The 144,179-nt window shown below is 40.9% G+C and overlaps 1 protein-coding gene, 1 long non-coding RNA gene and 1 other non-coding gene across 4 annotated transcripts; 1 reads left to right on the forward strand and 2 right to left on the reverse strand.

Annotated features, from left to right (window-relative positions):
• The first annotated feature begins 1,442 nt into the window (after positions 1–1,442).
• Positions 1,443–86,950, forward strand: LOC132649860 (uncharacterized). Of its 2 annotated transcripts, XR_009588369.1 has the most exons (5): positions 1,443–1,532; positions 6,202–6,318; positions 84,856–84,963; positions 85,544–85,670; positions 86,118–86,950. It is a non-coding gene; the product is annotated as an uncharacterized LOC132649860 (long non-coding RNA). The 2 variants fall into 2 exon arrangements; XR_009588368.1 differs by having other exon boundaries at positions 85,544–86,950.
• Tex13b (testis expressed 13B) lies at positions 29,040–31,874 on the reverse strand. The gene is made up of 2 exons (XM_021627804.2): positions 31,422–31,874; positions 29,040–29,156 (listed from the first exon to the last, which is right to left on the reverse strand). The coding sequence occupies exons 1-2, from the start codon at positions 31,872–31,874 to the stop codon at positions 29,040–29,042; spliced, it is 570 nt and encodes a 189-aa protein (XP_021483479.1).
• On the reverse strand, positions 72,063–72,169 carry LOC132650297 (U6 spliceosomal RNA). Its single transcript, XR_009588664.1, has one exon. It is a non-coding gene; the product is annotated as a U6 spliceosomal RNA (small nuclear RNA).
• Positions 86,951–144,179: the final 57,229 nt, after the last annotated feature.

Genomic DNA, 144,179 nt, shown 5'->3' on the forward strand with positions numbered 1-144,179 from the left:
CATGAGTCTCCTGACTTAGTCTCCCCAAGTGTTGATATTACAGGTGTGTGTCACCATGTCTGGCTTTATACAGGTTATTTCAAGGTCTCTTCTTGTGTTAACAGTATGGATTTACATGAATGAAAATTTAGTGATTATAATTATATAAGTGTAATTGGCATACCTACCACCAAGAGTGCTGGGATATGAGGATACAATCATCAAGAACACTTTATATTCAACATAGAGGTAGATAATGTTACTGTTACTTCATGAGCACCCTATTTTTTTTTAGGGAGTAATCCTTCACACATATTTTATTTCACTCAGAGCACTTCCTTCCTCAGCTGTTTGCACAGATTTTTTGGTTTTTTTGCTGTTTGTAGACAGTCTTGCTGAATAGCCCAGGGTGGTTTAGAATTCTCCAATTGCTTGCCTCAGTCTTTCAGAGTGATGGAATTACAGGGATGCATCCTCAAGCCTGGCTATTTGTGTCATTGTTTTTGAGATTTCCTGTTTGACCTCTTCTTCCATCCTTCTTTACTCACTAACTGTACAGGATACAAATACTGGCCTAGCATAACTGCGCTTTAAATTTCAGATCAACCGTTTGAAAGATTTCCAGATATCCATGTAAGAAATTGCCAAGCTGGGCCCAGTAGCACAGGCCTGTAATCCCAGCATTCAGGGAGGCAGAGGCAGGCAGATCTCTGTGAGTTTGAAGCCAGCCTGGTGTACAAAGGGAGTCCAGGAGAGCCAGGGCTACACAAAGAAACTTTTTCTTAAAAACAAAACAGAGCAAACAAATAAACAACAAAAAAGAAATTGCCAAAGGTATTCCAGGTCCTAAGGGCAGAGTAAGTCATTTGGTAGAACAACCTACCTGTCCTGTGTACTACCTCCCTCTTACGTTGACTTTTCTCTGATATCCTATAAGTATATTTCTGACATGGCAGAGGTGAGAGTCTTGGTCTAGCCATGAGTTTAAGTTATTGTTCACATCATCCATCCATCCATCCATCCATCCATTCATTCCTTCGTCTGTTCACCAAATCATGTGTGTCAGATACCATGCTAAGCACTTGAGATGTGGTAGCTCATTCAATCCATCCAGTAATCTTGTGACAAAAAGATCATTAAGGCTTCCCTAGAACAGGAAAGTCCTGGACCCAGGTCAGCAGATTCCTGCCTTATCAACTGCCTGCAAGGGTTTTAGCAGTACTACTCCTAATATGGGGTAATCAAGTTTAAAGCCCAACACTGAGAAAATGGTCTAGTCCATTTGCTTCTGGAATCCTGATAGCATAGAAGGATTTCCAGATAATCAAAAGACACTTTGGATCAAAACTGCCCTAGGCAGTTCCTACTCTCTGACTCCTCCCTTTCCTTCCCTCTAAGCAGTGCTTTCTCAAATTTCTATCCAGGCACCTCCCTCTGGACCGCCTCTTTTTCCAAGTCAATTTCCTTTTCCCCGCCTCCAAGACCGTGGCTCTCAGGAGGAGTCATCTAGCTGCTGCCAGGAAGTGAATGAGCAAATTGGCTTTGCAATTCTGGTGAGTGCTTTCTTGGGGAGGTTGAGGAATGAGATCCCACTCTTACCCCGACTCCCCGTTCCCTGCATTCAAACGGGCTGGAAGTAGAGTAAGAGATCACTGCTAGCGATTCCAAGTCGCAAGGGCCCTGGCTGCTGTGAGAGGTGACCACTCTCTAACCTTGGGACTCAAAAAAAAAAAAAAAAAAACCAACTCTCTAGGCCAGGAGTGGTGTGCGTGGGCAGGACCTCATGGTCTTTGAAGCAGGAGGACAGGTAGGTCAGCCTCAGAAGTTTGCTGTTGGTAGGGAGGAAAAAAATGGTTCTTAGGAGGTGTGTGTGTGGGGGTGGTGGTGGTGGTGGTGGTGGTGGTGGGAACACATGTGTGATGGGTGCAGATGAATGCATGTGGGGAGGCGCTGTTAGGTGGAGCCTACCAGAAGTGACTACTAAGACCCAGTTTATTGAAAGCTGGAACTACATACACCCAGGTATTCCATACTTTGTAGCCTCGAGCATTTAGAGCAGGGAGCTTCTAAGGGCAAAAACCATATCCTGGCATTGGCTGCAGAGTGAGGTCTGTACAAGTAAGCAGTTTAAGCGAAGCTAAGATATGTTTTAGGGTATCTGGGCCTTGGGTTCTGGAATAGATTTGGGTGATTTTCCATAGGATTCTCCATCAAGGAGATCAAAATACTGTTAAGCCTGAAATGGCCTCAGCAACAATACAAGATGGAGGGACCTCTGTACAGTCTTGCCCAGTCACAGAGCTTGTGTGTGTAAAGTGGTGCCTGGAGGAGATGCAGATGAATGTTTTACAGTTGCAGTGTTGGGACAGTGTGCTTGGTGACTTTGGTGCTTTCAACCTAAAAAGGGGTGTGCAGAGGGATGTGGAATTATAGTTCATGTGGGCGTGTCTGAGTAGTTTGTATTCATTTGCACGTTGAGTGTGCTTGTACGCCTGCTTATGTTTTAGCGTGCGTGCCTACATGCATGCTTGCGTGCTTGTGTGGATTCCACTGTGGTGTGGGGAGAGAACTCTCCTTGTCCGTGCCTTTGTGATTGGTAGGGAGGGGAAGACCACCAGAAAGACCAACCCAAAGCAAGAGTTGGGGAGTGAAACTGCACATGCCTCTGTAACTCATCTGAGTGACATTTGCTGACTGCTGGAAGTCGTGGTTCTTACTCACAGTTTTTTATTTGTTTTCTTTCTTCAGTTTTTGGGCAGAAGAGTGACATGAACCCATAGTAAATCTGAGGAAACTTTTTATTGTCCTCTTCAGTTGCATACGGTTTCCATATAACCTTAGAGTTTATATAGTGGCTATTCATAGTTCCCAAGTTGTGACTTAGAGAGGAGAGGGATAGACCTAACTAAGTTACTTTATTTGCTGTTGTAGTGTCTTTTGATTGTGTGAGAGAAGAAATGGAAGAGGTGACCCTCCTGTTATCTAGTCTTTGTTTTAGGCTGTCCTTAACTTGATATGGCTTTGAGGTTAGGTATGCTACTTCTGTGAGACAGGATGCCCTCAGAATGAGAGGATTGTGAAAAACAGTGACAACCACCCTCTAGCGTAACTTTACAGGAGAATTTCTCTGGACTTCAAGTACAGAATTACATTGTACAAGGCACCTGCATATACTCTCTTCTATTCTACCCTGGGATATCCTTAGTATTAGAGAGTATTGGTCAGCTGCTTGCCAAGTAAGGTTGTGATACTACACAATGTGTAGGTAGTATGAAGACTTTGAACACAAGGTTGAGACTTTATTAGATAAATGACTACTTGGAGACCAGCTGACTTCAGACCCCATCTTTACCACTGAACCTAAGCAGTATCTTTAATGTTCCTGTGCCTCATTTTTTACACTCACAAAATTAGAAGTGTAAATAAGATGATAATCATCTCCCTGCGCATGGGAAGCCTATAATAAATAGCACCACATCTAGGTATATGCATTCATGTCTAGAGTGATCCCTTTATATTCTAGTAGAACTGATTCCAGGATCTTCATTTATACAAAAGAACACAGAAATTCTTTAAACTCAAGTTCCTTATACTAGGTGTTTTAAGCTTTCCCTTGTAGAACTGGGGAGGTGACTCAGTGGTTAAGAGTACTTGTTGTAAGCAGGTGTTGAGACTTATGACCAACTGTTGGGCAGAGTGTGTGGAATCTTATGAAAGAAGTGGGAAATAGTAAGATCTGGAGAGGACAGGAACCCCACAAGGAGAGCAACAGAACCAGAAAATTTGAACACAGGGATCTTCCCAGAGACTCATACTCCAATCAAGGACTATTCATGGAGATAACCTAGAACCCCTGCACAGATGTAGCCCCATGGCAGTTTAGTGTCCAAGTGGGTTACATAGTAATGTGAAGAGGGACTGTCTCTGACATAATCTGATTGGCCTGCTCTTTGATCCCCTCCCCCTGAGGGGGAGCAGCCTTACCAGGCCACAGAAGATGACAATGCAGCCACTCCTGATGTGATCTAATAGACTAAGATCAGAAGGAAGGAGAGGAGGACCTCTCCTATCAGTGGACTTGGGGAGGAGCATGCATGAAGAAGGGGGAGGGAGGGTGGGATCGGCAGGGGAGGAGGGAGGGGCTTATGGGGGGATACAGAGTGAATAAAGTGTAATTAATAAAATTAAATTAAATTTAAAAAAAGACCCAACCTCCAAAATAAAAAGAGTAATTGTTGCTCTTGCAAAGGACCCAGGTTTGATTCCCAGGAGCACGTGGTGGTTCAAACTTTCTGTAAACTCCAGTTCAGGGGATTCCATATACTCTTCTGACCTCTGCAGACACTGAACATGTATGTGGTGTACAGCTATACATACAAGTAAAACATCCCTATACATAAACTAAATCTAAGTAAAGTAAATCTAAACAATAAAATTTAGAGCCCCAAATCATTTTCCCACTTTTGATTTTTTTTTTTTGCCCAAGGAACTTTGATGATACTCCAGGTACACCTATGTAGATAGGTGTACAATGCAAAAATGTAGATAATAATAAAGAAATTTATTCTGTGAGAATTTTTTGGTATACATATGACTTTCATTTATTAAAGACAAAAGCAAATCAGCATATTGGTTGGATGTGCTTTATTACATACAAAACTAAATATATTGGATGAAATAGAACATCTACAATTTTCAGAGGTGAACGATAACTTTATGATTGTCAGTGCTGAGAACCCTGCTTTGTATGAAAGTGGAGTACAAAACAGCACAAATATATTTAGTCATTTCCAAAAATTTCTTGGAAATTCTGCCCTAATCCTAAGCCAAAATTTACTTGATTTTTTTTTAAGTCAGCAACTCAAATAGCAATTTAAAAATGGAACATCCTAACACAATACAGAGTATTCAATACATGCTGCAGAATGACAGTAGGAGGATATTAAAAGCCTTTTTTCCTCTTAATTAAATCATTATGTCTCTAAAAAAGCAGAGAACTTTGTAAAGTAAAGCACTACAATTCCTAATATGTAGCAATCTGAGCTCGTGACAGCATGCCCAGTGTAAAGTGTACATATGTGTTCAGAGCCAAGGCTTCAGTGAAATTGGGTGGTGGAGAATATTGCCAGAAGCACCTTGGCTTTATTCAAAATTTATTTTTGGCTTGGTATGGTGACACACACCTGTAATCCTAGCACTCAAGGAGGCAAAGGAGGCAAATGTCTGAGAGTTCAAGGACAGCCTGGTCTACAAAGTGAGTCCAAAACAGCCAAGGCAACACAGAGAAACCTTGTCTTGAAAAACAAGAAAAAAACATTTAAATTTTGAGTTAAATTTTGGTTATTGTACATCTAGAAACCTTATATTTGTCACCAAATATTTTATGATCTCCACAATCAGGTGGCATTTCTTTCTTTTTTAATTAACTTGTTTACTTACTCACTTTACATCCCAATTGTAGCCCCTCCCTCCTCTACTCCCAGTCCTATCCTCCCTATCCCCCATCCCCTATTCCTCAGATAAGGGGAGCTCCCCACCCAGCTCATTAAGTCATATCAGGGCTGAGTATGTCTTCTTTACCTGTGGCCTTGTGAGGCAACCCCTCTGGGCCCTGGTTAGTTGGCTCTGGTGGTCCTTTTGTGGAGCTTCTGTCACCTCCAAGTCCTTCTATCCTTCCCCTACTTTTCCACAAGACCTCCTATGCTTTGCCCACTGTTTGGGTGAGTCTCAGCATCTGTTTCAATCTGCTGCTGGGGGGAGACTCTAAGTGTCAGGGGTTGGCTCTTTCCCATGGGGTGGGTCAACCTAGATGTCCCTCAAAGAATGGATAAAGAAACTGGTATATTTACACGGTGGAATCCTACTCAGCTATTAAAAACAATGAAATCATGGAATTTGCAGGCAAATATATAGAACTAGAAAGGATCATTTTGAGTGAGGTAACCCAGACCCAGAAAGACCACATATGTACTCAACTTATAAGTGGATTTTAACCGTATAGTACAAGATAGACATACTTCAATGCACAGATCCAAAGAAAAGAAACAAAGAGGACCCAGGAGGCAGTTTTTTTTAGCTTAAGATGTTGTGTTTTGAGGGAATTTTGTTCAGAAACACCCGTGGATATAAAACTCCTTGGATATTTGAGCCTCTTATCAAAGGTAACTTACAGTACAGACTATGCACATACTCACAAGATACTTCTTTGTTTGTTGAAACAAGGTCTTAACTATGTAGCCTTGGCTACCCTGGAGCTAACTATTTAGACAAGACTGGCTTTGAACTCAAAGATGTCTGCCCGTCTGCCCGCTTCTGCTTCCCAAGTGCTGAGATTTAAAGGTATGTGCCACCACACCTGGTATCAAAATATACTTAAATCATCTCTAGATTAATTTCATGTGATACTATATAAAGGCTGTATTACTAGCTGTTATACCACATTGTTCAGGTAATAATAGCAAGGAAAAAGTCTATACTTACTCAGTTCAAGTTTTTCTCAATTTTTGGTTCTCAAATGTACAGATGGGGAACCAACCATAAGGGCTATTCCATTTGTGTGTGTGTGTGTGTGTGTGTGTGTGTGTGTGTTGTAAGGGTATTAAACATTTTATTCTGGATAGAAGATATTAAAGTGATTTCCTTTTGGTTTACTTTTAGGAATCATGTGCTATTCTCATCCATCTTGTAAAGTCATATACTGGAAGTGAGTAGGTCTTCATTTTGAATTACAAAGTTCAGTTCCACCATCAATTCATCTGTTTTGCAAAGCTTCCAAGACTTTGCCTTCTTTCCTTTAATTTGTCCTTTGATAACACCCTGTTCCACCACTCTCTCACTTGTGTGATCTTGTACAGATTATTTCACAACCCTTTTCCCCGCCAGATGTGGTGATACATGCCTGTATTCCTAGCACTAAAGTGGCTGACATAGGCTGATGATTTTGAAGCCAGATTAGACTCTATACAGTGAGATCTACTTTCAAAATCATCACTTTCCTTATTTGATGAAGGGTTCAAGGGCAGTGAATATTTCATCTGGTTTTGTGAGGAGTAGCAGCAGTACATATAGGCAGAAAGACCTGGAGTAGCTATACCATAAGTTCTAGATTAACAAAGATAAATGTATAGCCAGGTATGATGAAGCACACCTTTAATACCAGCACTTGGGAGGCAGAGTAAGAAGAAACTCTGATTTCAAGACCAGCCAGTTCTACATGGTGAGTCCTAGGATAACCAGAGCTACACAAAGGGACCCTATCTCAGAAAAAGGCAAAGAAAAAAAAAAAAGGCATATATGACTGAGGATGTAGCTCAGTGGTAGAGCCCATGCTTAGCATTTGTGATGCTCAAGGTTCAACCCCCAGCATGAACATTCACAGAAAAGGAGCAAAGATAGTGCTATATCCTGGGGCACATGCCTGTAATTCCAGCACTGAGGAGGCTGAGGCAGTAGAATAAGCTCTTGGCTAGCCAAAACTATCCAGTAAAATTTTGCTTCATGAAAAACGCAACCATCTCCTTCCCCTTAAAGATGGTAAGGATAGTATATGAGTCAGGGTTCTTTAGAGGAACAGAACCAATGGAATGAATATGAATATATACATATTAATTTGTTACTTCAGCTTGTATTAAAATAGCAACAACAGCTGTATCACTCAAGAGGCTGAGAAGCTGGTAGTTGCTCTGTCCTTGATGGTGGTGTCTCAGAAGTTGGAGTTGCCCCCATAGTTGCTGTCTCTCATTGAGGGTGCTGACAGCCTCAGTCCTCTGTCTACCAGGCACCAAAAACCTGGAATGTTTCTGGAGAGCCACTGGTCCTTAGTCCACAAGAGAAGCCTGGAATCTTAGTAAGGATTACTAGTGCTATGATGAAACACTACTACCAAAAGCAACTTGGGGATGAAGGGACTTATTTGGCTTATACTTCCATATCAAAGGAAGTCAAGGCAGGAAATCAAACAGGAATCTGGAGGCAAGAACTGGTACAGAGGCCATGAAAGAATACTGCTGTCTTGCTCAGCTGCTTTCTTAATAGCATCCAGGGTCATTAGGTACGCAGTGGCACTGCCCACCATGAACTGAGCCCTCCCATATCAACTGTGAATCAGGAAAAATGTCCCCAAGTCCTGCCTACAGTGTCGTTCCGTATCTAGTGGTAGTCTGGGCTGTCCCAGGTATGGCTGTTAGGGATGTCTGTCCTACTCTCTCTCTCTGGCTCCCAGGATGCTGGGTGTGAAATGGAAGATGTGCTTATTTTTCCCCTCAGGCTGGTCCAGGTGCTGTTTGCTTCCAGAGAGGAACAGGGGAACCCCCAGGTTTTGTTTCTCTCGAGAACAATTAGAGCGATCAGGTAGAGCCCATGCACTAGGTAAGGCACCCATTTCACCGGAGGAGGTGGAAATGAGTTTTTCACTGGGTAAAACATTTAGCTCTTTTAAAAAGAGATTGCTGGTACCAGACGGCAGTGGAAACACGGGTGTTCCGAAAGCCTGTGATCATACCTCACACAGGCTTTTACAGTATTCCAGCCCTCCGGTTAAGCCACTGTATTATTGGCAAGGGTGTGGGTGAAAGCTTGAAACCAGCCAGAAGGCAGGCTGCTGAGGCAGTTCCAAATGCCTGTGAACAGCAAAGGCTCGAGGCAGCAAAAGCACTGTGGCTAACTGACCAGCAGTCAAGCCCTGGGCAGTCTAGAAGCTCATAGAAGCCAGGTGGGTGAGCTTGGGGCATTCAGTACCAATTTTTCAGGGAGCTCAGGGAGTTTCAGGTGGTTTTGGTGGAGGAGTGGAATGAGGTAGAGTGTAGTTTGTGAATCAGGAACTTATAACTTGGGAAGTGGGATGAGTTTTGTGGGTGAATGTGTTTGATTCAATGGTACTATGTGTGCCAGGGATACTTGATTTATACATAACATTAGAGGTGGAAAACAGTACTTAATTTTTCTATGGGTGGGAGATGAACTCCAGGTACAGTTATAGGTCATTGTTTGAAAGCCAAGACACCAAGACACTTCATAGGGTAAGTGTTTCCAGGATTCCCTGGGTACTTACTAAATGGGTTTCTTATCAGGAAAGGGTTGAGTTTATAATCTCCCTGAGGGCTATGTGACACTTAGAAGATCTGGGCTTCCCCAGATCAGACAGAGAGGGAACAGAACTGAGAAAAGGAATCTTTCATCTTGTACCTAGCTTAGGGGTTATCCAGAAATGCCAGACTTAAACCTGAATAGCCAGGTCCTACAAGCCTGATCTTTTTTTTATTATAATATTTTATTTTTATTAATTACAGTTTATTCCCTTTGTATCCCACCTGTAACTCCCTCCCTTTTCCCCTCCCAATCTCATCCTCCTTCCCTCTTCTCCATGCCCCTCCCATAGTCTACTGATAGGGGAGGTCCTCCTCCCCTTCCCTCTGATCCTAGTCTATCAGGTCTCATCAGGACTGGCTGCATTGTCTTCCTCTCTGGCCTGATAAGGCTGTATCTGATCTTATGAAGGCCTTTTCTTAGTTCAGGTTCCCTCCTTTCAGATAACTTTAGTTTGTGTCTAGTTGACATAAAACTAGCTGGGACACTTGGAAATTCTGGATCTATTAACAGGGAAGGAATCACCATCGGTAGCAATAGGGTAAATTAACTTGGTGGAGGAGAGATTATGAACAAATTACTTTGGCTTGATTTGTTTTTATTTTTTTAATTATTATATAAAACATGTTTCCTTATAGCATTTTATACATATGTAAGTTTTAATTGACCTCCCTGCTTCTATTTGTCTCCACTGTATTCATGTTAAAGCATTTTTAAATTTAAAATTTTTATTTTATGTGCATGAGTGTTTTGCCTGCATGTATGTCTCTGTACCATGTACCTGCTTGGTGCCCAAACAGACCAGAAGAGAGTGTTAGATGTCCTGGAACTGGACTTATGGATGCTTTTAAACCACCATGTGGGTGCTGGGAATCGAACCTCAATCCTCTGCAAGAGCAGCCAGTGTTCTTAACCACTCAGCTGTTTCTTTAACTCCTTCATTCATTTTAAAATCTTTTAAAACCTAAAAGTGATTCATCTTTTTTAATCCATTGCCATTGGCTTGTTGAAGAAGTCTGGAGTTTGATCTATAGGTTTATTATAGTACAAGAATTGCCACACAAACCACTCAGACTCTGGTCTCAGTTAGATATGGATTGTTTATTGGACGCCTCTTCCAAGCTGATTATAATCAGGACTACAGAAGGACTCAGGAGCCTGACTGTGACATCGACCCATTTTCCAGGGTCAGGTTATAAAGGCAAAAACCGCAGTTAGCTCTTACGGATGGTCGTAGAGGGTAGTCAGTTCTGACTCAAGTTATTTTTGCTAACTAGACAAGCAGTTCTAGCTGCACTTTAATTTGATTGGTCCCAAGTAAAGTTTATGGTTAGAATCAGCTGTGCTTATGGTTGAGGAATTTCTAGGAACAACAAGGCCACAAAGTATGTTAAACATAAACATAGTTTTTTGTCAGCCTGACCTTGTTCAGGGGATTTTTACATCAGCAACAAGTTGAGATGATGTGGCTGGTGGCCCTGAAACAAAAATGGCTATACTTATGCTAAAAGGCCCAGGTCTCAACAGGTTATCCTATGTTCTTGATTTGGCTGAGTGCTTCATCACATTATTTTACTTGTATTTCCATATAGTCTAGAAACAGTCTTGAGATTCAGGTTTTTTGTCATTATTTTATAGTTTATTATAGTTTTGGTTTCTTTAAAAACTGTTATGTTATGTAAATATGTTTTTGTTTTAATCCCAAGTGTGTTATTTTAGTTTGGACTTTTTGTCCACAGTTGATAATTGCCTTCTTGAGGGCATGGTCTTTGCCAGCTGGTAATGCCCTACCTCATGCAGCACAAAGAGGGATGTGGTCTAGGGCTCTGAGGATATAAATATGAAAGTTCACAAAAAGAGGTGTGGCAGTTTGGAGAGATCAAAGACAGATGATGTGGCCATTTGGAAAGACGGAGGAGAGATGCTTCATGGCAAAGTGGCATAGAGGAAATAGACTGAGGAGACTACTTGCTGTGTTTGCTGTTGACAGTGTTTGCTATAGCCCCCAAAAGAACTCATTGTCCCTAAACAGCTGGGAGAAGTAGAGGAGTCTGCATCCTCTCTCCCCGCTAACCTTCTCTCTCTTACCTACAGTTAAAAGGGTTGGAGGAAAGGAGGTAGAGACCTAAACACCCCAAGTAAAATAGAGTTTATAAATGAGCACAACAGTTTATAGTTGAAGCTCAAAACTTTTCTTTATATAATGTCTGCTTGTTTACTTTTAGTACAAACACAAGTGGATTGAGGCACTTGAGATATGGTTGCTTTGTTGTCATGTTTTCCATTATCTTTTTATGTAATAGCTTTGCTATTCATTTGGTGACTGTTCTTTAAATCACTTTATGAAGTGTTCATAAGTAATGATTTTCCAATTCTATAATTTTTGCAGCATTTGTAGGTTACAATAGCCTTGTAATATTTATCTGTCCCCTATTTGATAAGCCCAATACACTTCCTCTAGGAAAGAAGATATATGTTCAATTCTTTTTAGTTGCCAATTTTCCAGATAAGGAGTCAGTGTCTTACTCTACATTGACAGATCCTTAAATGTTAGGCCTTCCTTGCATTTCCTGGGTTAACTCTTTATAGACAGGAAGCATCCTTGTGATTTGATTGGCTATTAATTTATTCAGCATATTCTTTTTCTGTGTTTGTGTGATTTACTGATTCTTAATATGTGGAAAAGCTACCTCTCTGTGGGGAATTTTGGAGGTATCTGGAGGTGCTTTTCATTTTCACAGTTAATTGAATATGTACTGGAGAGGAATTTTAATCCAACAACAGAACTGTTCTGGCTGTAATACAGATCCATCCTTAGCACACATCTTTAATCCCTCGAACTGGAATACCCTTAGCACCACCTTTAATACCAAACAATGAAGGTTAAAATTAGTTTGTAGAAGGAAGCAGAGAGGTTGGACTTTGTTCATGTGTTCAGGGAATGTCATCAGAGGCAGCTGAAGCCAGAGAATGGGAAGGAAACAGAAAATTAGAAAAGATTGATAGAGTTAGTCTGATGCCAAGCAGAACAATTCAGTCAGAAGCTAACATAAGCCAGTTTGAACTAGTCACCTTAGAGAAGTTTGAGCTATAACAGCTGAGTTGAACTAGCCTGTCAGAATTCAGAAAGAACTAGAAACAGTGAGCTTACTTAGCATTAAGTCTCAAAGGCTGAAAATGTTCTAGGCCTAGGTTAGATTACATAGAGTCTAGAAGCTTCCAAGAGTAGGCCTAGGTTAACGGAGGCAGTAAACCTCTAAGACAACAATTACGTCAAGCGAATAAAAGATACTTTTAGTTGTATATATCTGTATGTACTATCTTATTAGTATTTAGTAGAAATTATCTAGAAATGCTAGATAAGAATTGATCTATTAAAATTGCCAGCTGTTGCCAGGTGTGGTGGCACATGCCTTTAATCATAGCACTCAGGTGACAGAGGCAGGTGGATTTCTGAGTTGGATGCTAGCCTTGTCTATATGGTGAGTTGCACAGCAGCCAAGGCTACACAATAAAGTCCTTTCTAAAGCATACACACACTAACACACACACACACACAGAGAGAGAGAGAGAGAGAGCTCCAAAATAGCAACAACAAAATCAAAACCCAAATTGTCAATTTTATTCCCAAATTTTAAGGTCCCCAAAGACCAACAGGAGCTGTACCACAAATGCAAGAGCAAAGAGCTTTATTCAGGCTTAAGCTTGGTCTCTCCACTCTCCCCAGTGCAGTGGATCACAGAGGAGAGTCCCGCACAGCTGCATGGTAGGGTTTTTACTGGTTTTTGAGGAAGGACTGGGAACTTCCTGTTTTAGAAGTTACACAACTGGGTGACCAAGGGCAAGCCTGTTACAAAGTGATTGGCTAACTAACATAACATTGAGCAATCTATAGACCTCAGGAATGTTAGGTATTTTCTGTGCCATAAAATGTTCTACTATAGGGTTGGTGGGCTGCTCAGCACAAATGACCCACCCTGAGATAAGATACCTTCCTATTCTTGTGGTTATTCTCAGGCTGTTCCTTGGGTAGGGAATCTTATGACCTTGTTTCTGGAATGGGTGACCTATGGCCTAGATCCTGGTGACCTTGGGGTGCTGTTGCTAGCTCTTGGTGACTTTTGCGTGACCTTGTTTAGGCCTAGTTCCTAGTGACCTTTGGGGTTGTCAGGTCTAGTTCTCTCACCAGCTGTTAAAAGTATTTCCTTGTACTTTTCTTGTGCTTATCCAATTTTGGAATCAATGTTTTACACTTTCATATCTAAGTTTATAAGAGAGGTGGGCCTGTAATGTCATCCATCTCCTTACACTTGTCAGTTTTGAACTGTGAACCAAAATAAACTCATCCTTTCTTAAGTTGCTTTAGTAAGATATTTCAGCAATGAGAAAAGTAACTGATATACCTACAAAGGCATTTTTAAAGCTAATGTCCAACATAAAGCAAATCTCCTTACATCTTCTGTCAGGTAAAAGTATTTTAATTTACATAAATTCATATCTTAAGCCAGACTTTTACTTATGCACCAAATAACTCAGAAAAAATAGTAAAAGGAAGGATTTATTTTGGCACAAGAGTTTCAGAGTTCATAGCTGGCTGGATTAATGGTTTATGGGTCTGTACGAAGGAAAAAGCATCGTGGTTAAAGAGCTTGGTGAAGCACAGTTGCTTAACTCATGGGAGCCAAGAAGAACAGAGAATTTGCCTGTGCTAGTGGGTTTCTTCCTTCTTCCCTTTCATTCTATACAGATACCCAGCCTACTGGATGGGTCTTTCTACACTGAGGTCAGGTCTTCCTCCTTAGGGAGTCTTCTGGAAATGTCCTCCTAGGCAAGCATAGAAGCATTCTTTACTAACATCCTAGGTATTGCTCAAGACTATTGAGTTGAAAAATCAAAATTAATTTACATTAAAATCAATATGGAAATTTTAGGCAAGAATGTAAAGAAATATACAATATATGAGGTAACCTGTTGCATTTTGCTTTTCATTGAGCATTAGATTACTACTTTTGTTGAAGTCCCTTCTGACCCTGCATTAATTGCTGTTCTTTTTGCTCTAATCAAATTCCTAACAAGATATCCCTTAAAGAAGAAAGTGCTTGGGTTTACAATTCAAGGAGATATGGCCCACCGTGGCTAGGAATAAATGCCAGCAGAAGGGTGAATTGGCAGTTCAAGTTGCTTCTGCAGCCAGGAAGCAGATGGTAGACAGGAAATGGGACCAGGCTACTGAACCACAAGGTTCATCCCCACTGAGCCACTTGTTTAATGCAGGCTCTGTGTCAGAAAGCTTTTACAAAGTTCCAAACTGCCACCACCAACTAGAGACCAAGTGTTTGAAACATATAAGCTTATAGAAGACATTTTATATTCCTACACAGAGCTTAATGTGGTAACTTATTGAAGAATAAGGTATTACTGACTGGGTATTTCAACCAATCTATTATGATACCCTACATTGAAACACATAAACACTCAATCTGAATACTTGTACATATAGGTAAATAAAAATTCACAAGAACATATATACCAACATCCTTGGATTTTTTCTTTTTTTAACTATTGTACATCTTTAAGAGCATGGCACATAAGCATGGACAAAATGAGGGATAAAGGTAGATAGAAGGAAGCCGGGTTTAGAAAGCCAGATACTAGACCATCACAGGCAAGTGAGTAGTCTCCTGAGGATAACTGGCCTCTGATCCCCATAAGAAGCAGCCATAAAAGAGAATAGAAAGGTTTCTTTTTACACGGTCTCTACTTACATCAGTTATTTACCTTTCTGTTAGGACAATAAACTCGTGGTATCAGCAGCTCCCATAACTTTTCTTGAGTATTCCTTCTGGAATATCAAGAGCAACACTGTAATCTGAAACAGAGATAATGACATAATGGCTCTCTACAACATATGTTTGGTGTCCCTGGTAAAAGGGAAATTCTAAGACTTTAGGTTCAAACACTGTATCCTAGACAGTTAAGAAACAAAGATGCAAAGCCTGGCATGGAGGTGCATGTCCTTAATCCCCGTGCTTAGGATGCAAATGAAGGCAGATTTCTGTGAGTTTGAGACCAGTCAGACCTACAAGGTGACACTGTATCCCAAGAAAGAAGGACAGAAGGGAGAAAGGGAAGGAGGGAGGATAAGTGGGTGGATGGGAGGGAGGCCTAAGACCCAGCTTCATTTCTAGCTAGATATACGATTCTTTACCTTTTATGGCCATATTCTTACTTTCAATATGGCTGAAGCAATGACAGACCAAGTTTCCTTCTTAACATTTTATGAACAATAGCTCAGTCTGTTTATTCATGGGTCTCTTAAGAAACAGAACAGATATAATTAATGTAGTGATATATTTCATAATATAATATACATATTAAAAGAGAATTTATTAGAGTGGCTTACATGCTGGGATCTGGCTAGTCTAACAATGACTGTCATCCCATGGAATGGCCAAGAATACAACAGTTGCTCAGTTCACAAGATTAGATGTCCCTGCAGTCCTAATCGGGTTTGGGAATCCCACAGAATTTCTAGATTGCAACTGGCCTTCTTCAGTCTACCTTGGAGCCCTGAAGAAGTAGGTTCTAACACAAGTGAAGGAATGCCTCAGCAACAGGACAGATGGAACTGTGCAGTGAGAGTGAGGGCAAGCAGGAAAAGAGCAAAAGTTTCCTTCTTCCCCGTCCTATTTTTGTGAGCTGCCACCAAACAACATGTCCAGATTTAGGGTGGGTTTTCTCGAATGAGCCAACCAAGAAAATCCTTCACAAGTGTGCCCAGCACGTGGCGTTTTAGTTGGCGTTTTAGTTGATTCCTGATAGAGTCAGGTTGACAAGCAAGATTAGCTATCACATAATCCTAACTGCACATTAGGGTTGCTTTCATGGTAGCTTCTAAAAACGTTAATTGTCTTTTCAGTACAACTTGGCTCCTTTTTGTTTTACTTGGTCATTTTCTTGCAAATTATACTCACATATGTTTAATATAACCTTTCCCAGCTAAATTGAGTTACCGGATCCAACTTCCAGTTTCTGCCATACACCTTCCAATTCTGCACACAACAAGGTTGATTTTTTTTTTTTTTAAGGCCAACAAGTTCACTGGTCCAAGGAAGATTAGAAGTATGTGAAGTGTAGCCACTGGAACTTAGTCACAGTACTGCAGCAAAAAAAAAAAAAAAAAAAAAAAAAACCCACAAAAAACAAAAAAACAAAAAACAAACAAAAGAACAAACAAACAAAAAAACAGCGCCACCACCTCAGTTTGAATCAGAGTTGCCCACCAAATGCTCCTCATCAGCTGAGCTTCAGCTGTCCTCCAAATCTGAGAGCTATAAGAAATGTTGTGGGCTTTGATAGATAGCATTGTGGCAAGAGCCAACCAATAGCTCCTGCTTGACTATAAATGCCTAGAGACTGTTTGGAACAGAACAGAAACTCTTTTAATATTTACTGACTAAATGGAACGACTATCTTTAAAATAGAATGCCATAACTGGCCCACAATCTTGAGAAGTCAAATCAGAATCTTTAATGAGGTTTATAATTGATTTTTTAAAAAAACTCCTTAGGTGAATCTAACACACTGTCAAGGAAGAGAACTGCTATTCCAGATTTTGTGGGGTTTGCTACAGGAGAGTGTATCAATAAAGCATATACATTTTAGAATCCAGAAGATATACTCAAGCCCAACTATTCCATTTATGAAAATGTATATGTGACAACAATGTCATGCATCGTAGCAGGAGCAGAAAGCAGTCACATGGCATCGTAGTCAGAAAGCAGGGAGAGACGAATGCAGTCGCTCAGCTCACTGTCTCTCTCTCTCTTTTTTTTTCAGTCCAGGACAGTAGTCCATAGAATAGTACCACCCACATTTAAGGTGGTCCTCTCTATCTCAATCATCTGAATGAGAAATTTATTTACAGACATGCTGAAAGGTGTGTGTCCTCAGTGACTCTAGATCCTGTCAATTTGGCAGTCGGCACTAACCATCACCAGACCCCTGTCAGCTAGACATACAAACGCTCACTGATGTGACTAGTATCCAGCTTGTTCTTGCAGTCCTCTGTCTTTGCCTTTCAAGTGCTACAATTATAGTCAAGCTGCCACACCCATCTGTCACTAACATGAGTTATGAGTGTCTGCAGTCCAGTCTTTAGGCTTGCATGGTAAGTACTGTAGCCACTAAGCCATCTCCTTAGCACCTGACTTTTAAACTGCAATGGTCTACTATTTGTTTCCATAGGCTCCGAATAGTCTCGTAATACCTCATGCATTTAGTTGCTTTCTACAAGCCCCCATAGGCTTTCAAGTTCTAACATTGTTCAGAAGTGTCATTGTAGAGCTTTCCCTTCGGAAACTTGAGGAGTCTTTTAACTCTGAGCCACTATAACAAAAACAAAACAAAACATGTGACATACTTCTAACATTTAACAGAACAGAGTAAACATTCCCATTCCAAAAGGGGCAAAGCAAGGAAAACATCAAATTTTGCAGTTCTAACTCAGGCTTATGGCGTTCATGATGGAATGAATCATCGGGCCTCCAAAGATCTTGGGTAGCCCAACCTTCCCAGCTCTGCCGCCTGAAGCCCATGGATCCTCACTCTCAAGCTGGCTCTACTACAACCTGTAGTTTTCCTTAATGAATGTCACAAGATCTTTGACATGTGCAACATCTGATGGTGTTTACTGCAGCTGAGGTTTCATCTTTACAGTTTCAAACAATGAGTTCATATAGCTTCCTCATGGGGAATCTTACCTTGCCTCACATTTCTTGGCCTTAAACAGACTTCTGAAAGCTTTGTATAAGCCTCTGTGAGTCCTAGCTCTTGTATCTATTTAGTCTATAAAATAAGCACAACATGGACAGTGCTGGCATGTTCTGTTGACAGATTGAGAGGTAGATTAGCCCTCCTGGACCACAGTTGTATTGGATTCAATGTACTTTTCAGGCTGATCCTGGGAAGACACTTTCCTACAGAAGTTCATCTTTGAATAGGGAATCCATTCAGTGGTGGTCTCAGTTGAGTTTCTTGCTTTTAAATGAATTTAACTCTTACAAGTTGGAAAACTAGATGGGTAGTGTTTTAGTCTCGGGTTACCTTTCCTATTTTCCCAATGCAGAGTAGAAGATTTATCAACAATGATGCCACTCTCTTTAACAATTAGAGTTGCTTTTCAGCACTTGGCTTTACTGAAATTTTAAACTGCTACATTAAAAACATTTTTTCATTTGTTTATGCTTATTTTCTTGCTCTCTCTCTGTGTCTGTCTCTGTCTCTCTCTTCCACTATAGACACACATATAAAAGCATTCAGCAGTAAATAGTGACATAGTTTTAATGCTGGCTTGTCTTTAGATTTCTGCTGATAAACAAGTTAGTCCACTACTTGGAATTCAGCCTTACTGAAGTTTTCAGGACATGGAACAAATGCAGCCATGTTCTTTGCCAGAAAACAATCTGAATAACTTCTAGTCCCACTTCCAATTGAGTATTTCCCTCTGAGACTTCATGAGCCTCTGTGTGTGCATTTCTCCTTGTCTTCTGATCCTGTAAGATTCCATCAGAATGGCCCATTAAACTCTGATCTATTACAGCTCTCTAACTAGAAGTTTGCCCAAAGTTGCAAACTCTTCCAGATTTCTCATATAAACCATTTCTAAAAGCCTGAGAAGGGCATGGCCAGGTTTCTCACAGCAAGGCTCTATTTCCTGGTATTAGTTTCTCTCTGTCTGCCTGCCTGCCTGTCCTTTTTTTTTTTTTTTTTTTCATGTGACAAAATATCTGATAAGAAGCAACCTGAGGAAGGAGAGTTTTATGTAGCTCATAGTTTGAGGGTGCAATCACTCATGGTGGGGGAGTCACAGCATCTGGAGAGGTGGGCAGCTAGTTACATTGCATCTGTGGTTAGGGAACAGGGAGAAATGTCTACAAATGGCTCAGCTGATTTTTTTCCTCTTTAGTCTGGGACCACAGCCCTTGGAATGGTACCATACACATTTACAGTGTGTCCTCCCATCCATACTCTAGAAAATCCCTCACAGATATGCCCAAAGGTTTGCCGTTTAGGTGATTCTTGGTCTGTGGACAATATTAACCATTACAGTGGTTTAGGAAATATGTGAGGTAACATAGCATTTATTTTGGTATTTCAATTTGAGTACTAGAATGAAGGGCTATAAAAATATGGCTCAATTTCTGCTTGTTTCATGTTTAGGTATAAAGTTGTATTTTTGCTAGTAACCACAACTGTTTTTCCTACAGCTGCTTCAAGTTCTCTGGTGAAGGAGCTTACAAGTAAATACTTTTTGATTGTACCCTTTTATTCTATTATGTGATCAGTATTTTCTGTGAGCCCACTGCCATCTCCTTCTTACACTTCTTCCATTTTATTTCATATTCACTAGGGTCTTTATGATAGTTGATTAGCAGTACTATCTGTGAAGCTAAAACTTTTAGCAAACAAAGTTTCTATATTATACAGAATATATTCTGCTAGATATTCAGATGTTGGAAGGATCACGCTGGTCATCAAGAGTCAGAAATAAAGGTTTTTTTTTGTGGTTAGAAAAAAAGCAGCTCTTTTAAAAAATTATCTGAATTGATGATGACCTACTGTAGCCAGTGGACCAAACAGATCCAGGCAGTTGACTGGTTTTGCAAATAAAAATGTTATTGGAAAAGAAATATTCATTTGTATACTGTCTGTGGCTGCTTTTATGCTAAAATGGCAAAGTTGAGTTACTGTAAAAGATTGGAAACTCCAAATTATTTATGAAGCCTTATCTACATTAGCCTTCCACAAATGGGATTTATATGGAATACTTGTTTCCCAATAGTTAACTGTGAGAAAACAAATGTTGTGTAGTCATTTAAGAGCAGAACATGTTGCTTTAAACAAAGTTAAAACAACTTTGTTTGTATTGTAAGAGTAAAGAAGCTTTTCCTATGTTAACAGGCATTGAGAAACTTTAAAGGATGGATGGTTTATACCTAACTGTTCTCAATGTATGAATTAAGACCTATCTCCCTTTGTTGTGGGGCCAAGGACCTTGAAACAGAGAGGAGAGTGAGAACATTCTGTGTGAGGTGTGTGTGTAAAACTGTCCTTGTCTTATAGATTCTCCATGGGCAATAGTATGGAGGTGGAAATGGAACATGGGATATACATGAGGAAAATGGGGAAGGGGAAGGAGGTACCATAAGAATTTTTGTTTGGAACTAGAGGGGAAAGCGACGGGTGAGTTGAAATGGATTCTGAGTTATGAAAGATCTTGGTTACAAGGTCACTATGAATTAATGACAGCTCTAATTGAGTTGCAGAGTGAAACCATGATCTAATGCATATGAGTGGTAAAAATATTGTTGAAAACAAAAGGAGTTTCCAGAAAGACAGCTTTTAGCTGGAGTATCTAATACATAGGAGTGATAAAAATACTGAGGAAAACAAAAGGAGTTTCTAGAAAGCCAGCTTTTAGCTGGAGTTACTGTCATATGACAATGTTCCTGGGGCGACATAAATATCTGTTCATCAAAGACAGACCAAAGTACGTATTCACTGAGTTCCAGCTTGGTTTTATTGGTGTTTCATAGAGGAACATGGGTGAGGGTTTTCCTTACAGGAATGGAAATAACCCAAAGACAGCTGTATCCCGAAAAGCCCACCCCAGCATAGGTGATGGCTCACAAACCTGGGAATCTGGAACTCACTGCATAACTTGCAGGCAGCTCAGTAGGTAAGAAGTGTCTTATCTGGGCTGCTCAATTCGTCTGAGCCTCTTCAGGGGTCTTGCTAGTCTGAGAGTTTCTCTTTGCAGCCCATTCTGCTTAAAGAAGCAAAGGGAAGGAAGGGGCCTAATTCATCTAGTTAATTTTAGGGACTTCCTGAAGCTTTTAAGTTGTTTAGTTTCTAAATCTTAATGAAGCTGTCTTTAGAATATTCCAAGCCTTAAGGAGCTTTGCAGGATGAAATGTTTTAATTCAGAGGAAATTGTTACACAACACCATTGCTCTTTCTCTGGCTCTTAAATTCATTTTGCCCCTCTTCTGCAATTGCTTCTGAGCCTTGGAGGTGGTGATATAGAACTTTGACCATCCACCTCTAATTTTAGTAGGACATTGAACCTGTGTGCTCTCTCATTTACCCCTCCATTTCCTGAGCTTTACTGGTGGTAGTCTCAGTGGGTTTTATTTTGTTTTGTTTTCTACCACAAAACACTAGGAGGAAAATAAGAAAATGAGAAACAGAGACTATTCCAAACAGACAATGACAGCAGAAATAACCTATGGTTATAAATGCAAAAGTTGGGAAGCACCTTAGCCATTACTATCATATCTATTTACCAAAGCAATAGCAATTGTTTTTCCACTGTGGGCTCTGAATTCCAGGAATCTAAATTTCTGTCATTAAGTTCCTGGTCCCAGAGGTGAATTTCCCTCTGCTCAGTGGGCATAAGTCCAAATAGAAAGCTAGTTCTCTCTATAACCACTTGTGTCACTATTGCAGTAGCTGACACATCTTGCCTGCCACTTCATCATGAAGCATGTATAATCCATATTTGAATAGAACTTTAGGCCATAATTCTCCCCAGCAACCATAGTAGCAGCTTCTGGCACTACAAGAGCGAGCCTGTGCGGAGGGAACACATCCAGTCCAGCTCTAGCTTTATTTTTCCAAGTCCTGCAACCAAACCATGTGCTATCATTAGCAATAGAATCTTACTATCTAGTTCTGGAATGGAGCCAAAAGCAGTAGCAATACCCTTTACTGTTTTGGGGCCTCTAGGATCTCTGTGGCCAACAACTCCTGGGGGGGTGACCCTACCTTAACCCCAAGAGTCTTAAAAATTTTGTGACTTTATGGCACATGTATTTCTACCCTCACAGGATTTCCTTGTTTGTAGCTGTTACAGGCTCAGGTGGTTGCAGAACAATTTCACTCAGTTTGTGGGTATCAGCTGTGCCTTACCATAACCCCCCCCCCCAATATTTTACAATTGTACCCTTGGTGAACTAAATGTCTATCTGTCCTCTTTTTGGTGCATTCTCATGTCTCTCAAACAGCTGTACAATTATGCAAAATATTAAAATATTCTATCATGTTATCTGATTTTTAACAAAACCCTTTTATAGAGGATGGGCAGGATAACAATGTAAAGCCTTCAACAAACATCACATAATAGATAGTGAGGTTACGGAGATAACCTTGGTGAAGCCCTCTGAAAGTCCATTGTGATCTGTTCCAAGCAAGTGTCAGTCAGGTGATTGCAGTTCACAACTGTCTTAGGGTTACTGTTACTATGAAGAAACTGAAAGCAATTTGGGGAGGAAATGGTTTATTTTACTAATATTTCCATAACACAGTTCATCATAGAACTCAAGACAAGAAGGACCTGGAGGCAAGAGCTGATGCAGAGGCCATGGAGGGGTGCTGCTTACTGGCTTGTTCCTCATGGCTTGCTTAGCCTGCTTTCTTGTAAAACCCAGGACCACCAGCCCAGGGGTGGCACCACTCACAATGGGTTGGGCCCTCCTTTATGAACTAATGAAGAAAATGTTGTACAGGCATTTCCTATAGCATGATCTTAAGGAGACATTTGCTCAATTGAGGTTTTCTCCTCTCAGATGACTTTAGCTTGTGTGAATTTGACATAAAATTTGCCATAACAACAACTGAGAAGACACTATAGTACCCAGTTTGCAAAGTCTAATACAACATGAAAATTTTTTATCGATTTTTGTCAGTTATGGCTGCCTCGACATGAGGCACTTCTCCTAAAGCCTCTTTCCTTACCTCTGATGAACCCGGTTGGTCTGGCTTTAGCTGCTCAGTCTGGAATAAAGCCAATGGGGTAAGAGTTACCCACCTCATTGGCTTTGCCTACACGTAATCCCTTGGTGAACAATTTCTGGTATCAAGAGAAAATTGTACATAGTTTCAGGGGAGGCAGCTGCCCATCCTTGATCAGATTTAATCCATTTAACATATATTGTGTTTGTGGTTTTGTGAGGGTGTTTGTGCTTCTCTACCAACTGATATTTATTGCCTCTGATACTCATTAGGGCTAATAGGACCGAGACATACTTGCTTTGAGCATCTACCCAAACCTAAATATTTTTAACATCGATGGAAGACCAGTAAATTCACATTTCAACCTGGGACCCTTTAGTGACCCTGAATGTTCCTCACCTGCGGGTGTTCCTAGACATTCCATTAAGGAATGGCTTGGGAAGTTCCTACCCCTGAAGACCTCCTTCCTCCATAGTGGAGGTGAAGTAGAGGCCACCGGTGCCTCTGCCTTTTATAATCACCTCTGTGAGGAAATGCTGGTCAGGCCATAAGGCCTTTCAAAAACTCACCAGCACTGAATTTTGTCTTTCCTCATTTTTTATTCTCTAGGGATGCCTGCTGGATGGAATCTATCCATATTTGCCTCCAATTGACTCAGAGAGACCCTTTTGTTGGATCCCCAACCCCAAATCTGTTTAAGTGGTTTAGCACCTTATAAATCCAATTCACAGGCTAGTCTAAATCATTAGGGTCTGTTGAAGTTTTTCTCCTACTTTACAGTGATCCTGCCCTACTATGAGACTCACCAAAGCCACTAAAGTACCATCTCAGTCTCAAGATCCCTTCTAAATCAATCCCTTTCTCAGTTTTTGAAAGGACAGTCTCATCAGTCACTGCTTCTCTTAATCTCTACCTTTTAAATTGTCACTTGTGTATCATTTTCCCCTTCTTTACTATCCAGTACTTTCTATGGGATCCACTTTTGGGGATTTAAGGAAGGACACTCAATCTAGTACACATATAACTTGGACTCTTCCTTGTATCCTGCCAACAGCAAGATAGCATGTCTACCTTATCCTCTATTACACAACAAATTTTCACTGAGTAGACATCTCAGATATATCTATATCTATATCTATATATATCTTATATAATTTACACATATATAAATTATACATGTATATATAACTTATATATATAAATTATACATGTATATATAACTTATATATATATAAATTATACATGGCATCAGCCACATAATCTCTGTAGTAGCCTGCTGAAACTCATTCCTTACATGTTACTCTCACAGACTACCAAATTTTCTCTAAATTTTTAGTGTCTTTATACTCTCTCTCTGTGGATTCCACTCATCAATCAAACACACATGTGATTCTTTTCTTTTTTCTTTTCTTTGCTTTTCTTGGCTTCTTGACACAGGGTTTCCCTTGACTCTCCTGGACACACTTTTGTAGACCAGACTGGCCTCAGAGTCTCAGAGATCCACCTCCCTCTGCCTCCCTGAGTGCTGGAATTACAGGAGTGTGCCACTACGCCTGGCTGTGATTTCTTATCACATAAAGGAAGACAACATTGGAATTTACCCAGCAGACTCCTCACCTAGAATTTCATTATGAGTAAAGGACTTGGCATTGGTTACATGTCTCAGAACGCATTGTAGCAGCTGTGTAACAACTGACATAGAATGAAGGCACACTATCCTAAACTACCTGGGGACAGGTAGCCATATAGGGATTTCTCCATCCTACTCTTTTCCCTCTATTTAGAGAAATCAGCCTTGTTTGAATGTCTCAGATGCCATTGGAAGATGTCCTTTTGATGTAAGGAACCATATATTCCCTTACAATATAAAGGTAAAGGCTGAGAGTACCTGCAGATAAAGAACATGAAAGTTGACTGAGACGTCCGTGTTCAGACTGTTCGTCCTCACTCGCATGCTTTGCTTCCTATAGCCAGGACCATGCAATTATTCATTCCAAAGTCATCTTTGCTTCTTCCCATCCCTGTTTGGGTGCCAATTATGTTGTGTGGCACTGCTCCTTAAGAATCATGAGGAAATGTCTAGGAACCAAAAACAGACCAAAGGAAGAATATGACTAAAGTCTAATTTGGTGTGCCACTGGATTTAACTGAGGTTACTTACAGGAGTATAGGTGAGTATAGATGAGAATAGGTGAATATAGGAATATAGTTACTTAGTCCTATATGAGTAAATAAGTAAAGATATCTGCATTGCCAAAATCCCACCCCACCATGGGTGATGGCTCACGAAGACTAGAACCAACTTACCGGCAACTCAATAGGCTGTAAAGTATCTTTCAGGTAGGTAAGCTAGCTTATGCTCTTTACAAACAGTTTAGCTGGTCTCTTCCTCCTCTAGGAAGCTGCTGCTCTCAAAGTTTCCTTTGAGTAGCCATAAGCTTGGGAAGGAAAGGATCCTAGTACATCTCATTTTAAGAACTTCCTGAAGCTTATGAGTTGTTTACTTCCTGAGTCTTTTTTGATGATGTTATTTCATGTACATTGGTATTTTGCTTGCATACATATATGTCTGTGTAATGGCATCAGATCTCCTGGAACTGGAGTTACAGTTGTGAGCTACCATGTGAGTGCTGGGAATTAAACCCCAATCCTCAGGAAGAGCAGTCGCTGCTCTTAACTGCTGAGCCATTTCTCCAGCTTGCTTCCTGAGTCTTAGTGAATCTTCTTTTAGAACATCTGAGTCTTAAGAGTTTTCATGTAGGATGTAATGTTTTTTTCTCAGAAGAAAGTACTACGTAAGTACTTAACTCTAACTCTTCTTGACTTTGTTAGAAAGTTTAAATGCTTGTCATAAATTACAACAAATATCTTTTCTCAAGCATGCTGGCTAAGTGACAGTATATTATTGAACTCTCCTGTTTTTAAGGCACTGTCGTTGACAGACTGCTAGTACTGTCACTCAAGAATATGTTAGATAACCAGGAGAGGTGGTACATGCTTTTAACTTAGTACTCAGAAGGTAGAGGAAGGTGGTGGTGTTTTTGTTTTTTTTTTTTTAACAAAATCTTATTTTATTTTATTTTATTTTTATTTTTATTTTATTGAGAAAACTCAATAAAAACTCAGGGGAAAGCCTCCTAGCTCAAAGAGGCAAAGCAAGCACCCAGGCTGACCTTCCTCCCAGAAAGAATCCCCCTTCCCATACCGCCTCTCTATGTTTTTTTCTTAATAACCCTATCTTCATTTTCTGTCAATTGGTTGCTTGCTCTGTCTCTTGACCTATGGTTGACTTTATTTAATCTTATTCACAATATCCAAGCAGAAAGCTCTTGGATTAAAGGTCTGGGGCTGAGATACACCACAGTAGAAACAGGTTTTTCCAGTAAATAACACAATCTCAGGGTTCACAGTGTGATCAGATATCCTGCAACAAAGTGGATCTCTGAGTTTTTGACCAAAGTGAGAATATGTTACAGGGTTGGGGACATGCACCAATCAATGAAGTGCATGTCACACAAACATGAGGACATGGTTTTAGATTCCTCAGCACTTATGTACAGGTGTAGATATGGTGGTACATGCTGTAATCCTAACACTAGGGAAACAGAAACAGGAGGATCCCTGGAGCTCTTTGGTTACATAGTCTTGAACTGGTGAGGTCCAGTGCAGTGAGTGAACCTGTTTTAAAAATAGGACACATGAGGCTGGAGAGATGGCTCATAGGTTAAGAACACTGCCTACTCTTCCTGAGAACCCAGATTCAATTCCTAGTACCTTTGTGGAGGCTTGTGACCCTGGAATACTACCCCTTTGCCACAGATAACAGTGTCTGTTGTCCTTTTCTCTTCCTATCCTTGAGGAAGAAACAGCCTTTCCAAGCTCAAGTGGGTAAATTAGTTTTCTTTATTTTTGTAAGCATCTTATTAAACACAGAGAGCATAAAAAAAGAAGAACCTTTTACTCAAACTGCTCTCTACTCTATTTTATACCTCATACCCTGCTGCCTTCTGTTCCCTGCCTGATACCTTGTTTGCCAAATGTCTTTTCCGTAACTTTTCCATTCTTATTGAAATATAAATTTTGTAGGTATAACTTTGTAACATACGTCTATATAGCATAGATATACATACTTAAGAACTTTAAATGTTTTAATTTACACAAAACAAAAATAATCTTCATAGTGTTTTTTTTTTAAGATTTATTTATTTTATTACGTATACAATGTACTGCCTGCATGTATGCCTGAACGCCAGAAGAGGGCACTAGATCTTATTACAGATGGTTGTGAGCTACCATGTGGTTTCTGGGAATTTAACTCAGGACCTCTGGAAGAGCAAGCAGTGCTCTTAACCTCTGAGCCATCTCTCCAGCCTGTATGTTTTAATACCATTGGCTATATCTCGCACACAGTACACAAGATAATTTTTTTTTCTATTTTTCTTACATTTAAAGCTTTCTCTGTTATTAATGTCTCAAGTTTCTACTAGTGAGTCTTCAGGAACTTTCCTGCAGGTTGGAATGCAGGAAATTAGAGGAAATTGCTATAAAAGTATCAATTCCAAACTCTTACTGCCTTCATCAGAGTTTAAATGCTTGTCAGAAATTTCACCAAATATATTTTTCCAAGCATGGTAGCTAAGTGACAAAATAGCTCTCTCTTAAACATGTATCTCACTTTACTCCTTTCCTTCATAGCCTAGAGTCCTTGTAGATCTCAACCTGTGGAGTGTGATCCCTTTGGACGTCAAACAACTGCTTCACAGGGGTCATTTAAGGCCATCAGAAACAAGCACTGTTTTTGACATGAACTCAATGGCTGACTCTTTGACCACTCCCCCCAACCTCCCAGGTAGGAGCAGCCTTGCTAGGCTACAGAGGAGGACACTGCAGCCAGTCCTGATGAGACCTGATAAGCTAGGGTCAGATGGAAGGGGAGGAGGACCTACCCCATCAGTGGACTGAGAGAGGGGCAGGGAAGAGGTGAGGGAGGGAAGGTGGGATTAGGAGGGAGCTACAGCTGGGATACAAAGTAAATAAACTGTAACTAATATAAAAAAATAAAAAATTAATTTAAAAAAGACCATAAGAAAACAGAGATATTTATATTACAATTCATAATAGTACCAAAATTTCAGTTATGAAGAAGCAGCAAAAGTGATTTTACGGTTGGGGGTCACCACATGAGGAACGCTAAAATCACAGCATTAGAAAGGTTGAAAACCACTGTTGTAGAGGTTCCTCCAGTCCTCAGTCCTGGCAGTTTGGTTTCTACTCTGCCATCACCCTGAGTTTTCTTGAAGATTCAAAGTAAACACCAGACCCCATGAACATTTTTTAAGCCAGCATCAGCCTCTGTGACCTTGTCTTTTGAGTCTTTCCCTGTTGTCACCGCTATGCACTTCAGTGCCTGACCTGTTCCCAACTCAGGCTGTTTGTTCCCTCTCTAGTGGACATACAGCACTCTGGAGCTGCAGTTTGGGTTGTCACACAAAGTTTAGGAATCTGCTGAACTCCCTACAATGTACAGGAACTCCTACCCCACAGCAAAGAACTGTCCAAATCCAGATGTCACGTGCAGTTAGGTTAGGACACCCTGCAGTCGACAGAGATCGACAAGCCCAAAGGATGTTCAAAAATTGTAGGCTGGGGATCTGGCCCCCAATCCTGATGGTCACTGTACCCTCACCAATGACAGACAACCTCAAGTCAAATTTCTGCTGCTAGAGGTGTCTCACAGGCCACAACAGCTTCTTATTCTCCAGGTTCAGTCTCTGAGAAATAGTCAGGGTTCTTCCAGTTGTGTCTCAGTCAGGTGCAGGTACAGTCCTCCTTCCTTCTACCCAAAGACTTACAACACATAGATAGCTCTTCTCAACACATTTTATAAGCATAGAGGAGGAGAAACAGACTCATCTCCTTCCTATACCTCACTCCCCCTCCCACAGGGTTAGGGTTCTGTTCCACTTTACATTTCTGAATACAATGAGAGCTTTGGAAATCCACATTCTCCTCCATTTGACGTGTCACTGGGTTTGAAGGGAGAATCCTGACAGATAGCACTATGCTTTGTCCAAGTAGACTGGCAAACCCTCTGTGCACTATCTGTTCTGACTCACCTTGGAGCAGTGGCCTGAGTTTCCTGTTCAGGCCTCTCCCCCCCCCCCCCCCCGCTCTGGTTCTGCTCACTGGGGACTAGGGAAACTTCTGTTATGACGCTGTACCATCACAGAAGTCCTTGCTTGCATCTGGTGCTGACAACCCCTGTAATCTTTCAGAATTCTCATAGCGGTGGCAAATCTCTGATGTGTTTATTTAAGTCAAGCATAAACCTGAGGCTAACACATCCCAGGTCTCATTTGATGATTTCATTTCTTGTGATATTTCTCTCTCAGAATGCAAACCTATTCAGTTCACTCCTGGGAAAAAAACACCCCAGGCTTGACCTGTGGTAACAGTTTTTCTACAGAATATAAGCATCCTATCTAGTTCATTTCTGGGGACTTGGAATAAAGGAGTCATCACTATTTGCTATCTGCTCCTTCAAGTCCCCTATCAATTAAGTTTTTTTTAATTAAATTTTTATTTTTTTATATTAGTTTGTTTACTTTGTATCCCAGCTGTAGCCCCCTCCCTCATTCACTCCTAATCCCACCCTCTCTCCCTCATCTCCTCCCTGCCCCTCTCTAAGTCCACTGATAGGGTAGGTCTTCCTCCCCTTCTATCAATTAAGTTTCTTTATTGGTACATTGTTTTGAAATTAATCTTCTGAGCCAGGCATGATAATGCACACCTATAATCTCAAAACGTAGGAAGTAGAGACAAGAAGAGCTGGACTCAACATCATCCTCAGTTACATACTGAGTTTGAGGCTAGTCTGGACGACAAGAGTCCATATTAAAAAAAAAGAGCGAGAAATAAAAGATATAAAGGAAAAATTACCTGATATAAGAATGGTCTAGCTTCTGAAAACAGGAATCTACTTGCTAACTTAAAGAGAAGTGATCTAGCCGGGTGTGGTGGTGCATGGCTGTAATACCACCACTTGGGGAGGCTGAGGCAGGTAGATCTCTGTGAGTTCTAGACCAGTTTGGTCTAAAAAGTGAGTTCCAGATAGCGAAGCCTACACAGAGAAACCTTATCTCAAAAAACAAAACAAAAACAAAAACCAGAGAGAGATTAGTAATCTAGGTAAAAGTGGAACTTTATTTATTTAACACAATTGCAAAGAAAGAAGAGGGGGCTGAGTTCTCTGGAGTCACCTGATCAGTTCCTCAGTGTCCCAACTTGTCAGCTCCCTGGAGTCATCTGCTAGTATCCCTCTAAAACTGGAAAGCAGCAGGGCCTGTTCCCTACCATAGCCAGGGCCGGTTCATGACCCTGGACCCTACTTCCAGTGATCCACTGACTCTTTTCCCCAATACTGTTCTGACAATTCTATCTATCTGTTTACATCTTCCAGCCTTAAGTGTTTTGGCTAACAATAGGTTGAATGGCCACTCTGGCTTTATCTTCTAAGGTTTAGGTCTGTAGAAAGGGTGGGGTTTTATATATTTACACTGAGGGGAACTGCACATAAGCAAGCATGCTCTAAGCAGTTCTATGGTGTTGAATTCAAATGATCTGGAATACAGAAGAAACCATCAAAACCTGTCCCTCCTCCCATTCCCGTGAACCCCCTCCCATTCTCCTCCACCCCCCACCCCCCAAAAAAAAACTGACTTCCTTTTGGGAAATTTCTGTTCTGTATCACATTTTTAAAAACTCAGCGAGGGGCTGGCAGGCAGCCTTGCCTTCCACAGCGGAAGCAAGTTTCCCTCTGTAAAAAATTCACTGATTTACACCAAGGGCAATCCCAATCCCCATCCCTGAGAAATGCTGTTATTCTCTGCTGCTGAGGTCTGCTATCACTGCTTTGTTTCGGGGGATCTTGGAAATATACTGTTGGGCCCGCAGTTTCAGACATATTCATATCAGTGGCCATGAAGTAGGGAGGCATCTGAGGTTCTGTGAATATGCTTGGTGGTGGGGATGGGGTGGGTGTGACTGGGAAGGGGCTTTCATACCTGTATGTAAATGAGTCAGGGAGTTCAACAGTAACTGTTTGTGGGAAGGATGTGGACCAGAGATTGGATGGCTGAGGGGCAAAGCATGTGGGTGTTGCCATAGATTTGCCTCCCCTTCCCCCCTGCTCCTCTAAGCGAAAGGGAGGAAGAACTCTAAGATGCCCCTGGGTGCTTCCTTCCTGCTTTACTGTGTGTGTTGGCTCCACTCTGGATGCTTTAGGGGCAGCCTTGGGTACAGCCCCATTCATCTCCCTCTTTGGTTCATACGCCGCTGTATCACGAGCTGTCGCCCCTTCTCTCTGTCTTGCATTCTGTATCTCCATCTCCGCCCCTCTGGCAGCAGCAGCAGCAGCAGCAGCGGCGGCGGCAGCAGCAGCAGCAGCAGCTGGGGCCCTCATCTCCTGGAGAGAAGTGAGCAGAGTTGAAACATGTTCCTGTAATAGAGTATGGACATAGAGGTGGAAAGGGTGGGGCCAAGACTGGGATAGGAGGTAGGCTTACCGCATACACTAGCTTCAGTCTCATCAGGTCCCGCTCTCTCTCCACCTCTGCTAGCTTGGTGTGGGCCAACTGAAGCTGGTAGGCTGCCTCCTTGCGTTCCAGTTCATGCTGGTATGAGAGCTTCTTCAATTCTGCTGCCAAGGCATGTGCCGCTGACCTGTGCAGGCTGGCGAAGTCATGCAGCCACTGCACTCTGCGCCCCTGCAAGTGGCCTTGCCTGCAAGCGAAGCGAACACCCAAGGCCAGGCTGCCCCAGGCACAGGCTTCCCGAGCTTCACTGGGCACCCTGGTATTCTCCAGGATGACGTTGAGCTTGTCTTCCACCTCCTCCCAGGACAAGGACAGGTTCTCAAGGTAGAACTCGGGGCCTTTTCTATGCTTGGCCATTTGCTCATTGATGAACATTAGCACCTTGCCATGTCGGAACCCACTAGTGGAATCCTCGGGATTCATGATGGCTAAGCGCCTTAGGGGTTTCGCCGGACCTATAAGTATTGAACAACTTGTGGGTCTTTGTTAGCACCTTCCCTCTCCCCTTCAGCCTCCCATCAATTCCTTAGCGCTCTCTTCCCCTGCAATGTGCCAGCCATTTTTCTCTAAATGAGACTCCTTAGAAGGCTTTCTATCTTCCTAGGACAACCCCCAACAGGCCTCACCTCTCCAACTAATGGCTAGAGAAAGTATAGACCGAACATACCTGCCAAAACTCCAGCCTGACAACCAGTCCTCGCTCTCAGGTAGACAGCGCCACTGAAAATGACTCTCGAGGCCAAGTCTCGCGGTTTTTGCTCTTGGACTGTTCCAACGTCTAGGATCGCAGGGGTGACGTTTTGTGGAATGGAGGGAGTTGTGCCTGCTTACAAGAAAAAAATGGGAACCAACTGTTGATATGATTAAAACCCACTGAAGATAGAAAGAAACAGGAATGAAACAAAAAAAAAATCTAAAAAAAACTTTAACAATCTAAGCAAGTTTCAAAGGTTGTACCCCCGAGCATAATAGTTTGTCCCATCCGTACAAGTCGGTTCATATGTATGGAATGTTCGAGAACTGGAAACATACCCTATACCAACCACACAGGGTTTTCCTGACACAACCTAAGGAAGAGGATGGAGTCCAGGGTAGGGTGGGGTGGGGGTGGTAGGGAGGGAGCATTGCTCCATCAGCCGTAGTCGACTATAACAATCTGTGGTCAATTCTTCATCCCAAATGAAGCACCTCTCACCTCCACCTGCATCCACTGTCAGTGCATCCTCAAGCACCTCCTCCATGTGGCAGTTTGTTTGTTTGTTTGTTTGTTTGTTTTTTAATCAGGTCCCTTTCGTTTTTCCCATTCACTATTAAAGCTCTCCAAAATTAGGCAGGTAGCCGTCCTATGCTGACATCAGAAGTACCTATAAGTCCCTTACAATGCTCAATGAGGAGGATGGAGAGATGACTCAGCCGTGAAGTGCAGTTGCTGTTTTTGCAGAGGTCTTGAGTTCAATTGCCAGTACCCACTTGTCGGTTCACAACTGTCTATATAGTCTTATGAGATTTGGTGTCCTCTTCTGGTGTGCAGACGTATATAGAGACAAAACACCCATAAATATAAATAAATAAATCTTGATGAGTAAAACAATGCCCAACGACTTTCTGAGGTCTCAAAAACCAGATCACAGGCTGAGACATGTTTCGACATTTATTTTATGGCCTTAACTGAGTTTTAGTTTCTCCCTGTGGATCTATGTTGAAGATCAAATGACAAAAGTGTGTGTACAATTGAAGGCATATTCCATGATTACATTTTTTTTTTCTTTGAGACATGGTTTTGCTATGTAGACCAGACTGTCCTCAAACTTACAGACGTATGTCTGTGTCTGACCCCCAAGAGCTGGGATTAGAGGTGTATGCCACCATTCCCCACTCTGATTCTGACTCTGTGAAATGTATAAGGTAAAGATACACATATAGGCCCTTTGAAGAAGTGGCTAGGGAAAAGTGACTTTTTAAACTTTTAACAGTTCTCTCTCTGGTTTAATTTGTTATAAAGAAAATAGGTATGCATATATTAAAAACCTCTAATATTATCCTGGCATAGTGGTGCACACCTTTAATCCCAGCACTTGGGAGGCAGAGGCAGGTAGATCTCTGATTTGGAGGCCAGCCTGGTCTACAGAGTGAGTTCCAGGACAGGTGGGTCTATGTAGAGGGACCCTGTTTTAGAAATTTTCTTTGAGCAATAGGAATATTGAGTTGTTTGTGAGGTTTTGGTTTGGTTTCTGTGACAAGGTCTTACTATGTAGTCCTGCCTGGCCTCAGATTCCCTATGTAGAACAGGCTGACCTCAAATTCACAGAGAGCAGCCTGCCTCTGCATCTGAATTGCACTATCAAGCCTGGGTAGAGTATTTTATAACAACAGTTTTGTGTTGTTATAAAAATGTTTAGAGGCTGGGGATGTGGGTCAGTGTGTAAGCACCATTTGCCACACACATTGAGGACCAGAATTTTGAATCCTCAGAACTTGCACAGAGCTAGATATGGCAGGTGGCATCTGTAATCACAGGGCTCCTGAGAGTGGAAGGAAGTCAGGAACAGGTGACCAAAAGCCAGCTCTTCTGATTTTATACAACAGCGAAAGAAGAGATGCTGTCTCAAGATGGATCTGAGGAGGAATATGAGTGGTTACACTTTAACCTTCAGACACACAGCATCCATGGCAAGCATATGTCCACAGTCACACATCCACATGAATTATTTTTTTTAATTTTTTATTTTACTTTTATTAATTGCAGTTTATTCACTTTGTATCCCAGCTGTAACCACCTCCCCCATTCCTTCCCAATCCTCTTCTCCTATGCCCCTCTTCCAGTCCAATGATAGGAGAGGTCCTCGTCCCCCTACTATCTGATCCTAGTCTATCAGGTCTCATCAGGACTGGCTTCTTTGTCTTCTTCTATGGACTAGTAAGGCTGCTCCCCCCTCAGGTGGAGGTGATCAAAGAGCTAGTCTATGAGTTCATGTCAGAGACAGTCCCTGTTCCTATTATTGGGGAACCCTCTTGGACACTGAGCTGCCATGGGCTACTTCTGTGCAGGGGTTCTAAGTTATCTCTATGCATGGTCCTTGTTTGGGGTATCAATCTCAGAAAAGACCCCTGTGCCCAGATTTTTTGGTTCTGTTGCTGTCCTTGCAGAGCATCTGTTCCCTCCAGGTCTTTCTATATCCCTTTTCTTTCATAAGATTCCCTGCGCTCTGCAAAAAGTTTGGTTATGAATCTCAGTGTATGTTTTGATACCTGCTGAGTAGTCTTTCAGAGGCCCTCTGTGATAGGCTCCTGTCCTGTTCCCTCTTTTGTCCCTCTTCTGATGTCCATCTCGTTTGCCTTTCTGAATGAAGATTGAACATCTTACCAAGGTCCTCCTTCTTGATTAGCTTCCTTAGCTGTACAGATTTTGGTATGATCATCCTGTATTATATGGGTAATATCCACTTATAAGTGAGCATATACCATGTGTGTCTTTCTGCTTCTGGGAAATGTCATTCAGGGTGATCATTTCTAGATCCCACCATTTGCCTGCAAATTTCATGATTTCTTTGTTTTTAATTGCTGAGTAGTATTCTACTATATAAATATATCACAATTTCTGTATCCATTCCTCAACTGAGGGACATCTGGGTTGTTTCCAGCTTTCGCTATTACAAATAACCTTGAACTCATTGACACAGGAGACAAACTTCCTGAACAGAACAACAGCAGCACAGACTCTAAGATCAACAATTAATAAATGGGACCTCATGAAACTGAAAAGCTTCTGTAAAGTAAAGGACACTGTCCAAAGAACAAAACAACAGCCTACAGACTAGGAAAGGATCTTCACCAACCCTATATCTGACAGAGTGCTGATATCCAGAATATATAAAGAATTAAGTTAAAAAGCAATAAATCAAGCAATCCAATTTAAAAATGGGATACGGATATAAACAGAATTCTCTGTAGAGGAATATAGAATGTCAGAGAAACAAAGAGATGCTCAATGTCCTTAGCCAAATATATCAGGGCACAGTGGTCTTTCATGAGACTGTTTCTCCAACCAAGGACCATGTATGGATATAACCTAGAACCCCTGATTGGATGTAGCCTGTGGTAGCTCAGTATCCAAGTGTGTTCCCTAGTAAGGGGAACAGGGACTATTTCTGACATGAACTCAATGGCTGGCTCTTTGACACCCCCCCACCAGGGAGGAGCAGCCTTTCTAGGCTAGGAGAACATTGCAGCCAGTCCTGAAGAGACCTGATAAGCAAGGGTCAGATAGAAGGGGAGGAGGACCTCCCCTATCAGTGGACTTGGAAAGGAGCAGGGAGGAGATAAGGGAGGGAGGGTAGGATTGGGAGGGAAAGAGGGAAGGGGCTCTGTCTGGGATACAAAATAAATAACCTGTGATTAATATAAAATATATATATATATAAAGAACTTCAGAAGTTAAACAGCAACAAATCAAGAAACCCAATTAAATGGGGTACAGAGCTAAACAGAGAATTCTCAATAGAGAAACACTGAATTTCAGAGAAACACTTAAAGAAATGCTCAACATCCTTAGTCATCAGGGAAATGCAAATCAAAACGACCCTGAGATTTCACCTTACACCCATGAGAATGGCCAAGATGAATAACTCAAGTGACAACACATGCTGGAGAGAATGTGGAGAAAGGGGAACCCTCCTCTATTGCTGGTGGGAATGTAAACTTGTACAACCACTTTGGAAATTAATCTGGTGCTTTCTCAGACAATTAGGAATAGTGCTTCCTCAAGATCCACCTATACCACTCCTAGACATATATCCAAAAGACGCTCAAGTGTATACAAGTTATTTTTTAAAGTTTATCATAAGATGTATTATATTTCCCAAAACAAAAGAAAAATGTTGCGAGCCGCGTGATCGTCTCGCCAGTAAGAACGCACACGGACAACAGGATCCTTCTGCAACAGGCTTTATTACAGTCAAGCGATGAAAGGAGGAGAGACCGAGCCCTGAAGTGGCGCTGTTTATATAAGCCCTGGTCGCACCTAAGTGACGTGTCATATCCTGATTGGCTGTTCACTCATCACCCCGACTGAAGGCCCGGGCTCGGGCAGTGGCTTGGCACGCTTTTTGCAACTCGCACATGCGCTCTAGAGGTTCTTTACAGTTCTGAGGGCGGATGTCAGCGCCACTAGATGGCGTCTGAGTCTCAGCTCTCCACATCTCCCCCTTTTTGTTTTAAATATAGCAAGTCCCCTTCCGCCGACGAGGTGCTGTGCCAATTTATTTGAGAGCATAACCAACGTCTGAGCCTGGTGGAAGGCAATGCTCAGCCCTTACCTGTCATTGGAGCAACCTCCTCACAGCAAGGCTGTCCTGTCTTAGGTGGGCGGAGACTTATTTGCACTCTTCCGTCACTGACTTTCCAGACCGTTTGATTTTTATACTCATAAGGAGACAACATGGAATCACACCCATCCCCGTGCAATGGGAACACGTCCCTGGGAGTGCAAGGGCTGCTAATCCAGTCTCATCCAATTTTTGGCACTACAACTACAAAGGCAGAGGTAACCTTGCTGTTTATCATTCTTTTAACATGGAAAGCCAAACCTCGGGAGACGAGCCTTGCTCTAGGGCTGCTAGTGCTTGTGCGATCACCACCTTGTCACGTTTTTGTTGGGTTTTCAGTTTGCAGAACAACCAGAGTAAAAACACTAAGCCACAACATAGTGCTGCACCAAACATTCCAACCCCCACCCATTCTTTAAAATAAGAAAAGGCGGAAGAGACCCAGGATAATAAGCCATTTGTGAGCGATAAATCCACTCGAGTAGAATTAGTGGTCATCACCGCCGCCCTTAGTTCTTCAAGCAGTTGCAGGTGTATTTGTTGAAAGATCATCTTCAGCTGCCACGAGCTTTCGCATGAGGTGCTCCAGTACCCAGAATGGATTGTTTTCTTCCTGTGGGAAAACACAGACAGCTCCCCTGGATCTTATTAAGATAGGATCCGGGCCTTTCCATTGACCAGTCAAGACATCCTTCCATTTAACCATTTCCTTAGGCCTATCAGGTTCTAAGCAGTGGCGATCAACCGCCGAGTGGCCCTGACTGTCCAAATTTAAAAAATTGAGAGTAAAGAGTGCCAAGGAAACAGTCACTCGTGGCACTGAGGACAGAGCCTCCTCAACTCCCCCTTTTTGTTTTATTAAGTAGGATTTTAGAGTGCGATGAGCACGTTTAATAATACCCTGTCCTTGAGGGTTATATGGGAGACCCGTTAGGTGGGTCACTCCCATTTGATGACAAAACTGTCCAAATTTTTGAGAAGTATAGGCTGGTCAGTTTTTAGAATTTTGGGCTTTCCCCAGGCACTCCATGCCTCTAGGCAATGTTGAATAACATGGGTTGCCTTTTCTCCAGTCAGGGGAGAAGCAAACATAACTCCAGAGCAAGTATCAATGGAAACATGCAAATATTGAAGTTTACCAAAAAATGAAATGTGGGTAACATCCATCTGCCACACTTGTAGTGGACGGATTCCTCTGGGATTAATCCCAACATGAGGCATAGGTAAGAACTGACAACAATTTTGACATTGGGTAACAATATCTCTAGCTTCTTTTTTAGTTATGTCAAATCGATGGCGCAATGTCTCAGCTGTAAAATGAAATTTTTTATGAAACTCCTTAGCCAATTTTAAATTTGAAAGGAGGGCAAATGCAATTATCTTTGTGGCTCGATCTGCCAGGTCATTTCCATGGGACATGGGCCCCGGTAGACCGGAATGAGCCCTAATATGTGTAATAAAAACAGGGGATCTTCTGGTAATTAAGGCAAACTGAATCCTTTGAAAAATTTTTGCAAGCTTGCTAGATGCTTTAATCGATCCAGCAGCCTCTAAGATTTTGGTTGCATTTACCACATAACTAGAATCAGAAACAATATTTAAAGGACCTGGAAATTTTTCCAAAACTTTTAGCACTACTAAACATTCCACAATTTGAGGCAAGGTCTCATGATATTGCTTAGAAACAACTTTATTATTAACCACATAAGCTCCTACTCCTGTTTTTGACCCATCTGTATAAACCACCAGTCCATCCCGAAGTGGTTCCTGGGACGTAACATGTGGGAAGACTACCTCTTGAGTTAAAGCAAATTGCAAAATAGGGTGTCGAGGGTAATGATTATCAATCAAACCACTAAAGGAGGTAACTAGCACTGCCCAAGTATCAGAGGTAGCAGTCAATACCTGAACTTGGTGAGCTGTATAAGGCACTATTAAGAACTTTGGCTCCTTCCCAAAGTATGTAATGGCTGCTTTTAACCCATAGAGTGCAAGTTGAGCAACTGCGTCTGGATACCATTCAATAATTTTTGCAGGAGAAGCATTGGGATGAACCCACAATAAGGGTCCATCTTGCCATAATACAGCAGTTGGTAAATGTTTAGTTTTAATGACACACAGGTCAAAGGTCTTAGTTTCATCTACATGTTTTAATTGGGCATCTTGTAAAGCGTTTTCTACCACTTGTTAAGGCTCTGGGTGAAGAAATATGAGCATCCCCTTCCAAAATATCAAATAGGGGTTTTTTATTTAGCAGAAGGAATCTTTAAAAATGGCCTAAGGCAATTTATATCACCTAATAATTTTTGAAAATCATTTAAGGTATGCAAATGATCCCTGTGAATTTTTATTTTTTGAGGAACTATTCGTTCCAGATAAATAACAGTCCCTAGAAAGGAACCTACTTCTGAAATTTGGACCTTTTTAGTGGCAATATGCAATCCCCATTGTTGCAGGGTTTTTGGCAACAAAGGATACGCATCTTGCAAGATGGCTAACTCCTCATGGCACAAGAGAATATCATCCATTTAATGAATCAGCAACAAGGAAGGAAATTGCTGTCTAACTGGTTTAAGAGCCATCTGCACATACAATTGACACATGGTGGGGCTATTAGCCATGCCTTGAGGTAAAACCATCCATTGATATCTTTTGTCTGGCTCATGATGATTAACAGCAGGTAGGGTAAAGGCAAATCTCTGTCTGTCTCGTGGGCACAATGGAATGGAGAAAAAACAATCCTTGATGTCTATTATTATAATTCTCCATTGCTTAGGCAGGGCTGAAAGCAGAGGCAAGCCTCGTTGCACTGTTCCAAACAATCGCATTTGTGCATTAATAGCCCTCAAATCATGGAGAAGCCTCCACTTTCCTGATTTCTTTTTTATAACAAAAATGGGTGTATTCCAGGGGGAAGTAGATGGTTCCAAATGACCAAGCTGTAGCTGTTCTTTAACCAGCCTTGTAGCGGCTTCCAGCTTTTCAGAGGAAAGGGGCCATTGAGGAACCCATACAGCTTCCTCTGTGAGTCAAGATATGGGCATGGAACCCTCAATGGCAGCTAATGAAAACCCAGGCCTTGTTTCCCTGTATTACTTTCCTGTGAAATCGGGTGTAATCTCCCTTGTTCCTGTTTACCAAGGCCTTTTCCTTCCTTATAACCCATCCTTTTCATTATATCAACCGCTTGTTGAGAGTACTCATTGGTCAATGCTAATCCTAAATCCTGCAAAATATCTCTTCCCAAGAGATTGACAGGGAGAGGAAGAACATATGGTATGAAACTTCCTGTTTGACCTTCCGGTGCTTGCCACCTCAAAGAACGTGAACTAACTGTAGGGCTGGCCTCATATCCCAACCCTTGTAAGGAGTGGGATGATTGTGTAACAGGCCACGCCTTAGGCCACCAGGTGGAAGAAATAATGCTTTTATCAGCCCCTGTGTCCAAAATACCAGTAAAACTTTTTCCTTCTATTTGTATTTGTAAGGTAGGTCTAGTCTTAAGATCAACTACCAAATGAGCAAAATCTGTTCCTGTGGAACCGAGTCCTTTTGTGCCCCTTGGTGTTCCGGTAGATGGAAAACAGTCATGAAGGCTTGGGAGGAGGACTAATTGAGCAATCCTATCTCCAGGAGAAATAGAAAATATGCCTTGGGGGCAGGAACAAAGCACCTGGAGCTGTCCTGTAAAATCCTGATCTAAAATTCCAGGATGGACCATAAGTCCTTTTAAAGTGAGAGAGGAGCGACCCAAAATAAGACTGACACTTCCTTCAGGCAGGGGGCCTTCAAACTCCACTGGGACAGGTCATACCCCCATGTGTGGCATTAATAAGAATTGGGAGGTGGAATCGAGGCCCAGCCCTGCTGATCCTCTTGTTGCTCTACAGCTGGATAAACCCTCCTGTTGTCTGCCTGTGTCCCATTTTTTTGGGGGCCCTGAGACTTGGGGCCCTGAGACCCGTTTTTTGGAATATTCTCATTCCTCTCATTAGGGTGGGGGGTTTATGCTGGATAAGTTTTTCCTGAATATCTCTAACTGAATGGCATTCATTAGCCCAGTGATTGCCTATTTTACACTTAGGGCAAAGTCCAGGAAATTTCTTTTGCACAGACACATGACAGTCTCTTTTTAAATGACCCATTTTGCCACAATTAAAACAAACTTTATTGTTTCCAGAACTTGGGCGGTTATTGCTCTGTAATATGGCTGCTGCCAGGCCGGCGTTGGTAAGTGGGCCTCCGAGTCCTCGGCAAACTTTTATCCAATCTGTCAGTCCTTTGCTCTTTCTGGGGGTAATGACTGCCTTGCATTCTGGTGAAGCATTCTCATACACCAGTTGCTCTATCATTGGTCGGACCCTTTCCGGGTCTCCAAATATTCTGCCTGCTGCGTCTGTCATTCTGGCCACAAATTTTGGGAATGACTCCTGAGGACCCTGGATAATTTTTGTTAAATGGCCCTCGGTCCCACCCTTCTTTGAAAGGGCCTTCCATGCTTTAATTGCAGCAGCAGATATTTGGCCGTACGCTCCCCAATCATAATCTGTCTGTTACTGAACATGTGGACCTTGTCCTGTTAGTAGCTCAAATGTCCAGCGTCATTGATTGTCTTCTGCATTGGCATTAGCCCTAGCTTGGGATTGACAGGCATCATGCCATAAGGCTTTCCATTCCAAATACACTCCCATATTAGGGAGGGCAGCTTTCACTACAGTCTGCCAATCATTTGGGGTCATTGCTGTAGAGCTTAGCCTCTCAAGCTGCATAATTGTGAAATTAGCATCCACCCCGTACTTATTAACTGACTCTGCCAGTTTCTTGACAAGAGGGTAATCTACAGGTACGTGGACACGGCCTCCCTCCACATCTTCAAATACTGGAAAAGTCTGAAAAATTTTGTGTCTATCTTTTGTTGAAAAGAAGGAATCAGGACAGTGCCTCCCGGTGTAGGGTGGAGGAGCACTAGAGACAATGGGAGCGGCCGACTGAGAAAGTGTGCCCTTCCTGTTCCTCATATTACTTTGCTTCTGATACAACAGTAATGGCCGCTCATCCGGATGGTATCGTTTTTCCTTATAGCAGGCTGCTTCCCCCTCCAAGTCCTCTTCCTCAGAGGGATTTAGCTGCTCAGATTTAGAGCTTTCAAGCCCCAAAGCCTCCAATTCTTTTACCGGATAAAGAGGCTTTTCTTTTGTGTTTTTCCTTCCCTTCTCACCTTTCTCCCCCAGGGCATCTTTTCCCTTACCTCTCGCTTTTGTGGCTTTAACATCCGCAGAAGGGCCTTTTTTCTTAGAGAGGTCTCTATTTCTATCCATTGGGGCCCCTAATCTTTTGTCACGTTCTGTTTCTGACATGCCGTCTTGTATCTCCTCTAACACTCCCTTAGTGCCTACTCTTAGCCTTTCGTTAATCTCTTCCCTTTTGAGGCCGCCCTCAAGCTTGTACGAAACCAAAAGAAAGAGGGCTAGGGCAACGATCACAACAGGGAAAGCAATAAGGGCTTCTGCTAGCTGAAATGAAAAATGAGATAAATCAAGACCAAACATGCCTCTCAGAACTAACCTCGATGCTGCAGTTTTGAATCCTCCCCGAAAACGGGGGTCTCCTCGATACCGACGATGGCAGGCTCCCTGTTTCCCGGGTGGTTCGATCCCGGGTTTCGGCATCAGATGTTGCGAGCCGCGTGATCGTCTCGCCAGCAAGAAAGCACACGGACAACAGGATCCTTCTGCAACAGGCTTTATTACAGTCAAGCGATGAAAGGAGGAGAGACCGAGCCCCGAAGTGGCGCTGTTTATATAAGCCCTGGTCGCACCTAAGTGACGTGTCATATCCTGAGTGGCTGATCACTCATCACCCCGACTGACGGCCCGGGCTCGGGCAGTGGCTTGGCACGCTTTTTGCAACTCACACATGCGCTCTAGAGGTTCTTTACAGTTCTGAGGGCGGATGTCAGCGCCATTAGATGGCGTCTGAGTCTCAGCTCTCCACAGAAAAATATTATCAGATAATAGTAAATATTCTTTTTAAAAATCATTATCAACATATATTCAGTATGTAAAACAATGTATTTTATTGTGACATATTTATGTGTATATGTTGTACATTGCTCATAGCCATGCCCCATTATCTTCTCTTGTACCTCTTACTGAACCCCATCTCCTCAGATAGTAGTACTCTTTCTACTTTATTATATCATATATACGATATATTGTATAACATAATATATATTTCACATAAGACAAAACTTTATCATTTGTCTTTCTGATTATGGTTCATTTCCTTAAAATCATGACCTCCAGTTTTATCCATTTTCTTACAAATGACAATATTTTTCTCAATTTAAATTTCTTTGTATATGGTATATTCTTGTGCATATATGCATGTGATTATGTTTGCCTGTGCAGTCATATTTGGAGGCCAGACATTGATACTGTGATACTTTTTGCAATCACTTCTCTGCCTTATTTTTATTATGTTTATTTATTTATCTATTCATTTATTTATACACTCTTGTTAACAATATATATGTGGAAGTCAGAAAACAACTGGCGAGAGTGGGTCTCTTCTACCAGGTGATTACTGGGTATCAAACTCAGGTCATGCTTGGCAGCAAATGCCATTATCCAAAGTTCTGTTTTCCCATCCCTACTTTTTGACATGGTCTCTTAGTGACATGGTCTCTTTTGTGTACATTTGGGGGCCAGTGAGCCCCTGGCTTTTACCTGTCTTGGACCTTCAACATTTCTCTGTCCATGCTCCTTTATCCAGGGCTATTGGAATGCTCTTTAGAAAGTCATTGCCAGTGCTTATAACTTAAAGTGTTTCTCCTGTTTTCTTTTAGGAGGTTTAAGGTTTCAAAGTCTTAAGTTAAGGTCTTGATCCAGTTTTGAATCCGTTTTCATGCAGGATAAGAGATAACTGATTTGTTTTCATTTTCCTCCATGTGGATATCCAGATTTCCCAGTACCATTTATTCAAGAGGCTGTATTTTATTCATTATAGGTTTTGGAGATATTTGAAAACCAGATGGCTTTGTGAATTTAAATTTTGTCTTATTTTTTATTCCATTGGTCTGCATGCCTGTTTTTGTGTTAGCAACATTCTGTTTTTGTTAGTATGGCTCTGCGGTATCATTTGAAATCTGGTAATATGATTTCTCTGACATTGCTCTTTCAGCTCAGAATTTGGAGTCTTTTGTGTTTCTATAATAAACCTTACTACTGTGCTTTTTGTTCTTGTAGAAAAGGTGATTGAAGTTTTAATGGGGTTTGCACTGACTGTAGATCACTTTTGGTAGTTAACCATTTTCATAGTATTAATTGTGCAAGTCAGTGTTCATTTCTTCCAGTATCTCTTTTAATTTCTTTAGTTTTTCTTTAACCTTAAAAAAAAAAAAAACTCCTTTGTTACCTTTGTTCCTAGATAGATACCATTCTCTCTTTTTGGATGTTGTGAATGGAATATTTTTCTTGATTTTTTTTTCCTCAGTATGTTCATTATTATTCAGAAACACATACAAAACACTAATTTTTGTATGTTGCTTTTTGTATCTTTTTATTTGACTGCAGTTGATTACCAGATCCAGTAATTTTTAACTTTTTATTGGTTCTTGGTGAATTTGATATCATGCACCCCAAACCCACTAATCACCCCTCCCTTTGTACCCACCTTCCATGCTTGCAACCTCCCCCATCCAACCAAGAAAAAAAAATCTTATTGTGGAAGCTGTAGTGTGTCCCACTGTATCCCACACTATGTCCTTTGGTCCACACATTTTTACCTGCAAATGTTAATTGCAGTGACTCATTGCTCTGATTTGAGGCCTCTGGCTTCTGCTATGCTATCAATACCAGAAACTCACGGGGACTTGTCTTGAATATCCTGTTGTTTTCCTGTGTCATGGAGAGCTTGTAGATTTTGGATCTGTAGGACCGGCCTCTTCATGCACTCCAGCAGTTTATTCATGGGATAGATGTTGAAATGGGCCAATTCAAAGCCCTGGATGGTCCTGAGAGGTATATGAGCTAGTTGGCCCACTGGCTCTCCCACTCTTATGCCCTTGAGGCTGGCTCACCTCCATCCCCCACAGCCAGGGCCAGCTCTGCTGTGCTGTCCAGGCAAAGTGCATGGCCCACTGCTGCAACTGGTGAAGTGCAGAGCCAGTTTTCCTGTTCTCATGACCCCAGGGCCAGGTCTCCTGCCTGCTGCAGTTGGTGAAGGTTGAGGGGAGAGGAAGAGGGGAGAGCAGGAGGGGAAAGGAGGGTATCACTCCCTTGTCCACATCACCACATTGAGAAGTGGTAGAGCCATCTCTTCCATGTGTGTATCCTCGGAGCCAACTCACCTGCAACACCTATTATCTAGCTCACCCCTAACTCCTGCAATGTGCAGAGCCCACTCTCCCAAGTACTGTAGCTGACTAAGGTGTGGTCAATTCTCCTGCTCTCATGTCCCTCAGAACAACATCTCCAACACTGCCTAGGTGAAGGGTTGGGCTAGTTTTGATAGCTCTTAGACATCAGCATGTACCTAGGCAGCAACTCAGACCAGGGACATCTGTCTGGCCTTTTGTGGTATCAGATCCATTAGTGTGCCCCAGTGGAAGTACAGGTCAGGACCTCACCATGGTCCCAGGTGGTATCACATCAGGTTGTCCCTCACTACTCTTGAGTCCCCAGTTTACCTTTCTTCTTTGTACCCACATTTTTGTTTATCTTTCTCTTCCATTTTTCTACTTAGTAGTATCCAGGGTCTCTGAGTGTCTGGGATCATCTCAAGAGTGCTCTCAGGAGTATGTGCCCTGTTTGTGTATTATGACATTGGGCAGAGATTATCTCAGTCATGGCCTGCCCCCACCCCAGGCCTGCACTGGCTGGTGTTCATCTCAGGCTAGCTCCCTGTCCAGGGTCCATGGCACTGGTCTGATGTTAGTCATGTGCTCATTTTTTGACCTTCTCAGGTTCTCTCCTCACCTGGGCTCAACCATGTGGCTCTGTATGAGTGTTGTCTGTCTCATGCTCATTCCTGCCCAGGGCCCGGTGTCCCAGGCAGGATTCTTTTAGTCTCCAGCTTACTTGCCACCCTCAGAGTAAGGGAATCTTGTGCACATGGAAATGCACTCAACAATTAAAAGTAAAAAAAAAAAAAATCTATGTATCTATCTACCTACCTACCTACCTGTGTACCTATCTATCTATCTCAGACAGTTAACAACATTCCTGTTGGTCATTGGTGTGATTACAGGAAAATGTGTCCTTTCTATGTAGGAGATGCTCCCCAAGAGAAAATTATAGAAAATAGAAGAATGGACATGGACATACTGAGAACTTAGGCAGCAAGGGGGTTCAAACTTGAAAGGTACATCTGGTACATGGCCATACCGGAGGTGAAGAGCCCTGGGTCCTCAAAGATGGTAAGCTTCTAAATTGAATGAAGGCCTAAGGGGCAACCGGTCAGGGCTCAGCACCAGCTGAGCTGTAAGAAAGACAAAATATTACAGCACCAACTTACCATACACCTCATCTGGAAGATTCCCATATGAAAGGACTAAGAATATGTCACAAAGTTTCTTGTAATTTTTTGTACTGATTTTTTCCTTTTTGTTATTTGCCCTTCGTTGTTATTATTGCCGTTGTTGTTCTTCTTCAACTATATTTTAGTATTATTTTTACTTTATTTTTTTTAAGTTGCTATACTGGCTAGTTTTATGTCAGCTTGCAATAAGCTAGAGTCATCAGAGAGGAGGGAGCATCAATTGAGAAAATGCCTCCATAATATCTGTCATAAGGTATTTTCTTAATTAGTGATTGATGGAGAAGGGTCTAGCCCATTGTGGGTGAGGCCACCCCTGCCTGGTGGTCCTGGATTCTATAAAAATGTGGGCTTAGTAAGTCACGGGGAATAAGCCAGGAAGAAGCAGTCCTCCATGGCCTCTGCATCAGCTCCTACCTCCTGGTTCTTGCCCTGTTTGAGTTTCTGTCCTGACTTCCTTTGATGATGAACAGTGCTATGGAAGTGTAAGCCATATAAGCCCTTTCCTTCCTAAGTTGCTTTGGTTATGGTGTTCACCATAGCAACAGAAACCCTAACTAAGGCAGAATTCACTCCTTAATACAAATTTTGTTATGTATCTATTAGAGATCTCAGAGAAACAGAATAGAGACAGAGATGGACACACCCACAGAAAGGCAGACTTAGAAAAGTAAACAGAAAGACAAACAGAGGCAGTTAAGCTCATGTAATCATGGAAGGTAGTAAGTACGAAATCTGCAGGGTAAAGAGCCAAGTGAGCTCCTATGTTGTAATTCACTTCCAATCTTATTTTCTTAGAAGGTTAATTTTTTTCTGCTGCTTTCAACTTCCTAGGCAAGACCTATTCACAATACTATATTCAGAGTCTCCCGATTAAAAAAATCTAAACCTTACCTTCACAGAAACATGCAGAAGAATATGTGACCAAAAACATCTGGGTATTGTGGTTTAGACAAGCTGACACAGTGAAGTAAGCCTCATGGTGCCTAGAATTTCTATTTAATGTGAAAGTCTTTAATGGTAAAGCCTTTTAAGAGCTTCTTTGAGAAATTGTTGTATGCAAAGTACCACTATTTGAAATTTCTTAAATGATAGGTAAATACAAGAGCCTTCTTGAAAATTCAGTTAAAGCATAGTATGTCAGGAGAATACTGAAGATTCAAAAATTGTAGTGTATACTTAGAAATGCATTATGTTGGTAGAATAAAATCTTAATGGGAAGTAATGCAAAGAATTTGAACACTTCTTCCAGAGAACTAAAGATGGAGAAGACAGAGAAGTGAGCAAAAGCCACTCTTCATACCACAAGGAGATATTATATTGATGATGGTGATAGTAGATGTCTGAGGGTGATAAATTAATAGTGAACATATGAAATTTATAATGTAGGATGATCAAATGTGCTATCTTGGATTTGGAAGAAAGTAGGAGACAGAGTCCTCCATTAATACAAGGATTTAAAGTGAGATTAGATGAACAGTCATTCTTTGCCACATTCTCTGTCAGGAAATCTTCGTGTGTGTGTGTGTGTGTGTGTGTGTGTGTGTGTGTGTGAGAGAGAGAGAGAGAGAGAGAGAGAGAGAGAGAGAGAGAGAGAGATAGTTCCCACTGTGTAATTCATTTTCATTTCACAAGTCATTGCTATGGGAACAGGGAGCTGTGACACACTCAAAAGATGAGATCTTGTGTCTGTTGTTTTTTATTCAACTCTTATGGTATTGTGGATATGATGTGAGTAGTCTACTAAAGTAGCAAATTCATCCCTGTACATCTTTCCCTGCAGTTTGTGTGCTAACATTTACCCAGGAAGCTCAGGGACTGTATGTTGAGTATCTTGCCTCTGCTTTTGTTTTCAGCCCACGCTTTATAGAGTGATAGTCCCCTGGGTAGCGAAGGGGTGAAGGTCATTGTGAATGTCTCAGATGTTCCACTGTGAAGTGAAGAAACTAGAGTACACTTCTAAGAAGTAGGTAAAATGTAATGACTGTGATAGTTGTTGAATATCCGCTGAGTTTTTTTCAGAAGTTAACTTATTGTATGCAGTGCTTATTATAATGCTATAAAGCAGGTTGTATTATCTCTATGGTAAAAGAAACCAAGGATCCAGGCAGTTTGACCCTCTTATTTCATACAGCTAAGTCATATACTAAAGATGGGATTCCAAAATCTACCCCCAAATCTAATATACTTTCCAGCATGCCCCATTTTTTAGAAATTATACCCATATTAACTATATAAAGAATAGCTACACACGATAAGAGATGTCTAGTTGGGTTTCTGTTTCCCCCATTGTTTGGTGATTTCATTTAGAGTACCTTCTTATATGTTTTAGGAAGTTTCAACAGTGGTGGATTTTCATACTACTACCCCTTAGTTTTAGCTGTCTCTCCTCATATTCCCTCCCTCTTTCTCCTTCTCCTCTCCCCTCCACACTTTATCCTCTTATTTTATAGTCCCTATTGATCCATAGCTCTATTCCCTTTTCTAACAAGATCTATATCTCCATTTAGTCCATACCTTCTATATTTCTATTTATTGTAACTTGGTGATCATTACCTTCACAGCTGATAGCCATATATAAATGAATACATACCATATGATATTTTCTAGTTCCATCCATTTTTTCCCTACAAATTTCACAATGTCATTATTTTTAATAGCTGAGTAATGTTCCATTGTATAAACATACCACATTTTCTTTATCCATTCTGTTGTCAGACAGCTTTGTTTTCAGTTTCTGGCTATTATGAATAAAGTTGCAATGAACACAGTTGAGTGAGCATCCTTGTTATATGATGGAACATCCTTTGGGTATATGTCCCAAAGTGTTATAGCTGGATCTTAAGGTAGATTGATTCCCATCTTCCTGAGGAAATGCCACACTGATTTCTATAGTGGCTTGTAGACATAAGGTAATGTGTAATTCATATGCTGATTTCTGTACCTGCCATATCTGGTTGCAATCTTTGTTCTGAGAATATTCTGTCGCAGTGTAGTGTAAACGCTGTTCCCCAATTGCCCTGTGATATGCCAATAAATAAGCTTATAGTCAATCACTAATCAGGGGAGAGAATAGGGCTGGAGTTACTGCCAGGTGTGGCAGCCAGAGTGGATTTAAATTAGCCAAAATGGACTGTGTATCTGGTGCTGAGCTTGAGTAGTGGTCTCTGGTAAATAAAGTTTTGCCTTCTGACTTTAGCAGTCAGTCAGCTTCTGCAAGACTGACCTTGGCAAACTTTGCGTTAGGGAGCTCTTTTCCTGGTAACAAGATAGACAAGCTCCTCGAAGTTCCTGGGAACAAGATAAACAAGCTTTGTGCTACCCTGGGAGCCAGATAGCTGGTTCCGTGCAACCTTGAGTGAATCCTCGGATGAGCTGCCAGCTGACGCAGATGGATGTTACAGTGAAAAAAGTTCCTTGTTCTCTCCTGCTTTTATATAGCTGGCTCTTCCTTCAATAAATCGGCACCTTGATCAATGACTTGATGTCCTTCTTCATGTCACCTTGCCTTCTTCTATCTCGCAGTCCTCCCCTCAGGTGGTATCTATGTGTGGCTGTGGGCAGCCACAGCCAGGTAGGGGTGGAGGAGTTAGAAGAGGAAGTAGGGGACTGGCAGATATCCAGTAGGGACCAGGAGAAGGAGATAAGCAAAAAATTTACAAAGTGTAAGTATCTCTGGGATGCCTACTGGGATGAAGCCAAATTAGCTTAGAAGGTTAAGAATACAGTAATAACTGCTCAGTTATTATATTATGAACCTTATTACTAAACAAATATAATAGAAAGTCAATTATTTGTGTGATAGCAGAGTTAAGAGAGAAACTGAGAAACAAACACAGTTTTGTAGAAATAGTAACAGTGGCTGTTTGGGTTTGTACTCCCACCAACAATGGAGTAGTGTTTTCCTTACTTCACATCCTCACCAGCATGTGCTTGTTTTGTTGACCTTAGTCATTCTGAGAAGTGTAAAATGAAATCTGAAAGTAGTTTGATTTGCATTTCTGTGGGCTAAGGACTTTGAAAGTTTCTTTAAATATTTCTTAGCCATTTGAATTTCTTCTATTGACAATTTTCTGTGTATATATGTTCCCATTTTTTGGTTGGGTCATTTGCTTTCTTGATGCCTAGTTTCTTGAGTTCTTATATATTTTGGATATTAGTCCTCTATTAGATGTGCAGTTGGTAAAAGTCTATTCTATTCTATAGGCATCCCATTGGTTCAAAGAATAGTAGTCTTTGCTGTGTAGAAGCTTTTCAGTTTCATTAGGTCTAATTTGTTAGTAGATATTAGTGCCTATGTGGATTGTGTTCAGTTCAGAAAGTCTTTTCCTGTATGAGTTCAAGGCTACTCCCTTCTATTGGGTTTAGTGTAGCTAGATTTATGTTTAGGTCTTTGATCCACTTAGAGTTAATTTTTGTGCAGGGTGATAAGTGTTGATCTATTTTGATTTTTCTACATGCAGCCATTTAGTTTGACCAACACCATTAAAGATTAACAATGGAACTGTCTTTTATTCCTGCTGGGAGAAGGAAAATCAGCTTTCTTCAACAGAGTAACATTGGGTATAACTACCACTCCAGGACAGGCCTCATGTTCAGGAGCAGTTGAACAACATATAACTGGACTCCATAGTTTTTTGTGCTTTTATTTGGTTGCAATATGGTGTTTTTTTTTTTTTTTAAATGTGGTTCTATTTTGTCTTCTTATTGGGGGGGTGTTTTGTTTTGTTGTATTGGGTTTTTGTTTCTTGAGAAAGAAGAAGTTGTACAGATAAGGAGGGAGAGAGAATCTGGAACAACTTTAAGGAAAGAATATGATCAAAATATATTTACATTTAAAATTGTTTTAAATAATGATAAATATATAATAATAGGAATAGCTACATATGCTAGATATGGGGCTATAGGTAAATACTGTTATCACAACTTCTTCAGATTATGAGGCTGCCCTTAAAGACACTTATATAACAAACATCAGCTGAACCAAAGAAGAGGAAGAAGCCCCTTTGCCCTGGAGGGGCTCAGGAGGGGCTACTCTGGGAAGGTGAGTTAGGAACTGGAACTCAAGTGAGAAAGCAAGGTGATAGGTAGAATGCCCCCAGAAATCCAAAAGAACTGTAATGAGTGATTTTCTCTGGTCAGCTTGAACACATGGTATCTCACAAATGCTAGCTGGGTAGAGCTCTCTTTTTGCAAGTGACTCAGACTTTAAAGGGATAATTTGTTTTTTTGGCAATATCCTAGGAAACACAGGCAACCAGACATTGTAAAGTTCTGGTGCATGCAAAGGTGATAACTGAGAATCTTGTGTACGTTCTAATCTTCGTCTTTTTCCTGGGTTTTTTATGTTTGGGAATTGATTGGATATTCTGATGCCATAGCTAAGAGCCACTTCATATTGCCATTCCTCCAGACTTTGAGTTTACCCTCTCTGCAGCTTTTTGTAAGCCTCTTTCACGAGTCCTCATCTCTACCCAGAACCTGACAAGACTGATGCTAATTCATAATAAAATTGGAGATTTGGGACTGAAGTTGTTAAGTAAAGGATTAAAATAGCCTGACAGTCAGTTAATGAATCTGGCATGAACATCATGAATTTTAGGTAGCAATAGAGTTCATGATGTTATAGCAGTCCCTAAAATTGAATATTTTTGTCCTGCTGATTGAATCTCAAAGAAGAAAAAAAGAAGAATGAGTTAACATAGAGGGAATAAAACACCCCTTTCTCTAAATCTTTGCTTATCGATCTTTTTCACATGTCACTTGGATTTTCTAGTGTGACTTTCTAAGTGATTCCTAAGTTTCCTGGAGCAGATGAGATGATGACATCCTTCTATGTATTGTGGACCTCTCACTCAACCAGATTGTGTCGTCAGGATTTGTGCATTGCATTCTATAGCAACCAACATCTGAGAGACCTTGGGCTTGGTGACAATGCTTTAGGTGATGAGGGCATGCACGTCTTGTGTGAACTATAGACCTTGTGGTAAATACAAGGAGAGTCTGTGTTTAGGGACCTTTTCTTCAAGGCTGTGTATGAAACAATGGTTAGTTGTGGGGCTTTGCTGGATGGAATAGGTAGAAGTCTGACATCTCTGGCTAGCCATTTAATTTGCACTTGGTCTATGACAATGAACTCATTTTTTTTTCAGTGAGGTTCATCTCACCAAGCCTCACAGCCTGGTCTTCACCAGGCCTGTGTCTCCACTGCAAGCCCACCAGGTATGGGCTTCTGCCCACACCTCTGCCATGCTTAGCACAGGAGCTTAACCAAGAACTGTAACACCTTGGTATCATCATAAGCTTTGGAATGCCTGAGTTTCCACTGCCACTGAAGATCTCATTCTAAAAGAGCTAAACTGTAACATTCTATGGAAAAATTTTTCCACACCCTGGTATACTCTGAAATGCTCTAGATACTCCTGAGAGAAACGGAACCCTGTTCTCAGTGTGGAAGCTGCGTTCCAGGCCCCTGCCAAAATCCAGGCAACAGTCAATAAAAAATGTGAGATAAAAATAACTTGTGTTTTTTTCCCTCCAGGACTCGGGGGAGGGGTGGTTGAGACATTCTTGCCACATAAACAATGCTGGCTTTGGATTTGCATAAATCCTCCTGCCTCTTCCTGAATGCTAGGATTAAGAGATATGCCATCATGCCTAGTGAAGTTGATTTCTTTCTGGAATCTTTTATTCTGTACAGGTTGACACCGTGTCATCTTATAGATGTGTGCAGCAGTGCTCACGCCTCTGCCCTCAACAGAAGTAAGAATCTAATGCTTAAGTGAAAACGGCTTCAAGGATTTTGGAGTACACATGCTGTGTGATGCACTGATTTGTCCAATGTGTAAACTTGAGACATTTTAGTAACTCACTGTTATGGGCAAAGTGAGAAAGAAAAGGACAGGATAGGCATGTTGGATTTAGTCAGAAACAGCTGCCCTTAAAAAAATAAAGAGGAAAAACTGAGGGCAGGCCAAACTCAGGCAAAATGGTAAAGTAAATGAAATTACCAATAGGCCCCTGTCCTCTTTGGATATAAACACAGGAGCAGAGGCAGGTAGTAGGAAGCTTGTATCTCATGCTAAGAGAAACAACATTATAGAAGAAAAAGAACATGGGACCTGGATCTTGTTAGGTTTGGCTCAAATCCTAGATCCATTATCTACTAACTATATGATCACGGTAACTTAATCTCTGAGCTTCAGTATCCTTGACTGTTAAATGGAGATAACACTGCTTACTGACTATTTGAAGTTAATATGAGGATCGAATTGAGAACTCAATTGTAAATGTCCCTAGTGAATGTAACCTTATCAGACGGGAGGTGCTACATGTTAAGCCAGTTGCATTTCTACTTCTCACATCGGCTAGTGTGTTAATGAGAACACTTTGAGTGTCTTTGAAATCTGAAGGGGGGGGTCAAACTGTGATGGTATGATTTCAAGATGTGGAGGTCTGAACCTTCTGTGATCACTGTCCATGTGCCAGCTCAGCAGGCTGACATGACACACAAAGTAATTCTTAATTACGGTATAACTATGCTCTCTTGGCAGCTAACCAGGTGGCCATTCGTGTCTGTATTCAGAACTGGAACACATAATGGAAAGTAAAGGCTTAGTGCGAAAATTCCACAGTCCAAAGCCAATTTGGTAGATTTGAAGCAGAACTGAACTCAGCATAAAGAGCTGATTACAAGGCTGAAACAGAAACTGTTTCTCTGCTGGCAAAGTGATGCCTTTTGGCTTCAAAAGCTCAAGAGAGTGCTTATTACCAACTAAACAGGAGTTATGCACAACATGATTAAGTCTTGAAGGTTGGGGACTTCCACAGTATTAGTCTCAGAAAGACATGAATGGAACCTTTATTGTCGAGACTGATATCAACTCAACTGATCTAAATCCTAATGCTTCTTTAAATGGAGAGTAGCCTCATGGTGATATCACCCTCTAGCATGTGTGCTACAATAAAGGTTCTAAGTAACAGCAAGGAGAATTTGTTTTGTTGGGATGGAATGCTATTGTGTGTTTTTATGTAAACCGTGCCACCATTCTCCATTATACTTGTGCTTATTCTTTTAACTGGCATGCTTCTACCATATTTTCAGGCCATCTTTTAAGCCTTTATAATCTGGCACACAATGAAGTCATAACAGTCTGCAATAAAGTTGACTACAAAATGAAGGATCACACAGAGTAGCTATGATTTTCTGACCTCAAATAAATCTTGAGCATTAGAATTCATATGGCAGAGCCGAAATCAATAGAAAAATACATAATTATCCAAATAGATGAAAGAAGGATATGGATTATTTAAAATGGTGGGCTGGACAATCCAGGATTACCTCCTAAAAGGAAGAGTATTCTGTGGAAATTGCAAAGAGGAGGAAAGATACTTTCTTGAGCTGCTGGCTGGTGTCTGAATCTTATTCCTAAAACTGTATTTTTTATCTGTAAATATCCTGTCTGTATCTATAAATATCCTATCACAAATCTTTAGGAAGTACATATAAGTATATTAGAAATTAGGGTATCTAGGCAAAAGACAAGACAGATAATATTCAGTAAATATTAACTATTTATCTAAGCTGGGCAAAGTGGCTCATACATGTAATTATAGCACTCATAAAGTCAGGTAGGAAGACTGCAAATTCAAACCCAGCCTGGGCTACATAGTGACCTTGACTCTGACAACAGAAAGTTTAAGTATCTAGTCAACATTGTAGTGTGGATGCAGGAAGGGCTACAAAGCCCAATTCCTAGATGAAGAGTACAGAAGTCAAAGAGTACTGAGTTGTGGAATGCCAGGGATAGGTTGCCATTGTTCAAGTAGTCAGCCTTATATACACATATATATAGTAGAGAGTAAAAACATGAACTTGAGAGGGTATGGAGTACAGGAGGAGTTGGAGGGGGAAAGGAGGAGAGACATGACAAAAATAAATTAACTATATGATCACAGTAACTTGAATGTTCGTTCGTGATCAAACGAAATTATCAAAAAGCAATACAAATGAAATTAGGAAAATTGTTAAAAGACTGGATGTTTACAAAGCTAAGGGGAAATAAGATATGTGTCCTTATAATGACAAAGTTCACCTTCAGTCACTTCACAAGCATTTATTGAATATATCTTGTGGAATGACCAGTTGTACTAAGAACTCTGGGAACAAGAATGAATAAGATATCAGACATGTTTCATGCACTTCTGAGGCCAGAAGTCCCTGAATAGAAGGGCAAATAAACTGAATAATATAGTGAAATAATGTCAAGGTTTCAAGGGAGCCATAGCAGGTACCATGTGAGGTTATCGGGGTAAACATACAGAAAAAGAGTCACCTAAGTTGACTCTCTTAGGATAGATGTAGGTGAGATGGATAAGGGTAGTCCAGGTTTAGGATGTAACCTGAGCAACAGTGCCTGCACAATAATCAGTATCGTTTAGGGTTCTTGATGGCAACAGAGTTTGGACAATTGCAAGATCATTATATGTTGTGGGTATTAATATTTACTATTGATTATATCTTTTATTTAAGCAGCGGTTATTACTAAACCAGCTGTAAAACCAAATCACCACACAGAGACTAGGATTTATTTGATTAACCTAGAGCACAATGCTGGGCAATAGTTACTCCATCCTAAACCTCCAAGCCCGCATAGTTTCCTACCATTCAGATTTCACCCATTATACTTTCTTTTAGTCATATCTTAGGTCCAGTTCATTTCTCCACTTGGTTTCAAGATCTCTCCTCCAGATTCTTCTCCTCCCTCTCCCACTTGCTTCCTTCTCCTCCCCTCTCCAGACAGGATGTCCCACCCTATCCTCTCCATTGCTCAGCATGTGGCTGGGTGTTTTAACTGACAATAAAGAGAACAAATGGTGGCATGTTTACACAAACTTGAGACTGGCAACGCTTAGAATAAGCATCACCATGCAGTGTCTAGATTGAAACCGGATAGTGGAGTAGAGAAATCAGCATTTGAATGAACAAGGCTAAATTGAATACATTCCAAACAAACATTATACCAACAGTGACAGAATGTGGAAGTAGAAAGTAGTGTGTCACCAAATGGGTCTGGGGAGATAGTGAGGATGCCAAATATATTGTCTGGTAAGTAAAACATATTAACAGAATTCTGAGTGAAATTTCACTCATCCCTCTCTTCCTTTCATGGGCTCTTAGAGTAGTGTGCATTTTGAGGCTTCTCTTTATCCCACCTTATCAAAACTGACTGCAAAGGTGAGACTGGGTTTACTTGTAAAGCTAGATAGAAAGTCCACTTGCACTCTTCGTCTACACACAGATGACTAGTCACTGTTCTGTCAATACTGTTAAAGTTAGATTGAATGGCTGTAGAGGAGCTCCATTAATGAGCCAGTCGTGTGGTTCAATTGCACCTTTATCCATTAGAGTCCTTATGTCCATTTATGTAGTTTATTACATTGATTGACTTAAGTGTGTTGAATTGTCCCTGCATTTCAGGGATAAAGTCAACATGTTCGTGGTGTATAATTTTTTTTTATGTATGCCTGTATTTTGTTTGGAAAAATATTTATATTTTTAAAGTCTATTTTCATCAGGGATATTGGTCTGTACTTTTCTTTTTGTGTTGTGTCTTTACCTTGTTTGGGTATTAGAGTGATACTGGCTTCATAAAAGGAGTCTGGGAGTGCTCGTTCTGTTTCTGGTTTTTTGAATAGTTTAAGAATTCACTGTAGATCTTTGGAAGTCTGGTAGAATTCTTCTGTGAATTAATCTGTCCCTGGATTTTTTTTCAAGATAGATATTAATTCTTCAGTCTCATTTGTTATGGGTCTGTTTAGACTTTAATATGTTTTGCTTTAATATTGGTTTTTGGTTCAATAAAGAAATTCATCTATTTCCTTTAGGTTTCTTGATTTAATGGAGTACAGGTTTTTAACATATTCCCCTATAATTTTCAAAATGTTTTGTTTTCTATTGCAATGTTCCCCTGTTCATTTCTAATTCTGCTAATTTGGACCCTGTCTTTCTTTCTTTTATATAGTTGATCCGAGGGTTTGTCAATATTGTTTATCTTCTTAAAGAACCAGCTCTTTGATTTTTTGATTGTTTTATTTTCTTTGTTTCTATTTGCTCAATTTCTGCTCTGACTTTTTCATTGCGTCTTGCTTTTGAATGATGTTTGCTTTGGTTTTTCCAAATTTTTCAGTTGCATCAATAAGTTATTCTTTCTGACTTTTTTTGGTTTTTTGAGTCAGGGTTTCTCTGTGCAGCCTTGGCTATCCTGGAACTTGCTCTATAGACCAGGCTGGCCTCGAACTCACAGAGATCTTCCTGCCTCTGCTTCCAAGTGCTTGCATTAAAGGAGTGAACTACCACAACCTCGTTTTATCTTTCTGATTTTTTAATGTAGGCACTTTTGAGCTATAAATTTCCCACACAGAATTGCTTTTATTGTGTTTCAGGGGCTTTTTTTTTTTGTATTGTGTTTTTCATTTTCCTTTATTTCATTGAATATTTTTCTCTGATTTTTTTCTTTGAGCCCATTCATCATTCAATACTGAGTTGTTTAGTATTCATGAGTTTATGTATTTATTCGAGATACATTTATTGCCCTGTGATAAGATAGGATACAAGATGTAAGAGTAAAGATTTCTTTTGTGTTCAAGAATGTGGTTTATTTTAGAAAAGCTTCCATGTGCTCCTGTGTGTGGGAACTGGGATCCAGGAGGGGATGAGGGAGATGGAGTCACCAACCTCGGAAACAGACTATGGAGACCAGTGTTGAGTGCAGATATACTTTTATTTTTGTTTAAGTATAAAAGCAGGTTTATTGGGGAGAGCTCTTGGAGGGTTCACTGGTCCCAAGAAACTGGGCTATGGAAATCTCTATGCAGACAGGGAGACAGAGAAGGTGGGGGGGGGAGAAAGAAAGAGTTTACACCCTCTGAGAGACATAAACAGAGACAGATAGAGACAGAGACACAGACAGACATATACACATAGAGAGAAGGAGAGAGAGCTGATCTGCTTTTATTTTATTTTTTGAGACAAGGTTTCTCAGTGTAAGCTTAGCTGTCCTGGACTCACTTTGTAGACCAGGCTAGCTTCGCATTCATAGAGATCCACCTACCTCTGCCTCCCTCAGTGCTGGGATTACAGGTGTGCGTCACCTGGACCAGCTCCCCAGGTCTACTTTAATTGCATAGCACAAGCATTTTTATACAGCCTTTGGACCAGTGGGGAGTTGACAAGAACTCTGGAATAGCCAACCATTCCACTGTCATTATGGAGAGGTACCAGGCCTGCCAGGACCTAAGGAAACTTCCCTGCAGACAGGGAAAGCAGTAACTGCCCTGTTCTGGGCCCAAATGGTTCTCCCAGTTTTCTGGGATCCTACTTTTGTGTCACTTGGTATACCAGTGGACATAGGCACTCACACTATAGAGAGGTATGGAAGCCTCCTCACCATTCATCTGACCTCACCTGGAGTTCGCAGCAACCACACTCCTGAGTAGGAAGAATATTCTTTGGTGTTTGGGTGAAATATTCTGTGGATCTGTCAGGTCTATGTAATCTATGATGCCAGTTAATCCTGATGTTTCTTTGTTTATGTTTTTATTTGTCCAGGTGACCTGCTTATTGGAGAAAATGGGGTATTGAAATCACTTATTATTTATGGATTGTTGTTAATCTGCGTCTTTAAATTGAGTAGTATTTTTTTTTAAATGAAACTGGGCACGCCACAGTTTATTTAGTACAAATATGTTTAGGATATTCGTCTTCTATTAGGTCCATTTACTTTAGGACCTCTATAAGAGTCATTATTTCCCTATTTAGCTTCTCTCTAGTTGATCTGTCCCTTGTTGAGTGTGGAGTGTTGAAGTCTTACACCATTTTGGTTTTGGGCTCAATGTGTGATTTAAGCTTTAATAATGTTTCATTTACAAATGTAGGTGCTCTTGTATTTGGGGCATAGATGTTCATGATTGTGATGTCCTCCTGGTGGATTTTTCCTCTGATGAGAATGAAAGGCTCCTACTCCTCTTTTTTTGATAAATTTTAGTTTAAAGTCTTAGATATTCGGATACAGCTTGTTTTCTGGGTCTGTTTGCTTGAAAAATATTTTTCTAGCCCTTTACTTTGAGGTAGTGTTTATCTTTGTTTCAGAGGTATGTTTCTTGGATCCAACAGAATATTGGATCCTGTTCCTCAACCATTCTGTTAGACTGTGCCATCTTATTGGAGAGTTGAGTCCATTGATATTGATAGATTATAGTGACCAATGAGAATGTTAGTTCCATTTATTGTGGACTTCGTGGTGATTGTGTGTTTGTGTGCTTTTTTTCTTTTGATTTGTTGTTGTTGTTGTTGTGAGGTTATCTATGTCTTGTGTTTTCTTGGGTGTAGTTGATTTCGTTAGATTGGAGTTTTCTTTCTAGTATCTTCTGGTGTGCTGGGTTGCTCTGTAGATATTGTTTAAGTTTAGTTTTGTCATGGAACATTTTGTTTTCTCCATCTATGTTGATTGAAAGCTTTGCAGGATATAGTAGTCTGGGTTGACATCTTTGTTCTCTTAGAGTCTGCATGACCTCTGGCCAGACCCTTCTGGCTCTCATAGTTTCTATTGAGAAGTCTTGTGTGATTCTGATTGGTTTGCCTTTCTATTATGTTACTTTGACTTGCTGCTTTTAATATTTTTTCTTTGTTCTTTAAATTTGTGTTTTGACTATTATGTGATGTGAGAAGTTTCTTTTCTGGTGTAGTCTATTTGGTGTTCTGTAAGCATCTAGTATATTTAAAGACATCTCTTTAGGTTAGGGAAAATTTTTTCTATGGTTTTCTTGAAAATGTTTTCTGCACTTCAAGAAATGCTTAACGTCCTTAGCCATCAGAGAGATGCAAATCAAAACGACCCCGAGATTTCACCTGACACCCACCAGAATGGCTAAGATCAAAAACTCAAGTGACAACACATGCTGGAGAGGTTGTGGAGAAAGGGAAACCCTCCTCCATTGCTGATGGGAATGCAAACTTGTACAACTACTTTGGAAATCAATCTGGCGTTTTCTCAGACAATTAGGAATAGTGTTTCCTCAAGATCCAGCTATACCACTCGTAAGCATATATCCAAAAGTGGCTCAAGTACACAACAAGGACATTTGCTCAACCATGTTTGTAACAGCTTTATCCATAATAGCCAGAACCTGGAAACAACCCAGATGCCCCTCAATTGAGGAATGGATACAGAAATTGTGGTACTTCTACACAATGGAATACTACTCAGCAAGTAAAAACGAGGAAATCATGAAATTTGCAGGCAAATAGTGGGACCTAGAAACTATCATCCTGAGTGAGGTATCCCAAAAGCAGAAAGACACACATGGTATATACTCACTTATATAGTCCTATAAGATAGGACAAATATACTGAAATCTATCCACCTAAAGAAAATAAACAAGAAAGACGACCCAGGGTACAATGATCAATCCTCATTTAGAAAGACAAATGGGATGGACATTGGATGTAGGAGCAAACAAGTAACAGGACAGGAGCCTACCACAGAGAGCCTCTGAAAGACTCTACCTAGCAGTGTATCAAAACAGATATTAAGACTCATAACCAAACCTCCGGTAGAATGCAGAAAACCAAAAAAAGGGGGCAGGGGCGAGTTAATACGACTTGGAGAGGACAGGATTTCCACAAGGACCAAATATATCTGGGCACAGGGGTCTTTTATGGACTGTTTCTCCAAACAAGGACCATGTATGGATGAAACCTAGAGCCCCTGCTCAGATGTAGCCCTTGGTAGCTCAGTATCCAAGTGGGTACCCTAATAAGGAGAGCAGGGACTGTTTCTGACATGAACTTGATGGCAGGCTCTTTGACCATCCCCCCCCCCCCCCCCGAGAGAAGCAGCCTTGCTAAGTAAGCCACAGAGGAGGACTTTGCAGCCAGTCGTGAAGACACCTGATAAACCAGCATCAGATGGAAGGGGAGGAGGTTCTCCCTTATCAGTGGACTTGGAAAGGGGCAGGGAGGAGATGAGGGTTGGAGGGAGGGTGAGATTGGGAGGGAAAGAGGAAGTGGGATACAGCAGGGATACAAAGTTAATAAACTGTAACTAATATTAAAAAAAAAAAACATTTTCTGGACCTTGAAGCCTGGAATCTTGTTTTTCGTCTATTCCTATTCTTAAATTTTGTCTTTTCACGACGTCCTTGATTTCTTGGATGTTTTGTGTTTGGGACTTTTCCAATTTTACTTTCTCTTTGAGAGATGTATCAATTTCTGCAATTATAACTTCAGCCCCTGAGATTCTTCCGTCTCTTGTATTTTGTTGGTGATGCTTACCTTTGTGGTTCCTGATCTTTTCTCCAAGTTCTCCAGCTCCAGGGTTTTCTCTACTTCTGTTTTCTTTATTGATTCTAATTCTGTTTTCATGTCTTGCACCATTTCCTTCATCTGTTTGAATGTGTATTCCTGTATTTCCATGATGTCTTCTATTTTTTTTTTGTTCATTTCCTCTCTATACATCACTGCTAGTGCCTCTACATATGACTCTGTTTGTTTGTCTGTATTTGCCCGTATTTCTTTGAGAGCTTTATTCCTTTTTTTTAATGTTCAGTTTCTGTTTTGTTTATTTCTGTTTCTTTTATTTTCTTTTTTTTTAATTTTATTTTTTTCTTATCAGTTACATTTTATTAACTCTGTATCCCAGCCGTGTCCTGCTCCCTCATTCCCTTCCAGTCCCTCCCTCCCTCCCTCATCTCCACCGTGACCCTTTCCAAGTCAACTCATAGGGGGGGACCTCCTCCCCATTCATCTGATCCTGTTTTATCAGGTATCTTCAGGACTGGCTGCAAAGTCCTCCTCTGTGGCCTAGCAGGGCTGCTCCTCCCTTGGGGGTGGGGAGGCCAAAGAGCCAGTCATTGAGTTCCTGTTAGAAATAGTCCTTGTTCCACTCACTTTGGGAAACCAATTAGTTACTGAGCTACCGCAGGCTACATCTGAGCAGAGGTTCTAGGTTATGTCCATACATGGTCCTTGGTTGAATGTCAGTCTCAGAAAAGACCCTGTGCCCAGATATATTTGGTCCTTGTGGAGCTCCTATCCTTTCCCCATCAAACTAACTCCCCTTCTGTCTTATGATTCCCTGTACTCTGCCAAAGCTTTGGTCATGAGTCTTTGCTTTGAAAACACTGCTAGTTAGAGTCTTTCAGATGTGCTCAGTAGACTCCTGTCATACTTTCAATGCACATCCCATCTGTCTTTCTAAACGAGGATTGATCATCTTACCCCATGTCTGCTCAATTGATTATCTTTTTTAGGTGTATAGGTTTCATTATGTTTATCATATCTTATAGGTCTATATAAGTGAGTATATACCGTGTTTGTTTTTCACCTCCTGGGATATTTCACTCAGAATGATCTTTTCTAGATTCCACCATTTGCCTGCAAATTTCATGATTTCCTCCTTTTTGATTGTTGAGTAGTATTCCATTGTGTAAAAATACCACAATTTCTGTACCCACTCCTCTGTTGATGAACATCTGGGTTGTTTCCAGGTTCTGGCTATTACAAATAAAGCTGCTATAAATATGGTTGAGCAAGTATCCCTTTTGTGTACTTGAGCAAACTTTGGGTATATACCTAGCAGTGGTATAGCTGGATCTTGAGGTAGCACTATTCCTAATTGTCTTAGAAAGCGCCAGATAGCTTTCCAGAGTGGTTGTACCAGTTTACATTCCCACCAGCAGTGGAGGAGGGTTCCCCTTTCTCCACAACCTCTCCAGCATGTGTTGTCATTTTAGTTTTTCATTTTGGTCATTCTGATGGATGTAAGGTGATATCTCAGGGTCATTTTGATTTGCATTTCCCTGATGGCTAATGAGGATGAGCATTTCTTTAAGTGTTTCTCTGCCATTCGATATTCCTCTGTCGAGAATTCTCTGTTTAGCTCTGTTCCCCATTTTTTAATTGGGTTACTTGGTTTGCTGCTTTTCAGCTTCTTTAGTTCTTTGTACAGACTGGATATTAGTCCTCTGTCAGAGAAAGGGTTAGTGAAGATTCTTTCCCAATCTATAGGCAGTTGTTTTGTTTTGATGACGGTGTCCTTTGCTTTACAGAAGCTTTTCAGTTTCATGAGGTCCCATTTATTGATTGTTGTTCTCAGAGCCTGTGCTGTTGGTGTTCTGTTCAGGAAGTTGTCTCCTGTGCCAATGAGTTCTAGGCTGGTTCCCCACTTTTTTTTCTAGCTGATTTAGTGTATCTGGTTTTATGTTGAGGTCTTTGATCCACTTGGACTTCAGTTTTGTGCAGGGTGATAAATATGGATCTATTTTTATTTTTCTGCATGTGGACATCCAGTTGGACTAGCACCATTTGTTGAAGATGCTGTCTTTTTTCCATTGAATGGTCTTGGCTTCTTTGTCAAAAATCGAGTATTCATAGGTGTGTGGGTTTATTTCTGGGTCTTCTATGCGGTTCCATTGATCCTCCTTTCTGTTTCTATGCCAGTATCATGCAGTTTTTATTACTATTGCTCTGCAGTACAACTTGAGATCGGGGATAGAGATACCTCCAGATGATCTGTTGTTGTACAGGATCGTTTTGGAGAGTCTGGGTTTTTTGTTTCTCCATATGAAGCTAAGAATCTTTTTTTCAAGGTCTGTAAAGAATTGAGTTGGTATTTTGATGGGAATTGCATTGAATCTGTAGATTGCTTTTGGCAGGATGGCCATTTTCACAATGTTAATCCTACCAATCCATGAGCACGGGAGATCTTTCCATTTTCTGAGATCTTTTTCGATTTCTTTCTTCAGAGACTTGAAGTTTTTCTCAAACAGGTCTTTCACTTGCTTAGTTAGTGTCACCCCAAGGTACTTTATGTTATTAGTGGCTATTGTGAAGGGTGTTGTTTCCCTAATTTCTTTCTCAGCCTTTTTGTCTTTGGTATACAGGAAGGCTTCTGATTTTTTTGAGTTGATTTTGTATCCTGCCAGTTTGCTGAAGGTTTATCAGCTGGAGGAGTTCTCTGGTTGAATTTTTGGGGTCGCTCATATATACTATCATATCATCTGTGAATAGTGACACTTTGACCTCTTCCTTTCCGATTTGTATCCCCTTGATCTCCTTTAGTTGTCTTATTGCTCTGGCTAGGACTTCAAGTACTATGTTGAAGAGGTATGGAGAGAGTGGGCAGCCTTGTCTTGTCCCTGATTTCAGTGGGATTGATTTAAGTTTCTCTCCATTGAGTTTGATGCTGGCTATAGGCTTGCTGTATATTGTCTTTACTATCTTTAGGTATGTGCCTTGTATCCCTGATCTCTCCAAGACTTTAAACATGAATGGGTGTTAGACTTTGTCAAATGCTTTTTCAGCATCTAAGGAGATAATCATGTGGTTTTTCTCCTTCAGTTTGTTTATGTGGTGGATTACATTGATGGATTTCCATATGTTGAACCACCCTTGCATGCCTTGGATAAAGCCTACTTGGTCGTGATGAATGATATCTTTGATGTGTTCTTGGATTCGGTTTGCAAGTATTTTATTGAGTATTTTTGCATCAATGTTCATAAGAGAGATAGGTCTGAAGTTCTCTTCTTTTGTTGGGTCTTTGTGTGGTTTAGGTATCAGGGTGACTGTCGCTTCATAGAACGAGTTTGGTAATGTACCTTCTGTTTCTATTTTGTGGAATAGTTTGAGGAGAATTGGTGTTAGCACTTCTTTGAAGGTCTGGTAGAATTCTGCACTGAAACCATCAGGCCCAGGGCTTTTTTTGGAGGGGAGACTGTGAATGACTGCTTCAATTTCCTTGGGGGATATAGGGCTATTCAGTCTTTCTACCTGATCTTGACTTAATGTTGGAAGATGGAATCTATCAAGAAAATTGTCCATTTCATTTAGGTTTTCAAATTTTGTGGCATGTAGGCTTTTGTAGTATGACCTAATGATTGTTTGAATTTCCTTAGTGTTTGTAGTTATGTCATCGTTTTCATCTCTGATTTTGTTCATTTGGATAGATTTTCTCTGCTTTTTAGTTTGGCTAAGGGTTTGTCTATCTTGTTGATTTTCTCAAAGAACCAGCTTTTTGTTTCATTGATTCTTTAAATAGCTTTATTTGTTTCTAATTGATTGATTTCAGCCCTGAGTTTGATTATTTCCAGCCGTCTGCTCCTCTTGGGTGTATCTGCTTCTTTTTTTTCTAGGGTTTTCAGTTGGTCCATTAAGTTGTTTGTATGTGATGCTATGAATTTCTTCTTGCAGGCACTTAGTGCTATAAATTTTCCTCTGAGCACTGCTTTCAATGTGTCCCATAAATTTGGGTATGTTGTGCCTTCATTTTCATTGAATTCTAGGAAGTCTTTAATTTCTTTCTTTATTTCTTCCATAACCCAGCTGTCATTGAGTAACAAGTTGTTCAGTTTCTATGTGCGTTTAGGCTTTTTGTTATTTCTGTTGTTGTTGAAGTCCAGCTTTAGTCCATGGTGGTCAGATAGAATACAAGGGATTACTTCTATCTTTTTGTATCTGTTGAGGCTTGCTTTATGACCAACTATATGGTCTATTTTGGAGAAGGTTCCATGCGGTGCTGAAAAGAAGGTATACTCTTTTGAGTTTGGATGAAAAGATCTGTAGACGTCTATTAGGTCCATTTGATTTAGGGTCTCTGTAAGTGTTTTTATTTCCCTATTTGTTTTCTGTCTAGTTGATCTGTCCCTTGGTGAGAGTGGAGTGTTGAAGTCTCCCACTATTAGGGTATTAAGATCAATGTGTGATTTAAGCTTTAATATTGTTTCATTTACGAATGTAGGTGCTCTTGTATTTGGGGCATAGATATTCAAAATTGTAATGTCCTCTTGGTGGATTTTTCCTTTGATGAGAATATAGTGGCCCTCCTTATCTTTTTTTATTAACTTGGTTTGAAAGTCTATTTTATTATATATTAGGATGGCTACTCCTGCTTGTTTTCTGGAACCATTTGCTTGAAAAACATTTTTCCAGCCCTTTACTCTGAGGTAGTGTTTATCTTTGTTGCATAGGTGTGTTTCTTGGATGCAGCAGAATGTTGGATCTTGTTTCCGCAACCATTCTGTTAGTCTGTGTCTTTTTATTGGGGAGTTGAGTCCATTGATGTTGATAGAAACTAGTGAGCAACAATTGTTACTTACTTTAGATGTGGGGTTGGTGGTGTCACTGTGTTTCATTGCTTGTATTCTTTTGTTTTGTTTTTTTGTTGTTGTGTAGTTATCTATTTCCTCTCTTTCCTTAGATGTAGTTGTTTTCTTTGGTTTGGAGTTTCCCTTCTAGTAACTTCTGTAGAGCTGGGTTACTATGAAGATATTGTTTAAATTTGGTTTTGTCTTGGAATATTTTGAATTCTCAGTCTATGTTGATTGAAAGTTTTGCTGGGTATAGTAGTCTGGGTTGGAATTTGTGGTCCCTTAAGGACTGTATGATTTCTGTCCAGGCCCTTCTGGCTTTCATAGTTTCTGTTGAGAAATCTGGTGTGATTCTGATAGGTCTACCTTCATATGTTACTTGGCCTTTTTCCCTTGCTGCTTTTAAAATTTTTTCTTTGTTCTGTAGGTTCAGTGTTTTGACTATGATGTGATGTGAAGAATTTCTTTTCTGGTCTAGTCTACTTGGTGTTCTGTAGGCCTCTTGTATGTTTATGGTCATCTCCTTCTTTAAGTTCAGAAAGTTTTCTTCTATAATTTTCTTGAAAATATTTTCCGGACCTTTGAGCCTGATGTCTTCTTTTTGTTCTACTCCTGTTATTCTTAGGTTTTGTCTTTTCATGGTGTCCTTGATTTCTTGGATGTTTTGTGTTTGGAACTTTTCTGATTTAATTTTTTCTTTGAGAGACGTGTCAATTTCTGCAAATGTATCTTCGGCTCCTGAGATTCTTTCTTCCATCTCTTGTATTCTGTTGGTGATGCTTACTTTTGTAGTTCCTGATCTTTTCTCTATGTTCTCCAGCTCCTGGTTTTTCTCTGTTTGTGTTTTCTTTATTGATTCTAATTCTGTTTTCATGTCTTGCACCATTTCCTTCATCTGTTTGAATGTGGAGTCCTGCTTTTCAATGACAGCTTTTATTTTATTTTATTTTTTTGTCCGTTTCCTCTCTATGTATCACTAATTGTGCCTCTACTTTTTTGGGTATAATTGCCTGTATTTCTATGAGAGCTTTGTATATTTTTTCTTTATTTGCCTTCATTTGTGTGGACATTTCTTTGAGAGCTTTGTGCATTTCTTCTTTGTTTGCCTCAATTTTCGTGGTCATTTCTCTGAGAGCATGATTTGTTTCCTCTTTGTTCATCTCGATTTCTTTGGCTATTTCTCTGAGGGCTTTGTTAATTTCATCTTTATGGGCCTCTAATAGCTGGAGAAACATAGTTTTGAGGTCGTTTTCTTGTATATCTAGAGAATTGTTTTGTGGGGTTGCTGGTGAAGTCATTATGTCCTGATTTTTGTTGGGAATGTTCTTACTTCTGCCTCTAGCCATCTGGTTATTTATAATCCTCACTGTTTGTTCCTCGAGATTGTAGTTCGGGCTATGATCGTCTCTTTCTGTTTTCTGGACTGTTTTTTCAGGAAGATGACAGAGGTTTGGGAGTGTGCACTGTGCTTTCAGTTTTGCCTAAGTAAGGAATGTGATGCTGGCTCTATTCACGTGCACTTTTAGCGGGCGCAGTGTGCATTCGTGGAGTCTCTGACTATTGCAGTGGCCTGCAGGCCATTATTACGCAGTTCTGTCTGAGATCCAGGGATTGTTTGCCTGGATTACACTGGTGGACCTGCAAGGCAGAGGCTTCAACGTTGGGGTCGCTATCCCAAGAGTCCCTATGATGCCCACACTAGGCGTGTGGGTGGCAGGGATCTCGTCTGGTTGCTTTTGTGGAGAGGCCCTGGGTCTGGGGAAAACTCTCCCTAGAAGGCTCACTCACTCTCTTGCTGGACCAGTTGGAATGCACAGGGGTTCCCCTTGCTCTCTACTCTCTGATTTGTTCCTGCTTCAGGAAGTGCGCGGGTAGGCTAACAGTCAGCTCTGTGACACTGTGGTCACAGGACTCGGTGTCCACCTTTCCTGTGTGCTGCCTCTCTGTCCTTTCCCTCTGCCAGGAGGGGTTATGTTGACTGATCCTGGGGAGGTGCGGGAAAGAGTTAGGTTGAGTGTTCTCAATCCCTGATCCCGGGCCCAGATCTCTCTGCCAGAAGCAGCCTGGCGGTAGAGCCTATGTTTGCTGATCCTGAGAGAGTATCAGGTAGGATTGAGTGTCCTCAGATCCAGAGCTTGGGTTTCTCTGCTAGGGGCCACTGGGTGAGCTGGAGAGAGGGTGTTGTGTCCTTGGCAGGCTGCCTCTCTATCCTTCCCCTCTAACCTTCCCCTCCGCTAGGGCAAGCTTATGGTGGTGCTCTCAGGGGAGTGCCAGAAGGGGTTGGGGCTTCTCAGTTCGATTCTGAGCCGGGGTTTCTCGGCCAAGGGTTGGGGGGGACTCTGGTGATAGAACTTGCTGCTATACCTTATTGCGCTGGACCCAGGAGAATCTCAGGATGTGTAGAATGACCACAGCCCCAGATCCCGCGCTGTAGTTTGTTTGCTAGGAGCAGCCAGCAGCACTGGAGTTCCGGCACTGTGAAGCCGCTGTGCACCTCTTTATCCTTCTGCTCTGCCATGGCAGGGTTATGGCAGCATTTGGGGGAGTGCCCGAAAGGATTGGGTTTCCTCAGCCCCGATCTCAGTTTGGGGTACAGACAATGTGGTCTGGCTCTCCGCGAGGCGGGAGCTCAGTTGTGATGGTGGTGGGTACCCGCGGTCAGCGAGACCTTCCAGGGAAAGACTGGGTGACCCGTGATCAGTCTCGCAACTTTGCTTCCCTGTGGGGTTTTCTTGCGACTGGGACTCCCAGTCTCAGGCACCCTTGTGCTCACCGATCAGCCTGGGAAAGTGATCGGGACTTGCAGCCTTACGGCACCAGCCCAGAGACCCAAAGCCCACGTTACCCAGGATATCTTCAGGAATCTGGCTGGGCAGCTGAGAGTGGGCTGGACTGATTCCCACGCCGTGGGATCCTCCCCTCACCTGGAAATCACGATAGCTGTTGTTTTAGGGCCCAGAGTTCAGTCTCCTGGTCGCTACATGGAGTGTGTTGTCCAGGTTCTCAGATACAGTGTTCTCCTGGCGCCGCCATCTTGGCCCCTCCTCCTGTTTCTTTTTTGAGAAGTATGTTCTTTATGTGCCTCTCATAACTAAATAAGCATAGACTTGAGATAATTTTCCAGTGTTTCTGATGAATTAAAATATTCATTGATTTTTGAGGTTGCTGGTGAAGCCATGATGTCTTGATATTTGTTGGATGTGTTCTTAAACTGGCTTATAGTCATCTGCATATCCCTAACTTTTGCTGTTTTTTTCCTGGATTCTGTACTTCAGACTGGGTCAGTCTGTCTCTGGTTTCTGGAGTATTCTTCAGGAAAATGAGAGTTTGAGAGTGGATGTTGGTGTTTCAGCTGTAACTAAGGATGGAAAGTAGCAGGTGCATGCACACAAGTGTGGAAGTGTGCGGGGTGGGGGGCAGGGGTGAGTGTGCCTTGAAGGACAGGATGCTACAGTGTGTAGATGCCTGGAAGGCTGGAGCATAAGCATGGGATGGGGTGCTGCCACTGTGGGTATTATGCACATGAGCAGGTGCCCTGAATACCTCAGTGGCTTACAGGCCTGTCCTACTGTCCTCCCATTATTCAGATATATCTGGTCTCCAGGAGTTGTTTGCCTGGACTCCACTGGGAGACCCATAGAACAGGGGCTTCAATATTGAGAATGCTGTACCAAGGATCCCCATGTTACCCACAGTGGGGGTGTGGTAGGGAAGGATCTGATGTCTGGCTGCTAGCATAGAGGGACCTTGGATCTGGGACTCTGCATGCACTCACTTGAAGCAGCACTCACTCCCTGGCAGGCATAATCAGAAAGCACAGGGGTTTCCCCTGTTCTCTACTCTCAAATTTGAGCCTGTAAAGGCAAATGAAACTGTAGGAGATCTGTCAGCTTAGTAGTGTCCCCTACCCTGTTTGGCTACTGCACATTGAGACCCATACTTGGGGCAATCACCTCTGCCCTCTCAGTCACTGAGCATGGAGGCTCTTGCTTAGGCTAGCTGCAGCTACAGATCTGGGAGGCCTGTACTGCCACAGCCTCTGCTGTCTCAGTCACCACAAGGAGGTTCATGCTTTGGGCAACGACTGCAGCCTCCACTGAACAGGAAGGCCTGTGCTTGCAGCAAGGGGAAGTGCAGGGGGGTCAAATGTTTGGTACTCTCATTCCCTGGAGACATCCACGGGTGACCTGGATCCAAATTATCCCAGCCTATGCATTGTCTCCTCACCCAGGGAGCCTCAATGTGGATGTTCTGGCTTCAGCTGCCCCTTCACTCACCAATTTAGGAGTTTCAGATCCTGTGACCCTAAATATGGTATGCGCTGGTTGCCACTGTTTTGGAATGGCTCCAATTTTGTTTCTTTTTTCCCCCTCCTTTTCTTTATTATTATTATTATTATTATTAATTACACTTTATTCATTTTGTATCCCCCCACAAGCTCCTCCCTCCTCCCCTCCCGATCCCACCCTCCCTCTCCTTTCTGCATGCGTGATCCTCCCCAAGTCCACTGATAAGGGAGGTCCTCCTCTCCTTCCTTCTGATCTTAGTCTATCAGATCACATCAGGAATGGATGCATTGTCTTCTTCTGTGGCCTGGTAAGGCTGCTCCCCCTTCAGGGGGAGGTGATCAAAGAGCAGGCCAATCAGATTGTGACAGACGCAGTCCCTCTTCACATTATTATGTGACCCACTTGGACACTGAACTGCCATGGGCTACATCTGTGCAGGGGTTCTAGGTTATCTCCATGAATAGTCCTTGGTTGGAGTATGAGTCTCTGGGAAGTTCCCTGTGTTCAAATTGTCTTGTTCTGTTGCTCTCCTTGTGGAGTTCCTGTCCTCTCCAGCTCTTGCTATTTCCCACTTCTTACATAAAATTCCATTCACTCTGCCCGACAGTTGGCCATCAGGCTCAGCATCTGCTTTGATAATCTGCAGGGCAGAGGCTTTCAGAGGCCCTCTGTAGCAGGTTCCTAGGTTGTTTCCTGTTTTCTTCTTCTGATGTCCATCCTCTTTGCCTTTCAGGATGGGGATTTTAGTTAGGGTCCTCTCTTTTGCTTAGTTTGTTTAGATGTACCGATTTTAGTGGGTTTATCCTATGTTGTATGTTTATATGAGTGAGTATATACCGTGTGTGTCTCTTTGCTTCTGGGACAACTCACTCAGGATGATCCTTTCCAGGTCCCACCATTTACCTGCAAATTTCATGATTTCCTTACTTTTCATTGCTGAGTAATACTCCATTGTATAGATGTACCACAATTTCTGCATCCATTCTTCAGTTGAGGGGCATCTGGGCTGTTTCCAGCTTCTGGCTATTACAAATAAAGCTGCTACAAACATGGTTGAGCAAATGTCCTTTTTGTGTACTTGAACCTCTTTTGGGTATATGCCTAGGAGTGGTATGGCTGGATCTTGAGGAAGCGCTATTCCTAGTTGTCTGAGAAAGTGCCAGATAGATTTCCAGAGTGGTTGTACAAGTTTACATTCCCACCAGCAGTGGAGAAGGGTTCCCCTTTCTCCACAACCTCTCCAGCATGTGTTGTCACTTGAGTTTTTTGTTGTTGTTGTTGTTGTTGTGGTTGTTTCATTTTAATGACTGATCCACAAAAATATGGAACGCTTCACGAATTTGCGTGTCATCCTGACGCAGGGGCCATGCTAATCTTCTCTGTATCGTTCCAATTTTAGTATATGTGCTGCCGAAGCGAGCAGGTCACTTGAGTTTTTGATCTTGGCCATTCTGATAGGTGTAAGGTGAAATCTCAGGGTTGTTTTGATTTTCATTTCCCTAATTGCTAATGAGGTTGAGCATTTCTTTAAATGCTTCTCTGCCATTCGATATTCCTCTACAGAGAGTTCTCTGTTTAGCTCTGTTCCCCATTTTTTAAGTGGATTACTTGGTTTGCTACTTTTCAGCTTCTTTAGTTCTTTATATATACTGGATATGAGTCCTCTGTCAGATAAAGGGTTAGTGAAAATTCTTTCCCAATCTGTAGGGAGTCGCTTTGTTTTGATGACAGTATCCTTTGCTTTACAGAAGCTTTTCAGTTTCAGGAGGTCCCATTTATTGATTGTTGCTCTCAGAGCCTGTGCTATTGGTGTTCTGTTCAGGAAGTTCTCTCTTGTACCAATGAGTTCTAGGGTATTCCCCACTTTTTTTTTTTCTAGTCAATTTAATGTGTCTGGTTTTATGTTGAGGTCTTTAATCCACTTGGACTTCAGTTTTGTGCAGGGTAGTAAGTATGGATCTATTTTCATTTTTCTACATGTAGACATCCACTTAGACCAGCACCATTTGTTGAAGATGCTATCTTTTTTCCATTGTATGGTTTTGGCATCTTTGTCAAAAATCAGGTGTCCATAAGTATGTGGGTTTATTTCTGGGTCTTCTGTTCGGCTCCATTGATCCACCATTCTGTTTCTATGCCAGTACCATGCAGTTTTTATAACTGTTGCTCTATAGCACAGCTTGAGATCAGGGATGGAAATACCTCCAGAAGATCTTTTATTGTAGAGGATTGTTTTAGCAATTCTGGGTTTCTTGTTATTCCATATGAAGTTGAGAATTTTTCTTTCCAGGTCTGTAAAGAATTGTGTTGGCAATTTGATGGGAATTGCATTAAATCTGTAGATTGCTTTTGGTAAGATGGCCATTTTTACTATGTTAATCCTGCCAAGACATGAGCATGGGAGATCTTTCCATCTTCTCATATCTTCTTCTAATTCTTTCTTCAGAGACTTGAAATTTTTTTCATACAAGTCTTTGACTTGCTTGGTTAGGGTTACACCAAGGTACTTTATGTCATTTGTGGCTATTGTGAAGGGTGTTGTTTCCCTAATTTCTTTCTCAGCCCTTTTGTCTTTTGTATATAGGAGTGCTACTGATTTTTTTGAGTTAGTTTTGTATCCGGCCACTTCGCTGAAGGTCTTTATCATCTGTAGGTGTTCCCTGGTAGAGTTTTTGGGGTCACTCATGTATACTATCATATCATCTGCAAATAGTGATAATTTGACTTCCTCTTTTCCAATCTTTATCCCCTTGATCTCCTTCAACTGTCTTATTGATCTAGCAAGGACTTCCAGCACTATGTTGAAGAGATATGGAGAGAGTGGGCAGCCTTGTCTTGTCCCTGATTTTAGTGGGATTGCTTTAAGTTTCTCTCCATTTAGTTTGATATTGGCTATAGGCTTGCTGTATATCACCTTTACTATGTTTAGATATGTGCCTTGTATCCCTGATCTCTCCAATACTTTAAACATGAATGGATGTTGGATTTTGTCAAATGCTTTTTCAGAATCTAGGGAGATTATCATGTGTTTTTTTTTTTTTCTTTCAGTTTGTTAATATGGTGGATCACATTGATGCATTTTCATATATTGAACCCCCCTGCATACCTGGGATGAAGCCTACTTGGTCATAGTGGATAATATTTTTGATGTGTTCTTGGATTCGGTTTGCAAGTATTTTGTTAAGTATTGTTGCATCAATGTTTATAAGGGAGATTGGCCTGAAATTCTCTTTCTTTGTTTAGTCTTTGTGAGGTTTAGGTACCAAGGTTACTGTGGCTTCATAGAATGAGTTTGGTAGTGTTCCTTCTGTCTCTATTTTGTGGAATAGTTTGAAGAGAATTGGTGTTAGCTCTTCTTTAAAGGTTGGTAGAATTCTGTGCTGAAGCCATCTGGTCCTGGGCTTTTTTTGGATGGGAGACATTTGATGAACGCTTCTATTTCTTTGGAGGATATAGGACTATTTAGTTCATTTACCTGGTCCTGATTCAGCTTTGGTAAGTCAAATCGATCAAGAAAATTGTCCATTTCATTTATATTTTCAAATTTTGTGGCATATAGACTTTTGAAGTAAGTCCTAATGATTGTTTGGATTTCCTCAGTGTCTGTAGTTATGTCCCCCTTTTCATTTCTGATTTTGTTGATTTGGGTGGTGTCTCTCTGCCTTTTAGTTAGGGTTTGTCGATCTTGTTGATTTTCTCAAAGAACCAGCTCTTGGTTTCATTGATTCTTTGAATTGTTTTATTTGTTTCCACTTGATTCATTACAGCCCTGAGTTTGATTATTTCTAGCTGTCTACTCCTTCTTGGTGTGTCTGCTTCTTCTTTTTCTAGGGTTTTTAAGTGAGCCATTAGGGTGCTTGAATGAGCTGTCTCAAATTTCTTCTCGAAGTTACTTAGTGCTATGAACTTTCCTCTTAGCACTGCTTTCATTGTGTCCCACAAGTTTGGGTATGTTGTGTCTTCATTTTCATTGATTTCTAGAAAGACTTTAATTTCTTTCTTTATTTCTTCCCTGACCCAGCTGTTATTTAGTAACAAGTTGTTCAGTTTCCATGTGTGTGTAGGCTTTTTGCTATTTCTGTTATTGTTGAGGTCCAGCTTTATTCCATGGTGATCAGACAAGATACAAGGGATTATTTCAACCTTCTTGTATCTGTTGAGGCTTGCTTTGTGACCCACTATATGATCTATTTTGGAGAAGGTTCCGTGAGGTGCTGAGAAGAAGGTAAATTCTTTTTTGTTTGGGTGTAAAGTTCTGTAAATGTCTGTTAGGTCCATTTCATTCATGACCTCGGTCAGAGATATTGTTTCTTTGTTTAATTTCTGTTTTGTTGATCTGTCCTTTGTTGAGAGTGGGGTGTTGAAGTCTCCCACTATTAATGTGTGGGGATCTATATGTGGTTTAAATTTTATCAGTGTTTCTTTAACAAATGTGGGTGCTCTTGTATTTGGGGCATAGATGTTCAGGATTGTGATGTCTTCCTGGTGGAATTTTCCCTTGATGAGTATGAAGTGTCCTTCCCCATCTCTTTTTATTAATTTTGGTTGAAAGTCTATTTCATCAGTTATTAGAATGGCTACTCCTGCTTGCTTTTTGGAAAATCGTCTTCCAACCCTTTACCCTCAGGTAATGTCTATCTTTGTGCCTTATGTGTTTTTTTTGTATGCAACAGATTGCTGGGTTTTGTTTCCGTATCCATTCTGTTAATCTTTGTCTTTTTCCTGGAGAGTTGAGTCCATTGATGTTGAGAGAGATTAATGACCAGTGGCTGTTAGATCTCTTGATTTTTATGTTGGCTGTGGTCATCAGGTTGTGTGCTTGGTTGCTTTTTGTTTTACTGTAGTGAGGTTAATTTTTTCCTGTGTTTTCTTGAAAGAAGCTAATTTTTTGGGGTTGTATTTTCCCTTCCAGTGTCTTCTGTAATGCTGGATTTGTGTGTAGGTATTGTTGAAATTTGTTTTTTTCATTGAATATCTTGTTTTCTCCGTCTATGAGGACTGAGAGCTTTGCAGGGTATAGTAGCCTGGGGTGACATCTGTGTTCTCTTAGGGTCTGCATGATATCTGTCCAGGCCCTTCTGGCTTTCATAGTCTCTGTTGAAAAGTCAGGTGTGATTCTAATGGGTTTGCCATTATATGTTACTTGGCCTTTTTCCCTTGCAGCTTTTAGTATTTTTTCTTTGTTCTGTATGCTTACTGTTTTGATTATTATGTGGTGGGAGGATTTTCTTTTCTGGTCAAATTTGTTGGGTGTTCTATAGGCTTCATGTATTCTTATTGGCCTCTCCTTTAACTGGGGAAATTTTCTTCAATGATTTTGTTGAAAATATTTTCTGGGCCTTGGAGAAGGGAGTCTTCTTTTTTCCTCTATACCTATTATTCTTAGGTTTTGTCTTTTCATATTGTCTTGGATTTCTTGGACGGTCTGTGTCAGGAATTTTTTTGATTTAACATTTTCTTTGACAGATACATCAATTTCTTCCATTGTATCTTCTACACCTGAGATTCTTTCTTCCATCTCTTGTAGTCTGTTGGTTATGCTTACCTCTGTAGTTCCTGTTTTCTTCCCTAGATTCTTCCTCTCCATTATTTTCTCCATTTGTGTTTTCTTTAATTTTTCCAATTCTATCTTCAGGTCTTGAGTTGTTTTGTTTACTTCCTTCACCTGTCTGATTGTACTTTCCTGTTTTTCTTTTAGTTCCTTCAACTCTTTTTCTTTTATTTCATTCAGTGCTTTAAGCATTTCCTTTCTAAAGGCCATAAAGTGTTTGGCTGCAGCTTCCTCTATTTCTTTACAGATGGCAATATTCTGTTTGAGTTTATCTTCCTCTATGTCTTTACGTATTTTATTTGTTTCCTTTGTTATCATTTTCATGAGCATAGTTATTAGGTCGTCTTCTTGGATTTCAGTTATGCTGGGGTGTCCAGGGCTACTTGCCCCTGAGTAACTGGGTTCTGGAGATGCCATTTTGCTCTGTCTTTTGTTGCTTGAGCTTTTATGCTGGCTTCTACCCATTGAGCTATCTTAGGTGTTTGGGGTCATTTTCTGGTGGTTCCTGGGGATCCTGTGGTGGAGAGAATCCCCTTTGCAGAAAGCTGGTTTTTCCTGAAGGATGTCTTCTCAGCTTTTTGGGTATAGTACCTGGATGGCTGGCGTTTTTTCAGGAGTTGCTGCTGTTCACCTCAGGGATAGAGACCTGAGTGGTAACTGTGGTGGTTGTTAGTCGGGAGGGTTCTCCTCTCACCCAGGGAAGTCCTGGAGACAGCTGCCCTGTTTCTGGGTTTCTTGCTGTAAATTTAATGATCAGCTGCTGTGACCCAGTTGGACATCAGGCACGCAACAACTGTTTGTGCCTGTGTCTGGAGCACAGCTGAGTGATGGCGGCTCGGCCCCGCCGGTCTGCTAGACTTTTTCCAGGGAAGGATTGGGTGATTTAAGTCAGTACAGTTTCCTTCCTTTCCTGTGGATTTTCTGGAGACAGGAACTCCCAGTCTCTGTTTTGCCCTGGGGCGCACTGCTCAGTCTCCGCCAGCTGTCTGGCATGCAGAAACTGCCTGTGTCTGCCTTTCCGGCCTTTGGGAGCCTGGGCTTCTGCCTAAACTGGGTAATTTTCCCGAGACCATTTCGGGGTGGGAGTGTTGGCTGAGTGCTCTGAGATCAGATGAGCCGTTTCCCTCCCTGTGTGTTTGCACTGGACAGTGAAACTCGTTCGCTGGTGCCCTGGTGCCCACAGTTCTATCTCAGGCGACGAATCAGGAGTGCAGGCAGGGCTCTGTGCAGGCGCCTGGGTCCCTGGCTCTAGCTTCGGGCTGGCTCCTGGGGCGCCCGTGGAACCCGAGTCTTTTCCAGGGGATGTCTGGGTGACCTAAGGTCAGTCCCAATCGTTTCCTGCACCGTGGGGTTATCTCTCGACTGAAAATTCCAGTCTCTGATAGTGTGGTGCCCAAGGTTCAGTCTGGGACCCTGACCAGAGACACTGGCTTGTGGCTCTGGGCTGGGGCTGGGGCTGGCGGCCGGCAGCCAAGCGTCTGGTGGAACTGGGATCTCTTCCGAAGTTTAGCCGGGTGAGTTAAAAGCTGATTGAATCCCCCACCGTGGGGTATCCTCTCACCTGGGAAACACAATCACTGTGTTTTATGGCCTCGAGTTCTGATTGCTGGTCACTGTGCTGATCCTGCTGTGCTGCTGGTCAGAATGAGAGTCCTCCCGGCGCCGCCATCTTGCCCCGACTCAGGATTTTGTTTCTTGACCCACTTAATAATCCTATATTTTTTAAAAATTCTATTTATTTATTTACTTATCTATTTGTTACAATTTATTCACTTTTTGTCTCCTCCCAGCCACATCCACCCTCCCTCTTCTCCCCCTATGCCCCTTTCCTAGTCCCCTATATTAGGGGAAGATCTCCCCTTCTCTCTGACCCCAGCTTATCAGGTCTCATCAAGGCTGGCTGCATCATCTTCCTCTGTGGTCTGGCAAAGCTGCCCCCGCCAGGGGAAGGTGATCAAAGAGCTGGCCACTGAGTTCATGTCAGAGTTCATGCCCCACTTACTACGGAACCCACTTGGAAACTGAGCAGCCTATGGGCTTCCTTTGAACATACGGTGTTGATCCTCTCCATGCAAGGTGCTTGGTTGTAGTATCGGTTTCTGCACGACCCCCTGTGCCCAGGTTTTTGTTTTGTTTTGTTTTGTTTGTTTGTTTGTTTGTTTTCCTCTGTTGCTCTCCTTGTGGAGTTCCTATCCCCTTCAGGTCTTTCTATCTCCATCTTCCATAATGATTCTGGAACTCCACCTTTAAAGTCTGGCAGTGAGTCTCAGCAACTTCTCCGATAATTTTGTGGGTAGTCTTTCAGAGGTCCTTTGTGGAAGGCTCCTGTCCTGTTCCTTGTCTTCTCCTTCTGATGTCTACCTTTTTGCCCTTCTGAATGAGGATTAAGCCTCTTTCCTAGGGTCTTTCTTGTTTAGCTACTTTAGGACTATAGATTTTAATATGTTTATCCTATATTATATGGCTAATAGCCACTTATAAATAAATATATACCATATGTGTCTTTCTGCTTCTGGGTTACCTCACTTAAGATGATCTTTCTAGTTCCCACCATTTGCCTGCAAATTTTATTATTTCCTTGCTTTTAATTGCTGAGTAATATTCTGTTTGGTAAATGTACCACACTTTCTGTGTCCACTCTTTTGTTGAGGGACATCTAGGTTGTTTCCAATTCTGGCTATTACAAATAAAACTGCTATGAACATTGTTGAGCAAATATTCTTATTGAATGGTGGGGAACCTTTTGGGTATATGCCTAGGAGTGGTATAGCTGGATCTTGAAGTAGCATTATTCCTGATTTCCTCAGAAACGCCAGATTGATTTTCAAAGTGGTTGTACAAGTTTACATTCCCATCAGCAATGGAGGAGGGTTCCCCTTTCTCCACAACCTCTCCAGCATGCATCATCCTTTGGGTTTTTGATCTTAGCCATTTTGATGGATATGAGGTGAATCTGAGGGTCACAACCTATGTTTTTTGATTGGAGTTGAGGCCATTAATACTTAAATTTTAGAATTGTATTCAGCAATCATGTTGCTTTTTGGTGTTATTGGCTTGTGTTCTTAGTGTTTTCTTTGTGTTTTACTAATTATGGCATTGTGTATCTTTCCATAGTCTCTTGGCTATGCTCATTCTGTCTCTTTAGCTTGAATTATTGATTTCTGTATTTTCTTTATGTTTGATTTCTTGGGTATACTTTTTAAGGCTGTTTATATCATGGCAAGTTTTTCTTTCTCCTTCAACTTTGGCAGATAACATTTCTGGGTATATTCCTGAATGGCCTTGATGGTCTTTTAGTACTTACAGTACATTTTTTCATTTGGCTTTCAAGGTTTCAGTTGAGAAATCAGCTGTTATTCTAATAGTTTTCCTTTATATATGACTTGCACTTTTTCTCTTAAAGCTCTCAGCACATTTTCTTTGTTTTATATACTGAATGTTTTAACTATTATATGCCATGGTATTTTTTTCTGGTTTGTGTTCTGTGTTCTTGTAACTGTATGGGCTTGTCTTTCCTTAATTTCGAGAATTATTCTATAATTTTGTTAAAGATCTGATCTTTGCTACTGAATTGGAATTCTTCTCCCTATCTATGCCTATAATTGGAAAGTTTTAGTCTTTTTCAGTGCTCCACATTTCTTGTATGTTCTTTTCTTCAGTCTTTTCCCTCATAGTCTTGCTTATTTGGCCTAGATTCTTTACTTTGTTTTTGAATCCTGATAATTTAGCTTCTGTTTCATCATTCTACTTGTAAGGCTTTTCTCTGAGTTTTTCTGCCAAGTTTTTCCATTCCATCTTCATTTCAACTTGAACCCTCTTCATTGCTTCCATCTCCTTACTGAATTTCATTCTCAAGTCCTGAATTGCCTTCATCATTTCCATCAGCTTTATGTTTGTATTTCCTTGGACATAACTCAGGCACTTAGTCTCAAGTAATTTTTCCCTAATTTCATTTATCTGTTTATCTGTGTTTTCTTTAAACTCCTTGAATTCTTGGATGAAGTTTCTGATTGGTCTTTTAAATTCTGTGGCCTGTGCTTTAAGTAATCCTCATTGTCAAACATTTCTATAGGAGTTGTAGGTTTTAGAGAGAAGATACAGCCTTGATCGTTCTTATCATTTGCATATTTGTGATGAGATCTTGGTATGTAGACTTCTTTTGTTCTGTGTCTTATATGGACACAGCAGGTTGCGGCAGAAGAGAGGATGTGTGGGTCAGTTGGGCCTAGAGTTTGGAAATGGCTTAGGTAGAATGAAGTCAAGTAGACAGAGCAGGCTGCCCTGGTGTACAGGATGTGTGTCCTGGTCCAAACCTGAAGTGTCGGGTAGATCTGGCTGGGTGGAAAGGTTGGGTGTGGTATAGGGAGTGAGAGTCAGACTAGGCCAGGGCACTGAATGTGGGACTCAAGCTAGATCTGATGGGTTGGGGAGGGAACATAGATGGGAAGATCAGGTAGAGTCACTGGGCTAAACACTGGAGAAGGGTAGAGAAGCTGGATGTGGCATGAGTAATTTTTATTTGAAACGGGGTTTCATATTATACTTCTGCAGTCCAGGTTGCCTTGGAATTTACTCTAGTCCTCTGCCTCGTCTTCTCAGTGTTGGAATACAGGTGTGAGTTAGAAGGTCCTTGACTCTGAAATTTATAGGGAAACAAAGTCACGTGAAGTCATAGCTGGAGGGACTTGTATGTTGGAGAAAGCTTTTTAAATTTCTTTTATGTTTTTATTAAATTTTTGTATCTATTTTTGCTTTGTTTTGAGTTAGATACATTTCTGAGAAAGAAATAGAATTGTTGAAGTTTCAGGAATCAAATCAAATGGACTAGTGGAACAGAGAAAGCAGGAAGGGACAGACTGTTGGGATCCATAAGCAGGCATCTCTGTGGCTAGCTCTGATGACCTGACAAATGGGACATCAGGTATCTGTGAGGCCAACTACACACCACATTCAGAATACCTGAAACCACCTGTGCATGCTCTGGGTCACCTTATAAGAGAACTTGCACCACCACCCCGTCTCTCTCTTGCCCTACCCAGAGACAGTCTCTGTGACCCCCTTCTCCTTCCCTTAATAATGGAATGAATCATGTGGCATGATTTGTGAACCTGCTGTGTAACTTCTCTGCACAATCCTAATATTGGTGCACTTGGCCAGGAATAGGTGCCTCCAGTGGCCATGCCATGTGGTGGTTGCTTTTTGGCGCCAGCACCCCACCTGAGCTGCTGGAAACCTATTTCATTCCAAATCCACCCACAGCCACTTTCCAGGAACCAGATTGCTATCTCCTGCATGCAACACCAGCTGGATTGGTGAATTCCCCTAATTGGTCAGAATAAAGGGCTCTCTTAGTAGGGGAAAGTTGACCATTGAGAGCCCGGCAACTTCCTACTACCTTTTGAGATGGAGGAGCTCATAACCATGGTCTTCACTGGCCATGGTTGACCCCTTTTGCTGACCTCCATTTAGGGCTTCCTCTTTTTCTTGGGTGAAATTTTTTTTCCCCTTCTACGTGTATGGTCCCCATCCACCCCTCACACTCGCCTCTGAAAATCCTAGCACTAGGTAAACCATGTCTTCTACGAGCAGCTGTGCCCTTGGTCTCTGGCCAACTGTGAGGAGATATTGGATCAGGTAGGGTCATATTACTCTACTGGGTCAGTCTTTGCCTTTGGGATACCTCTGGCAGGTCACTGACTCCTACTCTCCCAATGGGAAATGCCCATTCCTGCATTCCTCCAGCATCCCCACTAGGATGTCTTCTGGAGAATTTTAAAATCCTATGCATGGAGCCTGAGTTAAAGGCCTCTAAGCTCATAGGCCTCTGTAATAAAACTTGGCCTACATATTCCTTAGATAATGGTGGAAATTGGCTGATTAACAGCACTCAAAACCCAATATTTTACAGGATCTTTTTAATTACAGTCAGTGATCTGGTAAATGGAAGGAAGTATCTTAGGTTCAAGCCTTCTCTCTCCTCTGCTCTAAACCTTATCTCTCCTCTTCCTGTTCTCCATCCTGTCGTTCCTGTTCTCTCCTACCTTATAGCAATTTCTTCTAGCTATAAAATCTCAACCTCAGGAGTTCTCTACCTTTGACCCCACAGGAGAACCTCTGCCTTGCCTTTCTCAACTTCCTGCTACTTCTCAACCTCTGGTTTCTCTCTCCTCCTCTGCTTCCTTCTCTTCCTCTTTGGCTTCTCCAGCATCCTCACCCATCTCTCCAGCACCCCTCCCCAGCAACAGGCCTTCCTAGTTGTCCTACTTTGGTGCCCACTTTCACCCCACCAACAGCTATTAGCCCCCTGCTACCTGCTCATGCTCTGTAGTGAAGCCTTGCCAGCCTTGCCAGCCTTGCCAGACTCCATCACTCAATTGTATTTTCAGGTGTGTTGTTCCCTTGACACATTCATTTTAAGTGATGCCAACCTGTCCAGTTCCCTAACTGGGAAGGGATTTTTTAGCCAAAGTGGGAACCTCTACCTCTTTTACTCCACCCATGCACCTGACCCCAAGCTTGCCGGGGTCCTCTTTCATCCTTCTCCTAGCTACACTACCTACCAGTGTGATACGTCGCTTTCTTTACCAGCCTTTCAAAGTGGACTCCCCAGTCTGTGATGTCCAAACCCCCTAGGCACCATTCTCCTATGGTCATTCAGCTACAGGATCCCACCCAGTATATCATCCAAGCTCAATACTCACTTTCTCTCATGAGTCTCGGGGGACTTAAGCTTATTATCACTTTCCTTCTAAGAAAAAAAAAAACTCCTTTGCCCCAATTCTTCTCCTTTTAACACCCCTATACGTGCTGTTACAAAGCCTAATGGAACCTATCACCTGGTTCAAACTCTACCTCTCTCCAGAGTTCTTTCCCTCCAGGTGGCTCTAATAGAAGACTCTACTCTTACTTTCCAACCGTGCCCACCTCTTAATATTTCAATCCTTTGTTTCAATCTAACTCTGACTACTCCCCATCTCATTTTTACACTGAAACTTTAGAGGAACTATTGCCCCACCCCTCACATGTACAGGAGGGCACATTAACTCAGGCCATCTGTACCTGGAATACAGATGGCCGCTCCTTTGTACACAAGGGAGCTCAAAAAGCAGGCTATGCCATAGTGTTGATACTGAGCTGATTGAGGCACAAGCCCTCCCTGCCCACACCACTAATCAACAGGCCAAACTAATAGCTCTTACTTGTGCCTTCCAATTGGCCCAAGGAAAATCTCGTAACATCTACATGGACTCTAAATATGCCGTTCATATTCTTCTCTCCCATGCTGCTATCTGGAGAGAGTGTGGATTATTTCCAGGAAAGGGAGGATCTATAATCAATGTCAACAAAATTATGGCCATGCTAGAAGCCTCCAACCTTCCCACAGCAATCGGAATAGTTGACTGCTGGTCCCACTGAATGGACGATTCCATTGTTTCCAAAGGAAATAACCAGGCTGACGACGCAGCTAAGGCTGTGACCCTTAAAGGCCTAGACTTGTCCCATCCACCACAGGATATCCTTACACTACAACCCACATCTCCCCTGTCATCTCCTGACTTTTATCAGATTCTGTCCTATCTACACCAGTTCTTTCATCCTAACAGTTGAGCTTTGTCAAGACTAATCTGCAGCATACCCTTGAGGACTTGCATTTCCTAAAGACTATTAGTGCCTCTTGTAAGATTTGCCAGACCTCAGATCCTAACTCAGGATATCATAACCCCGCTTTCCCTACCCACCAGGCTAGAGGCTTTCTCTCTGGAACTGACTGGCAACTTGATTTTACCCACATGCCAGCAGTCAAACGTGTCCAGTACTTCTTGGTCTTGCTGGACACATTCTTGGGATGGATGGGAGGCATTCCCCACTACTAACAAAAGAGCTCAGTTTCTAATCTCTTTCTCTGTGAGATTATTCCACGTTTTAGAATCCCCAACTCCCTCCAGACAGACAATGATCCTGAGTTCACTTCTCAGGTTTCCCAGACCTTATTTAATGCCCTTAATATTCCTTGGTATTTTCATATCCCATACCATCCCCAGTCCTCAGGAAAGATAGAATGAACTAACCAATCTTTAAAAAATACTCTTGTTAAACTATCATAAGAGCTTCACCTTGATTGAGTAAAACTCCTCCCCCTGGCCCTTTCTCTCTCCAAAAATCCTCTATCTTGCCATTTGAGCTCATGTATGGAAGACCAGTCTTAACTCCCAGTCTTTCAGCTAAATCCTTGCCTTTCCCTGACCACCTACTTACTCCCTTACTCTGTCATCTCCATTCTCTTCTATGGAGCTTTACTGACCACTGTTTACCATGGCCACACAATAATGTGTCCATCCCCTATTAACATTGGGGACCAGGTCCTTCTCTCCCCTCCAGACCAAAGCCCCTCATCGCTTTTCCCTAAATGGCAGGGCCCTTTCAAGGTGATTCTTGTGACCCCTCCCCCACAGCTGCTAAGCTAGAGGGCTTCCTTCACTGGATTTATCTATCTCACCTCAAGCCTTTTACCCACCCTTCTTAAGATAATGCTCTCTCCTTCATATCAACTGCAACAGGACCCTGCTTCCTCAAGCTCCAGAAGACTTCAGGATCAACCACCTTGTCTCCGGTTCCAGAGAAAGGAGGCTTCCCTACAGTAGCTGTGTTCAACCCTACTGGATTAGGTATGTATTTTTCATCCTCTCCCTCTTGCCTATTTCTGTCCAAGGTAATCCCTACTTATGGAGATTTGAGGTTCAAGAAAACATTATTGATGATAAACAGTCTCTCCAAATAGGGTTGGGAAATTGCTCTACGGGAGGCTGTCAGGAGCTGATTGAAATAACCATCACCCCCACAGCTATCCCTCTTCTCTTATTTAATAAACTTTTTGTTTGCTTCCTCTTTGATCAAACAAAAGATTATTGCAAAAAAAAATGGCCAGACAGATATGGAGGCTGCTCATATTAGTCTTGCCAAATCCTCAAAAGAAGCTCCTTTACCTATATAAAGACTCTCTACTTATATATCCGAGACACTTGGGATCCTAGATGGGAAACAGGCATCATTGGGAAACTCTACCGTTGCTACGTGCCTGATTTAGCAAATAAGTACCATCCTTATCCAGAGAAAATACATCCCAATTACTCAATCCCTGGGGATGGGAGAAGTAGAGAAGGTAATTAAATACTCCTGTAAAATCATTGCCTCTCTGACATCCCCCCTCCTAAATAATACAAACCTGTCATTTGTCTCCTACTTCAGACTCTGACCTTGGCCTACAAGCTCCTTAATGTGACTCAACTGGTCCGTTTTAAAGCTTGCTGGTTGTGTGTACCACCTGGGACCAACTCAGAACTACTGCTGACAACTTCTCTGGTGACGCTGTCAAGTAAACTCACTTAACCATTTACTAACTGCCCTGACTCTGATGTTGCCACAACCCCCTACCTTTCTCATATCACCCTCTTTGGCGTGGCAGGCTGTTTCAAGGTATCTGGGACACACTCCGTAGGAACGCTAAGTTCCTTAGTGTGTCATAAAACTATAATTCTTGATATCTCATCTCAACCCCAATGCCCTACTGCTAAAAATACCTTGATTCTTTGTGGCACTCAAGTTTACCATAGTTTTCCTGCTTATTGGTCAGGAGTTTGCATGCTGGTTCTCCTCTTCCATGAGCTGGGAGATAAATGAAAAGGAGCCCCTACCAATCCCGGTCGTGGACTCAATAGCTGCCCAGACTCAAATCTTGCCCCTCTTGGCTGTTGCAGGAATCACGGCAGCTGTCTGGACAGGGACAGCAGGACTAGCCACCTCACTAACTTTGTATTATCAGCTTTCTTCCCAGTTCATCCAGGACCTCCAGCAAGTGGCTCAGACAATACTAACTCTAAGGACAGAACGACTCACTGGCAGCAGTAGTACTTCAAAATCAACGTGGATTGGATCTCCTCACTGCTAAAGAAGATCTTCCTCCAGGAGGAATGCTGTTTTTATGTCAACCAGTCGGGTATAGTAAAAGACAAAATCCAATAACTCCAGACATATCTACAAAAGTGAAGGAAACCGCTTGAGGCCTCTAGCTCTTGGGCCTTTGAGAACCCCATGTGGAAATGGATTTTGCCCTTCCTCACATCTCTTCTCCTCGTCTTTCTGCTTTTGCTTTTTGCAACCTGCTTATTAACTTCTCTATATTCTTCCAATAACAAAAGCAAAAATTCTCTAACCAAACCATTAATCAGTTACTCTTACAGGATTATCAACCTCTACACACAGAACCAGATGACAATGACCTTCCAATTGACCCTGATGTTGGGTACCAGCTATACCCTGAGAATGACAATGCCCCTAATCAGCAGGATGTAACTTGAAGAGCAAAGGTCGCCCCTATGCTCGCCCCACCATCACCTCCTTCCTAGCTCCTCAGTTTTTTTTAATAAAACAAAAAGGGAGGAATGTTGGGATCTGTAAGCAGGCATTTTTATGGCTAGCCCCAAGGGACCTGACAAAGAGGATATCAGGCATCTGTGAGGCCACCTGCAGACCACCTGAAATTATCTGTGCATACTCTGGGTCACCTTATAAGAGAACCTGCATCCCCCCTTTCTTGCCCTACCCAGAGATGGTCTCTGTGACCTCTTCCCTTAATAAACCTCCCATGTGGAACCAGTCGTGTGGCGTGATTTGTGAACCTGCCGTGTAACTTCTCTGCACAATCCTAACACAGAATGTTTTTTTTATTTTTTTAAAAAATATTTTTATTTGCCAGTCTTATGCATGCTTATAATGAATTTTAGTAAATCTCATGCAGTTAAACTGAATGTAACTGAAACACTTCTTCCTACAAATTTGCTTCCTACTTCATTCCTTGTGTATAGCAATCTGACTTTAAATAGGGTTGCCTGCACGAGTATAGGTGGGCGGTTACTAAGCAACTTATGAGTGGTTATATAACTGAAGAAAGGATTCTCCTTCCCTCTGCCACCATCCTTTCAGTAGTTTATTAGAGAAGAGATGTGGTCTGATTAACTCTTCCCCTTTATGTAGTGAAATGTTCACAGGCCCAGTAATGTGGGGTCCTTGTAGACAGTTAACCACAGCTTCAGAGCTCATGAGTACAGTGGTCATTCCATGTGTACAAAACAGCATTTTGGCATTCTCACCCAGAGAATACTGGCATGACTGTTGTAGGAGTATTCATTGTTTTTTCTTTTTTTTTTTTTAATTTAAAAATATCCTACTAATGTTCTACTAATGTTAGTAGGTTTAAGAACCTACTAATGTTGGTTTGTTAAACTGACATATTATCACACTGCTGTCTAAATATAAGTCTTCATATCTATACATAAATGTAACTCTTAGTCATTATCAGAGAAACTTCTTTTTGCAGTGGATGGCAGGAAATAAAGACTCATATCCATTCTGATCAAAGTGCAAAAAATAAGTGACCATGACTGTGGAGTACTAGGCTCTAAATAGGACACACACACACACACACACTCACACTCACTCACTCACTACCATACATCAATGCTCATGATCATCACAGGAGAAAAGGTGAAAAATTATAAAGGCTAGAAGCCAGTTTGAGGACAAATGCTGTGAAACCTAGTCAAGCCATGAGCTCTTTACTAGGTTTACCAGCACTAGAATCTCTACCTGTGGAGCATGCCTCAAGCTGTCTTAAATAAATAACGTACATGAAGAGATAAGGTTAATATAAGTGTACATGTTATATCTTAGGATGATATTAAGTAAATTTGTAATTTATTAATGAAAGAAAAAAAGGTTTATTAAGAAGGCATTACTTGATGTGACCTTGTAGAATAAATAGGCTTGTGATCAGTGAAGATAATGATCATTGTTAGAGTACTTGACTAGCCTGTGTGAGGCCCTAGATTATATCCCTAGCAAAACACACACGTACACACAGTGACTATGAGATTACAGGATTACAGGGATGTGTTTGTGATAAATTCACCAAAACAGTAAACAGAGAAATAATTACACTGTAATTTCATCAACTGCCACAGTTCACCCCAGACTGTTTAAGAGAGCTCTTTATTTACCCATGCTGACAACTTTTAATTATTCTCAAGTATGATTAATTTGTACATGGACTCCCAAGACTAGCTCATTCCACATTCTTTTTTTTTTTTTAATTTTATTTTTTTTATCAGTTACATTTTATTAACTCTGTATCCCAGCCGTGTCCCGATCCCTCATTCCCTCCCAGTCCCTCCCTCCCTCCCTCCCTCATCTCCACCGTGCCCCTTTCCAAGTCCACTGATGGGGGGGACCTCCTCCCCATTCATCTGATCCTGTTTTATCAGGTATCTTCAGGACTGGCTGCAAAGCCCTCCTCTGTGACCTAACAGGACTGCTCCTCCCTTCGGGGGTGGGGAGACCAAAGAGCCAGTCATCGAGTTCCTGTTAGAAATAGTCCCTGTTCCCCTCACTTTGGGAAACCAATTGGTTACTGAGCTACCACAGGCTACATCTGAGTGGAGGTTCTAGGTTATATCCATACATGGTCCTTGGTTGAATGTCAGTCTCAGAAAAGACCCTGTGCCCAGATATATTTGGTCCTTGTGGAGCTCCTATTCTTTCCCCATCAGACTAACTCCCCTTCTTTCTTATGATTCCCTGTACTCTACCAAAGGTTTGGTCATGAGTCTTTGCTTTGAAAACACTGCTAGTTAGAGTCTTTCAGATGCGTTCAGTAGACTCCTGTCATACGTTCAATGCACATCCCATCTGTCTTTCTAAATGAGGATTGATCATCTTACCCCATGTCCGCTCAATTGATTATCTTTTTTAGGTGTATAGATTTCATTATGTTTATCATATCTTATAGGTCTATATAAGTGAGTATATCCCATGTTTGTCTTTCTCCTTCTGGGATATTTCACTCAGAATGATCTTTTCTAGATCCCACCATTTGCCTGCAAATTTCATGATTTCCTCCTTTTTGATTGCTGAGTAGTATTCCATTGTATAAAAATACCACAATCTCTGTACCCATTCCACCGTTGATGGACATCTGGGTTGTTTCCAGATTCTGGCTATTAAAAATAGAGCTGCTATAAACATGGTTGAGCAAGTGTCCTTTTTGTGTACTTGAACGAACTTTGGGTATATACCTAGCAGTGGTATAGCTGGGTCTGGAGGAAGCACTATTCCTATTTGTCTTAGAAAGCGCCAGATAGCTTTCCAGAGTGGTTGTACCAGTTTACATTCCCACCAGCAGTGGAGCAGGGTTCCCCTTTCTCCACAACCTCTCCAGCATGTGTTATCGCTTGAGTTTTTCATCTTGGCCATTCTGATGGGTGTAAGGTGATATCTCAGGGTCGTTTTGATTTGCATTTCCCTGATGGCTAATGAGGATAAGCATTTCTTTAAGTGTTTTTCTGCCATTCGATATTCCTCTGTCGAGAATTCTCTGTTTAGCTCTGTTCCCCATTTTTTAATTGGATTACTTGGATTGCTGCTTTTCAGCTTCTTTAGTTCTTTGTATATACTGGATATTAGTCCTCTGTCAGATAAAGGGTTAGTGAAGATTCTTTCCCAATCTGTAGGCAGTCGTTTTGTTTTGATGACGGTATCCTTTGCTTTACAGAAACTTTTCAGTTTCATGAGGTCCCATTTATTGATTGTTGCTCTTAGAGCCTGTGCTGTTGGTGTTCTGTTCAGGAAGTTGTCTCCTGTGCCAATGAGTTCTAGGCTGTTCCCCACTTTTTTTTCCAATTGATTTAGGGTATCTGGTTTTATGTTGAGGTCCTTGATCCACTTTGACTTTAGTTTTGTGCAGGGTGATAAATATGGATCTATTTTCATTTTTCTGCATGTAGACATCCAGTTGGTCCAGCACCATTTGTTGAAGATGCTGTCTTTTTTCCATTGAATGGAATTGGCTTCTTTGTCGAATATCGAGTATTCATAGGTGTGTGGATTTATTTCTGGGTCTTCTATGCGGTTCCATTGATCCTCCTTTCTGTTTCTATGCCAGTACCATGCAGTTTTTATTACTGTTGCCCTGTAGTACAGCTTGAGATCAGGAATGGAGATGCCTCCAGATGATCTGTTGTTGTACAGAATCGTTTTGGAGATTCTGGGTTTTTTGTTTCTCCATATGAAGCTGAGAATCTTTTTTTCAAGGTCTGTAAAGAATTGAGTTGGTATTTTGATGGGAATTGCATTGAATCTGTAGATTGCTTTTGGCAGTATGGCCATTTTCACAATGTTAATCCTACCAATCCATGAGCACGGGAGATCTTTCCATCTTCTGATATCTTCAATTTCTTTCTTCAGAGACTTGAAGTTTTTCTCAAACAGGTCTTTCACTTGCTTGGTTAGTGTCACCCCAAGGTACTTTATGTTATTAGTGGCTATTGTGAAGGGTGTTGTTTCCCTAATTTCTTTCTCAGCCTTTTTGTCTTTGGTATATAGGAGGGCTTCTGATTTTTTTGAGTTGATTTTGTATCCTGCCACTTTGCTGAAGGTGTTTATCAGCTGAAGGAGTTCTCTGGTTGAATTTTTGGGGTCGCTCATGTATACTATCATATCATCTGCAAATAGTGACACTTTGACCTCTTCCTTTCCGATTTGTATCCCCTTGATCTCCTTTAGTTGTCTTATTGCTCTGGCTAGGACTTCAAGTACTATGTTGAAGAGATATGGGGACAATGGACAGCCTTGTCTTGTCCCTGATTTCAGTGGGATTGATTTAAGTTTCTCTCCATTGAGTTTGATGTTAGCTATAGGCTTGCTATATATTGCCTTTACTATGTTTAGGTATGTGCCTTGTATCCCTGATCTCTCCAAGACTTTAAACATGAATGGGTGTTGGACTTTGTCAAATGCTTTTTCGGCGTCTAAGGAGATGATCATGTGGTTTTTCTCCTTCAGTTTGTTTATGTAGTGGATTACATTGATGGATTTCCGTATGTTGAACCACCCTTGCATGCCTGGGATGAAGCCTACTTGGTCATGGTGGATGATATCTTTGATGTGTTCTTGGATTCGGTTTGCAAGTATTTTATTGAGTATTTTTGCGTCAATGTTCATAAGAGAGATAGGCCTAAAGTTCTCTTTTTTTGTTGGGTCTTTGTGTGGTTTAGGTATTAAGGTGACTGTGGCTTCATAGAATGAGTTTGGTAGTGTTCCTTCTGTTTCTATTTTGTGGAATAGCTTGAGGAGAATTGGAGTTAGCACTTCTTTGAAGGTCTTGTAGAATTCTGCGCTGAAGCCATCTGGTCCAGGGCTTTTTTTTGGAGGGGAGACTGTTAATGACTGCTTCGATTTCCTTGGGAGATATAGGGCTATTCAGTCTTTCTACCTGATCTTGACTTAGTTTTGGTAGATGGAATCTTTCAAGAAAATTATCCATTTCATTTAGATTCTCAAATTTTGTGGCATATAGGCTTTTGTAGTATGACCTAATAATTGTTTGGATTTCCTCAATGTCTGTGGTTATGTCCCCATTTTCTCATTCCACATTCTTGACAGCATCTTACTCAGTCCAAAACCATCTTTATAATCCTGATTCTATCTATAATCCTCATCTATCTAATAGATGAGACACATGGAGAAAAGCCCAAGTAGGTAAGGAAGATAGCACAGAGTCAGATAAATAAGAAGAAATATGGAGCTGGGCATGGTGGTGCATACCCTTAATCTCAGGCACTCAGGGAGACAGAGACAGGCAGATCAATGTATAGGCCTGCCTGGTCTACAAAGTGAGTGAAGGACAGTTAAGGCTACATGGAGAAACTCTTTCTCAAAAAAAAAAAAAAAAAGGAGAATAACGAATATGGTGTGGAATCATCAGAAAGTAAGCTGACCTTGTTAAACTTTAAATTCTACCTGGAAAGTATTTAATTCATTCTGTGACCATGATCAGGTCACTTGGTTTTCTGAACCCTTGGGTTTGTGACATTTGACCTTGCAAGGCATTTCCCCACTTGCTGCCTTCTCTACAATACTCTAGTCTCTGGATTTCTAGCTTTCTTCCTGTTCTAGAGGTGGTGTAAACTCTGCTTTTGAATTTGCTGTGGATGGTGGAGGCAGTCAGCTTATTATGATAGAGATAGTACTTGTCCTCATCCAGCATTGTATGTCATTCCCAGCTGCTTAGTAGGTGGTAACTCTCAGTAAGGAGACCACATCTGTCCTGGGAAGAATTATTTTTGTAGTTCGCCCCCAGCTTTCTCCAGTCCTTCATTCCTTTTAGTTATTTAACACATTTATTGAATTTTTATTATGTATCAACTTTTCTGTTTTTTACAAAGATGAACTTGCTCTTTTCTGAGTATTTCTCTAATTGTGTTTTCTGATTACCCTGTTACCTTTGAGAGTTGATAAAATCAGTCACATTAAGGACTCAAAGAGCCCAGTGCAGTGTCACATGCCTGTAACTCCAACACTTGAAAGGGGAGGATAGGGAGGCTAGCCTGGGTTACATAACTGTGTTCAAGGACAGCTTAGACAACATGAAACCATGTCTTAGAAAAAAAAAAAAAACAAACAACTGTTTTCAGAGACAAAGTTCAGTGAATAATTTCAAAACTATAGGTGTACATGGGTGTATTTACAATTTGTCTACAAAACTGCATACACACACATATATACATTCTTGGGGCAATATATATAATTTTAAGATATAACACACACACACATCTGCACACACATGCGCAAGAAACTGGTAAGAGTGATTACTCCTGGCTTTTGACAAGTAAGGCAATAAGGAGAGCTTTTGTTTTGTATCACTGTTCAACTTAATGTTTTGTACCATGTGCATGTATTACTTTACAATTAAAAGACTTGGTAGACTTGATGTTAAAAACTAATCTCAAGGCTGTGGATTTAGCTCAGTGGTAGAGCACTTTTGTGGCATGTGTAGGCCTTGAGTTGAATATTCAGCACTGAAACAACAAACAAATGTAAATCCAACCATATAGTGGGGTTCTTTCTTTTCTTTCCCCTTCTCTTCTTCTCCCACCTCTCCATCTTTTTCTGCTCCTTATCCTTCCTCTGCTTCCCTTTCTCTTCCTTCATTTTTTCTATAATTTCTTTCAAACATATTTATTTGTGTGTTGGAGGATGTGTGCATGCTGGAGCATGCATGTGTGATGCAGATGTGGAAGTCAGAGGACAATTTGTGGGAGATCGCTTCTCTCCTAGTATGAGGATTTAACTCAAGTCATCAGGTTCTCTAGCAAGTACATCCAGTTGATCCATCTTTTAAAATATGTTATATTTTAATTACATATGTACATATTTCATGGCAGTATCTGCATGTGAGTGCAATTGCTTGTGAATGCCAGAAGAGTGCGTTGGACCTTTGGAACTGTAGTTACAGACAGTTACAATCCATGCAGTGTGGGTACTAGGAACCAATCTTGGGTCCTCTGGAAGAACAGCAAGCACTCTTAGCTTCTGAGCCATTTCTCCAGCTCCTCACTGAGTAGTCATTTTTGCAGATCCTTCTTTGATTTTTGAAAGAACATCGCACTAACTAGTCTTAGCTTCCTTTGACATCTATGTTGTTCAGGCTCCAATAAGAATTGTGATCATCCTTCCTTAGCCTTCTGAATGTTAGTTTTACAGATGAATGTCAAAGTGCAGGGTATTTTTCTTTTTCTTTATTAATAGTCCAAGTTATTTTGTCCCAATTCTGGAAGTCAGAACTCAAATATGTCTAAAATGTAGAGACTAGCAGAGCTACAGTTCTTGCAATAGTTCGGGGAGAAAGTTGTTTCCTTGCCTTCCTAGCTTCTGTAGACTGCTTCATTCCTGGGATGTTGGTTCTTCTGTCTTTAAGGCCAGCACTGTGATTTCTTCTCACACTTCTTCCCATGTCCATCCTCACCTTCCTACCCCCCATCTTAGTGTTCTCTTTATTTTGTAAAGCAAATCAAGTCTAATTTGTGTTGATCAAATACTCTTGGTTGTGAGGGGATTGGTCAGTCCAACAGTGGCCCCACCCTTTAAGAAAAATAAGTCTCTCTCTCATTTGGTAGCTTATCCAGCAGCTACCAAATGACAACATCTCCTTAATGAGGGGACAGAAGAAATGCATGCACCAATGGCTCATGCCTGTAATCTCAGCATTCAAGAGATGAGGAAAGGGGATTGCCATGAGTTCAAACTACCCTGGGCAATGTGAATCCCAGATCAGCCTGGGTGAGTTACAAGTTGAGATCCTGTTGAAAGAAAAGAAGAGAGAATGAAGGGAAAGGGAGGGAGTGGAGAGAGGAAGTGAAAAGAATTAGCTCAAAAGCATGTAATAGGGGTGCTGGTACTTGTCTAGAGAAACACTGAGCTAGGTTCCCTAACAAAGGGAGAAAATTAAATGTTCAGGAAAGACAAGACCAAGTCACAGAGTAAGGGACAGTGACAGTGTCATCGCTTCGGGGGGGGGGGGGTCGGGGAGAGGCTGGGAGTCCACTAGGACTAAAGGGAAGCTGGGTTGAGTAGTTTATAGCATTCTCTTTCCTCTATTGGTCCAGTTTAGATAGCAACAGTCTGGGATTTCTGTTAGTTTTTCTCACAATGTAGTATGGGAACAAGAAGCTGACATTTCAGGAAGGTCATTTTCATTTCCTTTGTCTACCTGTGTAGAAAAACTCAAAGGAAAAGAAGGAAAGATTTATTGACAATATTGAACTTAAAAGTTTCTTAATGTAAAAAGGTTACATTATAAATAAAGTTAAAACTATAGCTGAACTGTAAAGTGCTTGGCATACATGTATAAAGGCTTGGTAAATATCCATAATATAAAAAGCAAGTCACTATGAGAAAACTCCAGCAATATTGGAATAAAAATGACTAAATTCATACTCTTGTCCTAATTAAAAAAACGTGTGTGATAGGGAGAGAGGTGGGGAGGGGGGAGAACTGTTCAAGCACTGTAAAATAGAAACAGAGAAAATATGGCAAGACAGTAGATATAAACTCAATCACAGCAATATCTTACAGCAACCCAATGAAAAAAGAGGCCACAAATTTGAAAGAGAGCAAGGAGGGTTATATGAGAGGATTAGGAGGGAGGACAGGAAGGGAAAATCATGAAATTATATTATAATCTCAAAAACAAAACATAAATGTAGGAATGGTTGAGATTGGTAGAATGGGAAAAATTGTAGTGACCCTAGTACATGCTACCTACAGAAAACCCATTTTAAACCTAAAAACAGAAAGTGGACTGATTAAGAGCAGATGCTACTTTTGCAGAGGACCTAAGTTCTCAACACCCATGTCAGGTGGCTCGTAACCACATATAACTCCAGTTCCAGGGGATCTGATACTTTCTGTCCTCTGAGAGTACCTGAATTCAGGTGCGCATGCCACCTAACACAGAACACACCACTTAAAACAAAACTAAAAATAATAAATCCATTAAAAGTTAACATAAAGCCAGATATGGTGGTACACTCTTGTAATTCCAGTACTCAGGGAGACAGACACAGGAGGATCTCTGTGAGTTTGAGGCCAACCTAGTATGTAAAGCAAATCCAAGACAGCCAGGGCTGAACAGAGAAACCCTGTATATAAACAAACAAACAAATAAATGATGCTGGCATATTGACATCACATTAGCACCCTACAGGACCTATGTGACTGTTTATGCCTATTATCATTTGTTTTATGGAATCAGAAGTGCTAATGTTCATTTCCTTCTAAATATCAGTTGTATACGTTTTTGTTTGTTTGCTTGTTTTAAGACAGGGTCTCATGTAGCCCAGGCTGGCCTCAAATTCACTATTTAGCTTAGGATGACCTTGAAATCCTGATCCTTCTCCCTCTACCTGCCAAGTGCTGGGATTCTAGTCATGAGCCATCACATCTAGTTTATATGGCACAAAGGCCCTCCTGCATGCTAGGCAAGCCATTTACATCTAAGCTACAGTTCTAGCCCTCATCTGCTACATATGTCTGATGAATTGTTCCATTTATTGATGAATAGTTGTCACCTTTATATTTTCTACTTTTGAACTTTGCATTTTCAGATATCAGAATAGCTTTTTTCCAGACTCTATTTGCTTTATAATGTCACTCTATCCTTTGGAGATGATGGATTCATTTCTAACCCTCCCTTGTGTATTTCTCTCTTGAAATTAAAAGATAGTTTATCCAGACCTATCTTGGTTGGCAATTATTTACTTTCAATGTTTGAAACACATCTTTCCACAATTCCCTGGCTTTTTAGAGTTATTGATGAAAGATCTGATGTTATTTTATGTATTTGACTTTTTATGTTATAATTTCTTATAGATTTAAATATTGTTTCTTTGTTTTGAATATTTGGCATTTTGACTATAGTATGTTGTGAAAAAGTACTTCTCTGGGCCCATCTACTTGGGATTCTAAATATGCCTTGTGTTTAGATATACATTTCTTTTTCTAGATTTGGGGGATCTTCTGCTACAATTTCATTTATGAATTAGTTTCATTATGCCCTTAGTTTGTAATCTCAGGTCCTTCTTTTATCCCATGGATTCTTAGGTTGGGCCTCTTGATTGTATCCTAGAGCTCTTGAAATTCTGATCATACTTAAAAAAAATCGTATATTTTAATGCCATATCTCATTAGCTTTTTTCTCCACAGTATTTTTTCATCTGCTCAGAAAATCTTTTGGTATGTTTTCTATTTAGTTCTTATTAGATTCGTTGAGTTTGTCATTTCCAACATTTTTCTTTTTTATTTCAGTTTCTTCACTGACCTTCTCCCCTATGCCTCTGACCTTTTTTTATCAGCACTGCATTTTCTCATGCATTCTGTTAAAATTTTCTATGTTGCTGCCTTTCATCTGCAGGCACTGGATTGATTTCTTTCCTCCCTTGATCTAATTCTGTTTTAGATTTTATTTGATTTTCTGTTTATGTGTGTTTTGCCTGAACGTATGTCTGTGCTTGCCTGGTACTCAGAATACCTAGGGCTCTGGACCCACAGAAACTGGCATTATAGATAATTTTGAGCCATCATGTGGGTGACTAGAAAACAAACCGAAGTCCTCTGCAAGAGCAAAAAGTGCTCTTAACCACGAATCTATCTCTCTAGCCTTTTATTTACTTTATTTAATATTTGTATCCTTTGAATAGCAATGATCATTTTAACCAGTAAACTTCTGAAGTTTTCATCTGGCATTTTACTTACCTTAGTTCCTTTCAATTCAATAGTTAACAGAGTTATGGTATTTTGAAGGAGTCATGTTGCTTTGATTTTTCATGCTCATAATATTTCTGTTATAGTTTTTGTATATTTTGGGTTGGGTCTGTCTTTGAGCATTATTGAGAGGACCCTCTTAGTGGGTTCCCTTGTCTTGAGGGCTTAATCCCCAATACCCACTCAGAAAGGAGAACAAACTGCTGTGACAGCAATGATACCAAACCATGAAAAATATAAAAAACGTACTTAATTTATTAAACTAAATAATACACCACCAGTGATCAAAAAATGAAAATGATATAACTAATGTAGTGTACTATGAAGTTAAAATTATTTAGGTTAAACATTGAAATGGTAAATGAATGAGATAAAGGAAAAGGTCAGGAAGAAAAAACAGGAGATACAGGGTTAAATAAAGAAATATAAAAAGAAGCATAGAGGAAACTATTATAAAGGGAAGAGAAAATAGTGAGAGACTACAAAAGGGAAATAAAAAAGAGAAACAAAAGCTCAATAATGAAAAGTTTATAATCAAAATTATGTAAATATTTCTAAGTAGGTGACTAAAAGGTAGAAAGATGAAAACTTTAAAAACAGCAAGATAAAGTCAAGATATTACTAATAATACAGTAGAAAGGAAAAGTGGAGTAATGAAACACATGGAGTAGAAGAGAAAAATATGTCTAACTATGAAAAATGTGTAAACAAAACTGGACAAATACATGATGGAGAATAAAAGGGTAAAATGAAGCTTTTATTTTAAGACATATAACAAAGTAAGATTAGTAAATATATAGAAAACGGGGGAAAGTAAAAGATATAAAGAAAAAAAATGGGGCTGGAGCAATGGCTCAGCAGTTAAGAGGGCATTTTGTTGTTAATCATGAAGACAAGAGTTTCAATCCCAGTACCATGTCTGGTATTTCATAAACATTTGTAACTCCAGCTCTAAGAGATGACACACCCTCTTCTGGCCTATAAAGGCACCGCAACACATGTATGCCACCATTTACACAGACACAGACAACACACACACACACACACACACACACACACACACACACAACCCTAAGAACTAAAATAAAAATGTAAAAGATGAGATGTTGGAGCAGCTCCTTCCTGGATCCTTAAAAATGGCAGAACCCCCAAGTATATGCGGTAAGGGAGGGAGGATGTCCATGGAACGTTGGACTCTTGGCTTTCCTGAGTAATACTGGTGCCAAGGCTATGTTAGAAACATGTGTGGTGCTTGCCAGAGCTATCTCCATTTTAACAATTATCTCCTCTTTTCAGGAACCTCTTCTTAGCTTTCTAGTCTGTGGGCTGGACAGGTTCTCCCACCTACTTGTGTCTCCACAGTTAACCTCCTGTGGTTAACATTCTAGCTGGAACGTATATCTTAAGTGCCATGGGAGTGAGAGAAACTGCAACAGGAATGATGTCTATACAGGCAGACATAATTTTTTTACTTTCAATATTAATAACCTGATGGAGGAATGAGGCTTGTAGGTGTTAGGTGGTCCAGTGGAGTTTTAGTTCTTGGAGTTCATTACCAGAGTGAATTCCATGGGAGATGGGTAGTTCGGTTAAGACTATTATGTTCCAGATTCAGTCTCAAATGATTGGGTTGGCTTCCACACACCAAGTGCAGAGCTAGCGTTCTCCATACACTTCACAGTCTGAGACAGTCTTCGTGCCTTCCTATACTTAGCTTGTCAGTGTCAGGCCCTTCTGTGCCCCACAATCACCTCCCAGGGATCTCTTTTATCCCAGAACTGTGATGAGCTGCTCAGACTCAACTTTTGAGTGTTCCCTGTTCTGAGTCCCCAAGGGCAGCTCACCTTTAAACACTAGATTTCCTCTCAAGATGATTCAAAGTCACAACCATCGTCATCAAAGATTGCTTCTCCACTGGTGCCTCATGCCACCAAAACCACTTTCTGTGTAGTATTTGCAACTGGGTTTTGTGGCTTGTGAGGGCTGTGAAATGTCCAGTGGATAGGCTAGGATGGACAGTACTCTTCTTTTTTTTTTCTTTTCTTTCTTTTCCCTTTCTTTCTTTCTTTCTTTCTTTCTTTCTTTCTTTCTTTCTTTCTTTCTTTCTTTCTTTCTTCATTTCTTCCTTTCTTTCTTTTCCTTTCTTTCTTTTCATCCTTATTACCTAACTCATCTTTCAGATGAGGCTTCATCTTCACCCACTGAGGAGCCAAGTGGATGAAGCTGTGTTTAGCTTGGCATACTTCTTTTCACAACACGGTGTTGTTTTTTTGTCTTTGGTTTTTTCCCCTCTGCTCTTTCAGCTGTCTTATTGTTCCCTTTTGAATCACTGATGATCTTCCTTCATTGAGTCTATTTGTTCTTCTTTGGACACTTTTCCACTGGGCCATACACAGGCAGCTTGTATTCCATCATCTTCTATATTCTTCCTGTTGGCCTCTATGTGATATCAAGTATTAAGCCACAGGTACTGAATACTCTTAAGACTGTGGATTTGCCTGTTCCTCCTTAAGTTCATCCAGTTTTTGCATCAAGTACTTAGAATATCAGTTATCAGATCGATATATGTGGAAGGATCATATCATCAAAATCAATAGGGTACCTTATCATTATGAAATAACTTATTTTTAGCAACGTTCTTTGTATTTGAAATTTATTTCTGTGGTAGAAATATATTCTGTGGTAGAAATATATCCTGTGGTAGAAACATATGTTGCTGTCTTTTACACTTAATCTTAACTTTTTTCCTTTTTTGTTCTATTTCTAGACAGGATCTCTCTGTGTAGCTTTGGCTGTCCTGGACTCGCTTTGTACACTAGGCTGGCCTCAAATTCATAGAGATCCACCTGCCTCTGCCTCCCCAACTGCTGGGATTACAGGTGTATGCCACCATACTCAGCTCAGTCTCATATTTAGACAGGCTATCCAAACTAAAAGACAGTAAGCTTTAGAGGTAAACTACTGCGTAAATAAAATAAACTTGACTGAGTCCTACAGGATATTCTGTAACAGCTTGCAACATCATATTCTAGGCTACAATGCAAGCCATAATAGATTCAAAATCATCAAAATAATTACTTACATCTTATCTTATCAAGACAGAATCAATAACAAGATGTTGCTGGCTAGGATTATATCAACGTGGCACAAGCTAGCATCATTTAAGAGAAAGGGGCCACCATCAAGAAAATGCCTTCACACAGGGGTCTTTTCTGAGACTCATACTCCAACCAAGGACCATTCATGGAGATAACCTCGAACCCCTGAACAGATGTAGCCCATGGCAGCTAAGTATCCAAGTGGGTACCCTAGTAATGGGAACAGGGACTATCTCTGACATGAACTCAGTGGCTGGCTCTTTGATCACCTCAACCTGAGAGGGGAGCAGCCTTGTCAGGCCACAGAGGCCACAGAGGAAGACAATGCAGCCAGTCCTGATGAGATCTGATAGACTAGGATCAGATGGAAGGGGAGGAGGACCTCCTCTATCAGTGGACTGGAGGAGGGACATGGGAGGAGAAGAGGGAAAGAGGGTGGGATTGGGAGGGAGTAAAGGAGGAGCTACAGCTGGGATACAAAGTGAATAAACTGTAATTAATAAAAATAAATTAATTAAAAAGAAAATGCTTTCAAAATTCAAGAAAATGCCTCCATAAAATCAGGCTGTAAATATGGTACACTTTGTTAATGACTGATTAATGGGTGAGGTCCTAGCCCATTGTTGGTGGGGCCACCTCAAGCTGATGGTATAGGGTTCTATAAGAAAGCAGGCAAAGGCAGCCATAAGGAAAAAGTCAATAAACAGGACTTCTTTATGGATTCTTCATTGGCTCCTCCCATGTTTAGGTTCCTGTCTTGAGTTCTTTCCATGATGAACAGTAGTACAGACATATAAGCCAAATCAAACCCTTTCTTCCCCAAGTTGCTTTTGATTGTGACGTTTTATCACAGCAATAGTAATCCTTACTAAGACACAAGAAAAAAAAAAACCCTCAAAAACAGCATAAATGCTTGGAGTCTAAAACATATTTTCACTGAAGAAATTAAGGAGAACAATTTTTCACTCTTATTGGGCACAACTTAGAACACTGGGATTTGACAAAAACAGTCAAGAGTAAAAGTCTCAGTACTTGCATTACAAATTCAAAGAGATCTCAAATAAATATATAAGGGTTCACCTCAAAGTTTAAGAAGAGCAAGTAAAATCCACACCTGAAAGCATGAAGCATCAAGATCAGAGCAGAAAAAGGGAAATGGAAACTGAAGAAAAGTACATGGTTCATCTGGGATATCAGAACGATAAACCATTTAACCAAAAGAAAGAAAAAAATCAAAATCAATAAAATACATATGAAAAGGGAAGATATTACAACAGATTCCAAATGAATTGAGAGGACTACCATTAGAAAATACTGAGAATACATAAAATGGAAAGTCTAGAAGAGTAAATTTGTATTAAATTTACTAAAATTCCATCAAGAGGGCATAAACAATTTGAACACAGATAGCAAGCAACAGGGACTGGAGATGTGGCTCAGAGGTTAAGAGCACAACACTGGCTGCTCTCCGGGAGGTCCTGAATTCAATCCCCAGCAACCACATGGTGGCTCACAACCATCTATAAAATGATCTGATGCCCTCTTCTGGCCTGCAGGTGTACATACAAGCAGAGCACTCATTAAAAAAAAATAAGTATATACAACACAGAAAAGTTCACAACTGGATGGATCTGTTGCTGAATTCTACCAAACCTTTAAAGAAGAGCTATTACTAAAACCCCTTAAACTCTATAAAATAAAAGGGAAATAATATTAACAAACTCACTCTCTGAACACAACCTCACTATGATTTCAAAATTTGATATGATCAAAACTAAGAAGACACAGAGGGAGGAGGGAGGGTGGGACTGGGAGGGGAGGAGGGAGGGGCTTATGGGGGGATGCAGAATGAATAAAGTGTAATTGATGAAAAATTAAAAAAAAACCCAAGGGCAGAAGTCTTAGGATCATCTAATATGTGCCCAAAGGGCCTTTAATAAATCTCTCCTTCCTTTAATGATAAAATTCCTGAAGAAAACAGAAATAGAAAGAACACACTTCAAAAAATTACAGGTTACATGTGATCATACTATAGCCATGTGTGGAAAATCTGAAGGCAGTTCCTCTAAAATCGGGGGAAGGAATGGTATCCATGCTCATTGCTTTATATGATGTTTGAAATCTCAGCTAAAGCAGAAAGACAATAGAAAGAAAATGGATAAGAAAGAAATAAAATTATCCATTTTGAAGATTCCATGATCTAAAAAGATTCCATTTTATTTCAATAATTTTGAAATGATTCCATTTTATTTCAATAATTTTATTTGTGATAAACAATTCCATTATAATAACTATGTTTCCAAAACTTTCTATGCAGCAAAGGCTAGTATTGAATTCACTGGTCGAAGCTGACCAGGAATTTATAAGCCTGCCTCTTTCTCCTGAGTACTGAGATTACAGGCAATGCTCCACCATGCCTGACTAAAATGATGGTTTCCATTACCCCGCATTTGTTGTAATACCAAATCCTCTAGATTTGTTGTAATACCCAGAAAAATTATCAATACGGTCTTTCAGGAAAGAAATTGACAGATTTAATCTCCCAATTCATACGGAAACACAAATGACATATAATTGCCCAAAGAACTTTGAAAAATAAGAACAGAGGGCAATTAGCCTACCCAACTGCAAGACTTAAGGAGCTACAGTAACGAGCATGAGCAATACTAGTGTAAAGAGGCTATAAATCAGTGGGACAGAATGGTCTAGAAATATATCCTATATATGGATAACTGATATTTTAATAATTTATTTAATTTTATCTTATAGGTATGACAGTGTCAGATCCCCTGGACCAGGAGTCACATATGGTTGGGAGCTGCCCTGTGGGTGCTAGGAATTGAACCTGAGTCCTCTGAAAGAGCAGCCAGTGCTTAACCACTGAGTCATCTCTCCAGCCCAGACAACTGATTTTTTTAAATAAACATTCCAAGTCAAATTTCACTGAGAAGGGATATTTTTCAATTAATAGTGCTAGAACAATTGTTCTAGTGTAAATGAATGCCTCCCACCTTTCACTCCACATATAAATGTTAATGCAGAATGAATTCCAGACCAAATATAAGAATTATTGTTATCAAGCTTTTGGAAAGAAATCAGGAGAAATGTCTAGTCATCTTGGTTTGGAAAATATTTAGTAAGACATAAATCTTGAGCAAGAGAAATAGAGAAACCAATACACTAGATTTTGTAGGACTATGAAATGTTTTCTGCTCAAATTGCCTATTTCATATATAAAAGTGCAACCCAAAACCAAGAAGGAAATATTTGCAAAATACGTATCTTACAAAGGGCTGGCATGTACAATGTATAAAAAATTTTGAAAACTCTTTAATGAAAATGTACCTCAAATTTTGAAATGGTGAGAATTTGAACAGACAGTTCACCAAAAAGACAAACAGTTAAAAATAAATATATGAAAAAGCATTCAGTGTCATTATTCATTAGGAAAATGTAAATTAATGTCACATGAGAAACTGCTACAACTCTCTGGAATGGCTTAAATTAAAATACATTGACCATATTTAGCATTTACATGGACAGAACACTTAAACAATAACTAGGAATATAAAACAATTTGTCAGTTGCTCCCAGTGCTCACACACACATGCACAGTGGGGTTCCATGAGCTCTCTTTACACTTTTACGGGTTCCAGGAATCAAATTGAGGCCACTAGGCTTGTGTGGCAAGCACCTTTCCCTGCTGAGTCACTTTGTAGTCATTGTTGTTGAGACAGGGTCTTGCTATGAACCCCAGGTTTGAGACTCACAATGCTCCCGTTTCTGCCTCCTAAGTTCTGGGATCATAGATATGTGCCACTACACCTCACTCACAATGTTAAATGTTTTCCTAACACACAGCCAAACCATTTCCTTCCTAGGTAATTGTTTTTTTTTTTTCAAGAGAAAAAAAACATTATATTTACACACATCAGCTTTATTTTTATTTTTTTATATTAATTACAGTTTTTTTTTTTCATTTTTGTATCCAAGCTGTAGGCCCCTCCCTCATTCGCATTTGGTTTGCAAGTATTTTATTGAGTATTTTTGCATCAGTGTTCATAAGAAGGATTGATACCCTATGGCAAATCGCTCAACTTGGCTGTCAATGGAAGTATGCTGGACTTTGTGTCACTAGCATACAATATGAGAATCTTTCCCGTGCTGCAAATCTGTCTAAACAATTGTCTAGCTATATTTTAGGTAATTGGACTGAAGAATTCGATACTACGAGGGAGCAACTGAGAGTGGCCATTGTTACGGCAAATTCTACCAGAGTGGACGCAAGACTAGCCACAGGATTATCATCATGGATTGCTGCAGCCATGAATCATCTGAAGGAATGGGCGGGCATGGGAGCGTTAGCAGGCCTTCTGGTGTTGGTCTCCTTGGTTTGCCTGTGGTGTATATGCAAGATTAGAGTCTCACAACAGCGTAATGCAGCTATGATCATTCAGGCCTTTACAGCCATTGAAGCAGGACAGTCTCCCCAAGCATGGTTGGCTACCATAAAAAGCTAAAATGTTACGTTCAGGATGCGAGGCTAAGCACTGCACTCAGGGTCAGCCGCTTTCGACCCAGAGAAGAGCAAGTCTGGTTGCATGCGGGTTGATGCCCCAGGTCCCGCCTCTGAGAAAAAGGTATCGGACGGGTCTGATGCTCTTTGGGTGGATGACACCTAAATGAACATCGGTACAAAGTCCCAATTTATTTCTAATATCAGAGATCAGACCTCTACTCTTGCCTGATGCGTCTAAAACAAAAAGGGGGAACTGTAGAGAGCTGCGGAATGCCGTGCCTTAAAGATGGAGCTGGTTTCCGCCTTCCACCTTCCGGATGGTGAGTGCTCTCTGTCACAAACAACTCCATATTTGGCTAAGGCTGAGGATCTGGCTTGCTTCCGTGTTTGTGGACCTATCTGCATAGCCCACGAGGCACGCTGGGGTTGGTTACCCAGAGGCTAGTTAAGTTGTGGGCTGGCTTTCCCCAGGGTCAGAAGATTGTTCAAGGTTCCTGAATAAACTGCATTGAGAAGGAAAAAAAAAAAAAGAAGGATAGGTCTGAGTTCTCGTTTTTTGTTGGGTCTTTGTGTGGTTTAGGTATCAAGGTGAATGTGGATTTATAGAATGAATTTGGTAATGTTCCTTCTGTTTCTGTTTTGTGGAATAGTTTGAAGTGATTTGGAGCTAGTTCTTTGAAAGTCTGGTTGAATTCTGAGCTGGCCCTAGGCTTTTTTTTTTTTTTTTTTTTTTAACGGAGTCTCTTGATGACTGCTTCTATTTCCTTGGGGGATATAGGATCATTTAATCTATTTACCCAATCTTGATTTAATTTTGGTAAATGGATTCTATCAAAACTGTCCATTTCCTTTAGATTTTCAAATTTTGTGGCATATAGGCTTTTGTAGTAAGACCTAATGATTGTTCGGATTTCCTCAGTGTCTGTTCTTATGTCTCCCTTTCCGTTTCTGATTTTCCTTATTTGGATAGTTTCTCTCTGCCTTTTAGTTAACTTGGCTAACAGTTTGTTTATCCTGTTGATTTTCTCAAAGAACCAGCTCTTGGTCTCATTGATTCTTTGAAGTGTCTTCTTTGTTTCTCATTCATTGATTTCAGCTCTGAGTTTGATTATTTCCAATCGTCTACTCCTCTTGAGTGTGTCTGCTTCTTCTTTTTTATTTTTCCCTAGGGCTTTTAGGTGTGTTGTTAATTTGCTTGTATGAGATGTCTCAAACTTCTTTCTAGAGGCAGTTAGTGCTATGTACTTTCCTCTTAGCACTGCTTTCATTGTGTTCCATAAGTTTGGGTAAATTGTGCTTTCATTTTGATTGAATTTTAAGAAGTCTCTAATTTCTTTTTTCATTTCTTCCCTTACCCAACTGTCATTGAGTAGAAATTTGTTTCATGTCCATGTTTACACAGTATTTTGGTTATTTTTGTTGTTATTGAGATCTTGTTTTAGGCCATTGTGGTCTGATAGGATACAAGGGGTTATTTCAATATTCTTGTAATGTACTGAGGTTCACTTTGTGCCCGACTATATAGTCAATTTTTGAAAAGGTTCCATGAAGATCTGAAAAGAAGCTTTACCCTTTTGAGTTTGTATGAAAAGTTCTGTAGACATCTATTAGGTCCATTTGATTTAGGACCTCTATAAGAGTCATTATTTCCCTATTTAGCTTCTGTCTAGATGATCTGTCCCTTGTTGAGCGTGGAGTGTTAAAGTCTTACACCATTAAGGTTTTGGGCTCGATATGTGATTTAAGATTTAATAATGTTTCATTTACAAATGTAGGTGGTCTTGTATTTGGGGCATAGATGTTCATGATTGTGATGTTCTCCGGGTGGAATTTTCCTTTGATGAGAATGAAGTTTCCCTCCTCATCATTTTTGAATAATTTTGGTTTAAAATCTATTTAATTAGATATTCCGATAGCTACCCCAGCTTTTTTTTTTTTTTTTTTTTTTGGGTTCGTTTGCTTAAAACATATTCCAGCCTTTTACTCTGAGGTAGTGTTTATCTTTCTTGCAGAGGTGTGTTGTTTCTTGGATGCCGCAGAATGTTAGATCCTGTTTCCACAACCATTCTGTTAGTCTGTGTCTTTTTATTGGAGAGTTGAGCCCATTGATGTTGATAGATAGTAGTGACCAGTGAATATTAAGTTGTTTTTTTTTTTATGGTAGAGTTGGTGGTATTGCTGTGTTTCAATGTTTGTTTTCTTTTAATTCTTTGTTGTGAAGTTATCTATATCCTGTGTTTTCTTGGGTGTAGTTGATTTCCTTGGATTGGAGTTTTCCTTCTAGTATCTTCTGTAGGGCTGGTTTGCTGTGTAGGTATTACATAAATTTAGTTTTGTCATGGAATATTTTGTTTTCTCCATCTATATTGATTGAAACTTTGCTGGGTATAGTAGTCTGGGTTGGCATCTGTGGTCTCTTAGAGTCTGCATGACTTCTGCCCAGGCCCTCTTTGCTGTCATAGTTTCCATTGAGAAGTCTGGTGTGATTCTGATAAGTCTACCTTTCTATGTTATTTGGCATTTTCCCCTTGCTGCTTTTAACAATTTTTTTCTTTTAGTGTTTTGACTTTTATGTGACATGAGGTGTTTCTTTTCTGGTCTAGTCTCTTTGGTGTTCTTTAGGCCTCTTGTATATTAATGGACATCTCTTTCTTTAAGTAGGGAAAAGTTTAATCTATGATTTTCTTGAAAATATTTTCTGGACCTTGGAGTCTGGGATCTTCTTTTTCGCCTATTCCTATTATTCTTAAATTTCATCTTTTCATGGTGTCCTTGATTTCTTGGATGTTTTGTTTGGAACTTTTCAAATTTTACTTTTTCTTTGAGAGATGTATTAATTTCTGCAGTTGTATCTTCGGTGCCTGGTATTCCCTCTTCCATCTCTTGTATTCTGTTGGTGATGCTTACCTTTGTGGTTCCTGATCTTTTCTCTAAATTCTCCAGCTCCAGGCTTTTCTCTGTTTGTGTTTTCTTTATTGATTCTAATTCTGTTTTCATGTCTTGTACCATTTCCTTCATCTGTTTCAATATAGATTCCTGTCTTTCCACGATGGCTTCTTTTTCTTATTTTTTTGTTCGGTTCCTCTCTGTATGCCACTACTGTGCCTCTACTTGTGTCTCTACCTGTGCCTCAACTTGATTGGTTGTAGTTGCCTGTATTTCTTTGAGAGCTTTGTTCATATCCTCTTTATGTGCTTCTAATAACTGGATAAACATAGCTTTAAAATAATTTTCCTGTGTTTCTGATGAATTAAAATATCCATTGTTTCTGGGGGTTGCTGGTGAAGCCATGATGTCCTGATTTTTGTTGGATGTGTTCTTAAGCTAACATCTAGCCATCTGCTTAGCCGTATCCTTTTTTTTTTCCTGGTCTGTACTTCAGAATGGTGTCTGGAGTATTCTTCAGGAATATGAGAGAAGTCCACCCATTTGAAAGTGGATGTTGGTGTTTCAGTTTAGCTAATGGAGGAAGGTCTCAGGTGTATATGTGCAAGAGCAGGCATGTGCTTGGCAGTGTGCCTTGAGGGAGAGGGTGTTAGAGCATGTAGATGCCTGGAAGGGCAGAGCCTAAGTGGGGGAGGGGACGAGGGGGCTGGCACTGTTCAGGGCCACAATACACATGCCCAGGTACCCTGAATAACTCAGTGGCCTACAGGCCTGTTGTACTGTCCTCCTGGTATTCAGATCTGTCTGTACTTCAGACTGGGTCCATCTGTCTCTGGTGTGTGGAGTGTTCTTCAGGAATATGAGAAAGGTCAACCAGTTTGAGAGTGGATGTTTGTGTTTCAGCTGTAGCTAAGGGAGGAAGGTCAAGAACATATGTGTGTATGTGTGTGGAAGTGTGTTTTGAGGGACAGGGTGCCAGAGCCTGTGTGTAGATGCCTGGAAGGATGGCGCTTAATCATTGGAAGGTGTGCTGGTGCTGTTCTAGGGTATAATGTGCATGTGCAGGTGCTCTGAATGCCTCAGTGGTCTTCAGGCCTGTCTTACTGTCCTCCTGGTATTCAGATCTGTCTGGGCTCCAGGAATTGTTTGCCTGGACTCCACTGGTAGACCCACAGAACAGGGGTTTCAGTGTTGAGAACTCTGTCCCAAGAATCTCTATGTTGGCCACAGTGGGGGTGTGGGTGGGAGGGATTCAATTTCTGGCTGCTAGTGTAGAGGGACCCTGGATCTGGGGCTCTGCATGCCCTCGCTTGAAGACACACTCACTCACTAGCAGGCCTAACTGGCAAGCACAGTGATTCCTCCTGTTCTCTACTCTAAGATTTGAGCCTACAGGAATGAATGAGAGTGTATGAGATCTATCAGCTCATTGATGTCCACTGTTTGTTCGGTAGGCAGGGAGACCTGTACTTGGGGTAGCCACCTCTGCTGTCTCAATCACCAAGCCCGGAGGCTCCTGTTATGGCTAGCTGCTTCCCCTCTGCCTCTGCAGACCTGGGAGGCTGGTACAGCCACCCTCTGGGATGCCCTGAGAGGCCCTTATAGCACTCTGCACACCTATGAGACCCACACTGTGCCCTGCTGTCATGGCAGACCTGGGAGGCCTGCCTCTGCTGTCTCAGTTACCAGACAGAGAGGCTCGTTCTTGGGGCAATCACTGCAGCCTCTGTTAAGCAGGGAGGCCAGTGCTTGGAGCAGCTGCCACTTCTGGCTGCCTCCACCAAGGAGGGTGGCCTGTGCTTGGGGCAAGGGGAAGTGCAGGGGGGTTAAATAGTCACCACTCTCAGGCCCTGCAGATGTCAGCTCCTGAACTGGATCCAAAGTCTCAGCTCACAGGTTGTCTCCTCTCACCCAGGAAGCCTCAATGTAGATGTTCTGGCTTCAGCTGCCCTTCTACTTACCAGTTTTCGAGTGTTGGATCCTGTGCCCCTCAGATATGGTGTACGCTGGTCACTGCAATCTTGGACCCCCACATATCAACTTTCACATAATTGTTTAGAACAACTTTATAAACAACTCAAATGCCATTAGTAGGAATCAATCAACGAATTTGTAATTTTTACATTTTTAAACTTTTATTTATTATTTGTTACAATTTATTCATTTTGTATCCTGGCTGTAGCCACCCCCCCCCCCTTCTCTTATGTGCCTCTCCAAGTCCACTGATAGGGAGGTCCTCCTCCCCTTTTATGTGAGCCTACCTTATCATGTCTATCAGGACTGCCTGCGTTGTCTTCCTCTGTGGCCTGGCAAGGCTGCTTCCCCCTCAGAGGGAGGTGATTAAAGAACAGGCCACTGAGTTCATGCCAGTGACAGCTCCTGTTCCTCTTACTAGGGTACTCACTTGGAGAGTGAGTCTATGGGCTACATCTGGGCTGGGGTTTTAGGTCTTCTCCATGCATGGTCCTTGGTTGGGGTATCATTCTCGTCCCGGCCCCCAGAGCCCAGTTTTTTATTTTTTTATTTTGGCTCTGTTGGTCTCCTTTCGGAGCTCCTGCCCCTTCCAGGTCTTTCTATGTTCCTTTTCATAAAATTCAATATAATCTGCCCAAACTTTGGCTATGAGTCTCAGCCTCTGGTTCAATAACTCAATCAGTAGAGTCTTTCAGAGGCCCTTTGTGGTAGGCTCCTGTCCTATTCCCTGTCTTCTCCTGCTTCCAATATCTATTGTTTTTGCCCTTCTGAATGAGGATTGAGCATCTTCCCTAGGGTCTTCCTTGGAGCCATTTGATGGAATACACCAAATTTTTAAAAAGAAAATTATTGACTCATACAAAAATATGTGTGATTCCCATGATAAATAGGCTGAATGAAAGAAGATATAAAAGAGTATAGAATATATAATTTCACTTTTGTAAAATTCTAGAAAATTTAGAAAGTATTCCATAGAATATCAGAAGTTTCTTCGTAAGGTTGGTATCTTCAAAAGGCCAACCATATAGGCCTCACTTGCCTCCTGCAAAGCACTAATAGCTGCACTCTGGAAGCGCAGATCTGTTTTGAAGTCCTGAGCAATTTCTACCGCCAGACGCTGGAAGTGGAGCTTGCAAATGAGAAGTTCAGTGGACTTCTGACAACGTCTGTTTTCACGGAGTGCCACAGTACCAGGCCTGTGAGGATGAGGTGTCTTCACCCCTCCAGTAGAGGGCGCACTCTTGTGAGCGGCTTTTGTAGCCAGTTGTTTTCTGGGTGCTTTATCACTGTTGGATTTGCAGGCAGTATGCTCTGTAGGAGCCGTGGTAAGGGCACCTCCCTACTTACCCCCCTTTTCCTTCAGCTGGAGATCGGCAAGCGAGAGGTGGCGCTGGCCTTAGAGAGCGACAGCTTCGCAGCAGCGGCACAGCAATGGCTGCGAACACAATTGCTTGTAATGATTTTTTTTTTTAAATTGATAAATTGCACATTTTAAATTTGCCTGGTTGTATGTCAACCAACATTCAGAATTCCCGCTACAAGTAATTACTGGGCCATCTCTCCTGCCCCAGAAAGTAATTTAAAAGTAACACTTTTTAAATTCCTTTATTCCGAACCTTGCGTCCAAATAGGTTGTCACACCTCATTCCTGCTAAGTTTGGGATTTGAATTTAAGTGTTCTTTCCAGGTATGGCAGTATAGTCCTGTAATGTCAGCACTTGGGAGACAGAGGTGGGGAGGTCACCACAAATGTGAAGCCAAAAAGGTCTACACAGCAACTTTTAGACTAGCCAGGGTTTCGTAGTGAAACCCTGTCTCAAAAAAAGAAAACAGAAGAACTTAAGTGTTCTTATTCAGATATTTCTCTTTCAGTATGCCAATCAAAGAGCACAGATCAAAGGAATGAGATTCATTTGGCAGATTTTACAGGCTTCTATATCATACTTGTGGGAACAATAATTAAAATGGTTGATTTTTCCTAGAATACTTTCAGTAGTGTGTTGCAGGTGACCGTAGTGGTTTGAAAGCTGACAGGTCTTTTTTTTTTCTTTTTAAAAATTAAATATATATATATATATTCATTTGTATCCCAGTTGTAGCCCGCTCCCTCATTTCCCTCCCTCATATCCTCCCTGCCCCTCTCCAAGTCCACTGGTAGGGGACTTCCTTCCCTTCCATCTGACCCTAGCTGATCAGTTCTCATCAGGATTGGCTTCATTTTCCTCCTCTGAGGCCTGGTAAGACTGCTCCCCACTCAGGGAGAGGTGATCAAAGAGCCAACCAATGAGTCCATGTCATGTCATTTTTTTTAATTAGTTGGTCAACAGTGATTAATAAAATATAACCCAGTGAGCTGGGCACACTAGTTCATGCCGGTAACCCCAGCACTCTGGGAGGCAGAGGCAGGGAGATCATTGAGTTCAAAGCCAGCCTGATCTACAAAGTGAGTGATATATATGCTATATACATATATATATACATATATATACATACATACACATATATACATATATATGCATATCTATATACATAAATCACAGTGTTATAATTAAATAAATCATGTTAAATATAGGTAATATTCAAATGAATCAATTCCCAATTACTTTAGTATCTTTTACCTTCAATTACTCTTTTTTAAGACTTATTTATTTATTATGTATACAATGTTCTATCTATTATGTATACAATGCCCCACCAGAAGAGGGCACCATACACCATATCTCATTCTAGATGGTTATGAGCCTCCATGTGGTTGCTGGGAATTGGACTCAGGACCTCTGGAAGAGCAGCCAGTGCTCTTAACCTCTGAGCCATCTCTCCGGCCCCTCTTCAATTATTCTTTTTTTTTTTATAAGACAGCAACTCTTTATTGACAAACTAATCTATGATCTGAATGTTCAATTCGCAAGATTTAACATTCATTACTCAATTAGATCTTAAGGATCATACACAGTCCAACACTTTATCACATAAAAATATGAATTAGACATGCAATATCTACATGAATCTTAGAGAGAATATTTAACCCTCACAGGTGTTTCTTGAACTCAAACCAAGTATACTCTGCGGTTGTGTCTAAATCTTTTCATGGTATTACCAAACTGTCTATAACTATTCTTCCCAGGGTATTAATCTTGTGTATTCAGTGAAATATGAATGATATATTTTACCCCCGATTAAATCTAGTATGTATCAGTCTATCAGAGAGTTTCCTAAATGAGCTCTGAGTGCCAGTATCCATTTTAAAGCAAAGCATGGCCAAGTTCACAGCTCTACCGGTACCTCTTTCTGGAGAAGGGAGTAGTGTATCAATGACTCTTTTAGCCCAATAGCTTAGGAAAACTTTAGTTTCAGTGAAAGACCCTGTCTATAATGAATAAAGTTGGGCTAAGGACGTTGCTTGGCAGTTAAGTGGTGTCACTGCTCTTCCAGAAGACATGAAGACATGAGCTTGGTTCTCCTTCCCATGTCAGGTGGCTCAGAATGACCTGCAACTCGAGCTCCTTAAGGCTCCTATTTTTTTGTACCTATGTAATATGCATTCTTGTGAGGGGGACGGCGCATATGCACATGCATGTGAACATTTGTGGAAGCTCCACGGTGCTTTCAACCTAATCAAGTGAGGCTTGTTCCCTTACATGAACCAAGAGCTCTCTGTTCTTTTAACTTCAGAGTGATAGGATTAAAGATGGCCCTCTCCATGGGTACTGGAAATATGACCTCTTGTACTCCTGCTTTTATAACAAATGTTTTATCTGCTAAGCCATCTCCCCAGTCCCTCTTTAAGGTTTCAATGAGGTTGCGTTGGTAGCCTTAAATTGGGCATAATGAGAGGAGGTATAATGATACATTTTCAAACATAGAACATCAGGGATACTCCTTCCTCTGCCCCCGAGGACTGGTGTTAAACATGTATTAGAGCATTTCTGCTTTATAAGCACCGTTGAAGTCTGTCCTGGAAGGGTATGTATCAGTGTGTCTATAGTCATGAAGGTGAACAGTGGAGGAATTAGTGTACTACGGTCCTGCTTCTGATGCTGTGGGTTGTCACCCCACATAGTTTCAGGTAACTGAATGTGAGGTGACAAATAATTTGCCAGCAATCAGTGAAAGGGTTGTGGGTACACAATGAGCCAAATTAATTTAAAATTAATCCAAGGAGTTTCTGGCATTGCTTCCTCACTGTTGCTTCATGTGGCTTTGTCGTGGTCTTTGCTCTGAACAAATTATGCTCACTTTGCACTTGTGGACATGTCCCAACACACAATGAGACAATGCACACCTGTAATGCCCCAGCTCTGTGCCTTTGGCCTTGAAGAGAGATGAGATAGATTAGGTACACAGGTATTCTTTATGTGATTAACAGATTTTAGCAGGCAGGTTGACACAAAGTAAAAGAGATGTATGCACAATAAAGTCAGAGGTAAATCCTTAATTTGTTATCCAATACCAAGTGCAATACTGCAATCCTATGAGCACAAGTGACAAAATGGACTCAACGGGTTTTATTTTCTATTTATGCATGTATGTGGTAATGATAGTCAAAGAAAAAGGACTGCTAATTCATGAGGGAGTGAGGATGGGCATGGAGGTGTTGGAAGAAGGTTCACATAGGAGGGGTTAGAGGAGAAGAGGCTAGGGGAGAAGTAATGTCATTATATTTTACTTTAAAAGTAAACTTCAGATAAAAGTTGGAAAGATGGCTCAGCAGTTTAGAGTATTTGTTGCTCTTGCAGAGGACCCAGGTTCAATTCCAGCACCCACACTGTAGCTCACAAACAACAGTAACTTCATTTCCAGGGCATCTGACCCTCTCTACTGGTCTATGAGGGCATTAGGTATACGTGTGGTACATGGTCATACATGCGATCAAAACACTCATAAAATAAATACACTAATAATAATAAAATTAAAGGCAGGAATACATTTATCATGCTTTTAGTTAGCTTTTGAGCCCAAGTGAGGGGACAATACTTTTAAAATAAAGCAGCTTCTAAGTACCTGTTACTGCAGGTGCTCAAGAAGTGTCTGCTGGTTGGGCCAGGAAAATGATCCAGCAGGCGAAAGGACTTCCTGCACAAGCCTGAGAGCGTATTTGAGCCCTAGAGCCCATGGTGGAACCATACTGTGGCATGTGTCTGAACAAACAACACACACATATCAAATTTTTAAAAAGAAAGCCTTTTTAATAAAAGAAATGTCTGCTGGTGGCAAATGGCTTCCGTGGGAATGGACACTTAACAGGTGAGTAAGGGCTATAGAGAGTTGCATCAATATTAATGCATTAAAGAAGCCAGTTGGCAGAAGACTGGGAATTTTTCCTCACCTGGGCTACGTCCAACAGAACACATGAAAGTAAAGCTCACACCATATTTGGAGGGGGTGGGAGCTACGTAAGTAACCAGAAGAATCCTAAGACTCTTGGCCCAGTGCTTTGGAGCACATGCGTACTTTTCTCCCAGCTCTCAAGTTCACTCCTATTCTCAGGAGTGCCCTTCTCTTAATTAATTTCTATTCCTATTAACCTTACCTTCTTAATCGTGGGGTAGGGTTTTGCTCTGGGGTATGAGAAACTGAAAATCTCCGCAGATGCCACTCCTATGTTCCAGATTCCCACACACCACTAACTGAAGTCTCTTTCCCCAGGTAACTGAATTCTCATCACCTGCTCCAATTAGGATATTAATGGTAAGCCTTTTCTTCCCCTCTCTTTTCTCACCACCAATCATACATAGCCCATTTGCTATGTATGATCTAGAGCCCTAGGAAGCAACCAGGGGTCAGGGGCTAATTCTTTAACCTAAGCAGAGGTTAGGTGTTAGTGTTCAGTTACCAGCTTCCTATTTCTTCACAACATAGTAGAGTTGAACATGTTTTTTCATTCTGTGATGCTGGGAAATCAAGCGCAGGGCCTTATCATTGGAAGGCACTACCACTGAGCTGTATCCTAAACCTTTTATTTTTTCTTTATTTCCTCCTTTCTTTCCTTCACTCTATCCCTCTCTTCTTCTGACGCTTCCTTTGATAGGGTCTCATTGTGTTGCCCAGACAGTCTCCTTACCTTGGGCTCTTGTGTAAGCTGGGATTATAGGTGTGTCTCAACCACACAAGTTGCTGTTTGAGGACTTAAATTGGTAAGAGAACCTGGTGGGAGAAATTGAAGGCCTGGAAGTATACTGAGGAGGAAGTTAATAGATAAGAAAAGAAAATTAAGTGTGCTCGGCTACCTCTCAATATACTCTTGACACTTTCAGTGTGGTACGAGCTGTAGTATATACCTTAAAATGACAGTCCTTCCATTTAGCATTCACATGTCATTTCTACTTGGTAGACCAGTCTCTTCAGCTTTCTATTATAATCTGTGAGCTTCTGTCATAGTCATAGATCTGAGTCCAGGTGGCAACTGCTGAGATTTCCAGGTCCTTTTGTTCCAGGGCAAAGAATTGCACCAGAGACACAGAGTAAGTAATAGAAAAAGAGACAATTTACTAAGAAAGAGAAAAGACCTCCTGAGAGTGACAACTTCAGAGGCAGCAACTCTGGATAAGAGGCAGGGAGGGCTAGGTTTTTATTTTAACCTTTATTTTTATTTTCTGTGACTGAGTATTTTCCTGCATGTATGTCTGTGAATCATGAGTATGCAGTGGTTGTAGAGGACAGAAGAGGGTGCCAAATCCCCCTGGGAGCGCAGTTACAAATAGACTTAGACAGTCTGGGTGCTGGGAATTGAACCTGGGTCCTCAGGAAAAGTTGCCAGTGTTCTGAACTGCTGAGCTCTCTCTCCAGCCCCAAGCCCTTTTCTTCCCCCATGCTTCTCTCTTTCCTGCTTTCCAAACCCAAGTTGCTTCCCATTATTTTCAAGTTTCAAACAAATGGCTGTTTCACTTTCTCTTTCTCGCTTTGCTTTCTTGTTTTTCCAAATGTAGGAAATCTTCTCAGAAAATGCTGGAAGGGCAGTAGATTGTTCCATTCTCAAGTGTGTCTGTTTCATGCTCTATTTCACAAAACCCTCTTTAATCAGTATTAGACTAGACTGGGCATATGCCAGCTTTCATAAAAGAAATAGATATTAATAAAAGCAAAGTGAACTTTTACTATTTAAAAATGTATCTTTGGAAGGCCTTGTACGTTATTATATTTTCTCATTTAATTCTGTGAAGTAGATTTTATTTTATGGTACTGTGCATGAATCCCAGCAATATTAAATAATTATCTAAGGTCATATGGATTAGCAAGTCCTCAGAGTGAAAATTCAAACCTATGACACCAAACCTGCACTCTTGACAACTATAGCTCTTCATTTAGATTCTAACTAGAAACAGAGGAAGGGAGTGTGGAGGTGTTAAGAGTCATTCTATTATACAAATGTGCATGTACTCCCTATTATGTACAAGGTGTGTGGGGTATAAAAAGAAAAACGTGTGTAATCTCTACCTTAATAAAATTAGTTGGATAGAGGAGATAAGACCACTGTTTAAATAAATGCAGACTTAGGTCAGTACTGTGACATAATTGTGACAATAACTATCACTTATTGAGAACAGACAATGTGTCAGATACGATGCGTTCTGAGTATATTTAATCCTCATGATGACTCTGAGAGTATTACTCTATTTTATACATGGCTGAAAAAATACAGTGAAGGTTAATTAACTTCTGTAGCTGGAAAGAGAGTGACTCTAGACCACAAAAAGAAGATAGAGAAGAAAGCTCAGTGTAGACCTCTTTTTTTGAGTGAACTGAAAGCACCTGCACCTACTACAGTGGCTGAAAGACAGAACCAACAGTGGCATAATTGTTATATGTATCTCAGGTAGATTTAGTTCTGAAGCAGTGACATACTTGGGTCACATTTCGTTTAGAATCTTGAGGACAGTGAAAGGCCCCTAATACCCATCATCAGTCATCACAAGTACCCACCACCACTCTTTTTGTTTAAAATCAATAAGAGTGTGCAAAGTGCCACAGCATGCCAGAATGTGAAACATTAAAGGGCTTGAAATAGTACATTTTATGTTATGTATAGTTTACCAGGCTAAAGGAAACATTCATGTTATTATAAACTTTATTATTAATATATGAGCATGGAAATAAAATCATCAGACACCAAAACTTTCCTGACCCAAAGTCTATACAACTTAATGAACTTTAACATGTCTGTAAAGTTTTCCACATGCATGCAGGTTATATTTGCCTTTAAATATTATGCTATTTCTTTTTCATGTCTTTTCCTTCCTTCCTTCCTTCTTTCCTTCCTTCCTTCCTTCCTTCTTCTTCTTCTTCTTCTTCTTCTTCTTCTTCTTCTTCTTCTTCTTCTTCTTCTTCTTCTTCTTTTTACTATAAATCAAATAAAGCTTGCATGGCTGCAGAAAGTTTCTGCAGTTGGGTTCAAAAGCTTGATGAACAAGGTTAAAGCACACACCAGTACACCAGTTGAAACAAATTAACATCTATTAAATAAAAATTTATAATGAGCTCCTCAGTTCTAGCCACATTTCTTATTCTTAAAACTTTTTAATGAAAATTTTTTCATAAATATATTTTAGTAATGTTTGCCATTTCTCACTTCCTTCCAGATACTCTCCATATCCTTACTCACCCAACTTTATGTTCTTTCTCTGTTTCTTTTTTCTCTTTAAAAACAAACATAAGCAAAAAAATCAAGAAACAAAAAAATTCCCCACAAAAATGAAAATCAAAATAAGCAAACAAAAGATGGATAAGACAAAAAAAAAAGTGTCCAAAAAAGCAAAATGAGAGAAAAGTCTACAGAAATACTATGGAGTTCATTTTGTGTTGACCAACCTACTTCTGGGCATAGGGTCTGCTTTGAAGTTTGGTCTGGGATACAAAGTGAATAAACTGTAATTAATAAAAATAAAAAATGAAAAAAAAATACCCAGTGAGACTCCTTTTCCAGGAACTATCAATTGGAGACACCTTTTGGTTAGAGACGTCAGCTTGTGTCCACTGCCCGTCTCAGTGCTGGGACCTCATCTGGCTTGGACCTGTGCAGACCTTGTGCATGCAGCTATAGTCTCTGAGTTTGTATGTGCATCATTCCTGTTGTATCTGGAAGACAGGTTCCTTGAAGTTATTCATCCTCTCTGGCTCTTACAGTCTTTCTACCTCCTCTTCACAGATCCCTGAGATTTGACAAAGACATCCTATTTAGGACTGAGTGTTCCAAAGTCTCACATTGCCTTCCTGGGTAACTCAGGCTATTCCTTGATTCACTGAGCAGTCCAGGCAGACCTTGAACTTGTAACCTTTTGCCTTGGTCCCCCCTAATAGTTTAAGTTTCTTAACAGCAGTAGCACAGAGAGGTGGGGTTACCAAGGTAATGATTTTACAAAAGAAGGCAGAGGTAATAGAACTTAAAACTTGAAAGACTGTGGAAATGATAATACAGGAAATGATAGCTAAGTAATAAGGATGATTTTTAACAAGAGAGCCTTAAGGAAAGGACATGAAGCCTTAAGGAATGTTAAGCCTTAAGGAATAGTGTTAGTGTGGAAAATCTGGGAATAGAAGATTATGACTGGAAGATGGGGTGCTTCAGTTTATAATGCTGACTAGTTTCTTCTGATTCTACTGGAGTGGGGGAAAATTTTAGGGGTGGCTACTGTGTGTGGTTAAAACATGTCTTTTAATGTGATGTCAAGGAATTGAGTGGCAGGCTGTCAAATGGATTCTTTATGGATGGTGAAGTCACTCAAGATAATGGTAGACTTTGAGATGAGAAAAAGTCATGTTGTAGAGTTTTCTTTTTTTGTTTGAGGAACACAGGAGAATAATGATCTGGAAGGAGAGACTGGGGCAAGCAGAATACCATCCTAAGCCACCAGGTTTCAGTGAGGTCCAAGGGGATGAAGAGAACATTTTTTTAAATTAATTAACATCCCAATACTAGTCTCCTCCCTCCTCTCCCCACAGTCCCACCTTCTCACCCTCTTCCCTCTATCCCTCCACCCCTATCCTCAGAAAAGTACCCTCCCACCAACCCATCCCAGCACATCAAGTTCTAGCAGTTCTGAGCACATTCTCCTGTGCCCTGGCAAGGCAGCCCTACCTGGGGGAAATGATCAAAAAGTAGGCAACAGAGTCCATGTCAGAGACATCCTCCACTCCCCTTACTTGGGTGCCCCTATGAAACACAAGTTGTGCATTGGCTGCATCTGTGTAGGAGGCCTAGCTTCAGTCAATGCATGGTCATTGGTTGTTGCTCCAGTCTCCGCAAAACCCCTGGGTCCAAGTTATTTGTGTCTGTTGCTCTTATTGTGGAGCTCCTATCCATTTCGGGTCCTTCTATCCTTCCCCCCACTCTTCCATAAGACTCCCTGCATTTCTACCAATGTTTGGCTGTGATCCACTGCTGAATGGAGCCTCTCAGAAGACAGCTATACTAGGCTCTCAACTGCAAGCATAACAGAGTAGCATTAATAGTGTCAGGGGTTGGCACTCTCCTATTGTGTAGGTCTCATGTTGGGCCAGGCATTGGTTGGACATTCATGAAGGGAACTCTTTTTTTAAATTTTTTATTTTTTATTTTTTATATTAATTACAGTTTATTTATTTTGTATCCTCGCTATAGCTCCCTCCTTCATTCCTTCCCAATCCTATCCTCCCTTCCTCATCCACTCCCTGTCCCTCTGTAAGTCCACTGATAGGGGAGGTCCCTATCTGACCCTAGCTTATCAAGTCTCACAAGGATTGGCTGAAATGTCCTCCTCTGTGGCCTAGCAAGGCTGCTCCTCCCACGGGGGTGGGGGTGGGGAGGTCAAAGTGCTAGCTGCAGAATTCATGCCAGAGACAGTCCCTGTTCCCCTTACTAGGGAAAACCCACTTGGATACTGAGCTGCCATGGGCTACGTCCAAGCAGGGGTTCTAGGTTATATGCATGCATGGTCCCTGGTTGGAGAATCAGTCTCAGACAAGCCCCTGTGCCCAGATATATTTGGTCCTTGTGGAGCTCCTGTTCCCTCCAGGTCTTACTAACTCTCTCTTCTTTCATTTGATTCCCTGCACTCTGCTCAAAGTTTGGCCATGAGTCTCAGCATCTGCTTTGATACACTACTATGTAGAGTCTTTCAGAGGCCCTCTATGGTAGGTTCCTGTCTTGTTACTTGTTTTCTCCTAAGTCCAATGTCCATCCCATTTGTCTTTTTAAGTAAGGATTGATCTTCTTACCCAGGGTCCTCCTTCTTGTTTAACTTCTTTAGCTGTACAGATTTTAGTATGTTTATCCTATCTTATAGGTCTAGTATCCACTTATAAGTGAGTATATACCGTGTGTGTCTTGGGTATGGAGCTAAACAGAGACTTCTCTGTAGAGGAATGTAGAGTGGCAGACAAATACTTAAAGAAATGCCCAACATCCTTAGCCATCAGGGAGATGCAAATCAAAACAACCCTGAGATTTCACCTTACACCCATCAGAATGGCTAAAATAAAAAACTCAAATGACAATACATCCTGAAGAGGTTGTGGAGAAAGCGGAACCCTCCTCCATTGCTGGTGGGAATGTAAACTTGTACAACCACTTTGGGAATCAATCTGGTGCTTTCTCACACAATTAGGAATAGCGTTTCCTCAAGATCCACCTATACCACTCCTAGGCATATATCCAGAATATGCTCAAGTACACAACAAGGACATTTGCTCAACCATGTTCATAGCAGCTTTATTCGTAATAGCCAGAATCTGGAAACAACTCAGATGTCCCTCAGTTGAGGAATGGATGCAGAAATTGTGGTACTTTTTTTTCACGCAATATGCTTTATACAAAATGTTTTATACAATATATTAAAGGGGAACAGAGACTTGGGATTATGTTTCTAGGAAATTCGATGATGAACTTAGAGCTTTTTTTAACTTTTATTAATTACACTTTATTCATTTTGTATCCCCCCATACGCCCCTCCCGGTCCCCCCCCTCCCCCCCTTTCTGCATGCATGCCCCTCCCCAAGTCCACTGATAGGGGAGGTCCTCCTCTCCTTCTTTCTGATCTTAGTCTATCAGTTCTCATCAGAAGTGGCTGCATTGTCAGGGTTCTAGGTTATCTCCAAGAATAGACCTTGGTTGGAGTATGAGTCTCTGGGAAGTTCCCTGTGTTCAAATTTTCTTGTTCGGTTGCTCTCTTTGTGGAGTTTACAATGGAATACTACTCAGCAATTCAAAACAAGGAAATTATGAAATTTGTGGGGAAATGGTGGGAACTCTTGGTGAGCCTGCAGATATAGGAAAAATTTGCTGAGCATTGTGAGACAATTCCAAAGAAACAAAATCAATTTTCTGCTTCTGGGGGAGGACTGTTGCGCAGGAGCAGGGTTGAAGAAGTATATGACAGTGTGGAAATGATGGTGGAATAGATAATAGGTGCCACAGGTAAGAAGAGATGTAACATGGATTTAGTCTCAGCAGATTCCTTTCATTTGTTTGTTTGTTTTGGTTTTGTTTTTTTGTGACAAGGTTTCTCTTTGTAGCCTTGGCTGTCCTGGACTCACTTTGTAGACCAGGCTGGCCTCAAACTCACAGAGATCCTCCTGCATCTGCCTCCTCCGGTGCTGGGATTACAGACATGTGCCCCTGCCCCTGGTTTAGTCTCAGCGGATTCTTATAGAAAAATAGTCACCAGGCATAATGCCAGATTTCCCTCTGGCCTGTACTTCATAGTTTGTGCCTACATTAAGATTATCACAGTAACAGTTTTTGCACTTGGAATAATAGCCTGGAGTGGCGTCAGTCTCCAGCAAGACAGTTTCTGTCTTTATCCTTGTGGTCTGTAGTGGTAGTAACCCTAGTGATTAGAACTACACTTCTCTGAAGAAATCTTATCTCTGTACTTTTTGTTGTGATTATAGCTATTTTTTTCAAGTAATTTAACTCCTTAGTCTTGTGATGTGTCTAGTATTTCTCAAGAACTCTATCAGCTATCTCTAGCCAGGCATGGTGTCATATAATTTCAGCACTTGAAAAAATGAGACAGGAGGATAATCATGAGTTTAAGGTGAGAGTAGTCTAAAAAGTGAGTTTCAGGTCATCCAGGACTGCACATCGAGATTCAAAACAAAACATACAAGAAATCAACTAAACAAATTATTTTCAGTTCTAACAACTACCTTCCCATTGTTTCCAGCAGTTTTGCTTCTGGTATATCCATTTCATTTACAAGACAGCAAAAATCCAAATCTGGTTCATACCAAAAATTCTACCATCTATACACAGCAATTGGCTTTAGTCTAGGCTGGGCTTTCAGCTTTTAACACTAGTTTGGAACACTGTGTCCATTGCTAGCATTGTCTTCTGTTCACCCATGAAGCCATTTAAGTGATTCCTCTATCTACCTAAATCCTCCACTACACATTGATCAACAAATATATCACCTATACTGTCACTTAACTTTAGACATAGATTCTATAAATAAGCTCAACTTCTTTCCAGCCAACCTAATCCATCTCCACAAAATTATCAACGTAAATTTAGTTATGGCATTTGTGGGCCATATCTTCCTTCCTTCTTAAGAACCTTGTGGTACTGTTTAACAACCTTCCCTGCTCCCTAGCTGTACTATATCTTCAAATTTTTTCTTTGCTACTTGTTTATTGTGGTATTTGATGTACACACACACACACACACACACACACACACACAGAGAGAGAGAGAGAGAGAGAGAGAGAGAGACAGAAACAGAGAAAGAGACAGAGAGATAGAGTGGGGCATAAATATATTCCAGTATTATTCAACCTAAAATAACAAAATTTCCTTCCAAACAAATATTTCTCTGACATTTATTAAGCCCATTAAGCAGAATTAATTCTGCTTCAATTGCACAACAGCTTGAGGGTGGGGTGGGGGGTAGGGAGAAAGGAGAGTAAAGTAGCAGAAGGGAGAGGAGGAGGAGAGAAAGGAAGGAGCATACATGCTGACAGTTTAAGAAATGATGCTTTGCTATAACACTAGGGATATTAAAAAATTAGAATGATGTTTATTTTTTGACTGTAAACTTATTTATTTTAAAAAACGAAATTAGTATTCAAATGATTTCCTATCTCCTCTAAAATAAAATAATATGGATATTCAGCAACTTCTAAAGCATCCAAAGACATTTTTACAAAGTACATATTAGTAAATATCACATATTATATACATAATGCATATATAATACATATGGAGAAATTACCATTCCTTGATAAGAAACAAGATGACAATAAGACAGTAAAGAGAAGGGTTGCACACATTACATGTCAAGTGACAGTGAAAACATTGTGCTATAGCTTGGCATAATAGTTTAGGTGAAAACAATGGTTGGAAACTGATCTTTACGAACCTGTTCAGAATGATAGTTGAACCATGATGCTTAGTAGATAACTAGAAAGGATCTCTGATTTTATCGTTTATACCCTCTACTGTCCTGTTCTGGCATGCAGGTGCACATGCAGATGGAGTACTAATATGCATAAAATAAATAAATAAAATCTTTAAAAAAAAGGTCAATAGCTCTGTAGACTGATGTTTATAAAGCACATGTGTTAACACTGAAAACCGTTTCTAACATCCTTTTAATGTAATTTCTTTAGTTTTAGTTTATGTGCATTGGTGTTTGGCCTGCATGTGCATGTCTTTGTGTGGGTGTCAAATTCCCTGGAACTGAAGATAGTTGTGAGCTGCCATGTGGGTGCTGGGAATTGAACCCAGGTTCTCTAGAGGAGCAACTAGTGCTCTTAACCACTGAGCCATTTTTCCAGCCCCTTTAATATCTTTTACTTGAAAATCAAGTTAGGCCTTTGTATGGTTTGATTTCATTTTTTGGGAAAAAAAAGTGTATATTGTATGTATAATGCAATGATACACAATAAACATAAATGCCAGAATGTTACCAGTGATTGTTCTAGTCTGGGTGATAGCTCTAATTCCTGAATATCTTATGACTCTTCTACACTAAACACACAAATTTTGCAATAAGAAAACCTCATACACACAAATTAGTACCTTTCTCAGCCATCATGAGAGCAGCTTCCTCCTGCAGCACATGGAAACAAATAGAGACCCACAGCCAGACATTATTCTGACAGTGCGTAAACCTTGGAACACTCAGTCCTAAAAAGAAGGTCTACATCAAACTCCTCTCCTCAGGGCTTCCTGCAGGAGAGGAAGTTGAAAAAGTGTAAGAGCCAGAGAGTATATAGGACACCCAGAAAACAAGGCCCTCTAAATCAACAGGATTGAGGCACATATGAATGTAGAGAGACTGAGGCAGCATGCATAGTGCCTACAGGTCTGCACCAGATGGGGTCCTAGAGCCGAAAGTGGACAAATATCCCCATCCCTAACCCAGAAACAATCTCCAGTTGATATCCACTTGCAAATGAACATTTAGTTTCCACCAAGGAAGTCACATTGAGGAAACAAACTACTTTTAAGGGTACGCTGTATACTCAGCAGTGATGGCCAATAGAAGACAAACTCAATGGCAACTTTGACGATCCTTGTCTCACAATGTTGTATTAGGGTTACTCCTCCTCCTCCACTTCTTCCCCCTCCTCCTCCTCCTTTCTCCTCCACTTCTTTTTCTTTTTACTCTCCTTTTAAAATCTTATTATCTTTTATTTTTATTTTATTCATTTATTTTTCTTCTCTTTTTACCCAACTTTGTATACATATTCTGGCTGCCAGTTTAATGTTCTTTTATTGAAATTCTTGAGTGTGTGAACAAATGGGTCTATGTTTCTTTTACCTCTCTCGGGTTATTTTCTTTATGTTTGTGTGTTTTGTCCAATTTGAGTGTGTTAGTTTTATCTTAATTTTTATTTATTTTATTTGATATTATCCCATAGAAGTCTGTTTATTTCTCCTGTGAGATACAGACAGGGGGTGAGTCCAGATGGGAGGGGAGGTGGGGACTAACTGGGAGAAGTAGAGGGAGGAGAAACCATAATCAAGATATGTTATGTGAGAAAAACATTTTCAATAAAAGGGAAAACAAAGGAACCAAAGAAGGCCATAAGATAATTTGCTTTAAAGAAAGAAAAGGAAAGAGGAAGGGAGGGATAGGGAAGAGAAAGAAAGAAAGAGAGAAAGAAAGAGCGAAAGAAAGAAAAAGAAAGAGAGACACAGCCTCCCTAGATACTAGGTTCTTCTAACCTCCCCTCTTGCCATATCTCAGCCCAGCTCGTCAAATCTGAATTTTGAATAGTCTCATTCACCGTTTCCAGTTTTTTCTTCTCTATGTTTTCAGCCTGGCCGGAGTTTCTATCTCCCCCTAAAATTGTCCTTTTCAAGGTCTTCCAAGATAGCCTTGTTGCTAATTTACTTTTTTGTACTTATGTGCGTGACCAAACTGTAGGGCTGAATTTGATATTATACTATGTTTCACTCTATTCTTCATCCCCAGGATGGTAGGACAATGAGGTTTTGTTACAACAAAACTGCAGAAGCAAACAAGTTTGATTTTAAATCCTGTCACTGCTAGCAATTATTAGCACAGAATTAGTGAGGTTGTACTCATGTCTTTGAGCCTCAGTTTCCCCCTCAGTAAAATGGGAATAATGCACACATTATAAAGTTTTGCTTGGTTTTGAATGAGGTGATATTTATCAAGCATTCAGCACCACCACTGGCATATGGCAAATGATAGTGACATTTGAATTGCTACTAGTCCTAGTTCTCTGAATTCTTATTTAGCTTCCTTTTATAAACCAATTCTCTCTAGCGTTTTCTTCTTATGCTCTGTACCAGCCCTAGATAATCTTATCTAAGCTCTTGGCTTCAACGACTGGGTTCTGTCAATAAGATTTTAAATATGAACTCTAATCTAGACATTTACCATGCTTTTGAATACTAATAATCTGCTTGAGGTTCATCACCAAAGACTGTACATAAGCAGTTATCAACTGGAGGACATTTTGTTCCTTCTCCCCAAAGACATTTGGTAATGGACAGTTATTTTGGTTGTCATTAATTCAGGTTTGCTTCCAGTGGATTGAGACTAGTATATTGCAAAACACCAGCCAATGTACAAGATAGGCCCCTCTCTCCTGTCTAACAAAGAATTATGCTACCTCAGAAGTCAGTAGTGTCAATGTTGGGATACTCTGAAATAAGTAAAATGTGAAGGCTCAGCTCTCCATTCCTGTAGGAACTGTACAAGTGATGATGAATGTAGACTTCAGGGTTTAGAGAAGGTAATAACATGATCGGGATCACAGAAGGAGCTGGGCGTGTGGTACATGTCTATAATCCCTGCATTCAAGAGGCAGAGGGAGGAGGACCTTGTATTCTTGGGCAGCCTCAGTTCCATAGAAAGATCTCTCAAATACGCATGCATGCACACACAACACATATAAAACTTATGTCCCTTTATTGCTATGTTTAAAAGATAAATCTTTTTTAAAAAATAAAGTCTTAACAAGAAGTTACATCAGGTCTGATAGGTACAGGCTCCAAAAAACCTTCAAGTTTTGAGATTATGGTTGAAAAGTTGACAGAAGAATAAAGAGGCTCAAGAGTGTACAGTGTGCCTCCAAGCTTAACAACCTGAGCTTGGTCACCAGAACCTACATGATGGGAAGAGAGAACTGACTTCTTCCTGCAAGTTGTTCTCTAGCCTCCACACACAAGGCACACAGACATATAAATATACATACCAATAATTACTTAAAAATTTATAAAAGTAATAAGTAGTAACATATGCCACAACATAAAATGAAGCTCATTTTAGTGACATTAAGTGAAATAAACCAGTTACAAAAGTCACATTTTAATGTGATTCCGTGCTTTAAATTCATGAATAGGCAAATATATAAAAGCATAAATTAAATCATTGGAGCTTGGAGTCAGGCGTATGAACAAGAATTAATACTAGGTACAAGTTGAGCCAGGCACGGTGGCCCTCACCTGTAATCCCAGCACTCAGGGAGTCAAAGTCAGGTGGATCTCTGTGAGTTCAAGGCTGGCCTATTCTACAAAGTGAGTCCAGGACAACCAAGGCTACACAGAGAAACCCTGTCTCAAAAACAAAACAAAACAAAAGAAACAACAACAACAAAACAAACAAACAACTAGGTACAAGTAATCTTGTAAGGATTAAAATGTTCTCCAGTTGATTCTTGGTGATAGCTGTATTAAGTAAGGTTATTAAGGACCAATATATATTAAACCAATATGGCAGTAACAGAAGCTGTGCTTTGCGAAATGAAATGGAAAAAGCACCGAAGCTCAGGGAAGCCACCATAAGATGGCACACGGAGTCATGAACGTTTGAGAAATTCTAGTCCATGAGGAAACAGAAGGACTGGGAGAAATATGTTGAGAAGTTAAGGATTACACAGGCAAAGGATTGAAGAGTTGAAGGGCATGTTTCACTGGTAAGTCTACCACTGAAATTACTGTTCAGCTGTCTATGATAGGAAACTAGAAGGAGTTGATGGTGAGGAGTGTGGTTTAGTCTACTAAAATCTAGATCAGATAATCATTTATGAATGGATATGTTATTCCTTGCTGATCTGAAGAAGACTGGGAATAACGTGGAATGCCTTTTTTGGAGGAGGGAATCACTATGTTTCATACTGAGTGGTCTGTATCAGGGTTGCCAGATGAAATACAGGGAGTTCAGTTAATTCAAATATAGTACAATCATCAAATCCTCTTAGTATAAGAGTACACTAAGTGCTTGATAATATTTATGCTAAATTATTACTCATTTGTCTGAAATTGATATTTCCCTTTATTTTTGTTTGTTAAATATGGCAATGCTACCCAAGCATTGTGAAGTGCACCTTTAATCCCACCATTCAGGAGGTAAAGAACTCTGAGTTCAAGGCCAGCTGATCTACATAGCAAGTAGCAAGACAGCCAAGGGCTCCACAGTGAGACTCTATCTCAATTAAAAAAAATCTGGCAGCACAAGCTAAGTTTTTTGGTTCCTTGCCAAAGCAGTCGAATTGTAGGTCCAGTGTCTACTTTCAGCAAGTGGCTGTGTCCATCTGTGTAGCATTTGTGTATGGCTATTCCATATTTGTGTATGTATTCCCCAGGCTGACTTGTAATGACACACACTCACTGCATGTAATTTTCTGTTTACTATGTTGTCCATAAAATACTGACTAGAGAGTGCTTTCTAAGTCATGAATTGCGAATGAGTCGGGTCTGACAGCTCTAAATTGCACCTGGTATTTAAACCTTCAGGTCATTAATAAAAGAAAGTGTAGATTGTTGTCAGGGTGTTAAAATTATTATATATTATATTTATACGTCATATCAAAATTATATTACATCATATTATTGTTAGTATTTAGGCAGCCTGCTTCTGGGTTGCCTAGCAACCTATGAAGTCATCATGTGTTGTCTGCCAGGTAGCCACATGTGGCAGGCCTGGTTCAGTTGCTCCATGAAAGGATCAACCTGCCACTTTGTCACTCTCTTGCCTTCTTGCTCTTGCACTCTCTTCTTCTCTCCTGCTCTTCCCCTCTCTCTGTCAGGGAGCTCCTCCCCACACCATGTCTTTCTCTCCCTCTCCTTCTCTCTCTACTACCCTGACCAGAGACAGTCTCTGTGACCCCCTCTCTCTTCCATTAATAAAACCTCCCACATGGAACCAGTCGTGTGGAGTGAATCCTAACACTAGTGTGTTGCTGGGAATAGACGCTTTCAGCGGCCACGACTCATTGTGGTTGCTTTTGGTGCCAACGCTGCCAGTGGAGCTGCGGGAAACCCATTTCACTTCAAATCCACCCACAGCCCACTTTCTGGCAACCAGATCGCTACATCCTACATGCAACACTGTCTGGATTGGTGAGTTCCCCTCACTGGTGAGCATAAACGTCTCTCCTGGTCAGAGAAGATTGACTGTTGAGTGCCCGGCAACTTTCTGGTACCTTTTGAGACAGAGGAACCCCAAACCACGGCCTTCACTGGCCACAGTTGATCCTTTTTGCTGACCTCCATTTGGGACTTCTTTTTCCCTTGGGTGAGATTCCCCCCTCCCCCACATTGGCATGGTTTCACACCCTCCACCTCTCGCTGATCTACAAAAATCCTAGCGCTAGGTAAGTAAACCATGTCTGCTACGGGCAGCTGTGCACTTGATCTCTGATGAACTGTTGGACCAGATAGTACCATACTAGCCTACTGAGCCAAACCTTGCCTTTGGAACCACTCGGGCAGGTCATTGACTCCTACCTGCCCAATGGGAACTTTCTTCCATTCCTTTAGCATCCCCACTGGCATGTCTTCTGGAGAATTTAAAAACCCTACGCATGCAGCCTAAGTTAAAGCCCTTAAGCTCATATATATGCCTCTGTAATAAAACTTGGCCTACATATTTCTTAGATAATGGTTCAAACTGGCCGATTAATGGCACATTAAACCCCACATTTATGGGATCTTATTAATTACTGTCAGCAATCTGGTAAATAGAAGAAGGTATCTGACATTCAAGCATTCTTTCTCCTTCCTTCTAAACTTCTCTGTTCTTCCTGTTCTCCCACCCAGCTTCTTCTAGCTATAAGTCTCAACTTCAAGAGTTGATTTTGGGATAAGGAGGGTAGAGCCAAGGCTTCACTTCCATCTCCACTAAGGGCAAACACATAAGCACATGGTGTCACTGCCATCTTAACTAAGAGCAATCAAGGACAGTCACATGATAGGCAGCAGTCTTGGTTAAAAAACAAAACAAAACACTGTGGTTTCCCCCACTGCCAGCTGCTTTTACTACTTTGTTTCTGTCTCACTGTTTTCGGAAATACAAAACTGCACTCTCTTATAGGCTCTAAAAGGCACCTCTTCCTACCTCTACTCTAAAGCTGCCTATTTGTCGCTATCCTTTCCTCCAGATGAGATTCCCTCTATGAGAACTTGGCCTTACTGCTGATAAAGCCCTGGTACCAGGCACTGAGGTTCTCCTGCTTAGCTGGGCTAAGCCCATGACCTGCCGTGCTATTTGGTTGATGAACCACTAGCGGCATGGTCCATTTCCATTTCCCCTTTCTCATTTGCAGAATTGGCTTCCTCATATTCTCTCCTCTTAGGGAAACCACTAACTTCTACACTTATATTTGCCCTACTTAAGTGTCTAATATCCAGTAACACTAAGAGTGATCAGTGAAGGAAAAGCAATTCCCTATTTCTCTTTTCTCGAAGTCCTGTCTGTTTCTCTCTGTCTGCTGTCCCATTAAATAAAAATAGTCTCTGGTTTCTTTTTACACTCTCAAAAAAACCTTAAGATTAAACTGTAAACCTTAAGGTGACCACGATTTTAATCTGAACAATGTTAATCATAATTATTTCTCTGTTTATTTTATCTCCTTTCATTCTAAGACAGAAACAAGTCTCATTTTAAATTGGTATGATTTTTATTAAAGTTCAAAGTTGTATTTTACAATATGTGTGATTCAACCCTGGTTCAAAATAATTTTTATATAATGCTAAAATTTCAAAGTTATAAAGGTCTATTTAAATTAAGCTAATTTAAAATTTACATCTAACTGCTTATGTCTTTATCAATTCCTGAATTAATTAATGCTGGTTCTCTTGCTACAAGCTGCCTATGATCTGGATTCACCACTAGGCTTTTCGGCTAATAGGTTTTATATAATAAATTCAAATGTAATTTTAAAATTGCTTTATACTGTTCTACTATATTGTTGGTTTTAAAACTCATAACTCAGGGGTTACTAGGTACAAGTTTTTACCAATACTCTAAATAAAGATCTATTATTTTAGAGGCATTTATTTGTGTTAAAGCTTGGGCATTGTGCTATATCTTCACTATCAAAAGGTTAAAATATGTTTGGTTTTGTTTTCTAAAAATGGTAATATTATTAATCTATAGTATAGCTTTGGACTTTTATAAGATATGGACTTTTTATATACTAAATCATACAGGAAACTGTCATGCTCTTACATTAGTGGATTACTTTTAATGCTCTAACTTAACTAGGATAAAACCTAAAGTTCTAATATTTAATGGTTAACAAATGCAAGTTAATAGTCCATCATCTTATGGATTATCAAGTCCTTTAATATGTTCAAAAATATATTTATAGTCCTACAGATGCAGACATGGCCTCATTGCCATCTTTAATTAACAGCTGAGGATGGTCCCTGAGTCATCATACAGGAGTTGGTAAAAATAATATGGGAGGAGTCTTCCTGATAAGCTCATCTATAGCAAAAACTATGCTCCTTGGCTGCTGCTCTGAGGCTGTTGGCATTCCCACACGAAAAATAAGAAGTCTGCAATGCCCCTTCCCGCTGTAGAATAGCCAAAAGTCAACTCTGCTATGTAACTGTATCAAATGTATCCAGGAAGGGGACGCTGACCTTGTGGTTGCCTCAACAAGCCACACACTGCCTGTAGGCAGACTGGCTTCTGGAAGTCAAAATGTTCACATGCAGGCTTGTCCTCTTTGCCCAGCCATGGAGGCTCAAACAGCACAAGGGCCAGAGACACATCCAGCTTTCGAGCTCTTGGCCTAGTGGAAGACAAATGATTCCTAGATTCAGAGACCTCCACCAGCCTTTCCAAGCCCAGATAACACTACAAGTCTGTTTTAACCCCACACATGGGTCCCAAGGTCATCTTGCTAACTTCTGTCTTGGGAGACTTCACATGCCTTCTCATTCCTCTTTATATGCAGACCAGGCCTTAAGCCTTCTAGAGCTGTCCCTGTTAGACATAATATGTTTTGTTACCAGGCACAAAAAATAGTTCTCAGATGTAACCTTTTACCATCCCTTTAGCTAAAGGACAATAAATGTTCATAGCATTCTCACCTATGTCTAATAGTAAATAATTAGATACAAAGACTTAATGAAAATGTTTAAGGGTCTAAGAAAGTGTTTTAAGGTTGGTAAATGTAAGTTATAAAGGTTGCAAGGTCTAAGGTGATTGAAGGTATCCCAAACACATAAAAATGCTTGATATGTCTTCCCGTTGGTATGCTCCTGTTATATTGACTGTCCAGAGCTTTGACATTTATCAATAAAGCTCTGATTTATTAATCTAACTCAAATCCAAAAACATTTAACTATATCACCCACTATCATGGTTCCGAGCTCAAGATTTTAAATCTCCTTTGGTTTGTCTTTTGAGTATAGACTTAAAAATTGTTTCTCATTGTGCTATACTTATATGCATACAATCTCTTCTGGACAGAGAGAAAAAAGTCTTTCTTCCAAAAAGTGTAATCATACTAAAGTTTAGGTAAGAACTGGGAAATAGTAGGAGCTGGAGAGGATAGGGTCTCCACAAGGAGAGCAACAGAACAAGAAAATTTGAACACAGGGAACTTCCCAGAGACTCATACTCCAACCAAGGACTATTCATAGAGATAAGCCAGAACCCCTGCACAGATGTAGCCCAGGGCAGTTCAGAGTCCAATTGGGTTACATAGTAATGTGAAGAGGGACTGCCTCTGACATAATCTGATTGGCCTGCTCTTTGATCACCTCCCCCTGGGGGAGAGCAGCCTTACCAGGCCATAGTAGAGGACAATACAGCCACTTTTGATGTGAACTGATGGACTAAGATCAGAAAGGAGAGGAGAACCTCCCCTATCAGTGGACTTGGGGAGTGGCATGCATGCAGAGGGAGGAGAGAGGGTGGGCTCGGGAGGAGAGGAGGGAGGGGCTTATGGGGGGATGCAGAATGAATAGTGTAATTGATGAAAAATTAAAAAAAAATCAATCAAGTGAGGTTTTGCTCCTTCTGCTTCAAAAAGGCTTATGCCTTTTCAGAGCTCACCTTAGAGTATTTATGCTGTTAACATAAATGTGTATGTCTGGTGCCTTTTCTACAATGTATTTCAATGTATTTCAGTGCAGATTACAATTGTGATGCTAACATATCTAAACTTTTATCTCCTTTGTAAAACTTAAAAGTAATTTTTGTAAGCTGCAGGAAATCCAGTGGAATCCACCTCTCAGGTCAACTGGGCTCCAGATAAGTACTGCACCTATTGCCTATCTCAGAGGGTAGTATTCCTCCCCTTTCCCTGGGTTTGGGACTTAACTTTCCTGACAACTCACTTGTTATATTCATATAACCAACACCAGTCAATGGGTGAGTCTTCACTTCTGGTTGGCCACCACTCTTGCCAACCTACATCCAAAAACCTTCATCTACGATTGTCTTCTCCCTTGGGTAAGATATTCCCTGTACCAGCATGGTTTCTCTCCCTCCACTTCACTTGTCTATGAAATCCTAGCTAGGTAAAAAGTCTCTAGTATGGGCAACTGTGTCCTTGGTCTATGGCCAATGCTGATGAGCTGTTGAAAGAGATTGTACCATGCTACTCTACTGAGTCAAACCTTGCCCTTGGGATGCATTGACAAGTCACTGACTTCTACCTGCCCAATGGGAATAGTACATTTGCCTGTTTCTCCAGAATCTCCTCTGGGTTGTCTTCTGGAGAATTTCAGATTTCAGTTATTAAAACACCAGCCGTTAAATGCAAAAGGAAAATATTCAGCTCTAGCTGTACACATCTTTAGGCCAGATTGTTGCAAGTTTGACATTTGCCATTCTGTCTTAAAAGCTTAACTCTCGACAGTAGTGTCCCTTGTCCAAGGTTTAATATTCTGTGTTTCAAATATTTGCAGTCAACCATGTTCCAAAATGATTACACAAAAATTCCAGAAATCCACAATTCATAAGTTTTAAGTGATTTTATTGCATTATATTGACATAATTATTTTGCTAGTTATTATTGTTAGTTGCTTAGTGTGTAATTTAAAATGAAACTTTTAAAAAGATTTTTATTCATGTAAATGTATCTGAAGGATTGTATGTCACAAGAATGTGTGGATGATCATAGAGGCCAGATAACACATCAGGTCTCCTGGAGCTGGAGTTAAGAGGCCATTGTGATCCACCTTATGTGGGTGCTGGGAACCAGACTCACATCTACTGGAAGAGCTCTTAAGTGCTTAGCTAACTTTCAAACCCCATAAATTAAATTTCAGCACAGATGTATGTATAGGGAAAGAACATAGCATATATAAGTGTGTTATTTATACTTTGCATCACTATGTCAAAATATCTCAGAAAAGCAATTTAAAAGGGGAATGATTTATTTTGAGTCACAGTCAGCTACTTTCATTGTTTTGGGCCTACGGCAAAGCTGACATCACAACAGAGGCTGCTCACCTTATGACAGCGAGGAAGCAGAAATAAAATAAATTTAAGTATTCTATTAGTTAGAACACACACACACACACACACACACACACACACACACACAGATGTGTTTAAGGTCAAAATATATCTTTCCAGAGCACGTCTTCAGTGACCATATTTTCTCAGACTAGGTACCACCTCTTGATTTTTAGCATCTTCTAATAATGCCACCAGATTATTGAGGTAGCCATTCCATTGTACCTGAGGTGGTCACATGCGTGCAAGTCATGCTGGCTCACTATTCTTGTTTTCAGCAGACACCTCCTGTTTTGCTTAGTTAAGCCTCCTGTTTTGCTTGGATATGTTTACTTGGAAATCCCTTGTGGTTTTTATAAGTGGTTTACTCTGTAATAAAGATGGCACCTTGATCAGAGCACTGTCTTTGTGTCACTTCTTCGTGTTCTCTGTCTCTTTTAATTCCCAGACCCTCGGGCAGGCAGTTACTATTGGTGGTCGGGGTGACTACAGATTATGAATCCACCAAAAGATGGACCTGTTGTTTAGAGCAGAGGCCTTTTAAGCCGGTCTACTTTCAGTGATTGGAACAATCTGGGATCAAGACTTGAACATGAATCTTTGGGGGGGGGATACAACATATCCAAACAATAGCAATAGAACTTGATACTATTAGTGGTTTTAGGTATCCACTGGAGGCCTCCAGACATATCCAGTATGGGTAGAAGGGTGCTACTGTACTTAAAATAACAAGCAAGGTTCTCAAAGCACAGCCTTTTCTTGGTTACAGCCTTCATTCTGCCTACCACTTTCTTTCCTGACAATTTGTAGCCTAATACAGTTAGAGTTGTTGGTCTTATAACCTTCTATATTCTTATATATGTTGTGCCTTCTACTATGAGTGCTCTTCTGCACATTTTTACTTCAGTGTTCTTTTGCCTAATGTGTTATATTTCTTCATGGGCCATCTCCTTTGAAAAGCTTCCAGCAATTCTTCCTTGGTGTTTCTGAAAAGCCATGTAGTGTTTATTGTACTGTTTTGTCATTTCCTGTCTACTCATTTTTCCCCAATAAAGTGAGTGGATAAGCCTGGGAAAATGAATAAATGTGTTATATGCAAACATGCACCAAGAAATCCCCTTCTCTAGCAACTCATACATCTATTGAGTAAAAAAAAAAAAAAAATTGTTGCTTGCCCTATATTATTCTGGGGGATGGGAACACATGACTGACCACACTAGAAAATGTCTGGAATCATACATAGCAGGAAGCTTCTAAGCACAGTATGTTTTGTAATGTAAAATGGCAAGAACACCTATATGGAGGAAAAGAATTGAATAAGAAGATAGAGATTTGCAGGTGAACTTTCAGAGAGGGTGACTGGGGACAGAATCTTTGAAACAGGTGGTATGTGAGCAAAGGCTTAAAGGAAGGGAAGGAGTACAACCCGCTGAGAACTGAGGAAGAGCATATCAGGTGAAAGCAATAGTAAGTACAAAGGCCCTGAAGTGAGAGCATCTTTATCATGTTTGAAGAGTAAAGAGGAGGCCAGAATGGTTATAAAAAGAAAGCGGTAGAGTGGTTGAGAGAAGAGCTGAGAAAGTGAAGGGTCAGCTCTTGTTACCTTCAACCTATCCAGCCTCCACTGAACACAAAGCCTAGCTGAGCACTGCTGTAAGGAATGTTTGTCTTAGTAGAATTAGTGCTGGTGGTTCCAGGGTCCCATACAGCCTTCCATACGGAGAAATGCTTATCTTCGATGTTTCCTTACCAAGAATCCCCACCAACAGGCTCTCAGTTGTAGATACCACAGCATAGTAGGGACTGTTTGCCTTGGGCGGATCATGAGCTGGTGCAGAGTGGCCAAAGTTCTTTCCTACTGCTTGGGGCTGGGAACAGTCTATGTACCTCCACCCATTTGGAAAGCGCTCCAGACCTGTTATACATCTGATATGCTGGTATTTAGAACAAGTGCCTCAGGTTTCCCATTTCCTCAACTACGTCTCTCTCAGTAGGTCACACCAGTAGAACCTGAGGAGACCCAGGTTCTTGTCCCCTGGCTTTTCCTTAGCAGCAAGCTTGTTAGCCTTGGACTAAATGTGGCATCCTGTAACGTGAAAGATCTGAGCATTGTTTCCTAGTTCTGTCAGGTCGTGCTGTCCTCATGGCAGGTCATTTGATTTCTAAGCCTCTCCTCAGGCTGCCCCAAGCATAGCTGGACTCTTGATTCAAAACCAGAGCAGATCCAGACTTCAACCGAACCCCCAAAGTCTTTTTCCTAAACTTCCCCAGCCCTGGCTTCTCTCCTACATGTCCTGCCATTCCCATTAGTTTGTTTCACAAACAAGGGTGGGATGTACTCTAGGGATAACACATAGGAGCCTGTATACCTGTCATCACATATCAGTAATCCACCTAGAAAGTAGAAAGACGTGCATCTCTCTTAAAGGTGATGGATACAGACTGAGTACATTAGAATTCCTCAGGAGATCCTCAAGTGGGACTCCTTCTCAACATCAGTCAGGAGAGGAAGCTCACTGCCTAGTAATATGTTTTACCAGATGGCTTCTCTAAAGAGAATCTTGGTCGATGTAGCAGTTTGTTCTGGAACTAACTACTGTGCAAAATATTTCCTGAGCTGTGGGTATTTCAGGCCTCGAGGCACAGTTTAATCCATTAAACGAGCATATGGAGGAGGACACAATTTGTCAGGGCTTGACAACTCAGAAGAAAGCCACATGTTCACGCTTGGTTGATCTCAGCTCTGGGCTTCTTCCTGTCTTTCTGCTGCAAAGCATTGTAGGACCCATAAGTCATTTTTATCTGAAGAACTAAACAGAGAAGAAAAACACGAGACTGGCATGGAGGAGGCTTTTGTAATTAGGGTACTTGTGTAAACCAGTGGAACCTGGAATCAAAGACATGACTCAGTTGAGGAAGGAGAACAGGAATTTCTTTTATACTCTTAAGGGCTAAACAAGCCTGTGAATTTGGCCAAGCCCAGGTTCCAGGATCAAATAGCTTCCTTTGTGAACTCTCTTTGTAAATATTGAAGTGTAGTAGGAACCAGGATGTTCATTTTACTTTAAACCATGACTCACATGAAGTGGCACCGGTGGAAGCACCAAGAACTAATGTGATCTGTGGGAGACATACTTGTCTTATCTAAAGATAGCAGCCGCTATTCAGCTAGACTCATCCTTGCCATGGTGCAACCCACCTGGAGGACTCATTTTTGTTTCCTTTGTTTGCTTATTTGATTTATGGCAAAGATATCTTTCCTCTGTGCATTTGTGTGTGTGTGTGTGTGTCTGTGTGTCTGTGTGTGTGTGTGAGTGATATGGTTTCATGTGGCATTAGGTTAGCCTTCAACTTGTAGTCAAGGATGACCTTGAACTTAGGATCCTTCTGCCTATACCTCCAATTTGTGCCACCATTCTCAGTTTATGAATGATATTTAAATTATTACAGAGCTTTTGAAAAAGCTGCATTGAAATATCATAATATGGGAACATTTTAAAATATGTACATATAAAAAAGAGTTTAAAGGTAGTCATCCCATAGCAGAGCAATATTCTACCACACGGTAACAAGTAAAAAGCCCAAAGCCAGGATTGGTTTACCATTTTTGGAATTGTTGGCCAGCAAGATCCCATAGACATCTAGCTATAGAATATACCACATACTTGTGCTATAGAACATGGAAAGATCAAGCTGGTACTCACTTAAAAGTTTCATCTTTACTGGCCAGCTTTCTACAAAGCTAGAAGGTACTATGAATGTTCTGGAAGATGAAATGTTCAAAACTACCCAGTTGTAAACCCTGTGAGCTACAATAACAACTAGGTTGGCAGGATATCCCTGCTGGTGCAGTAGTGACACAAATGTCATGAGAGTAACCAACTACTTTCTGATTGAACTGGCGGCCTCCTTCACGAGATGAGGTCCACAGTGTATACCATTGTTGAAGCTGAGATCCTATGGCTAGACAGATCACACACTGTAGGGGAGAACCTACTACTACTATTATTCCTGCTAAATGGGCATATATTAATCTGACTTCTAATGACTTACTGTTATGCTCATACGTTAGTTCATCTCTCATCCCTCATCAGAGATGCTTCTTTTTGCTGTAGACAGCAGTTAACACAGAGAATCACAACTGATCACAGCGCACAGAACAAGGAACTATGGAATGCTCAGCCCTAAACAGATGTCTATATCACATACCTCCCCCAAGGCTCAGAGATCATCATGAAAGATGGGTTGGAAAGATTGTAAAAAGCAGAAGCAGTAGGTGATTACAAGTAAACAGTGTTTTTCATACACAGCACAGCAGTTACACATATGAATTCACAGTGGTGGTGACCAGACGCATAAGACCTAAGCAAGCTCGAGAGAGACAAGATCCCTAGTATAGAGCAGGTTCAACATCTTAAGACTAGCTGAGGTAATTGATAACTGTTGGGAGAGGGACAGCCAGTTTTCTTCAAAGGTGTGGCTCCTGGTATGTTGACCCACACTTCAGTGGGTGGCCACACACTCAGTAGTACATGGACAGCACAAATTGGGCTCTGTGTGCTTAAAACAATGAGGACATAAAGTTGGCCAAGTAAGGAAGAGAAGGTAGATACGGGAGGAGTTGGGAGAGGAATGGATATGATCAAAATACATTGCATGGAATTCTTAGGAATAATGAAAATTCCTGGTTGAAAATTAATTTTATGTGCTTCCTTTAAATTTTGTAGCTGTTCATATTCAATATTGTACATATTCAATTTTGTACATGTATATGATACATTACAGTCACACTTATCCCTCCACATCTCTTTTCATTCCTTCACGCCCCCCAGCCCTTCTTCCTCTTACTGTGTTGCCATTGCAACACTTTCATATCTTGCTTTTTGGTTTTTTGTTTTTGTTTTGTGTTTCGTTTTTCCTCTCTGTCCCATTGAGTTTAATGGGGCTTATATCAAGCAAAATAATCCAGCTCCCCCCCCCAATTCAAACCTCCTTTTTTAGATGTTTTTAAGTTTATCATACAAAGTAATGCATTTTATCATGACATCTTCCTATGGTCATTATACCCTCTTTTTATTCATTCCCCTACCCCATTGTCCCCCATGATTCCTCTCTCAGTTCAACTGGTTTCCTTCCTTCCTCTAGTATCTGCTTCTGCTTTCTTACCCTTGTATTCTATTACCTACAAAAGAAAGATATTTATAAGAAATATTAACAATGTCTCACATTTATGTGTTGATAATGAATTGCATTTATAATTATATAGCAACCATGTTGATAATGTCCAGTACCTGTAGACACTGTCTTAAGCATTTTGTAAATATTTTCTTTTATAGTTCTTATCAAGTAGACCTTGTTACATCTTATCTGTAGGATTAAGAAAATGGAGACCAAAGATGTTAAGTAACTTGCTCATATCCCTTCAATTTGTAAAAGAACCTGTATAGATTCAGTGCTATTTGTATCTTTACTATTCTGCTACTTCAGCAGAACAAAACAAATACAGCAAAAACAAAACATAGCCAAAACCCAAGACAGTCACTGGGGAGGTAGCTCAGTGCATAAATTCTTGCTTTGCTAGCACTAGGAGGACCTGAATTCATGTCCAGAACCCATGTCATATTTTTGGGTCACCATTGCTGTGATGAAACACCATGACCAAAACCAACTTGGGGAGGAAAGAGTAGATTTCACTCACACTTCCACATAACAGTTTATCAATAAAAGTGGTGATGGCAAGGCTCCAAAATGGCACCTACCATCGTGCACCATATCTGGGGGCAGAAAATCCGAAACTCCAAAACTGTTCAGTTGAGGGGAGGCTAAAGCCAGAATATTGGAATTGAGGCTTCCTGGGCTAGAGGGAACAACCCGTGAGCTGGGACAGTTTGGATCCAGGCACAGGCCTCCCTGCTTAGCTGATGCTTTAGCGGCTGCTGCTGCCTCGAACATGATACTCCCTGCTCAGTGACTGAGACTGCAGAAGTGGCAGCTGTATGGTCCTCCAAGCTCAGTGACTGAGACAGTGGAGATGGCTCCAAGTACAGTAGACCCTGCTTGGCTGCTGCTGAGGGTGGCTGCTGCCCCAAGCACTGGCCTCCGTGCTCTGTGACTGAGACTGTAGAGGCAGCCCCAACTATGGGCCTCCATGCAGAGTGCCAAACAGCAGACAGCACTGACAGAACTCCTATACTTTCATTTGTCCCTATGGGCACAAATCTGAGAGTAGAAAACCAGAGGGGCCTGTTAGAATTTAGACAGCCTGCTTCTGGGTTGCCTAGCAACCTATGATGTCATCATGTGTCCAGGTAGCCACATTTGGCAGGTGTGGTTAAGTTTGTCCTTAAAAGGACTAACCTGACATTTTGTCACTCTCTAGCCCTCTCTTCTCTTGCTATCTTACCCTCTTGTCCTCACCCCTTTCTCTGTAGGGGTGCCCACTCCCTCCCCCTTATCATGTCTTGCTATCTCCTCTCTCTTCATCTCTATTTAATAAACTTCTTTGATATAAAATCTGCTGTGTGCATTGTCATTTCATTGGTCCTAATATTGGTGCTTTGGGCTGGGAAGGGCTCTCTTGGTAGCAACTGGTCTGGTCATGCCAGGACCCCTTTAATCAGACCATGATGCCTCCAAAAGACTTTTTTCTGCTCTACCTATCCTTAGCCACCACTTAACCATATAAGTCTTAAAACCTTTCTCTCAACTGCCCTGCCCTTACTACACACACCTGTCCCTCTGTGCTCATGGCCACTCAGACTTCTGCCATGTGCTCTAACCACTGGGGACAGGGTGGATACTCGATTGCTGGGCCAAAATCAGCTTGGGGAAACTAAAACGCTCACATCTGATGCTAAAAGTGCCATTTCAGACACAGACACAGCCTGCTTCTAAACTATTGCTGTTAGGTAAGCAACTACAGGGGACCCTGCGCACACAGAGATGGCTTTACTTTGCACCTCTGCCTCAGGCCCCATGGGCAAGGTTTTAAATCCCCTGAGGAATGCCTGCTTCGAGAGGCTGGCATGCAGAGGAGGGTTTTCAGTTGCCCAGCCTTCCGATCAGCCATGCCATGCACATGCAGAGAGTTTTGAATGAGGCTGGGACAGCCATCCCTCCAGCAAGCACCTGGTCTCACTATGCCACTATGGCCACACAGCACACATGGCTAGCTGCCATGTTGATTTTGGGATAAGGAGAGTAGAGCCACCGCCTCACTGCCATCTCCACTAAGGGCAAGCACATGGTTTCACTGCCATCTTAACTTAGGGCAATCAAGGGCAGTCACATGATTGGCAGCCATCTTGGTTATATACAACAACAAAGTGTGGCTTCCCTTACTGCCAGCTGCTTTTTCGGAGCTGTGAAACTGCAGTCTCTTGTAGACCCTAAAAGGCCACTGTGCCTCTTCCTACCTCTATTCTAAAGCTGCATCTCTGCCCTATTCTTTCCCATGGATGAGATTCCCTCTATGAAAACTCAGCCTTGCTGCTGATAAAACCCTGGTACCAGGCACTGAGGTTCTCAGACTTAGCAAGGCCAAGCCCATGACCTGCCGTGCTATTTGGTTGACGAACCACTAGCCACATGGTCCATTTCCATTTCCCCTTTCTCATTAATAGGAATGGCTTCCTCATATTCTTTCTTCTTAGGGAAACCTCTGGCTTCTACAACTATATTTGCCCTGCTCAAATGTCTAATATCCAGTAATATCCAGTAACAATAAGAGCGATCCATGAAGTAAAAAACAATTCCCTATTTCTCTTTTCTCAGTCTTGTCTGTTTCTTTCTTCCTGCAGTATCACTAAATATACTCTCTTGTATCTTTTTATCCTCTCAAAGAAAGAAATCTTAAAATTAAACTGTAAACCTTAAGGTGACCATGTGGTGTGAACAGTTTTAATCATAATTAATTCTGTTTATTTTATCTCCTTTTAGACTAGGACAGCAATGTCTCACTTTAAATTGGTACGGATTTTTATAAAAATTCAAAGTTTCATTTTACAATATATATGATTCAAGCCTGGATCAAAATAATTTTTATGTAATGCTAAAACTTCAAAGGTATAAAGGTCTATTTAAATTAAGCTAATTTAAAATTTATATCTAACTGCCTATGTCTTTATCAATTCCTGAATTAATAAATGCCGGTACTCCTGCCATGAGCTGCCTATGATCCAGATTCACCACTAGGTTTTCTGGCTAATATGTTTACTATAATAAATTCAAATGTAATTTTTAAATTGCTTTATGATGTTCTATTATATTGTTGGTTTTAAAACTCATAAATCAAGGCGTACAAGGCACAAGTTTTTACCAATACTCTAAATAAAGTTCTATTAATTTTAGAGGCATTTATTTATTTATGTTAAAACTACCAAAAGGTTAAAATATGCTTGGTCTTATTTTCTAAATATGATAACATTATTAATACAAAGTATAGCCTTAGACTTTATAAGCTATGGACTAGGTTTATGACTTTTAAGGCTCTAACTTAACAGGGACAAAACCTAAAGTTCTAATTTTTAATGGTTAACAAATGCAAGTTAATAGTCAGTCATATTATACATGATCAAGTCCCCCTTTAACATGTCCAAAAATATATTCATAGTCCTACAGACACACACATTGTCTCACTGCCATCTGTAATAAACAGCTGAGGATTGTCCTTGAGTCACCATACAGGAGTTGGTAAAAATAATAAGAGAGGAACCTTTCCAACAGGCTCATTTACAGAAGAATCTATGCTCCAGACCTTGGCTGCTGCTCTGAGGTTGTCGGGATTCCCTCACAGAAAACAAGAGGTCTGCAATGCCCCATCCTGCCATGGTATAGCCAAAAGTCAACTCTGCTATGTAACTGTTCCGAATGCAGCCAAAGGGGACACTGGTCCTGAAGCTGCCTCAATAAGTCACACTGCCTGCTGGCAGACTGGCTTTTGGAAGTGAAAATGATCTCATACAGGCTTGTCCTCTGTGCCCAGCCATGGAAGCTCAAGCAGTACAAGAGCCACAGACACTTACAGCTTTTGAACTCTTTGGCCTGGTGAAAGACAAATGGCTCCTTGATTCAGCAATCTCCATCACCCTTGCCCAGCCAAG

Source organism: Meriones unguiculatus, chromosome X (genome assembly GCF_030254825.1).
Source record: "Meriones unguiculatus strain TT.TT164.6M chromosome X, Bangor_MerUng_6.1, whole genome shotgun sequence".
NCBI lineage: Eukaryota > Metazoa > Chordata > Mammalia > Rodentia > Muridae > Meriones > Meriones unguiculatus.

Bases quoted from the DNA above. Each gene is read 5' to 3' on its own strand.
- Tex13b (XM_021627804.2), bottom strand. From the start codon at position 31,874: ATGAATCCCGAGGATTCCACTAGTGGGTTCCGACATGGCAAGGTGCTA. The intron at 29,157-31,421 runs GTAAGCCTACCT...TAAACACATCAG, and splicing joins GACTGAAGCTAGTGTATGCG to AGATTTGCCACCGCTATGAG.